This window comes from Notolepis coatsorum, assembly GCF_963971535.1.
Source record: "Notolepis coatsorum genome assembly, chromosome: 18".
NCBI lineage: Eukaryota > Metazoa > Chordata > Actinopteri > Aulopiformes > Paralepididae > Notolepis > Notolepis coatsorum.
Window position 1 is genome coordinate 81,316,746 of NC_140182.1, and position 144,179 is coordinate 81,460,924.

The 144,179-nt window shown below is 45.0% G+C and overlaps 2 protein-coding genes across 2 annotated transcripts; one reads left to right on the forward strand and one right to left on the reverse strand.

Moving 5' to 3' along the window:
* Nucleotides 1-4,866: 4,866 nt before the first annotated feature.
* On the forward strand, nucleotides 4,867-9,573 carry bhlhe41 (basic helix-loop-helix family, member e41). Its single transcript, XM_084335616.1, has 5 exons — nucleotides 4,867-5,322; nucleotides 5,652-5,718; nucleotides 6,034-6,141; nucleotides 6,268-6,379; nucleotides 6,812-9,573. The coding sequence occupies exons 1-5, from the start codon at nucleotides 5,261-5,263 to the stop codon at nucleotides 7,708-7,710; spliced, it is 1,248 nt and encodes a 415-aa protein (XP_084191742.1). The 5' UTR covers nucleotides 4,867-5,260; the 3' UTR covers nucleotides 7,711-9,573.
* A 7,085-nt stretch (nucleotides 9,574-16,658) lies between these two features.
* Nucleotides 16,659-92,045, reverse strand: rassf8a (Ras association domain family member 8a). The gene is made up of 6 exons (XM_084334895.1): nucleotides 91,716-92,045; nucleotides 63,097-63,311; nucleotides 34,896-35,707; nucleotides 34,142-34,339; nucleotides 30,804-30,948; nucleotides 16,659-19,235 (listed from the first exon to the last, which is right to left on the reverse strand). Exons 2-6 carry the CDS (start codon nucleotides 63,197-63,199, stop codon nucleotides 19,114-19,116), a joined length of 1,380 nt encoding a protein of 459 aa, XP_084191021.1. The 5' UTR covers nucleotides 63,200-63,311; nucleotides 91,716-92,045; the 3' UTR covers nucleotides 16,659-19,113.
* Nucleotides 92,046-144,179: the final 52,134 nt, after the last annotated feature.

The following is a 144,179-nucleotide window of genomic DNA, read 5'->3' on the forward strand; positions in this document are numbered from 1 at the left end:
GGGGGGGGCATACAAGGGGGACTCAGACACACGACCGGGATCGCCCTGAGATGAAGGCTGAGTTCACATTGCGGGTTCAGAAGTGGCCCGAATCTGATTTTGTTGCATGATTCAGATCGGTTTCTTTTCACGACAGTGTGAACAGGACAAATCACGTTGAATCTGATATTTTCAATTCGGATTCGGGCCACTTTCATATGTGGTCCTAAATCAGATACAGGTCAGATTTTTCGCAATGGCAACCTCAGTGACTTTAATGCGACTTTCACTCTAGATTTGTCACAATTTCTTTCTTTACATCCATCTTCTTTATTGTTCATTTGCATGTGCGGGTCAAGTTCAGGAGTGTGAACAGTTCACACTGGAATCTGATATTGGCCACATTTTAATATATATATATATATAAAAATCTGATCGGAGCAATAAATCAGATTTGAGCACTAAAGACTCAGTGTAAATTACTTCTGTAGAGAAGAAGAAGAAAAGGGTTCTAAACGTGGGGGGCCACTGCATCCTCGTTAACACTGCTGCACAAAAGCACAGAGTGCTGTAGGCAACATAAAGTCACATGATTCGGAGGAAGAGGTAATGTGATCTGGAGACATGTGAGAGTGCTGATCCTAGCCCCCCGCCCCCCCCCCCCCCAAGAAATGATGAAAACCAGTTATAATTGGTGCAAATAAGGACCTCCTCAGGGTAAAGGAATTCAAGAGGCAATTAATACAACTTTGTACCAATTTCAGAGTGTTGTAATGGTACTACTGTTATTAGCCAGCAATCTACAGCATCACCTGAATAAAAATGAAGAATTAAAGCTGTTCATCTGAACAATCATCTTCATTAAGGTGTAAAACTGCACTATTTATGGGAGTGTAAAAACATTAACAGGGAAAATATTGAAACACATTGCAATTAATTTGGCTCTGATCAATTCAAATTGACTGCACTTAACATGCAAATACATGTCGGGTTAAATTTGGAAGACACATGCATAACTGATCTATAATAGACGCACCCAACACAAAATGCACACATTATTTTGTTAATGTTAATTATATTGTTTATAGTTTTATCATTTAATGTACAGTTCCGTTTGTTTTCTCATTTAGTCTACCTGGAGACTCAATGAGGTAATTGTAGATGTCGCCATAAGACGCGTCTGGTCATTTAGTGGGATCATTGTTTCATTATCCTGTTCGGCTGAAAGGACACTGGCCACCGAAGCTCCCCCCCTCTGATGGAACAGTCCAGGGCGGGTGTGCGTTGCATCACAATCCGTGGGCAATCTGCGCATGTGCATGGGGGATGCTCTGCTTAAAAACGGGCTTTTTCGCTGCCGAATTAGTTCTGATCGATTAGGAATGGCTCGCGCCGTGTTCAGGAGATTCTGGCGCATACAAGTCTATTCGACCATGTCTCTAGCACCCCCACAGCCGTATCTGCAACCACTTACATCACGGCTCTCATCCACATTCATTAATTTGCTCCCCCCGCTCTCCCCTCCCCGATTTCAATGTAACGCGGAAATTCAGGGTTAGGGGGGGGGGGGGGGGGGGGCACCCCAAAATCTGACCAATAAGTGACAGTTTGCTCACGCGTGCATTTGTTTTGGTCTGCTGTTAACACAGCCGTGTGAACACAAACGAACTAAGGGACAAGTGTGCAACATTGTATCATTATAGTCCCTGTATCGCAGGGGTGGGCAACTTTGTATATGGTGAGGGCCACAAAATGTCCACAATCAATCTGGGGGGCCACATTGTTTATCGGCAGTCCCGCCAGTAGTACCCCATCACTCAAATAGCCCTAATAGTCACAAGGTATATAAACAATTATAATTTGTTGTAACTTTGTTTTTATTCCATTTCAAATGCATTTAGTAATGCAATTTCAACTTTATGAATTTATAAACAGCTGAATTTAAAAGTATTGCTGTGTAACCCCAAATATATACAAAAATGATCAATTATAATTAAGGCTTCTAATAAAATAAATGTATGAACTTAAAGCCCACTGCTCAACAAACACAAAGCAGCATTCCTGCTGCATTTCACAGTAAATCAAAAGTGCAATAATAAATGATTTTGTTAAATGTATAAACTTTTATCCTGCTACTAAACAAAACATTATAACACTGAAATGCATGTTATGGATATGAAGCACTCAGGAATGTTTTGTTTAGTAGCAGGATAAAAGTGTATACATTTAACAAAATCATTTATTATTGCACTTTTGATTTACTGTTGTAGTGAAATGCAGCAGGAATGCTGCTTTGTCTTTGTGTTATTAGTGTTAACTGAACACTACAAAAGTAAACAAGTAAAGTGCAAGTAAAGTAAAGTGCAATACTACATGCCTCCCATTGACCCTTTATCAAACTGGCATGACATTCACCCTCGCCCCACAGTGGGTCAATAATGGTTATAATAATAATAATAATAATAATAATAATAATAATAATAATAATAATAATAATAATAATAATAATAATAATAATAATAATAATAACAATAATAATAATGGTCCCCTCTCTACACCTCTCCATCATCTCCCCCCCCCTCTCTACACCTCTTCATCATCTCTTCCCCCCTCTCTACACCTCTTCATCATCTCCTTCCCCCCCCCCCTCTACACCTCTTCATCATCTCCTCCCCCCTGTCTTTAATGAGACACTTGTGGTCTCTCTTGTTGGCGCACAATAGCAGGAATGTCAACTTCAATGTTTGTGCATGCAATCTGCATCAGATGAAATAATGTTTCATCCGACAGCCTGTTTCTCTCCTTTGACTTGATGTGCTTCATGTTTGAGAAATTGCTCTCGCATATGTATGTGCTCCCAAACATACTGGCCATAGAGAGGGCAAAGTCCCTGAGGAGTGGGAAGCGGGGCTCAGGTAGCAGTTTCCAAAATGAAATTCCCCTCTCATTTCTCTTTGCTTGAAAAAAAAGGATCTGACTGTAGCTCGCACAGTTCAAGCTGCAACGGTGGGGGCTGCTCTGACACCGTAGCGGTGAGGGGGCCGGCAAACAGCGCATGCCGTTGAAATCTTCAAACCGATCATTGAATTGCATTTCCAGTGTTTCAATGTCGCTCCTGTACTTTCCGACGGCTCAGCCATCGGATTTCTGTGTGTAGCTGCAAGTCGCCATAATCAGTGTCCATCTCTTCCAAAAAGGAGACAAACTTTCTATGGTTTAGTGACCTGTTGCCTCCACGAATTAGATTGGTAACCTTGGTAACCAAATCCATAACATGGCTGTATAGTCAAGCTTCTTGGCACAGAGAGCCTCCTATATCAGATAAAAAAAAGAAAAACGATTTAACGACTCTCGCATATAATTTGACTACACTCGATTCGCATTGGTCATTATTAGTGACCCACAATAGATGGAAATTATGTTAGCGAACTTACCTGATGTATAATGCAGTGCAGCATTGGACACTCAACGCCACTCTGCCTTAGAAGCCCAGCGAATCCTGTGCGTTTTCCTTTCATTGCCGGTGCTCCATCGGTAACAACAGCCGACAGTTTATCAAAACCCCCATATTGCTGCACGGCACTTTCAACAGCGTTTCATATGTCCACACTAGGGCTGACCCCTATTAATCAAATAGTCGACTAATCGATCGAAAGGAGCCATAGTCGACTGCCAACTCTTCTTAGTCGAATACAATAAAAAAAAAATTAAAAAGAAAATTTAAAATTAAATAAAAAAATATTATAATTTTTTTTTTTTTTTTTATTGGCCTGGGGCCGCATGAAACGTCGGTGAGGACCGCATGCGGCCCGCGGGCCGCCAGTTGCCCCTCCCTGCTGTATCGGAACAAAGCAAACAAACTACAGGTGTGAAAACGCTCTTAGGCAGTTAGCCTCGCTGGTATGCGTGCCATTAGCGTTAGCCACGCTTCTAGGCCTCTGTTCTTTTGGAAAGAATGATAAGTAAAATAAAATAAATATTTTTTTATAAATATATATATTTTTGTATTCGACTAAGAGGTTGGCAGTCGACTACGGCTCCTTTCGACCGATTAGTCGACTAATCGACTAATAGGGGTCAGCCCTATTTGGTATTGCCGCACAAAGAACACTCAAGTGTAGCAGGCTGCAAAAAAACACACATCCATTCTCTCATTGTGGGTGAGTGGTGACTAACGGATGCCGGTTAGGATAAGGAACAGCGACGCACGTGTCTGAGCACACAGCTGAGCCAGTGCCATGGTTACTGACAACGCAGCTCGTAGGGACTGGAGAGACTAGAACTGGCGCGTGAATGGATGAGTAGGTCTGTAGGTTACCCTTCCCTGGGGGAGCAAAGAAAGTCACACACACGACAAGCACGCACGCACACACACGCGCGCATCTGCTTTCAAAGGAGCCCCTCCGTGCGTGCGTTCCGCATTTTTATTCCACATTCGCCTCCAATGTGTTTAACGCAGATTAGATTGTTTTCAATGAGCCAACATTATCCGGGTGCCTCCTTTTCTTTAACACGCATGAATGAATCACACATTAAACAAGGCGGCCGCGCGGGTTCGCGTCGTCTGTCTGTGTGGCAAAGCGTGCTGTAATGAGCGGACTTTGCGCCGCGGTGCAGCGGTCTCTAGTCTCTACACGTGACGTGAGTTGGAAAAGCTGTTCCCGGGGTGCGCGAGCGCGTGCGCTCTCGTACAAACATCCAGGGTTCTGTCTCTCTCCTGATTGGATAAAGTTGAAACAGGATACCGGACATTTTATTTTGTGTTTACTGCAGAGCGGAGGGACTGGGAGACCACCAGAATGTAGAGCTATTTAACACTTATTTAACAAAGAAATACCACTTACAGAATATTTAAAGTCAGTGTTTCATTCTGTGCCATATTATTTTCTTTTTTTCTTAAAAAAAAAAAAAAAAAAGTTCGAATTTCGTGGTAATTTGGTACCACTTGCTAGTGTATATACTATACTTTTCAATCATAAGGATTTATATCAGCTTGTAAAAGTGGGCGGGGCCTGAACTGCCACTTTGCGACTCGAGCCCGTCGGTTACCCGGGGTGCGCGTGCGCTCTCGCCCATTGCACGTGCGGGTAACCGACGGGCTCCTCGCAGAGTGGCAGTTGAGGAAACTAGACATCATTCTAAAAGCGCAGCTCCACCGGACGACGTGCAACATCTCTCTCCAGTCTCCCTCAGACTCGTTGGATCTCGGAATAACTCGCACATTCTCGTGGCCTCTCAAGAAGAAAAAAAGGAATACTTGAACACAATACTTGAAGTTATTATGGATGAAATAATACCGCATTTGCAGGACAGACAATTCATGGATCACGCCGATTTCTTGGGGTAAAGCGCTTTTGGTTGAACTCCCGTCAAACTATTTTCAATGTGTATTGTTGGTTTACTTTACACCATGATGTGACTAGAATATAATATATAATACAAGTAATCCCGAGGGAAATTCAGCACCACAGATCGCCGACAATAAACATTTAGGTTTAAGAATACACAGTCAAAGATATACATTCTAAAATATGTATATACAGTCCTAAAATGTACAGTAAAATGTACAGGAAGATATACAAGGATTTATACAGTCCGGTGCAAAAAAAAACGGCAGTGCATAAGAAATCGCATTGATAAATGACTAATATGAATGTCTTTACTTTTACTAGGGTGGATTACCCCTCGCTCTACATGTGCAAGTCCAAGCGAGGACTGAAACGCGAGGATGGCGGAAAGGTGCGCACGTTTACTTTGACTTGATAACAGGCCGGGCTAAGCGCAGTGTCCGTTTTGTGATTATGTCATAATAATAATAATAATAATAACTTTATTTGTATAGGACCTTTACAAGAATTGCAGCTCAAAGTGCTTCACAGAAAATAGCATCAAATGACATTTGCATACCGACGGAATACAACAAGTAATGCATTTAAAGTGCAGAGTGACATAATAAGGATGTGTCCGTTTGCAAAAGTTGAATGTGATCAGTTGTACTTTTAGGGTATTTGGAGGTAGTTAACCGATTCTGATTGTGTCTTTGCCACCATGCAGGACGCATACAAACTGCCACATCGGTTGATCGAGAAAAAGCGCAGAGACCGAATAAACGAATGTATCGGACAACTCAAAGATCTGCTCCCCGAGCATCTAAAGCTGACGGTGAGATTCTGACATTTGCAAAGTTCGTCGCGGAATGAATCGTGGTTTGTACGAGGGTGCTGGACTGGTGGTCTTGTTGTACTTGTGAGTATAGCTAATGCAACCGATATTTTCACCACTTTGCAGACTCTCGGGCATTTGGAGAAAGCGGTGGTTCTGGAGTTGACGTTGAAGCATCTGAACGCACTGACCGCGGTCACCGAGCAGCAGCACCAGCAGATCGTCGCTCTGCAGAACGGTGAGTTGCGTCATAATAATCCGGATCAGGCAGATGTTCGAAATTGGAAACGTTTTTTTTTAAATAACAATTCCGAAATTATAGCTACCATGCATTTTACATTTGGCTCATATGCGTATAGGCTACTCAGAGCTTGATATTGTTATATTGTTTACACTGCATGCCTATTATTTACTTTTCTACTATAATTGTATATTACCTGTATTATGTCTTCAACTATTACCATGTACCTGTATCCTCCCCTCCCCTCCCCCATGCTGCTATGATGCCTGCATTTATCGAAGGGGATCAATAAAGGAATATCTTATGATTCCAAGTGTCCTTTTGGTCGATGTGAAGTTTCTACGAATGTTATATTTTACACGAGCTCTTAACTTTTGTTGTTGTTAATGTCTTCTTCTTATTGTTATTATTATTATTTTTTTTTTACAGGGGATCGATCGATGAAATCCTCCATTCACGCGGATTTGGACGCGTTCCACTCGGGGTTCCAGGCGTGCGCCAAGGAGGTGCTGCAGTACCTGAACAGGGTCGAGAACTGGTCGACGCGGGAGCAGCGGTGCGCGCAGCTCCTCGGCCACCTGCACCAGGTCCTCGCGCAGGTCCAGCCCGGCGCGCCGCCGCCGCTCCTCCAACACCAGCTGCCTGCCGCCGACGGCCAAGCCAACTGTGTCCCCGTCATACAGAGAACCCAGGCGGGCGAGCTGAACGAGAACGACACGGACACGGACAGTGGATACGGGGGCGAAGCCGAAAAGAACGACGGCAAAGACAGTGGGTGTGAGCAGCGCAGTAATAAGGCGCAGGGACTCAAGGCGGTGAAGATCAAGCAGGAGTTTGGAGATGAGCGCGCGGCGAAAAAACCAAAGATGAGCTGGTCTGGAAATGGCACCGCGGCGGGGGGCGCAGACACTACCAGGCCCGATCTGGCCTTTATGAACTCGTTGATGGGAATAACGGGCATGGGACAGCAGACACCCTTTTGCATGCCTTTTTATTTCATCAACCCGTCGGCCGCGGCGTCGTACATGCCTCTATTCGACAAAAGTAACCTAGAGAAGTATGTATACCCAGCGGCAGCCGCGCTAACGTCCCCGTTCCCCTGGCTGTACTCCGGGCTGCCCGCGCACGCGGCGGCAGCGGCAGCAGCGGCGGCGTTATCAGCGGAAAAGAACTTTGGAAGCGCGTCGCGTCACTCTGCCGACAGTGACGCGTCTAACGGTTCATCCGAGGAGAGGGAGGATGAACATCCCGAGAATGATGATGATGATGATGATGATGTTGACGACTATGAAGGTGATACATACAGGGAAAACAATGACGGTACATAATCAAGATGGCATTTCGTTTCTTTGCTTGTAAAAACGGGCGTTTATCTGTGTCACCTTTGTAATTAATTTTCGTGCATTCTTGCAAAGGCATTTCTGTATTCTCGTTTTTTATTAAGCTAGTTTTAAGAAAGTTTCCACGGTACAATTTCTCATACTATCTTGGCGAGACAGGGGACAATTGTGAGTGACAGTGTGTGCCTTTTGCACTTTTTAGCTCGATTTATTTCGCTAGATTAATCAACCTGAATGATTATCGACATTGATTGACACTTAAACACACGTCTGTATCGCATATTGTGCTGGAGTTCGTTGTTTCTTATCATCTTTGATAAACATATTTTGAAACGGCAGTTCGCCTATACCGGTGTCAAAATGAACAGTAAAATGAAGAGCTTTGTTGCGCAACATCCCAATCAGTCTGTCTCTCTGGATGTAGGCTATAATGTTGCAACTGACCTCTGCCAAGGTTGTACGAGGCTGACTGACTGTATATATGATTAACCTACCTGGTAAATAGTTTTGATTAATTTCCATGTACATGTGCACTAAATGAGTCCATGTAATTGAGTGCTCGGAAACACATAGCCTAACAGTACCTCATCCCCCAGACCTCCCCCTAGCCTGGTTAGGCTCATTGGGAATCATAATGATCCTTTGGTAAATGAATGACACCCAACAAACACAAACCGATCATGTTGAAATATAATGACCTCCATCTTCATAACAACTCAACTTGAGTGACATGTGAGTTTTAGTCAGTTGACAAAGAAAAACAATCATCCCCATCATGCAGTGAACCGAAAGTTGTTGAATACTGATGTTTGATGATTTAAAAACAAACACAAAAAAGGAAGCACTTAATCATTCAGAGGGAACTGCCAGACCAGCAAGCTGTACGTCCCTTTGATAAAGCCTATTTCTACACAGTGAGATGCAGTGAAATAAGTAGGAAGGATAGCACCTTATAGAGTACGTAGGATAGCAGCACCATACAGATCTACCATAGGTAGGATAGCACCTTGTAGGTCTACAATAGGTAGGATAGCACCTTATAGTAGCTTTGATATTGAATGTTCCATTTTACCAACTGTTGACGTTTGTAGGACGATCAAAGTATAGTTCTTTACTCTTTTGAGACGTAAAGTGCACTTTTCTCTGCCTTTTGGAAATGCCCCCCCAGCAGTCACTTTACCGTTATGATAGTCGAATCACTGTAGTTCTTTTTGACCTATTTTCTCCTATCGAAAGAAATATCACTATATTTAAAGGAGAGGGTATATATCTTACTTTGGATAGTTAAGCTTGTGCATGTGTGAGGATGCAGTAAATCATTGATGGTTCCTATACTACTAATTACATCTCTTCCAGGTAAACGATGGGGAATCAGCTCCACACTTATTGGAAGTCAAAGGCATGTGTCCTCAACACATACATGAACTTACTTTTCAAATACTTGTGACCATTGTCCTTTCAGGATGTGTACAAAACTTGTTTTTGTTTCGTTTTATTTTTTTTATTCTTGCAAGTGTGGTGTTATACTATAGCTGTTTTCAGTTCCTCTTGTGACTGAATAGAAGAACTTTCATTTTCTTTTGCATATTATTGCTTTTATAGTTTTCTTTTATGTTAAGCTGTTTTTTTCCCTGTTGCCTCAAATCTGCCATGTTTCACGTGTGTGTAAATAGTTTGTGAATAATTATACATGTCAACGCCGATGTTGTAGAACATTTTTCAAAAAAAGAAAGAAGATTTAACTGAGCAACTGTTGCACATTTCGTTAACGCTTCACACATACGCTGTTCTAAATTATTGCTGATGAGTTGTAAAAATAAATATCAGAACAAAACAATATGATCTTTTGAATTTTAGTCTTTGCCGTCTTTTTATTATTATTTTTTTAATCACACCCAGTACAAAGAAGGATCTATAGACTCAGTATGCACGGGTAAGATACACAAGCAAGTTATAGATAACCACCAGCTGAGCATACAGGTTGAGAGTCCCCCCCCCCCATACTTGAAATGTATTGTTACTAATACTTTAATCAGCTGGCAAGTCACAGCGGTGGAATGTACAATAAGCCAGGGCTCAAAGCAAATGTCATGTGATAAGATGATGAAGTGAGCTTACCCTCGCTCTGTACAAGCTCATGCAAAACACGGGAGGCCTCCTTTGAAACTGTCAAGAAGCTTTAAGCGAGATCAACCCTGCTCCTATTACTATTAACATGCTATTTGGATCTCTACCGAGTCGTAAGATAAGATGTATGGGTAAATTCATGGCCTTGATACCTTTAGAACTACCCTGGCTTGATGTCGGTTGGTGATTACTTAAAACCTCCAATCAATCTGAACTCAAGGTTACAAGAGGATCAGATAGACTATGGCCTTGCGGGGGACCCCCCTCTCTCTCACCGTCCTCACTGATGCGGTCTCTACAGACACATCCATAGATCGACAAAGACCACTCACAGACTAGAGCTAGTCTGACTAGAACTTCCAACATTCTCCCGACCATTCAAGATGTACCAAGAACACTATAGGTGAGAGTAATCTCATTTGTCGTCCCCCCGCCCCTCAAGGGGATCAATAAAGGAATACCTTATCTTATATCACTGGACAAGAGAAGCCATATGGTATCCCCACCCACAGATTCAAATAAAGTGTACTCTACTCCAAGGGCCAACTGTTCAAATAATGACGTTTATCTGGATACTCCTCATGATGGCATACACAGTTGAAATTCTTTTAGCTCCACAAATCATGTTAAACCCAGATTCGGCTCAAACAAGGGACTAAACACGTTTAGCAATTATGCCACATCAATGTGGAACGCCCTACCCACAGCTGTAAAGGAATGTCAATCACTACCCACTTTTAAAACCACTCTCAAGGAGCACCTACGCCAACGGGAGACTGCAATTCGAAACTGGCCCCTGTAAATGTCCTAACCCAACCCCCTCCAATGTACAGTAAATGTCCTAACCCAGTAATACACAAGACCCTCTTCTTGGAACCAATAAGGTTTCGTCGATAATCCAATGTACAGTACCAACCTCCTACCTATACCAACCTCCTCCAATGTACAGTTTCTTCGTCAAATGCATATACTCTTTTTGTATCACAAACAGTACTGTATTTGTAAATCTGGTATGTCATAAATGTATAGGTGTAGCAGTACTCTATCTGTATGTCATGTATGTCATGTTATGATGAATTGAAAATGGGGGACCCTGATGTAAACAACTTAAGACGGAAGTCTTTCTCTGGTCTGCATCCCCTTAACAATTGTGTGTATTGAGCTGTACTGTATTGTACCCATTCTGCAATCTGCTAATAACATTTTCAAATTTTCAATCAATCAGCTTTATCCACATGCTAGTTTTACAGCGAATACCTCCCATGTTGACGGCTATGTTATTACTGGACAAATGTCTCCCCTAGCTGGCGGAATGCTCAAATTACACATTCCCTCGCCTCACCGACTGGACTTGCGACATCATACACAACAGACATCTCGTCAACACGTACGCAGCAACACGCAACTCAACGCAACTCAGCACAGTCAGTGTAGAAGTTTTAAAGGTGAACCACACAGTCTCGGGGTGAGGGGTTGTTTACATTAAATATTAGATTACAACATTTAGTATTCCACCTTATGTCATCATATGATACTGTATATTGAAATTATTTATTGGGAAAACCACATTGAGATACAGTATCTCGTTTTCGAGAGGGTCCGACTCCCACATGTTGTGCAATGTAATTCAGAATCAGAACACATAACACACAACATAAAAAATAAAGGACACATACAAAAACACAACAGAACAAGTACACAAGAACTAGGCAAAATCTGCATATGGCTCGCTGATAACAAACTATCATTACACATGGGCAAAACAGAGTCCATTCTCTTCGGTTCAAATAACAAACTCAGCAAGACCGACGGCTTCTCAGTTACAGTGGGTGACAATATTGTCACAAGGAAAGAAGATATTACCTACCTGGGTTCCATCCTATAGGGCAAATCTTTCCTGTGACAAAATGGCATCCAATGTAATAAAAAAAAGTCAACCAACGTACTCGATTCTTGTACCAGATCTCCTCACTGGTAAACAAGAATACTCTAAAAACTCTAGCAGGAGCACTCATTCAAGGGTACTACGACTATGCTTGCACCTCATGGTACCAAAGCACCTCAAAGGCGCTAAAAACAAAATTACAAACATCTCAAAACAAACTGGTCAGACTACAGCTTGACCTTACTCCTAGAACCCACCTCACCCCTGCCCACTTTGTCAACCTAGGATGGCTTAGAGTAGACGACAGAGTACAGCAACTTGCAATGGGCCTGGTCTACAAGATACACTACACGACCAAGGTACCCATGTACATGTCAAAATACTTCCCAAAGGTCAGTGAATACCACGATCACAACACCAGAGGGAGCTCCACAAATCATGTTAAACCCAGATTCGGCTCAAACAAGGGACTAAACACGTTTCGCAATTATGCCACATCAATGTGGAACGCCCTACCCAAAGCTGTAAAGGAATGTGAATCACTACCCACTTTCAAAAACACTCTAAAAAAACACCTAAGGGAGACTGCAACTCGAAACTGGCCCCTGTAAATGAACACAACCCCCTCCAATGTACAGTAAATTACCAAGTATGGTCTCGTCAATAATCCAATGTACAGTGTTGTTTGTACAGTTGTACAGTGTCCCCCACCCACCCCTCCTACCCAACCCCCCCCCCCCCCCACCCACCCAACCACCTCCAATGTACAGTCCCCCCCCACCCCCACCTACCCAATCCAATGTACAGTTTCTACGTCTAATGTATATACTCTTTTCTTTCTGGACTCTTTTTGTATCACAAACAGTACTGTAATTGCAAATCTGGTATGTCATAAATGTATAGATGTAGCAGTACTGTCTATCGGTATGTCATGTATGTCACATATGTTACGATGAATTGAAAATGGGGGACCCTGATGTAAACCAGACGAAAGTCTCTCTGGTCTGCATCCCCTTAACAATTGTATGTATTGAGCTGTACTGTACTGTACCCATTCTGCAATCTGTTAATAAAGTTTTCAATCAATCAATCAATAAGAGGATATGTCTCATTATAAGAGGATATGTCTCAATCATAATAGGCCTACTCGCAGCCGCCGCGAGAAAGGCCAAACAAAACACAAAACATTCAAAGGGTTAGTAGAATACAGGGGATCATCCCTATGTTCCCCGGGTTCTATGTTGATTGATTGAATTGATTGAAACGTTTATTAACAGATTGCAGAATGGGTACAGTACAGCTCAATACATAAATACAATTGTTAAGGGGATGCAGACCAGAGAAAGACTTTCGTCTCGTTTACATCAGGGTCCCCCATTTTCAATTCATCACAACATGACATACACAACATACAGATAGACAGTACTGCTACATCTATACATTTATGACATACCAGATTTGCAAATACAGTACTGTTTGTGATACAAAAAGTGTCCAGAAAAAGAGTGTATATACATTTGACGTAGAAACTGTACATTGGAGGAGGTTGGGAGGTGGGGTGGGGTTGGGTGGGTGGGTGGGGGGCTGTACATTGGGGGGGGGGGGCAGGACACTGTACACTGTACATTGGAATACTGACAAAGCCATACTTGGTCATTTACTGTACAACTGGGTTAGGACATTTGTAGGGGCCAGTTTCGAATTGCAGTCTCCCGTAGGTGTTTTTTGAGTGTTTCTGAAGGTGGGTAGTGATTCACATTCCTTTACAGCTTTGGGTAGGGCGTTCCACATTGATGTGGCATAATTGCGAAACGTGTTTAGTCCCTTGTTTGAGCCGAATCTGGGTTTAACATGATTTGTGGAGCTCCCTCTGGTGTTGTGATCGTGGTATTCACTGACCTTTGGGAAGTATTTTGACATGTACATGGGTACCTTGGTCATGTAGTGTATTTTGTAGACCAGGCCCATTGCAACTCTAAGCCATCCTAGGTAGTCAAAGTGGGCAGGGGTGAGGTGGGTTCTAGGATAAGGGCAAGTAGTAATCTGACCAGTTTGTTTTGTGATGTTTGTAATCTTGTTTTTAGCGCCTTTGAGGTGCTTCGGTACCATGAGGTGCAAGCATAGTCGTAGTACCCTTGAATGAGTGCTCCTGCCAGAGTCTTCAGGGTATTCTTGTTTACCAGAGAGGAGATCCGGTACAAGAATCTAGTTCGTTGGTTGACTTTTTTGATTACATCGGATGCCATTTTGTCACAAAGATTTGCCTCTAGGATGGAACCTACAGTAGGCATGCAATTTCATCTTTCCTTGTGACAATATTGTCACCCACTGTAACTGAGAAGCCGTCGGTTTGTTATTTGATCCGAAGAGAATGGACTCCGTTTTACCCAGGTGTAATGATAGTTTGTTATCAGCGAGCCAGGTGCAGATTCTGAGCTGAGGGTTTTTTCAACCTGTAACATGTTCTTGTCAGAGACCAGCAGGGCTGAGTAGTCCACAAACAAGAACAAGTTGCAGTCACAAGCTGACGACATGTCATTTGCATACATTGAACAGTAGCGGTCCTAGTATGCTTCCTTGTGGAACACCACAGCTCACTGTGAGGGGGGGGGGTAGGGTACCGTTTATCTCCACCATCTGTTCTCTCCCCTCAAGGTAGGATTGCATCCAGCTCACTGATAGACTATCAAAACCAATTGCTTTTAGCTTGTCAATCAGAATGGAGTGATTGACAGTGTCAAAGGCCTTTTGTAGGTCCAGCATGACCATGCCGCAGTATTTGCCCGCGTCCACCTCTTGTTTGATGTGGTCGTTCAAATAGAGACGGCATGAGTCAGTGGAGTGGGATGTTCTGAAGCCAGATTGGAATTCGTAGATTAGATATTTCTTCCGCTAGGTACTTTTCGACCTGTTCGTAGACTATTTTTTCCATGACTTTCGAGATGGAGGTAAGAATACCTAGAAGATACTTGTAGGCCCTGCTGTAAACCATAGGTTTAGATTTAGGGGGGGTTACAGGGGACATTTCCCCCTATTGAGAAGAGGTCGATTTGTCACCCTCAAAAAATTGCTAATAATGACAATGCCCTCCCCAAAAGATTTAAAAAAATAAGCGGGTCAAAACATTTATATATATATATCCTTCTTACCTGTAACTGCGACAACAGTGACTCATGAGGTAGAGTGGTCGTCTGGTAATCGGAGGGTTCCCGGTTCTATTCCCACTCCTCCTGGGCAGTGTGTCGAAGTGTCCTTGAGCAAGACACTTAACCCCTAATTGCTCCCGAACTGCAGGTAGGTACCTTGCATGGTTTCCTCCACCATCCGTGTGTGAATGTGAGTGAATGGGTGAATGTGAGGAACAAAAATTGTAAAGCGCTTTGGATAAAAGTGCTATATAAATGCACCATTTACCATTACCATATTAACCAACAACTTATTAAACCATATTAAACAACCATGTACATGATTCTGGAAAAGAAAACAACCCAAAACACATGATTGTGCAAGATCAATACAAGAGAATAAATATTTGTAAGCAACACAGAATGCCTGAGAGCCTTACTGCATTATATTCCATTATATTCTTGTCAGTGGGTACCTGAATGTAGTCTTTTCCATTACATAAATAAAGACATTTCAACCATGAATTGATGCAAAAAAGGCACAAATTGGTGCATAAAAGTAGGGGAGAACGGAGTTGGTTGTCACCTTCATTATATTTTGCGACCAAAAGTCGCCGTCTCCCATATTTTGGTATGGAAATGTCCAGAATTGGGATCAGAGCTCACCTAGATAGTCTTCTTTAGATTAAGACAGCTGGACTTAAAGTGAGAGGACCTTTTGTGTTTTTCATGTGAAATTGTTAATATTCAGCTCCTCAGTATTCTTCTAGGCTTTTACACAATGGGTTTATAATGAAACAATTATTACCCTTAACAAGTGTAAAGGGAAAGCTATAGTTTAGATTGTTGTTGGTAACTAGTTTTTAGATGGTTGTTAGCCTTGGCTGGGATGTAACTCAGATAGTGAATGAGTGTAGCCTAGTTGTGTAGGCTATTATTGTTAGGCCTATTTATTTTGTTAGGGTTATATATATGATGGCCTAAAGATGCTTTTCCTGTTTATGTTAAGATGCATTAAGTTATGCATTTGTCAACGCAATTCAACTTTCAAATAGAGTTATGCCTTCTTTTTAAGATTTTCCCCAATAAAACACATTGTGACAACCATCCCCGTGATTCAGGAAATGACGTGTTTTGACGCTCAAATTAAAATACACCATAGATTTGTTTTTCCACTTATCAAGTTTCACATTTCTACATGTGCGCCTTTAACCATCACGTCACCAGTCACGAAAAACACCAGTTTTGTCAATTCGTTTATTGAATCATGCAATCCATGTCATATCAGCAGCCTATTGTAGCCAAACATCTCTCAACATTTGCTGTAAATTAAGGCAGAAAAAACAATAATAAAACCGGTATGTACAGTCATATCCTATAGAAGTGCATAATAAGACAAACAGTTGTAAACACTGACGAGCTATTTTTCATTCCCCCCGGTGCAGGGGATGCACACGAGTGGTTTCCCACCGGTATGACACCCCCACGCCTACACCATCCTGCGTGATTACCAGTGATTTTAAAATGGCAACTATGTGCTGCGTGACATGAAATAAAAATCCGGGATAAAAATGTCCCGGTAGTTCGACGGCAGAGAATATAATTTGTAATGTAGTGACAACGCGGCGTGCTTAACAAAGAGGAAAGTAGGTCTGTTGGGCCCTAGGAGAGAAGTCGCCAATCCGAGAGAAACACTAACTGGTGAAATTGATCACCAGACTACATTCAAATCATCTTTGCAGACACCTCATTTCACCAGTGTGTTTCTCTCAGACGTTGAGGAAGGGGGGGGGGGGGGGGGGGGGAGCACTCGTGTGTGATCGATAATGACCTCTTCCGTCGTCATTTCAACGAAAACCACTTTGTGTAGAACCGGATAAAAACTATATATCTATCTATAAAAAAAAAATTACTAGTAGTTTCCTCTTTGTTAGACATCAATGTATTTTTCTCTCTCCGTGCAGCAAAGTACTATCAGGACATCTCGAAGACGTCTCATTCACACTCTTAGACGAGAGTCCGAAGATCACCGCTTCAGATGCCTGGTAAAGCTTTACCATACGTTTGTTTGTATATGCCGACTGTTGTACCCGCAAGAATGAAGATAAGGCACTTATTTAGATGTGATCAGCAGCTGAATCACAGTCGTCCATTGGATTTGGTGATCAGAACCAAGAGAGGTGTGAGCGAGACAAGGGCTGTTCTGACTCTACACACAAAGTCCCCTTTTTATTTATTTTTTAAATCACAGAAACTTAAAATCCAAAATTAAAACAGAAGCTACTTTCCACCCACCCACACACACACACACATACACAAGCTCTAAGAGGACTTCTATCCCAAGCCTCCTTCAGATCTAGTAGGACTTCTATTCCAAGCCTCCTTCAGATCTAAACAACAAAAAAAGGGCTGATTTGCTGTCGCATAGCTGCTTTGGACATCCAGATTATGGCTCCATCAACGTCAAAACATGCAACAAGACCCTATAATCTTTGGCCACCTATCATATAGATGAACAAGCATAAACAATTTGGCAAAAATATAGTATATATAGTCATCTTAAAAACAAACAAGATAAGAGAAAAATAACACTTTCAATTATGCGAGTGATACTGCTGGACTGAAGACGGCGCATTCTTGTAATTGTGAACGCTCCGCTTCATTATAAAATATCTAAATAATTCGACAAACAAAACAAAAACAAAAACAAAGAAAAAGTGAAAAGTAAGAAAATATATTTACAATATGACACCATTTCAGTACTTAAGGACTGTTGAAATAACATTCTTCAGTAACAAAACTATTACCCATCTGTGCATAGTTTACAACATGTCGTGAGAGTCAAAGGTCGGAATAAGAAGAGATTTTTGATATGCAAAGTGATAAGACTCCAGAGATAGCTACTTCATAGAGATGACCGGGTCCTTAAATCACCGATGCATCAATCAGTCGTTTACGCTGGATGAAAATGTATTCACTACAGAATCACATACGTTTTTCAAAGATATACTTCATAGATTCACATACCAAGTTTCTCAACACTGTAAAAAAAATAGTTGTCTTAACTTACTTTTTCAGGTAACTGCATTGACTTCTTATTTTATATTTATTATTATTTATAATCTTTTTTTTTATTGCATCAACTAAATAGGAGTGATTTGAAAAAACAAAACAAAAAAAGCCAAATGCAACCGCAAGCCTAACTGGAGAAAAAAAAAACAAGAAAAAAACAAAAACAAGTTGAGACTTATTTTTTTTCTTATACAGCGAGAGGAATTACTACTGTTCAAAATGCAGTCTTTTTGTATAATATCGAAAATGCAGTCTTTTTGTATAATATCGATAAAACAATGCCAATCATTCAGCAGTCGTTGGAAGTAAAACCAGAAGCACAGTTAAGTGGCTGTGCCTAACGAGGGATGTCGTGACCGCATGGTTGTTCTTCAGAGATAAAACCACCCATGCTGTGGTCACACTGCCACTGTAACAGTACTGCTGCAGCTGCGGCTACCCACCTGTTCATGCCACTACCGGTTTAACCCTCTCTGTCGACGAGGGTCGAGGCTGCCAAGCTGGAGTTCGGTATATATTTTTTTTATTTTATTTTTTTACGTCCCTTACGTTGTCCTGACCTCAGTGATTCGCCTAACCCTGACCTCCAAACGGAGAGCAGGTGAAAACTATTTTGTGATAGTTTATTTGCACAAAGGTAGACTACAGCGATTGTGTTTTAAACTGAGTCTTCTCCAGCTCTAAGGTAGGTAACTAGAGGCTGCAAAGCTGGAATTCTGTATAGTTTTCTTTTATACAAACCCGTCCCTTAAGTTGTTCTGACCTCAAAGTGATTCGCCTAAGCCTGACATCAAAACGGGAGCAGGTGAAAACTATTTTGTGTTCATTTGTGTTCTTTCTTTACTTTTAAACCGCATCTCCTCCAGCACTAAAAAGGTAGGTAACCGAAGGAAGTGGCAGAACGCAGGGACCTCCGCACCCTGGAAGCTGTTCTGTGCTCCACATGCTCCACCCAGCGGTCAGATACAGCTTTCCTTCATCTTCCGAGCCTTCATACTCAAAAATGTTGTCTGTAGGACTAGAGTGTTTACACAGGTGGCTGCCTCCCTATTGTCGATCAAATCTCAGCTTCACGGTGGGTGAATAACATAGTGCATAGGAGTGAGTTACTGAGGTATCCATACAGAGATCTGGGGTGGAGTCAGGGACCTTCAGTCATGCAGTTGTTGTTGTTGTTGTGCCTCATACGTAGATCCCTTCTGGGTTCAGGCCAGAGCTTAGAGGGCTGTGCAGGACCCGGAGGTGCCCGGGTACTGGGTGGGAGGAGATGGGGCGCTTCAGGGAGCCAGAGAGGGGAACCAAATCTGAGCAAGACAAAAAAGAAAGAAAGATGGGTTATTATGCGTCATCGGAACACGTTACAAAATGGATTTACTCTGATGTTTGAATGGTTCAGTAACTTCAGTTATCAATCTGCTCTTCAAAAAAGGTGCATTTACTTGTCATTCAGGGGATGCTTTTATACAAAGTGTCTTACGGTACCATGAATGTGTACTAGAGTATGAGCAGCCCACTGATAATCAAAAACCCAGAACCCCTGGGTAATGGCGGCGCCATGCCGACCCACTGGGCTAAACAACACCCCAATATCAAGATCAGTCCACCAGGAGGGAGTGTTTTTTATAATATTCTATTTTCAAAGTTTCCTTAACACAATGCGTGCCATAAACGAGTTAACTCGTTATTGGCCGCCATGCGTTGAGCGCCAGAAACGAGTTAACTAGTTTTTGGGATCGTTATTTCGTTTATTCGCTATATCTATTCATAATCCATAGCTGCAGCCTCTGGTATCCCCTTCAGAGCCTGTCTGAGCTGGCAAACGGTCAACACCCCCCTCTACTGCCAGGCGGAGCTATTGCATCTCATTGAAAATGGGCTGTTGTGTTTTAGGAGGCGATCTGAGCCGGGCGGGCGGGGTTTAAATACTCGGGCGAACCAGTTCTATACAACGATGGCATTGAACAGTAACTCCGCCTGCCCGTCATTGTGAAACGGTCGGTAGTGTGGTACAGACCTCCACAAGCATTATTTGGAATTGCGATCAGATATTTGGATTATCTCTTTTGCATTACATCAGATATAAGGTAAGAACATTATATATAAATTTGATCGTTGATCTGACATTTATTTCTACCCCGATCACAGCTATCTGTGTGGACCGTGTATGGCTGTTTACGTTGGGTAGGAGGAGGGGGGGGGGGGGGGGGGGTGGGGGGCGAGCGCCCCGCTACGACGGTCATTTCATGTATGGACGAGGAGACGTAATACTGATAATCTAGCGTTGATTTCAGGATGATTAGATAATCAGCCGAAAAATTACGTGATGACTGGATTACAGTGAAATGCCTTTTTCTTGTCTTTTTCCCTGGAATTACTGAAAAACACCCAAACCATACTCTATTCAAAACGGTATAAAACGAAAATGTACGGATGAAAAAACAATACGTCTCGGGCATGTTGACTAGAAGCAATTCACTGAGACTCGACAGCGTTATTAGACCCATATATATAATTAGGGGTGCACAGATATATCGGTCGGGTATCGGTATCGGCCGATAAGTGCCTTGTTGACTGCCATCGGCCTATAAGCTCAAATGTGCCGATGGCAGTAGCCGATAAATATCCATCAATTTGTGTCGCGTCAATCAGGCCCACACGTTCAAAACTTTGAAAAAAGTTTCAGTCAAGCGACCTGCACAACGCCGCCCCCACACACACGCTACTGCATCAAAGTTACTTATGATTAACCAAGGCATTCGTTTTGTGGCATTAACGTTATATAGTTACACGTTCAATAGCATCAGCATATTATTTACCCGACCATAGCAAGCATCGTTAGTCATTCATATCTCTCACTTCCTTCCTTTGCTCAGAGAGCCCGTCCTGAATTGTACCCATTCTGCAATCCGTTAATAAAGTTTTCAATCAGACAAATGTATAGAAAAGCTTTTATTATAACATTCGTTGCAGTAAAATCATTATACCTTATTTAGTACTCCTGCGGAGCGCTGGTAATCTACTCAAGGGCCGCGGGGAGCTAACTTTATTAGCTTTGTTGTTGAGCTCTCGTCAAAATCAATGGCAGACTTCCCGGAAGTAAAAAAACGAATAAGCGCTTGCCGATTGGTGGTAAGAACAGCAGGAGGTGGGTGCTAGCGGTGTGACGTAATTGGCAGAATCGGACTGTCAATCAAAATGGTTCTGTTGTACCTGACACGACTCAGATTATGGAGATATTACTGGAGAACATAGAGCTTTGTTTGAGAGAGATACAGTGAGTGCTGTCTCTTAAACTCTTAAAACTCACACTTGTCTTTTAGTCAAGTTAGTCTGTTGAAGATGAAAGCCAGTGGGTATTGTATGACTCAGACTTCAGCAATAATCATGAGCATTATAAAATATATAAAAAACACACATGGCATGATGGAATACCATAAACATATTTCTTGATGTTTCCTTTTTTAAGTAAGTAAAGAGGGCCTATGTTGATATCGGTGAGCACAATTTGTAACACAAAAAGAGAGACGTGTAGCCTATTTATTTATTTAATATTTTATTTATTCATTTTATTATTATTATTATTTTATTTAATGTCTACATCAGAGGAACGGCCCATGTTGAGCAGTTCGGGCAGAAAGTGAGAGAAGCAAGACTGAGATGGTTTGGACATGTGCGGAGGAGGGAGGTGGGGTACATCGGGAGGAGGATGCTGGAGATGGCGCTGCCAGGAAAGAGGAGGGGGGGAAGGCCAAGAGGAGGTTTATGGACACAGTGAAGGAGGACATGCGGGCAGTGGGAGTGACGGAGGACGACGCAGATGACGGAAACAGATGGAAACAGATGATCCGCTGTGGCGACCCCCGACGGGAAAAGCCAAAAGAAAAAGATTATTTTATTTGTTGCCATGCCTAAAATAATAGTCAAGCATAGGGCTAACACATTTTCATAAACAAATATCATTTTTTGTTATATGGTTATAATAAAAGCTTTTCTATACATTTGCCTGATTGATTGAAAACTTTATTAAACAGATTGCAGAATGGGTACAATACAGTACAGCTCAATACAACAACAGTGCTAAGACTGGAGGATGAAGACCAGAAAAAGACTTTCGGCTTTTTTACATAAGGGTCCTCCATTTTCAATTCATCAAAACATTTAGGGTGTTTTCACACCTGGCTCGTTTGGAGCTGTTGATCCGAAACCTGGAGCGTTTCCCCCCTATTTCGGTTCAGTTGGGCATATATGAACACAGCAATCACATTCTGTTGCGGAACAAAACAAGCGGGCCGAGACCACCTAGAGAGGGTGATCTCGGCGCACTTCCAAACGAACCCGAGGCGACTCGTACGCTGTGAGAATGCAATCGACTTAACAAACCGACACAATAATAATAATAATAATACGTCGTGGGTCAACGTGGAGCAGCGATGAGGTACACTGCGTCGTTGATATTTGGGCAGACGATCACATTCGTCAGATGCTGGAGAACACAAGTACACTGAAGTGTACAGACAGTTTAGTGACCGAATGAGGGAAAGGGGCTTTGAAAGGTCTGTCGAACAGTGTCGCGCTGCTGCTGCTGCACGTTGTTACAGCGGAGATACAACAAGCAGAGCAGACCCTGAAATGGTGTTTGTGTTGCCGGGTGTCAGTCAGCTGTGTCCCCGCTGCCGCGCAGGAGAGGAGAGCCGGGGTCTGTAGTGACGCTGCAACAGCAGCACCGTGCGGGTCTCTCTCTCTCTCAGAGACATACAAATATACAGTAGTTTCATAAATTAAAAAATAAATAACTTTTTTTTGTGCCACAAATATCGGTATCGGCCGATTGTGTTAGTTGAACAATCGGTATCGGTCGCACATTTTTATATCGGTGCATATAAGATATATTTTAAGCACTCGCAAATGTCAGTCTAAAACTATATCCATTGAATAAAGACCTGGCGATGAATGGGGTATCAGCGCCCCCTGGTGCTGGCGGTCAATGTGTTAAACAATGGGGGCACAGCACCACTATGACAACACGCCAGCGCCACAATGTGTTAAAATGACTATTTCTTTCTTTTTTTTGCAATGAAAGCTTGGGGCCAGCTTAGAAACAGACAGAAATTATGTTTTTAAGCTTCAGGAAATTATAGCAAATGGCTTTCGTTATTGCAAAAGGCTTACCTGTATCTGTATGCCTGATATGTGGTGCGAAATTTGCGAACAACGAAACATTTACTTTTTATTTTATAGATTTTCCACAAATAAGGGAAGGACTCTTAATAGAGCTGAATAGTTTAGGGTTTTATTTCAAAGTCGGTTCACAGACACCAGTGTTTTGTCTCCTCTTCTGTGTTTTATTTAAAAATAGGTCTACACAGCCAGTATTTTTTCTCCTCTTCATAAGAGTTTGAGGTTTTCTTTTGTTATAACAGGTAAAAACAATAAAAAGTCAAATTTTCGTTTTGTTGCTTTATAATCCCATTAATGCAACAAACTGTGTGCTATAAGTATAAAGTATAATAAATCGCAAATTACTTTGGGAATGCAATTGTCAGGCGTTTTATGCTAAATGTGGGGTATGCTTGGAATTATATAAAACGTTATACACTGCGTTATCTTCATTTTAAGGGTAAATAGGTTGTGCGGCTCCCTGAGCATTTTATTTTGTGGGAGGGGGGAAAAGTGGCTCTTTTGATAGTAAAGGTTGCTGACCCCTGGGTTAAACAGACGTTCTGATATAAAGAGGCTACTGGTTAACCAGAAACACAGACGTACTGATATAAAGAGGCTACTGGTTAACCAGAAACACAGACGTTCTGATATAAAGAGGCTACTGGTTAACCAGAAACACAGAGACATTCTGCTTTAAAGAGGCTACTGGTTAACCAGAAACAGAGACATTCTGCTTTAAAGAGGCTACTGGTTAACCAGAAACACAGAGACATTCTGCTTTAAAGAGGCTACTGGTTAACCAGAAACACAGAGACATTCTGCTTTAAAGAGGCTACTGGTTAACCAGAAACACAAAGAGACATTCTGCTATTGTGTCTCTTTTTTCTGATCTTCTCAAGAGGAATACAACTGTACATTCCTGATGACCATCTGTCAATGAGGGGAGTGGAATCAGATTTCCATATCACCGCTATATGAATTTCCTGGCCACACACACACAGAAAGCAATTTCCGTAAATCCCACCAGGAGGCAGTGTTGAGCCATGCGGAGTGCTAGCCGTTGAGAGCTCTTGCTGATTCAACACACATGTCCTGCTAGATTATGAGGAGGACGCAAACCACCAAATCCATTACTTTTCATAATGGAAAACCAGCAGCGTGAAGTCCAATATAAAAACCTACAACTCTCCGAATGATGTAATGGTGCAACACATGGTTATAAAATACATTTAATCTGGAAACAAAAAAATCTCTGGGGGAGGTGGGATTTAAGAGGTGCAATACGTTGTGTGGCCCAACCGGTTACTGACATCAACTAAATCAAATTAGATTCAAATGTATTGTCATCATACAGCACAACGAAAATAAGTCTGGCATCCAACCAAGGAAAGATGAAATTACCTACCTGGGTTCCATCCTAGAGGCTAATCTCTCCTGTGACAAAATGGCATCCAATGTAATAAAAAAAGTCAACCAACGAACTCGATTCTTGTACCGGATCTCCTCTCTGGTAAACAAGAACACCCTGAAGACTCTGGCAGGAGCACTCATTCAGGGGTACTACGACTATGCTTGCACCTCATGGTACCAAAGCACCTCAAAGGCGCTAAAAACAAAATTACAAACATCTCAAAACAAACTGGTCAGACTACTGCTTGACCTTACTCCTAGAACCCACCTCACCCCTGCCCACTTCGACAACCTAGGATGGCTTAGAGTAGACGACAGAGTACAACAACTTGCAATGGGCCTGGTCTACAAGATACACTACACGACCAAGGTACCCATGTACATGTCAAAATACTTCCCAAAGGTCAGTGAATACCACGATCACAACACCAGAGGGAGCTCCACAAATCATGTTAAACCCAGATTCGGCTCAAATAAGGGACTAAACACGTTTCGCAATTATGCCACATCAATGTGGAACGCCCTACCCAAAGCTGTAAAGGAATGTGGATCACTACCCACTTTCAAAACCTCTCTCAAGGGACACCTACGGGAGACTGCAATTCAACACTGGCCCCTGTAAATATCCTAACCCAACCCCCTCCAATGTACAGTCATTTACCTAGTATGGTTTTGTCAATAGTTCAATGTACAATTGTGTTTGTTTGTACAGTGTCTCCTCCCCCCCCCCCCTCAATGTACAGTGTTACTTGTTTATACAGTGTGCCCCCCGCCCCCCCCCCCCCCCCCCAACCACCTCCAATGTAAATTACCCAGTATGGTTGTCAATATCCCAATGTACCCAACCCCCCCCACCCAACCTCCTCCAATGTACAGTTTCTACGTCAAATGTATATACTCCCTTTTCTTGACTCCTTCTGTATCACAAACAGTACTGTATTTGCAAATCTGGTATGTCATAAATGTATAGATGTAGCAGTACTGACTATCTGTATGTCATGTATGTCATATATGTCTATATGAATTGAAAATGGGGGACCCTGATGGAAACAAGACAAACGTCTTTCTCAGGTCTGCATCCCCTTAACAATTGTATGTATTGAGCCGTACTGTATTGTACCCATTCTGCAATCTGTTAAATAAAGTTTTCATTCATTCATTCATTCAACCAGAGTACAAATGTAACAGTAAAGTGCAACAGCAATATACAAGAGATTAAACTGGGTATAAAATATATAAATGTGTACTACTAAGTAATAGTGCTAATCAGATGTATGTACAGAGTTGTAGTATTAATAATATGTACAGTGATACAGGTATAAAGACACTATGGTAGTAAGTCGTACTGGCCAGCAGCGTAACTAGTAAGAGTAGGTAAGGGATATGTACAGATATAGATATAGTATCTACAGATATATAAAGAGGAGTATATGCAGGTATGTACAGACAGATGTGGATAGATATCATACAGAGTTATATGCAGGTGTATGAATAGGTATATACAGTAGAAGGATTTTGAGCTCATAAACTAAACTATTCTATCTTTAGGCGCACTTTTTCAAACCTTGGCCTGTGTTGCAGTGAGCATTTCACCCAGAGCTCTTAATTCAGCGTCAGCTCTCTTAACACCGGCCTCCTCTCGGCCCAACGGAACCGCTGAGCACGGGGACGGAGTGACGGACAGCAAGAGAGAGAGAACCGAGGTGACTGAATGATACCCGGCCCTCATCTGTATCCAGGCAGCCGTTGGCATGGCGACCATAAGTGCCACCAAAGGGCGGAACGAATACTATATAACTGCCCCCCCCCCGTTTCCCCCTCCCCTCTTACTCTCTCCCCTCTCTCCATCCCCCTCCTCCATCTCTCCCTCTCTCCCTCCTGCCTCCCCCTCCTTCTCCTTCTCCCTCCCCCCTCTCTCCTTCTCCCTCCCTCCCTCTCTCCCCCTCCTCCCTCTCTCCCCCTCCTCCCTCTCTCCCCCTCCTCCCTCCCTCTCTCCCCCTCCTCCCTCTCTCTCTGAGCCGAGTCATCTTCTCTCAGCGGGCCGTCCAGACGCGGGGCGGAGGAATAACTAGAGGAGCTGCGGTGGAACGGATGCGACCCAACCGGCGAGGGGGACAGAACGCACTTTAACTGAAATAACGTCGTCCTCACCTGCTAGACGGCTGTCAGAGAGGGAACATTAGTCCCTCCTGCAGACCTACTATAGGACTGGACGTGATTAAGTCCTGACGCCCGCCTGGCCTCAGACCTTTAGTCCATTAGCTTCATTTGATTGACCCATTTGTAGGAGACCATTATACGCCCTTTGAAAAGGGCAATTCGCTACTTAACATTTATACCAATGTTGCGGTAGAGACCACAGGATAGAGACAAGCAGAGGGGTGGGGGGGCGGAGGGCGGCAGGTCCCCTTCAATATTGTCCCCCTCAAAAAGACGACCCCCTATAAGGACGTCAAAACATTTATATCTCCTTCTTACCTGTAACTATATATTAACCAACAATTTCAGACACCCCTACCATACCATCTCAACCCCAGAAAACTATCCAAAACATGTGCGATACGTTTTGAATGTGCAGAAACAATACAGGAGAATAAATATTTGAAAGCAACACAGAATGCCTGAGAGCCTTACTGCATTATATTTGTGTCAGCGGGTACCTGATCGTTGTCTTTTGTTGTCTTTTCCTTTACATAGATAAAAACATTTCCACCATAAATTGATGGAGAAAAGGTACAAATTGGTGCATAAAAGTACACCAGAATGCAGGAAGTGAAGTGTGGCCTTGTAGATGGAAAAGGAAAACCCGACAGGCTACGTTCACACTGCAGGCGAAAGTGGCCCAAATCTGATGGGTTCACACTGTCTTTCACGACAGTGTGAACAGCCCAAATCACATGGAATCTGATCTTTTCAATTCTGATTTGGGCCACTTTCATATGTGGTCTTAAATCAGATACAGGTCTGAATTCATGTGACTTTTATGTCACAATTCTGTGTTGGGAGTCAGTGAACGCAAACATGGAAGACAGCTGTGATAGAGGTGGTCAGTGGAGGGACAGTGAGGCGTTTACTTTGTAAGTATTTGGGGTGATACTTCTATACAAGCAAAACATGATGAGATGTATCATAACCGGTCTGTGTTTGAAAGCATATTGAAAGAAGAGATGTCTCTTTCAACCCCCCCCCCCCCCCCCCTCACCACCATTATCATCTGCTCACGGATTAGATGGCCTCCACTGCACATCAATTTATAAATTAAACTATAAACTCTTGCCTTCAGTGTTCACAATGTTTAAATCCATCTTGGCCAAAAAATAATAAAAAAAATAACGTTAACAGCCAAACAAAAAAATCGAATCTGAGCAATAAATCAGAATAGAGCAGTTAGGCTTACAGTGTGAACGTAGCCATAAAGTGTCTTAGTGAGGTGTTGGGTCACCATGATGGCCAGGACAGCTTGAGTGCACCTTGGCATTGATTATACTAGTCTCTGGAGCTCTACTGGAGGGATGGTAAAAGATATTCCCTCAGTTGGTGTTTTGATGATGGTGGTGGAAAATGCCGTCTTATACCTAATTTATACTCGGACGTCAAAGTGCTTATGAAGGTTGTGGTGAGGCTACAGAGCTCCCGAGCCAACCGGCGAAGCCTACGTGCAACTGGGCAAAAATGGAACCGCACATCAAATCTGACGTGGACAGCGCAGAGCTGCGATTGGCCACTGCCCTGGGCTGGGCTTGAGGTATTTACCATTTATCTTCTCGGGAGCTCGCTCGGAGCATTCCATTATCGATCACGATTAACTACATTACAAACATGGACCAAATCGAGGAAAGACTGGCAGAGGAAGTACGAAAATATAGCCATTTGTACAACACAACGCAGCACAGCCACCTAGTGGTTGGGCGGTGTACTGCAACCCACGCGTTGAACTGACGTAAATGGTAAACAACTGCATTTATATAGCGCTTTTATCCAAAGCGCTTTACAATTTGTTACTCACATTTTACCCATTCACTCACATTCACACACCGATGGCGGAGGCGACCATGCAAGGTGCCAACCTGCTCATCTGGAGCAATTAGGGGTCAAGTGTCTTGCTCAAGGACACTTCGACACGCTGCCCGGGAATCGAACACGACTGCTCTACCTACCGAGCCACTGTCGCCGCACGTGACGTGGAAGTATGTTGGTCTAGCTCCCATGTGCAAAATAACGGCGACAGCAGACGTTGGAAGCATATCTCGGCCCCAACATGTCGGTCCAAAATCTGCCATAGGTGTTGAATGGACCCGTCTCAAACCCTGCCCCCTTTTCTTGATCCTCCAATCACAACTGTCGCTTACCTCGGACAAACCAAGTTTGTCCGAGGTAAGCGACAGTTGTGATTGGAGGATCAAGAAAAGAGGGCAGGGTTTGAGACAGGTCCATTGGGTTGAGATCTGGTGACTGAAGGCCGTAGCATATGGTTCACATCATCATCCTCATCCCCCTGTTCAGTGACCCCTTGTGCAGCATGGATGGAGGCGGAACAGGATGACAGGGATAGAAATGTTTCATCATAGGATAAAGGCGGGTTGTGATTTGTAAAAAATAAAATGAAATAATTGTATCCATATAAAATAAGACACATCTCATACAACGATGCAACATAAAGTTGTTTAATGTTTAGTTTGTTTGTTTCCATTTTTCTAAAATCGAGGGATTTGACCTCAAGCACTTGCAAAAGAGATTAAATGAATGTATTCTCAACAGGCTATGTGGTACTTGCAAAAGTATGATTTCTGAAATATAATGCAATAGTTTGCTGCTTGAATACAGGACAGAATGCCGATTTTGCAAGACAGTAAAGCCTTATTGAAAGCAATATGCAAGAATAAGGCTTACATAATGTATAAAACATTTGATCTAAATATAACAAGGTTAATTAACTAATTTCTTTAACGCTACGGGGGGGCAACATTGACTCAGGGGGCAGAGACAGCCGGTAATCAGAAGGTTCCCGGTTTGATACCAGTTCCTACTGTGTAGCGAGTCGTAGTGTCCTTGAGCAAGACACTTAACCCCTAACTGCTCCCGATAAGCAGGTCGGCACCTTGCATGGTTGACCTCTGCCTTCGGTGTGTGAATGTGAGTGAAGTGAATGTGAGGCATAAGTTGTAAAGCGCTTTGGATAAAAGTGCTATTTAAATGCAGTCCATTTAAAGCACAGTCAGCTAAGTAGGTCAAACAGGCCAAATGTCTAAGCAGCAGAAACACTAAAGAACAGAACAGACATTGTAGGCTGATTGATTATGTCTTTACAGTTGTTACTGGCCACCTTAAGGTCACCTCTCCCAAAACGCCCAAAGCGGAGATAAAGGTTTCAGCACCATGGAGAGTCAAAGGCCACCGGTTGCGTCAGTATCGTCCCAACGTCACTCAAACAGCCCCTCCCATCTCCACCACTTCCCTTGTTTTGCCATAGAGCGCATGGTAAATGGACTGCATTTATATAGCAGCTTTATCCAAAGCTTTACAACTCATGCCTCACATTCACACACCGACGGCGGAGGCAACCATGCAAGGTGCCGACCTGCTCATCGGGAGCAGTTAGGGGGTTAAGTGTCTTGCTCAAGGACACTTCAACACGCTGCCGGGAGGAACCGGAATCTAATTGGGAACCTTCAGATTACCAGACGACCAGCTCTACCTCCTGAGTCATTGTCGCCCCATGCATCTTCAGCTGTAGAGCTGAGACCAGTGAAACTGAAAGTTACTCAAACAGCTCTCAGTAGCTTCTAGGAGAGGAGGCACTGGCAAGCAAAGAGAGGCTGACGTGTAGGCTGCTGGCGATTGTGATGAATCCATGCATTTGATTTAGTGCTAGAATAAACTATAGTCTATTATAAACTACCAGAAGGGGGATACATTGTATACCCACCAGCTGTCTGTACTATTATGTACCTTACTACTATGCTACTATACTTATACTACTACCCATCAGGCTATGTCTATACTACTATGCACTCAAGCGTGTAACACTTAACACTGTTTGACGAACAACGCCACTGACTGCCATAGATGTACCCCTCCTGCTGACTTGTTCACAATGACTAAATGTGAAAAGCAGTCACATCCTGCATAAAAGTGATCACTCAGAATTTCTTTGCAGGGACCCTTCGCTTTAAGCCAAGGTAATGAGAGAGTAGGTAAACGCATACCTGTATGAGGTGCTGGTATTGGCAGCAAGAACACCCCCTAAAGAACCAAGAATAGGTCCCGCATCAATGACTGAAGGGTTGCGAGTAGCGTCTTACCTACACCCTGATCGGTGTGCATGTTGTCGTCCTCGCTGGGCTCTGCAGGCAGCACAGTGACCTTGGTTCCAGTCTGCTGTATGAACTGCTGCAGGTTGACCTGCCGGAGCTCCTTGGTCAGCTGCTCCAGATCATACTGCATGTCCTTCAGGTACACAGCGGCAATAACAAGTCAGTGAGCAGGAAAAAACAACTGCATTAAAAGGTGCTGTAAGTGATAGATATTGTTAGAATATGTGTAGGCATTAAAGGTGCTGTAAGTAGTAAATATTGTTAGAATATGTGTAGGCATTAACATATTGTGCGCCATAAACGGCGTAAGTCGTTTTTGGGATCAATATTAAATTTTTTCGCCATGGCATTCATAATTCATCCGGCCTCCCTCCGGACTGCAGCGACACCCTGTCTGAGATTGCAACGCCTCAATACCGCCGCCTGGTGGATGGTCGGGCGAGTTACACTCACGCCAAAACCGGAAGTGGCGATCGGTGCGTCGAGGAAATCCCTCTGGCAGTCATATCTTGTTACGTGGATCCAGACAAACACTCGAGTGCATTTGGATCGCTTTCGAAACGCAATAATCGATATGATTTCGGCGTTTATTGCGCCATACAAACCGGAAATGGATGTAGGAGATTGACGTCAAATAATTGGGATCTTTTTCTCATCTGCGAACGGTAAGAGGAATATAACGTTATTTTCAGCCCGATTGTTTATTCATTTCACTGCAAACCATCTGCTCAACATATCAACCCATACTAAATAAAGCCGTTACTGACTATCAAGGAATTATAAACGACCCCCCCCCCCCCCTTTCCTTCACGCATGATGAAGCATAATGTATACCGATCATATACATTTGAATTTTTTAATATAGCGTGTATAGGAAAGAAACACCAATCGATAATCTATCATATCAGGGCCTATAACTAGCATGTTTGGAATTACAGCAGAAAAGCTTAAAAACATACTTAGACGGTATTAACACAACAATGAAAAAATATAACGTTCCCACATCCGGAACGATAGATAATCGATGTTGAATGGGCCATAGTAATGCAGATATAGCTATAATATTTAAAAAGTTATAGCCCTGCAAAGAAGGTAAACATCTCCATAGGGTTACAGTACTGGCAGACTGGGTATAATGATGGGCACAATGCCCGGCACCCAATGTGTTAAAAGGTGCTGTAAGTGGTAAATATTGTTAGAATAATGTGTAGGCATTAACATATTGACCGCCAGCAGCAGGGGGTGCTGATCCCCCTTCATCGCCAGGTCTTTATTCAATGGATATAGTTTTAGACTGCGACATTTGCGAGTGCTTAAATATATCTTATATTATATCTATGGGTCTAATAACGCTGTCGACCCTCAGTGAGTTGCTTCCAATCAACATGCCAAAAACAGATGCTTTTTCATCCGTACATTTCCGTTTTATACCGTTTTGAATAGAGTATGGTTTGGGTGCTTTTGAGTAATTCCAGGAAAAAGACGAGAAAAAGGCATTTGACTGTAATCCAGTAATCACGTAAAATTTTCGGCTGATTATCTAATGAAAATGAAATCAACGCTAGATTATCATTATTATATCTCGTCATGCATACATGAAATGACTGTCGTAGCGTTTTTTGCATGTTGACCGGAAGAAACTCACTGACAATCGACGTTGTTATTAGATCCATAGCTATAATATTTTATATAGTTTTAGCACTACAAACACCGGCATCTACCCCCATTGCATTACAGCGCTGGCACAAACGGCCATACGCCCACAGCAACCTCTGGCGTCCAATGTGTTAAAGGTGCTGTAAGTGGTAAATATTATTAGAATAGGTGTTAAATAGCTCATAGTCATCACTGATCTAGAGTGTTTGTAAAGGCCCCCCCCCCCCCCCATAGTCGAGCGGAACGTACGCGGAGGTCCGCACGGACTCTTTGAGCTTTCATAGTCGAGCGGACCTCCGCGTACCAATTTCCTACATGTCTTGCGCCAGTTCACAGAATTTTCCCCACGCCGTTTACACTTCTGTCATGTCGTCATCATCCGATGTCAAAATAAAGAGTCTAGGTTATCTCCGTTTCCAATATTTCAGTTGGCAGTTTTACACACTTCATTTAGAAAAGCCATTCAAACTTCTCAAGTTTCTTCAGATGATGAAAAAAGACATGGTCCAAATGTATATGAAATGGAATGGATGACGATTAGCGACAGCTAAACTAAATTTAGCATCATCTATCTGCCAACGTTTTACCGGACCAATCCTACCCATTTAATCATGATCCTGCCCTACTCTCACTTGGCACGGAGCGAGTGTTCAGAGTAAAATGCAGATCGGTGTCACATTAAATGCAGGTCGATAAACGCAGAGCAGCGTTTTGTGTGACACCAAGTGAGCGGACGTCTGCGCGGTTAGAAAATTGGAGCTTCACACTTGGAGTCCGCTCTGAGTCTGCGCGGACCTCCGCGGAGTCCGGTCTGTGTATGTTCCGCTCGACTATGGGAGGGCCTTAACATGGGTCCCTCCGCCCTGCAGTAAACAGAAAATAAATGTTCTGGTGTCCATTCCCATTTCATCCAATCAGGAGAGCGAACCCTAGATATTTCTACTTATTTCAAGAAATCTTGCCAAGCCAGATTTTCTCACTGTTCTAGCAGATAATTTTACTCGTTTACATTGTTGCACATATTTGCTTAAAACTAGTTTTTATTTACTTCTTTGGTCAGACCATTGTGTGGAGTTCTCTCTCCTTATTGGATACAGTTGGAACAGGATACCAGAAAAGTATTTTCTGTTTACTGCAGAGCGGAGGGACTGGGAGACCCATGTTACTGACCAGACACTCTGTATAAGTGATGGCTGTCAGAATGTAGAGCTATTATTTCAACATGTACCGTAGACCATTTACTTTAACAAATATGAAATACCACTTACAGCACCTTCAAAATGGCTCAAGACAGGTAGGGACTGCTAAACGGCTTAGTTTACCTCTGTGATTCATTGGAACAAGCTGCTTTTTTTTTTATCTCTGAATTTATCGTCCGTGTCGAGGACAAGGACCGACGGCACGCAGAGAGCTGAACATGAGCTTCACGAGATTGAAGAGGCCATAAAAACTTTGTTTACATTCACAACGCTGTAAACACTGGTGTAAAACAGACGCGCATCGTGAATTATGGTTTCAGAAAGTAAAAAAAAAAATAACTTTATTTCTCATCTGCAAGTCAAACTCTTGTCCAAGGACATATTTGGATATACAGTATACCCCGAAGTTTATGCATTCCAATTACGTCCTGACAAGGTCCACAGTGTTATTTGGCAGAATGCACGCCTCACCTGGAGTCTCTTGCCGTTCTGGCCCAGCGATCTGTCCACGGCCCGGCAGCTGCTCTCCAACTGGACCGCCTGTCTCTCTTGGATCTTGAGCTCCGCCTTGGCCCGCAGGACCTGGGACCGGGCCTCCGCCTCGCTGACCCACTGGGTCTCCTGCCTCTCCCTCTGGAGCTTCTCCTCCTCCAGGCCCGCCTCGACACCCTGACGGGGGGAAACATACAGACGAGAGATCAGGACACAAGGTGGAAAGTAAAACTACATAATGAGCTTGCGGCGTTTCCCCTGAAGTAGGTGGTTCTCTCATTTTCCGCAGCAGCCACGATATCAAGACAGGCCCGCGGCGATTACATTTCCCAAACTGACAACTTATACTTAGAGCTGGTCTTGTGTTGCACTCACGGACATTTCTGCTGTTTAAGTGCATGTACAAACTCTGGCATATCTTTCTGGACTAGTGGACTTTGACAATTCTTTTTTACGTCAAATTTTTTTACTGTACATTTTACTGTATATTTTTGGCTGTACATTTTAGAATGTATATACATATTTTAGAATGTATATCCCTGAGTGTATTTTTATTCTTATGTTATTTTTTACTACCTAAATGTTTATTGCGAGTCATCTGTAGTGCTGTATTTCCCTCAGGATCAATAAAGTAGTTCTATTCTATTTCAGCTGTCAGCGCAAATAACCACTATCCAATAACAAATAAAAAAACAAATGCCCTAAAAAAAAGAGTTGAGAATTGATAGCCCACCAGCACGAGCGTCATCTTCTCCTCGATCTCCAGCTCGCAGCCCTGCATGCGTCCAGCAAGCTCCTGCAGCCGCTCCTCCAGCTGCCGCTCGCTCTCCATCTCGATCTGCAGCTCGCTCGCCCAGAACTCCTCCTCCTCCATCTCTACCTCGTTCTTCCTCAGATGCCTCTCCAGCCGCAGGATCTCCTCCATCAACCCTCCTCCTCCTCCTCCTAATGTGTCCCCTCCGCCCCGCACCCCTCGCCCCTCACCCCAGCCCTGCAGTTCACCCTCGTAGGCCTCCAGCCTCTTCTCCAGCACGTTGAGTGTCTCTCTCTGCAGGCCGACCAGCGTGACCAGGTCCTCCATGCGGCAGGCCCACAGGCCGGGAGAGGCGGCCCCAGAGGTCGCTGCGGCGTGGTGATGATGGTGGTGGTTGCCGCCCCCACCGCTGCTCATCGCCAGCCGCCGCTTCGCCTCCGCCTCGCCGACCCTCCCCCCGCTCAGGATGTCTCTGAGCCCGCGGGGCCCGCCGGTGAAGGTGAGGGACTTACGGCGCGGCTCGCGGCGCCGTAGGGACCGGTCGTTGGGGTGGCGGAGCTTGGCGAGAGGCGGGAGGCTCTGCCGGTGGAGCCCGCGCTCGGGGCCCCTAAGGGGGGGTCCCTCCGAGGGGGGGCGCTCGGTCAGGGAGGGGCCTGTGCGGTGCAGGATCAGCTGGACGTCCCCGGCGTACTGGCCCCAGGTGTTGAGGGAGGCCACGGGGCTCTCGTGGGGGGCTAGGTGGCGCTCCGTGTCTCTCCATTTCTCCACCAGGGTGTATCTGCCAGTGCGACCTGGAAGGAACACAAGAGAATGACATCTTCAGTTATATGCGACACATAATGGATTGGTTTAAATAACAGCCCAGACGCAGCCCTGGTCCACATAAATGCTCCCTGGCACTCGTGAAAAACCCCAAAGCTTCTAAGTACCTAACTGGTAGGTAGTGATCTCTGGTTGTCAGACATTTGTACTTATCCCCCCTACAGTAATACGAGGAGGCAGGAGAGGAGGAAGCAGAGGAGGTAGGAGAGAAGGCAGGAGGAGAGGAGGCAGGAGAGGAGGTAGGAGAAAAGGAAGGAGGAGAGGAGGAGGCAGGAGGAGAGGAGGCAGCAGGAGAGGAGGCAGCAGGAGAGGAGGCAGGAGAGGAAGCAGGAGAAGAGGAGGCAGGAGGAGAGGAGGAGGCAGGAGGAGAGGAGGCAGGAGGAGAGGAGGCAGCAGGAGAGGAGGCAGGAGGAGGAAGCAGGAGAGGAAGCAGGAGAAGAGGAGGCAGGAGGAGAGGAGGGGGCAGGAGGAGAGGAGGCAGGAGGAGAGGAGGGGGCAGGAGGAGAGGAGGCAGGAGGAGAGGAGGCGGCAGGAGGAGAGGAGGAGGCAGGAGGAGAGGAGGCAGGAGGAGAGGAGGCAGGAGGAGAGGAGGGGGCAGGAGGAGAGGAGGCAGGAGGAGAGGAGGGGGCAGGAGGAGAAGAGGCAGGAGGAGAGGAGGAGGCAGGAGGAGAGGAGGGGGCAGGAAGAGAAGAGGCAGGAGGAGAGGAGGAGGCAGGAGGAGAGGAGACAGGAGGAGAGGAGACAGGAGGAGAGGAGGAGGCAGGAGGAGAGGAGACAGGAGGAGAGGAGGCAGGAGGCAGCAGGAGAGGAGGCAGCAGGAGAGGAGGCAGGAGGAGGAAGCAGGAGAGGAAGCAGGAGGAGGAAGCAGGAGAAGAGGAGGCAGGAGGAGAGGAGACAGGAGGAGAGGAGGCAGCAGGAGAGGAGGCAGCAGGAGAGGAGGCAGGAGGAGGAAGTAGGAGAGGAAGCAGGAGGAGGAAGCAGGAGAAGAGGAGGCAGGAGGAGAGGAGGGGGCTCTGACTTCTCAGCTTGGCAAGAGACGGAGGGATGAGTCACACTCTTCCCCCCCCCCCCCCCCCCTCTCCTCCTGCCCCACGCTTTGTGGGAAGTGATGTCAATACAGTCTGCTTCACTGCTGGCTTTGCTCAAGGAGGCGTATAGGGGGTGGGGTGGGGGGTGGAGGGGACTTCAAACCCCAGACAGCCACTAAAAGCAGAATCCGACTATGACCCTGTGATGTTATGACCAGCAGGAGCTTTTACACACAAGCAGGAGACACGCATGTTTGTTTACTTCTCCAGGGCTTATGTTCAATTAACAGCGAGAAGTTTGGCCATTACCAACAGCTACACTAGGGCCGGGTACCGAACTCTGTACTTTTGAGTAGGGATGCACCGAATGGGAAATTCTTGGCCGAAACCGATACCGAAAATAGAAAACAGTTGGCCGAAAACCAAATGCCGAAAGGCCGAAAATTATTCATAGAATAGAATTTTTTTTACCAATGTTGTTCAGCTACCTGATTATGGAAAAATATATGATTATGGCAAAACTTAACTTAAATAATAAATAATCACTATTATGGGTCTTTTTGTATCACAAACAGTACTGTATTTGCAAATCTGGTATGTCATAAATGTATAGATGTAGCAGTACTGTCTATCTGTATGTCATGTATGTCATATATGTCCTGATGAATTGAAAATGGGGGACCCTGATGTAAACAAGATGAAAGTCTTTCTCTGGTCTGCATCCCCTTAACAATTGTGTGTATTGAGCTGTACTGTATTGGACCCATTCTGCAATCTGTTAATACAGTTTTCAATCAATCAGAGAGAGAGAGAGAGAGAGAGATAGAGAGAGAGAGAGGTAGATAGATAGATAGAGAGAAGACATGTGGACATCTGTGCTCTACTGAGTGCACCTTTCTAGTCCCCAGATGAATGTGCTCTCTTGACTTTGGCACAGTGGACGCGCGACGTGTATGCTCGAGAATGATAATAATGCTCTTCAGATTATATTATCAACGACAGACAGCGTCAATGTGAGAAACACAACCCCCCCCCCCCCTCTCGCTCTGAAGAATATGCATATTAGATCACTCAGTGATTAACCGCGACAGGCATATAGTAAATAAGGATATAAAGCATTGCGTGCAGAGTTTACATAGAAACAGCGTGACTCCCCCGAGTCCCAAGAGGAGTTTTCACAGGCTGCAGAACGCAGGACTGAAGAGCTCACGTTAAGCATGTAATGACTGAAGCCGCGTTTTGATGACATCATCACAACAACACGCGTTAGGTTACAGGTTGTTTCTGTTTCAGTGATATATTTTCGGTGAAAAAGGGCATTTTTGGCCATTTTCGGCCGAAAACTTTCGGTGGCCGAAATTTCGGTGCATCCCTACTTTTGAGGGTAATAATAATAATAAATCAAATTTGTATAGCGCTTTTCCAAATGCTCAGACACTTTACAGAAAAAAAACAAACAATACAGTTTTAGTAGAGAAAATTAAAAATATAAAAAAGGTGAGAGAGGAAGGAGTTCCAGGCAAGGGTAAAAAGGTGGGTTTTGAGGGCTTTTTTAAATGATGAGGGTGTCTGCATGACGGATATGGTTGGGAAGGGCGTTCCAGAGGGTGGGGGCAGCTGCAGCGAAGGCCCTGTCGCCCCATGTCCGGAGCTTAGTCCTGAATTGAGAAGTTTGGACTTATATTTTACAACAAATAAAAAAGAAAATAATTATTACAGAGTACTGAAAAAAGATACTGTTCCAGGAACTGGTACCGGTATCGATTCAGATGTGAACGGTACCCAGCCCTACAGACAGCCTCACTCAGTTACAGATCTGTTTTAACTGTAGTTTAATGCATCACATGTGGTCTAAGTTGTACTGCACAGTGTTACAATTTAGTCATTTATCTTTTATGCTTTTATCCAATACAGGAAAACTTGCCGGGTTTCAGCTGTCCCGACTGTGGTGGGGAGTTTTGATGACCCCCTGTCTGTGCGTTCAGTAAGCCATCTGGCTGCATGTTAGCCTAGCTTAGCACAATGAATGGAAGCAGACATAACCGGTTAGCCTTCGGGAGAAGTGTTAGTTGGAGAGGTGTCCGCTTCCATTCATTTTGCTAAGCTAGGCTAACATACAGCCAGATAGCCTTCTACTGAACACACGAGAGGAAACTGGTATCTATCTTCTTGTCTCTCTCTGGAGAAGATGGTAAGCTAATTTCCCAAAATGTTGGCATGTTCCCTTTAAGACTAGAAATGATAGCATCATGAGTGTCTGTATCATCATGAGCGTCTGTATTAGGGATGCCCCGATTTTTTTTCCACACTTTTTGCCACCGATACCAATCACCAATCGTCTATGAGCCATATCGGCCGATACACTGCCGATACCGATTGTTTTTGGTTTTGTTATAGCAGCTGGCAGTATTATACTGTAGGTCTAACACAGGCATACTCAAAGATTCTGTCCAGATCCGGACCAAACCACAACTGTCTCTGGACGCAAATTATACCTTTCATATGTATTATCTGTATTATCTGCGAGACATCGCAACGAGTCAAAATTCTCCGCCATCTCTACTGCAAGCAGCGTCTCTGGATGTCCGACTGCTCCACTGTCTGTGTGTGTGTCTGTCTACTCTGCTTTGGTCCAATCACATTCCCCCACCCACAGTCTGCGAATCAAAGGCAGAGTAGGACGGGTCTTCACAGAATGCTAGTCTCTTTCAACGACCTGGGAGTGTAGTGGGGCTCAATGTGAAAGAGTAATCCGTCGTCGCAACTACACTTAATGGCTGGTCATCCAGCCCCATGAATTCCATAACTTTTCTTGTGATCGCCTTAGCCTTCTGACTATCACGGTTATATGCACGGGGGCTCTCTAAAGTGGTTGGCGTTAGCGGCCATTTTGGTTCTCTGTCTTTTTCTTTTTAATCTCCACGGTAAGCTTAACGAACTCTCCATGCTCCTCTGGGTGATGGGACTTCAAGTGTCTTATTAAATTTGTTGTGTTGAAACTTTTTACATTGCTTCCCCCACGAGGTATTTTATCCTGGCATACATTGCAGATGGCATTTGTTGGATCCGTCTAAGACACTTGTAATAGTTCCACACCGCAGACATGTTTTAGGGTTAAATGCGACAATGACACCAAGTCCGCTGAGAATTGGCTCATGTTTTTCACGTCATCGATCGGTTTTCACAATCGGTGACTAGAAAGCATTATCGGAATTCCCCAATCGCATATTTATACTGAATATCAACCGATACCGATCGCTGGCCGATCGATTAGGGATGTCTGTATCATCATCATGAGTGTCTGTATCAGATGAGTGTCTGTATCATCATCATCATTATTATTGTCTGTATCATCATGAGTGTCTGTATCATCATGAGTGTCTATATCATCATCATCATTATTATTATATATGTGACCCCGTACAATGGTAGCATATTAATCACACTGGATACGCTGTTGACAAGGACTACATACGATGTATGCAGCTATCTTTATTGCCATAACAACGAACCCGGAAGCGGGCTGAGCTGTCACCTTAAGAAGTGCTCGCCCTCCCCCTAGAGGGCAGGAATAGGAATGGTGAGGTCGAACACACCAACAGCCACATACATCACAATTATTATTGTCTGTATCATCATGAGTGTCTGTATCATCATTAGTGTCTGTATCATCAGCATTAGTGTCTGTATCATCATCACTAGTGTCTGTATCATAATCACTAGTGTCTGTATCATCATCATCATTAGTGTCTGTATCATCATCACTAGTGTCTGTATCATCATCATCATTAGTGTCTGTATCATCATCACTAGTGTCTGTATCATCATCACTAGTGTCTGTATCATCATCACTAGTGTCTGTATCATCATCACCACTAGTGTCTGTATCATCATCATTAGTGTCTGTATCATCATCATTAGTGTCTGTATCATCATCATTAGTGTCTGTATCATCATCATTAGTGTCTGTATCATCATCACTAGTGTCTGTATCATCATCATTAGTGTCTGTATCATCATCACTAGTGTCTGTATCATCATCATCATTAGTGTCTGTATCATCATCACTAGTGTCTGTATCATCATCATTAGTGTCTGTATCATCATCATGAGTGTCTGTATCATCATCATTAGTGTCTGTATCATCATCATTAGTGTCTGTATCATCATCATCATCACTAGTGTCTGTATCATCATCATTAGTGTCTGTATCATCATCATTAGTGTCTGTATCATAATCATTAGTGTAACTGAGGGGTACAATTCCCTGACTGTATTGTTAAGTATGGTATTATTAAACCACTACCTCTTGTACTTTAACTTCTGGCCATCCAGTACATGATATAGATATGATGAACACTTTCCCACCTGATGAAACGAAGTCCACACAAATGTACAAATCGAATATTTAATATAGCAAAAGGTATATACAACGTTCACTTGTTTACACTTATGATTTGAAATGCACTTGTATGGCAAATGAGTATTCGTAGGTAAATCAACATTGAATGTCCAATCTCTGGTTACGCAGGGAGTAAGTATACAACCCGGTTCTTTAGGAAACTATAGCGATGGTACTTAAATGATTATAGCTGGATACACTAAGGGGGGGGGGGTCCCGCTGGTTGTAAGACAGTAGTTGGGGGGGGGTTAGAGAAGCCGCTGGCGGTATCCCATCTGGCCGACGATTTCTTGGGAGAATTCAAAGTCTTGAACACGGTGCCCACAGAACCTCGGTCCGCAGATGAATACAGCTGGACCCTCTGGTGGACGGTAGCTGCCGGTCCACAACGGAGAGACGTGAGGCGACCTCACTGGTGTCGAGCGCCGTCTCACCTTGCTCCTCTCCGGGGGGTAGTTCCAACACTCCGCAGTGTTGGCCGTTATCCATGGAATAATCAAAGCACCCAAAGCATAATCCAAGCCGTGGAAGGCTCGCCGTCGTCCGGGTAGAGTAATCCAATGTACAGGTCCAGTCGCCCTGGCCCGGAGCTCCTCGGATGCAAGCACCACTAGTGGTCTGCCCAGCCTGGTTAAGACTCCAGATAACGTCAGTAACGATGGGGGTACTGATAACTTTATAACTCTAACCGAACGATGCACCATACATAAATAGACTATTATTAGCTTAATAGAATACGTCCAACTCGACGGTATAGTGCCAAACTATGACAATTCAACTATTAATCCACACGATATCTCAATGCCTATTCTGAGGCCAAGTAGGCCTTACTGCACCACACGTGCGTCGTGGGTGAGGCTTCGCGTCTGTTACTCGGTTGGAGGGTAAAGAACTAATGGACTAAAAGAAAGTTCTACTTTACTTGCGCCATATATATATGCGCTGTGAACAAATAGTACCATTCGTATTTCGCCAGACGTATTCCTACGCGGAACCGGGCTTGCCTCGGCATGTTGGGCGGCACGATTGAACTTGAACCTAGGGGTATGGCTGCTGGCGCCAGGTTCTCGTCCAATGGTAGAATGAAACTATTATGGGCTGTTTTGTAGACTAAAGGGATATTCAGTGCATATTGTACAAGGAATATACAGGGGATATCAAACGATATACAAATACTATTAAATATATATATATAAATAAATATATATATTCGGTTTAATCTGATCCTTCACAACAATTAGTGTCTGTATCATCATCACTAGTGTCTGTATCATCATCATTAGTGTCTGTATCATCATCATCACTAGTGTCTGTATCATCATCATTAGTGTCTGTATCATCATTAGTGTCTGTATCATCATCATTAGTGTCTGTATCATCATCATTAGTGTCTGTATCATCATTAGTGTCTGTATCATCATCATCATTAGTGTCTGTATCATAATCATCATTAGTGTCTGTATCATCATTAGTGTCTGTATCATCACTAGTGTCTGTATCATCATCACCATTAGTGTCTGTATCATCATTAGTGTCTGTATCATCATCATCACTAGTGTCTGTATCATCATAATTAGTGTCTGTATCATCACTAGTGTCTGTATCATCATCATTAGTGTCTGTATCATCATCATTAGTGTCTGTATCATCATCACTAGTGTCTGTATAATCATCATTAGTGTCTGTATCATCATCATTAGTGTCTGTATCATGTCTGTATCATCATCACTAGTGTCTGTATCATCATCATCACTAGTGTCTGTACCATTCATAACTGCAACCATCAACTCCTCACTCAACTCAGGGGTGGTCCCCACCTCCCTAAAACAAGCCAGAGTCACGCGGCTCATAAAAAAACCAACCCTGAACCCTACCGTCATAGGCAACTACCGTCCTGTCTCTCTTCTCTCCTTCCTTTCTAAAACACTTGAACGTGCTGTATCCAACCAACTTACTGCTTATCTCTTACAGAATGACCTCCTAGACCCTAATCAGTCAGGCTTCAGGACTGGTCACTCCACAGAGACAGCCCTCATTGCGGTCACAGAGGCACTTCACTTAGCAAAAGCGAAAGGCCTCTCCTCTGTCCTGATTCTCCTAGATCTATCTGCAGCCTTCAACACAGTCAACCACCAGATCCTCCTTGCGGCCCTCGCAGGAATGGGAGTGGCTGGCTCTGCACTGACATGGCTGTCATCATACCTCAATGACCGCTCCTACCAAGCGTCTTGGAGAGGGACCCTGTCGGCCACCCGCCCCCTGCGGACGGGTGTCCCCCAGGGCTCGGTTTTAGGACCCCTTCTCTTCTCCCTCTACACTAAATCACTGGGTAACATTATCACGTCTCATGGCTTCTCCTACCATTGTTATGCCGACGATACTCTCTTCCTCTCCTTCCCTCCCTCAGATATCCACGTCTCTGAGCGGATCTCGGCCTGTCTGTCCGACATCTCCGCCTGGATGACGTCCAACCACCTCAAGCTGAACCTAAGCAAAACAGAATTGCTCCACCTGCCGGCCAAATCCTCCCCCCTAACCGACCTTTCAATCACAGTCGAGAATGCAGCTGTGACTGCGTCCCCGACCGCCAAGAACCTTGGTGTTGTCCTCGACGACCAGTTGAACTTCTCTGCTCACATCGCAGCGACGACCAGAACCTGCCGATTCCTCCTGAGCAACGTCAGAAGGATCCGCCCCTTCCTGACAAAAGAAGCCACCCAACTCCTCGTCCAATCAACAGTCATCTCCCGCCTCGACTACTGCAATGCACTGCTCGCTGGCCTCCCGGCCACTGCCACTAAGCCTCTTCAACTCATTCAGAACGCAGCGGCCCGCCTGATCTCAAACCTACCGAAGTCGGCCCATGTCACCCCACTTCTTAGGGACCTGCACTGGCTCCCCATTGCTGCACGAATCCGCTTCAAGGCCCTCGACCTAGCATACCGTGCGGCAAAGGGAACCGCTCCCGCCTACCTCCGGTCAATGGTCTCTAACTACACACCCTCAAGACCCCTACGCTCTGCATCTTCTGGCCGCCTCAGACCTACTCCTATCCAAGCTCCGGGAGGGTCATCAAAGAGAAGTCGCCTATTCTCAGTCCTTGCCCCACAATGGTGGAATGAACTACCCACCCCAGTTAGGACAGCCGAATCACGTCCAATCTTTCGCCGTCGACTAAAGACGCACTTCTTCAACCATTATCTGAAAAAAAAAATAATAATAATCGAACCCTAACTAACCGTACTGTCATGCACTTGTCCTAATAAACTAACCTACACTGTAGCACGTAACACTTTGATGAACATTGTTGCTCAGCTGATAGAGTTGTGCCCTTCCTGATGGCTTGTCGTACAGAACTTGTAAGTCGCTTTGGATAAAAGAGTCAGCTAAATGACTAAATGTAAATGTAAATGTATCATCATCACTAGTGTCTGTATCATCATCACTAGTGTCTGTATCATCATCATTAGTGTCTGTATCATCATCATTAGTGTCTATCATCATCACTAGTGTCTATCATCATCACTAGTGTCTGTATCATCATCACTAGTGTCTGTATCATCATCATTAGTGTCTGTATCATCATCACTAGTGTCTGTATCATAATCACTAGTGTCTGTATCATAATCACTAGTGTCTGTATCATCATCATTAGTGTCTGTATCATCATCACTAGTGTCTGTATCATCATCACTAGTGTCTGTATCATCATCATCACTAGTGTCTGTATCATCATCATCACTAGTGTCTGTATCATCATTATTAGTGTCTGTATCATCATCACTAGTGTCTGTATCATCAACATTAGTGTCTGTATCATCATTATTAGTGTCTGTATCATCATCACTAGTGTCTGTATCATCATCATTAGTGTCTGTATCATCATCACTAGTGTCTGTATCATCATCACTAGTGTCTGTATCATCATCATGAGTGTCTGTATCATCATCATGAGTGTCTGTATCATCATCATTAGTGTCTGTATCATCATTATTAGTGTCTGTATCATCATCACTAGTGTCTGTATCATCATCACTAGTGTCTGTATCATCATCATTAGTGTCTGTATCATCATCATTAGTGTCTGTATCATCATCATTAGTGTCTGTATCATCATCATTAGTGTCTGTATCATCATCATTAGTGTCTGTATCATCATCATCATTAGTGTCTGTATCATCATCATCATGAGTGTCTGTATCATCATCATTAGTGTCTGTATCATCATCATTAGTGTCTGTATCATCATCATCACTAGTGTCTGTATCATCATCATGAGTGTCTGTATCATCATCATTAGTGTCTGTATCATCATCATTAGTGTCTGTATCATCATCATTAGTGTCTGTATCATCATCATCATGAGTGTCTGTATCATCATCACTAGTGTCTGTATCATCATCATTAGTGTCTGTATCATCATAATTAGTGTCTGTATCATCATCATTAGTGTCTGTATCATCATCGTTAGTGTCTGTATCATCATCATTAGTGTCTGTATCATCATCACTAGTGTCTGTATCATCATCATTAGTGTCTGTATCATCATCATGAGTGTCTGTATCATCATCATTAGTGTCTGTATCATCATCATTAGTGTCTGTATCATCATCACTAGTGTCTGTATCATCATCATTAGTGTCTGTATCATCATCACTAGTGTCTGTATCATCATCATTAGTGTCTGTATCATAATCACTAGTGTCTGTATCATCATCATTAGTGTCTGTATCATCATCATTAGTGTCTGTATCATCATCATCACTAGTGTCTGTATCATCATCACTAGTGTCTGTATCATCATCATTAGTGTCTGTATCATCATCATGAGTGTCTGTATCATCATCATTAGTGTCTGTATCATCATCATTAGTGTCTGTATCATCATCATCATCACTAGTGTCTGTATCATCATCATTAGTGTCTGTATCATCATCATTAGTGTCTGTATCATAATCATTAGTGTCTGTATCATCATCACTAGTGTCTGTATCATCATCATTAGTGTCTGTATCATCATCATCACTAGTGTCTGTATCATCATCATTAGTGTCTGTATCATCATCATTAGTGTCTGTATCATCATCATGAGTGTCTGTATCATCATCACTAGTGTCTGTATCATCATCACTAGTGTCTGTATCATCATCATTAGTGTCTGTATCATCATTATTAGTGTCTGTATCATCATCATCATCATCATCATGAGTGTCTGTATCATCATCACTAGTGTCTGTATCATCATCATTAGTGTCTGTATCATCATCATGAGTGTCTGTATCATCATCATTAGTGTCTGTATCATCATCATCATGAGTGTCTGTATCATCATCACTAGTGTCTGTATCATCATCATGCGTGTCTGCATCATCATTAGTGTCTGTATCATCATCATTAGTGTCTGTATCATCATCATTAGTGTCTGTATCATCATCATTAGTGTCTGTATCATCATCATTAGTGTCTGTATCATCATCATTAGTGTCTGTATCATCATCATTAGTGTTTGTATCATCATCACTAGTGTCTGTATCATCATCATGAGTGTCTGTATCATCATCATTAGTGTCTGTATCATCATCATTAGTGTCTGTATCATCATCATGAGTGTCTGTATCATCATCATCACTAGTGTCTGTATCATCATCATCACTAGTGTCTGTATCATCATCATTAGTGTCTGTATCATCATCATTAGTGTCTGTATCATCATCATCATGAGTGTCTGTATCATCATCATTAGTGTCTGTATCATCATCATCACTAGTGTCTGTATCATCATTAGTGTCTGTATCATCATCACTAGTGTCTGTATCATCATTAGTGTCTGTATCATAGGGCTGGGCGATAAAACGATAACTATCACGATAAATTATTTCCTCGAAATAAACATGAAACGTGGTCGCAAAGTTTCGATATATCGATTTTCCAAGCTTGGATATCAGCACACGCACTAACAACCAATCAGTGAAGGAGATGGCCGACAGTGAAGGAGACCCGCGGTGCACCTCTGGGTAGAGAGGTAGGACTCTAGTAGTAAACAAGGCTGGCTAGGATAACTAGCTTGCACGGCACTATTTTATATATTTACGTGCCGAGTATGTGTGCGGCGTGAATTCTGAGGCCACGTTTATAGTAGTGTGGGGTATACAGTGGACGTCGTTTCAATATATTGGGGCGGAAGAGAGTATTTTAGGGTAATATTTATTACATTGTCATGGAATACACCGCTTAGACACAACAGGCTGGCTAGGATAACTAGCTTGCGCGGCACTATTTTATATATTTACGTGCCGAGTATGTGTGTCGTGAATTCTGAGGCCACGTTTATAGTAGTGTGGGGTATACAGTGGACGTCGTTTCAATATATTGGGGCGGAAGAGAGTATTTTAGGGTAATATTTAGTACATTGTCTGTCATGAGATACTCCGCTTGTCGGCTAACTGCTAACGTGCGCGGACTGATGACGACATCAACATTCGCAGCAGCAAAACAAGTCTATTATATATATCTATGCTATTAATAGCCCGTCCATCGGCGCCGGGCATAAGAAGTTAATTAAACTTGACAGACATTATATCGACGATAATTATAGATAGTTATATGAAAATAATTTTATAATTTTATCGCGATAACGTTTTTGGCCATATCGCCCAGCCCTACTGTATCATCATCACTAGTGTCTGTATCATCATCACTAGTGTCTGTATCATCATCATCACTAGTGTCTGTATCATCATTAGTGTCTGTATCATTAAGCATTACATCACGCGCAGGAGTGGTTTGTGAACAATAAACCATGCCTAGGGGTGGTCGTTAGACCCCCCTAGGCATGGTTTATTGTTCACAAATCACGACTGCAAGTGGTGTAATGCTTTTATACAACTGCCACATTCATCCAACCTTATTGCTATGCAATAAACACACATTAATTGAAGATTTATTGAAAAAACCATCCGCCAGAAAAAGTAGTTCCCAAAAAAGAAAAAAAGAGAAGTTGCCTCCATGTGGAAGCAGCTCGGAAGTGCATTCAACTGTTCTCAGTAGGACATCCAACCAACTAACACATCCAACTGTCTTTCAACTAAGACATCCAACCAACTAACATATCCAACTGTCTTTCAACTAAGGCATCCAACCAACTAACACATCCAACTGCCTTTCAACTAAGACATCCAACCAACTAACACATCCAACTGTCTTTCAACTAAGGCATCCAACCAACTAACACATCCAACTGCCTTTCAACTAAGACATCCAACCAACTAACACATCCAACTTTTCTTTAGTTTTTAATTATGAAGTTAGTGGTTGTTATTGGAATGATTGATTGAAAATTGTATTACCAGATGCAGAATGGGTACAATACAGTACGGCTCAATATACACAATTGTTAAGGGGATGCAGACCTACTTTCTATAGAACTTCATTCTTAGATGCTTCTATTGAAAGTAGGTAAAAAAAAAATTGCAATCAATCAATTCACGCGATTTTTATTTTGTTCTACAATGACCCATCAATTACATCATCCAACATTGTTTAAGCAACTAAGACATTGTGTGTGTGTGTGTGTGTGTGTGTATGCGACAGAGTGAGTGTGTCTGGAAGCCAGTGTGTGAGAGATTGAGCTCTGGCAAGGAAGGGGAAGAAAGAAAATAGCAAATTAATCAATCAATCAATTCGCGCGATTTTATTTTGTTCTACAATGACTCATGACCCATCAATTACATCATCCAACATTGTTTAAAGGACTAAGACATTCGCTGTGACAATCGCTTTATATTTAGTCGTTATGACGCTATCAACATATCCATTTGTTAAAGATTATTGTCCGCCATCTTGTTTTTCCGAAAAATCCGCACGCCGGAGTGATGTGATTCGGTTGTGGGCGGGTCCTGGGACCAGGAGCGTGGATTGTGCCAGATACATACGTGTAAATGGACTGTTTCAGCCAATCAGAATCGAGAAATTTGCATGCCGTTGTATAATCATCACTAGTGTCTGTATCATCATCATCATCATCACTAGTGTCTGTATCATCATCATTAGTGTCTGTATCATCATCACTAGTGTCTGTCAGGGTTTCCGTTAGAAAAAATTGTTGCCGGTCTCCGTGACCTGCAAGATTTCAATCTACCGGACAAATGAGATTAATTCCGGTCATAGTTTATTGAGCTTTAAAACAATTTATAGGCAGACTATATAAAGAATGTCATCCTCAAGGCATGTAGATTTATAATATTATTATTTAAAACTAGGCTACTTTTGCGTATACAGTCATTAATATATTCCAAATAAAATAAGTCCCTCGATACTCCGTGCTGCTGCTGACTTGAAATAAAATAGACCGCGTATGTGGGCAGTCGGTCCGACACTAAACAGCAGTCTGTTATAATCACATTTTTATGAGCTAACGAATTCCGTTATATTGGACATTTGTATTAATTATATCAAGCGAAGAACTGAGAAATTTTGCAGAGAGAGACGGCAACGTTATCGTGGCCGGGTTTGCGTGATGTATTTCTCCACCTCCCAACGACTTGGTGCTGGTCATAATGTCCGGTGAAAACAACTCCCTCCAAGCACAACTTGATCACCCGAACCGTACCAAAACAGGCCAAAATTAAATAGCCCATGCGACGAACGATTCATTACATTCGTTTCATCGTTGCTCCACCAAGCAGCCGGTCCAACAATGAAAGCTGTTATCAGCGCGAGCCGGCAGCAGTTAGTTTGCAAGAAGCATCCAGCTGCAGACCCGCAGAGCAGCTTTCCAGGTCTGGGGACCGCACTGTGCCAGCAAAGCTGGTGGGTTATGTGGGTCTGCAGCTGCATGCCTTCCGCAAATCCAGCAGCAAGCTCTCGCTGAGCGAAGCAACGACAACAAACGCAATGATTGTTTCGTTCACCCAACTCCAGCCCATCCAAATACAATTCAAATAATCAAACTGTGCCCAGAGGGAACTATTTTCACCGGACACTATGACCGGAGAGATTAAATATGTCGGACTTCAACAGATTTTGCCGGCCAAATACCGGTAATTACCGGCTAACGGAAACGCTGGTGTCTGTATCATCATCATCACTAGTGTCTGTATCATCATCATCACTAGTGTCTGCATCATCATCACTAGTGTCTGCATCATCATCATGAGTGTCTGTATCATCATCATGAGTGTCTATCATCATCACTAGTGTCTGTATCATCATCACTAGTGTCTGTATCATCATCACTAGTGTCTGTATCATCATCACTAGTGTCTGTATCATCATCACTAGTGTCTGCATCATCATCATGAGTGTCTGTATCATCATCATTAGTGTCTGTATCAACATCATTAGTGTCTGTATCATCATCATTAGTGTCTGTATCATCATCATTAGTGTCTGTATCATCATCATTAGTGTTTGTATCATTCATCATCATCACTAGTGTCTGTATCATCATCACTAGTGTCTGTATCATCATCACTAGTGTCTGCATCATCATCATGAGTGTCTGTATCATCATCATGAGTGTCTGTATCATCATCATGAGTGTCTGTATCATCATCATGAGTGTCTGTATCATCATCATTAGTGTCTGTATCATCATCACTAGTGTCTGTATCATCATCATCATGAGTGTCTGTATCATCATCACTAGTGTCTGTATCATCATCACTAGTGTCTGTATCATCATCATTAGTGTCTGTATCATCATCATTAGTGTCTGTATCATCATCACTAGTGTCTGTATCATCATCATTAGTGTCTGTATCATCATCATCATCATGAGTGTCTGTATCATCATGAGTGTCTGTATCATCATCATCATGAGTGTCTGTATCATCATCATTAGTGTCTGTATCATCATCATCATGAGTGTCTGTATCATCATCATTAGTGTCTGTATCATCATCATCATGAGTGTCTGTATCATCATCATCATGAGTGTCTGTATCATCATCATTAGTGTCTGTATCATCATCATTAGTGTCTGTATCATCATCATTAGTGTCTGTATCATCATCATTAGTGTCTGTATCATCATCATTAGTGTCTGTATAATCATCATGAGTGTATGTATCATCATCATGAGTGTATGTATCATCATCATGAGTGTTTGTATCATCATTAGTGTCTGTATCATCATCATGAGTGTATGTATCATCATCATCATCATCATCATGAGTGTCGTATCATCATTAGTGTCTGTATCATCATCATCATGAGTGTCTGTATCATCATCATGAGTGTCTGTATCATCATCATCATGAGTGTCTGTATCATCATCATGAGTGTCTGTATCATCATCATGAGTGTCTGTATCATCATCATCACTAGTGTCTGTATCATCATCATCACTAGTGTCTGCATCATCATCACTAGTGTCTGCATCATCATCATGAGTGTCTGTATCATCATCATCACTAGTGTCTGTATCATCATCACTAGTGTCTGTATCATCATCACTAGTGTCTGTATCATCATCACTAGTGTCTGTATCATCATCACTAGTGTCTGTATCATCATCACTAGTGTCTGCATCATCATCATGAGTGTCTGTATCATCATCATTAGTGTCTGTATCATCATCACTAGTGTCTGTATCATCATCATTAGTGTCTGTATCATCATCATTAGTGTCTGTATCATCATCATTAGTGTTTGTATCATCATCATCACTAGTGTCTGTATCATCATCACTAGTGTCTGTATCATCATCACTAGTGTCTGCATCATCATCATGAGTGTCTGCATCATCATCATTAGTGTCTGTATCATCATCATGAGTGTCTGTATCATCATCATGAGTGTCTGTATCATCATCATTAGTGTCTGTCATCATCATTAGTGTCTGTATCATCATCATTAGTGTCTGTATCATCATCATTAGTGTCTGTATCATCATCACTAGTGTCTGTATCATCATCATCATGAGTGTCTGTATCATCATCACTAGTGTCAGTATCATCATCACTAGTGTCTGTATCATCATAATTAGTGTCTGTATCATCATCATTAGTGTCTGTATCATCATCACTAGTGTCTGTATCATCATCATTAGTGTCTGTATCATCATCATCATGAGTGTCTGTATCATCATCATTAGTGTCTGTATCATCATCACTAGTGTCTGTATCATCATCATCATCATGAGTGTCTGTATCATCATCATCAGTGTCTGTATCATCATCATTAGTGTCTGTATCATCATCATTAGTGTCTGTATCATCATCATTAGTGTCTGTATCATCATCATGAGTGTTTGTATCATCATTAGTGTCTGTATCATCATCATTAGTGTCTGTATCATCATCATTAGTGTCTGTATCATCATCATGAGTGTCTGTATCATCATCATGAGTGTCTGTATCATCATCATTAGTGTCTGTATCATCATCATGAGTGTCTGTATCATCATCATTAGTGTCTGTATCATCATCATTAGTGTCTGTATCATCATCATTCGTGTCTGTATCATCATCACTAGTGTCTGTATCATCATCATCATGAGTGTCTGTATCATCATCACTAGTGTCTGTATCATCATCACTAGTGTCTGTATCATCATCATTAGTGTCTGTATCATCATCATTAGTGTCTGTATCATCATCATTAGTGTCTGTATCATCATCACTAGTGTCTGTATCATCATCATGAGTGTATGTATCATCATCATCATCATCATCATGAGTGTCGTATCATCATTAGTGTCTGTATCATCATCATCATGAGTGTCTGTATCATCATCATGAGTGTCTGTATCATCATCATCATGAGTGTCTGTATCATCATCATGAGTGTCTGTATCATCATCATGAGTGTCTGTATCATCATCATCACTAGTGTCTGTATCATCATCATCACTAGTGTCTGCATCATCATCACTAGTGTCTGCATCATCATCATGAGTGTCTGTATCATCATCATGAGTGTCTGTATCATCATCACTAGTGTCTGTATCATCATCACTAGTGTCTGTATCATCATCACTAGTGTCTGTATCATCATCACTAGTGTCTGTATCATCATCACTAGTGTCTGCATCATCATCATGAGTGTCTGTATCATCATCATTAGTGTCTGTATCATCATCACTAGTGTCTGTATCATCATCATTAGTGTCTGTATCATCATCACTAGTGTCTGCATCATCATCATGAGTGTCTGTATCATCATCATTAGTGTCTGTATCATCATCACTAGTGTCTGTATCATCATCATTAGTGTCTGTATCATCATCATTAGTGTCTGTATCATCATCATTAGTGTTTGTATCATCATCATCACTAGTGTCTGTATCATCATCACTAGTGTCTGTATCATCATCACTAGTGTCTGCATCATCATCATGAGTGTCTGCATCATCATCATTAGTGTCTGTATCATCATCATGAGTGTCTGTATCATCATCATGAGTGTCTGTATCATCATCATTAGTGTCTGTATCATCATCATTAGTGTCTGTATCATCATCATTAGTGTCTGTATCATCATCACTAGTGTCTGTATCATCATCATCATGAGTGTCTGTATCATCATCACTAGTGTCAGTATCATCATCACTAGTGTCTGTATCATCATAATTAGTGTCTGTATCATCATCATTAGTGTCTGTATCATCATCACTAGTGTCTGTATCATCATCATTAGTGTCTGTATCATCATCACTAGTGTCTGTATCATCATCATTAGTGTCTGTATCATCATCATCATGAGTGTCTGTATCATCATCATTAGTGTCTGTATCATCATCACTAGTGTCTGTATCATCATCATCATCATGAGTGTCTGTATCATCATCATCAGTGTCTGTATCATCATCATTAGTGTCTGTATCATCATCATTAGTGTCTGTATCATCATCATGAGTGTTTGTATCATCATTAGTGTCTGTATCATCATCATTAGTGTCTGTATCATCATCATTAGTGTCTGTATCATCATCATGAGTGTTTGTATCATCATTAGTGTCTGTATCATCATCATTAGTGTCTGTATCATCATCATTAGTGTCTGTATCATCATCATGAGTGTCTGTATCATCATCATGAGTGTCTGTATCATCATCATTAGTGTCTGTATCATCATCATGAGTGTCTGTATCATCATCATTAGTGTCTGTATCATCATCATTAGTGTCTGTATCATCATCATTCGTGTCTGTATCATCATCACTAGTGTCTGTATCATCATCATCATGAGTGTCTGTATCATCATCACTAGTGTCTGTATCATCATCACTAGTGTCTGTATCATCATCACTAGTGTCTGTATCATCATCATTAGTGTCTGTATCATCATCACTAGTGTCTGTATCATCATCATGAGTGTATGTATCATCATCATCATCATCATCATGAGTGTCGTATCATCATTAGTGTCTGTATCATCATCATCATGAGTGTCTGTATCATCATCATGAGTGTCTGTATCATCATCATCATGAGTGTCTGTATCATCATCATGAGTGTCTGTATCATCATCATGAGTGTCTGTATCATCATCATCACTAGTGTCTGTATCATCATCATCACTAGTGTCTGCATCATCATCACTAGTGTCTGCATCATCATCATGAGTGTCTGTATCATCATCATGAGTGTCTGTATCATCATCACTAGTGTCTGTATCATCATCACTAGTGTCTGTATCATCATCACTAGTGTCTGTATCATCATCACTAGTGTCTGTATCATCATCACTAGTGTCTGCATCATCATCATGAGTGTCTGTATCATCATCATTAGTGTCTGTATCATCATCACTAGTGTCTGTATCATCATCATTAGTGTCTGTATCATCATCATTAGTGTCTGTATCATCATCATTAGTGTTTGTATCATCATCATCACTAGTGTCTGTATCATCATCACTAGTGTCTGTATCATCATCACTAGTGTCTGCATCATCATCATGAGTGTCTGTATCATCATCATTAGTGTCTGTATCATCATCATGAGTGTCTGTATCATCATCATGAGTGTCTGTATCATCATCATGAGTGTCTGTATCATCATCATTAGTGTCTGTATCATCATCATTAGTGTCTGTATCATCATCACTAGTGTCTGTATCATCATCATCATGAGTGTCTGTATCATCATCACTAGTGTCAGTATCATCATCACTAGTGTCTGTATCATCATCATTAGTGTCTGTATCATCATCATTAGTGTCTGTATCATCATCACTAGTGTCTGTATCATCATCATTAGTGTCTGTATCATCATCATCATGAGTGTCTGTATCATCATCATTAGTGTCTGTACCATCATCACTAGTGTCTGTATCATCATCATCATGAGTGTCTGTATCATCATCATCAGTGTCTGTATCATCATCATTAGTGTCTGTATCATCATCATTAGTGTCTGTATCATCATCATTAGTGTCTGTATCATCATCATGAGTGTTTGTATCATCATTAGTGTCTGTATCATCATCATTAGTGTCTGTATCATCATCATTAGTGTCTGTATCATCATCATGAGTGTCTGTATCATCATCATGAGTGTCTGTATCATCATCATTAGTGTCTGTATCATCATCATTAGTGTCTGTATCATCATCATTAGTGTCTGTATCATCATCACTAGTGTCTGTATCATCATCATCATGAGTGTCTGTATCATCATCACTAGTGTCTGTATCATCATCATTAGTGTCTGTATCATCATCATTAGTGTCTGTATCATCATCATTAGTGTCTGTATCATCATCACTAGTGTCTGTATCATCATCATTAGTGTCTGTATCATCATCATGAGTGTCTGTATCATCATGAGTGTCTGTATCATCATCATCATGAGTGTCTGTATCATCATCATTAGTGTCTGTATCATCATCATGAGTGTCTGTATCATCATCATTAGTGTCTGTATCATCATCATCATGAGTGTCTGTATCATCATCATCATCATGAGTGTCTGTATCATCATCATTAGTGTCTGTATCATCATCATTAGTGTCTGTATCATCATCATGAGTGTATGTATCATCATCATGAGTGTTTGTATCATCATTAGTGTCTGTATCATCATCATGAGTGTATGTATCATCATCATCATCATCATGAGTGTCTGTATCATCATTAGTGTCTGTATCATCATCATCATGAGTGTCTGTATCATCATCATGAGTGTCTGTATCTTGGTTAGCTTGCCATGTTAACCATTCTTCAGTTTGACTGGACTAGCGACTATGACATCCAATCAATGAAGGCCGAACATGTATGAATAAATAAATAAAAGATAATAATGGAAATTACTCAAAAATGGACGAGGAGTTAAAAAACACCAGGAGCAAATAAAAAGTAAAACATTTATTAATGTCTCTGCATGTTGTGACTCATAGAATGCGTTGCTAGCTTGATAATTAATGGCCCGTTCAGATAGAATGTGACAAGTGCACCGGCGCGCTCCCAAACCCATTTATATCCACTGCCTTTTTCGCTGCGCCGAGCAAATTGTGGGCGCGGTGCACCGATACACCGAGCACCGACCCAGTTGAACCTCAGAGTGCCGCGACAGATCCCCAGGCCTCCGATAGAAAACAGGCGGGCGGGCCAGGCTGGAGGAGAGAGAGGTTGATACTGGCGCTATCACAACGTCCCCGATTCCCACAAAGCACATTTCCAGACCAAACGCACACTCCAGAGTATGTTTAAACAATGGAATGTGGATTATGTTATCATCCATCGTTCATACTCTTACACACACCCCCCCCCCCCCCCCCCCACCCGCCCAAAACCGGGCCAATTTTGCTCTCTCCTCCGTTTACATATAGGCAGATGTGAGCCGAACGCAGCGGCCAGTGCTGCTCGGATCACGGCCCGACAATAATAAGGTACAAAAGGGAGAAACTGGAGGAGGACGGAGCACAGGGGTTAATTTCTCCCCCTATAAAAAGTACAATAACTCAAAGTGTGCGCAGAGGCTGAGGGGAAACAAATTAGAATCCACAAGAAGCCTATTATTTTTCCAGGTATTGATGTATGGAATGTGTTCCTCACATGAGGAGCAGCGAGGGAGGCCCTAATGTGCACAGGATGATCGTTAGTAAGCCAGGAGGGGAACAGGACTGTGAGCCGCTCGCAGCCAACGCACAGCTCACCCACACACAGTATGGCGCGCTAACAAACGACAACATTAGAAACAAAGAACAGATACAGAACGCCGATTTGTTCCATGTCCCTCGGCATTCACATTTACATGAGCTTACCACTGCATTATGTGCCACTACAGAACAAAGGTTTACATCCTGAAAGGTCACACTTCTGACAACTTCGGTGTTATCCTGCCCTAATGAGTTGGACAAGGGTCGGTGTACCCTAAAAGGGAGGATCGACGTTGTCCTACCCTGATTATTAGATTAGTAGGAGAGAAAGAAGTTCTAGATACGACACGTTACACAATGATAGCAGAGGATTTGGAAATATTTCAGATTAAACCTGCAGCAGTGAATGCTGGACTGGAGAGGACCTCAGAGGATCAGTCCAGACCAGCAACAGTATGTTTGCACAGTATGTGATCAATGCGCTACATTGATCAATCCATCAATGAACAGATAGAAAAGTGATGGAAGGTATTACCATCTGTTGGTTTATTTTAAAATCATAACCATAACGTAAACTCTGTCTGTCCAACAAATGGATACTAATCATTGACAACTAGGGGTGTAACGGTACACAAAAACCACGGTACGTACCTCGGTTTTGAAGTCAAGGTTCGGTACGGGTTTTCGGTACAGTGGGGGAAAGTTTGGCTTTCCATGTTCCACTCAGGGGTGATGTAGTGTGCAGTAACTAATTGTACTTCTAGGGCTGTCAACGAATATTCTATATTCAGGGTTCTTACACCTTTTCCAAAGCAAAATTCAAGCACTTTTCAAGCTTTTTCAAGGTGCATTTTCAAGCTTTTCCAGCATCTTATGCGGCTGTGGTAAATTAAATATTTACTCAAAATGATAATTTTACTTCTTCCATCACATTAAATCAGATGTTATTGTGCTATAAACAACCAAAATGATGTAGACTTGGCATCCTATATAACCTGTCTGAGCCAATATGAAACAATCACTCAAATAATCACCAGATAAAACTTAAATTTCAATCAAATATTTACTGTGCAAAATAAGAGAACAGTCTTTGAGGTAGGCAGTCAATCAGCTCATTGAGCCTTAAAATGTATACAAAATCAAATCAACCTAGGATTTTTATATAACCCCCCCACAGTGGTGGTTTCAGTTGGTACATCCCAGCAGGGACCAGGGTGTAAGCTGTATGATGCCCATGTTATTGGTTGCAATACAGACGCACAGTTAGTTGATGCACGTTCTAGTCTCCTCTCTTGTTATTTCACACAAACAGCTACCCCTAGTAGCTGCCTGGCTTCTTATGTTGCCGACATATCCTACAGAACATTCTTTAAAATAAGAATAAAATAATTGATTTGCTCGTTAGCCATGTTGATCACAGCGAAACCACAGCTCCGATGCATAATGGCGTTAGCTAAACGAAACTAGTTTGAAGGTAAATTGGCTTTCAGTGTGTCAGAGCGAGCGCACTCAAGTTGTGCAGACTGGACGCTCTGACCGAAGAGTCAGTTTATCAGAGCGGAGCAGTGCATTTATTAACTCACCTTAACACTTTGAATGCCAGCCACGACATAACACATGTTAGCAGCCCGCCCCCTGAATGCCCAGCACGATAATTAGCGTGATTTTTTTTTTTATTAGTGATCTGAATTCATATTCCATCAACCGAGTCTACCGTTGGGAAACCAGCCCCACCAGGAGCTCAGATGTGAAAAAAGCGCCCCCTATCGTCTCCCAGATGGTAATGCACCCTTTTGGAATGGACTCAATGAAAATGGATGAGAAAAAAAAATTCCGGAATCCACATTTTACTTCTCACGCATGTAACCGGAGATGATCCCAGTCATTGTGGAGCCTCAGAACAGCGTGTAATATGTGTTTTACAGTATGTAGCGTGGATCAATAAAAGGATTGATTTTTGGAATGAAGATCAGGAATTGGAATAATCTTTTTGGATACCATCTGATCTCAGGTAAGGAATCTATTTTACCAGTCTTAGGATAATCAGACCCGTTTTCACGGAGATATAAGCTTTTCCCCTATGTGTCATATGGCTGTTTGGCTGTGCGAGCGATCAGGAAATATATCAGATCAGATATCAGATCGCGGCCCCAGCGTGCATACGTACACATATACTATCGATATTAATCTAGCGTTTATTTGAAAACGATTAATAAATAGGCCGAAAAATTTGAACGTTTTGTGTATTCTAGAATATTCCGTTCATTATGGAATATTTTTATTTTCCTTGAAAACGAGGGCTTTTCAAGATGCTATAAAACGGAAATGAACCGATAAAAAAACAATCCGCTTCGACAATGTTGACTGGAAAATGAGTCATTGATAAGCGATGGGCAGATTAGACACATAGCCATAATTTTAAACATAGATTAGGCGATATTAACGCTAACATTGTGGATGGATCTGACATCCATCACCCTCAACATAGGGGCCCCCCAGGGCTGTGTTCTGAGTCCCCTCCTCTACTCCCTGTACACACACGACTGTGTGGCTCAGCGGAGTAGCAATACAATCGTCAAATTTGCTGACGACACAGTGGTGGTGGGCCTGATCTCTGCCAACGACGAGAGGGCCTACCTGGAAGAGGTCAAGGTCCTGGCGGGATGGTGCCAGGAAAACAGCCTCTCCCTGAACGTCAGCAAAACAAAGGAGATGATTGTGGACTTCAGGAGGTCGGGGGTCAAGGACTACAGCCCCCTCAGCATCGACGGGGCACCGGTTGAGAGAGTCAACAGCTTCAAGTACCTCGGAGCCCACATATCCGAGGACTTGACATGGACCATACACATTAACAGTGTGGTGAAGAAGGCACGACAACGCCTCTACTTCCTCAGGCGCCTAAGGAAGTTCCAAGTCAGCCAGAAGATCCTTAAGAACTTCTACTCATGTACAATAGAGAGCATCTTGACCGGCAACATCACCTCCTGGTTTGGGAATAGCACTGCAAAAGACCAAAGCAGACTACAAAGAGTGACACGTTCAGCCGAACGCACAATTGGAGGGGGGCTCCCCACCCTCCAGAACATTTACTACAAGCGTTGCAAGGGGAAGGCTTAGAGAATTATTAAGGACTCGAGCCACCCGAACAACTGCCTCTTTGAACTGCTGCCGTCAGGCAAGCGATACAGGAGTCTCAAGGCGAGCACAGAAAGACTCAGAAGTAGCTTCTATCCCCAGGCCATCAGGCTGCTAAACGAACAATGAATGAACACTACACAACAACAACCACCAAACACACATAGCACACACATCCACACGCACACACTCACTTTAAACAAACACACTGTAGCACCCACTACACACACTTTATAGCACACACCCACTTTAAACAAACACACTGTAGCACCCACTCCCCACACTTTATATTTATGGATGAAGGATTGCACTACAACTCGTACACCTTACTGTAAATTGTACCTAAAATTGTACCTCATCCCATTTCTGCTTTGCACTAGATAGTACTGTACATTAGTACACTGCATAGTATTGTGTATTGTATATTATATGGTAACTCAGAACATTGTACATATGTCTATACCGAACAACTGTGACCTCATTTTCTTCTTCTAAATTCATGCTATATTATGTTATTATGTTATTAGATACTATCTTGTCTAGCACAGTCTCTGGAGCGTAACAGTAAGAAGCATTTTGTATGAAAGTATTCTGTACTTCTGTATGACAACTATTAAAGAACTTGAACTTGAACATTGAAGTGGATGGTGGGCATTCAAGCACTAAATCGTGCACCCCCTGCTGTGCACTGAAAGTGTTAATATATACGGTGTCAACATGAACAATAAACATAGCCGTCTGTGGCAACGCTAGCTCACTAACGTCTTCAAGAATTAAATAAGAAGCTTGCTCACGTTAGCTCGCTAACGTTACTGGGATTAAAGCAAGCTTTTCAGGAGGGGCGGGGGGTGCCGTTGGCGGGGCGGGCATGCGAGTGGCGAGGCTCGAGAGAGGACTCCTCTTTTTGCGTGAAAGGAAATCTCAGAAATTGTATTTCTTCATCTAAAAAGTTAAAACCTAATTATTCAGTCAGATAGCGATTTATTATGAAAGTATATACAGTGCAATTACAATTTCAATAACTTTCCAGCACTTTATACACAATGCAAGCACTTTTCAAACCTTGAAAACACCCCATTGAAATACAAGCATTTTCAAGGATTTCCAGCACCCGTACGAACCCTGTATATTGAAATTAATAATAGACTTGAAAAAAAACAGCCCCCGGTGGGCGGTGGTTAGTGGTTAACTCTTTCCGTGCCACTCACGAGATATCTCGTGTTTTTTTATAGGTGGTTGAAAGCCACTCACGAGATTTCTCGGATAATTCTTTTTTTTAGCGATCTGAAATCATATTGCATCACCCGAGCCTACCCGAGTATAGCCGAGCGGCGCCGGCGATCATTGTGGAAAAAAGCGCCCCCTGTCGTCTCCCAGATGACATAAGTGATTTTGGAATGGACTCAATGAAAATGAAAATAATCCGGTACTCCACATTTTCCAGTCCACTGATCCAGCCGGGGTTACCACAGTTCATTCTGGAACCTCAGATCCCCGCTGATCATGGAGTTCTACTGTATCGCGTTGGATCCATACACGTATCGATTTTTTCGAATGGTGATCAGGAATTGGAATATACCAGTTGGATACCATCTGATGTCAGGTAAGGACTCTATGTTATCAGTGTTAGGATAATCAGAGTAAGTTTGATGAAGTTATAAGCTGTTTTGTGAAATGTCTTCTTTCGGTTTCACTGTAAAAGTCCATGAGGAAATCAACGGGGCGATTATCCGTGCGCGGCTCGAATGTGCTTGCGTGCACGTATAATATTGATCATCTAGCGTTTATTTGAAAACGATTCATAAAAAGGCCGACGAATATCAACGTTGTGGAATATTCCAGTAAAAGGCGATTTTCATAGAATGCTCCAGAATGGGCTGTTTTTTATCTGAAAACGGGTGCTTTTCTAAATGCTCCGAAACGGAAATGCCGCGATAAAAAAACAATCTGCCTTGACAGCACTGACTGGAAAATAGTCTTTGATAATGCGATGGGCAGATTAGACACATAGCCATAATTTAAAACATAGATTAGGCGATATTAACGTTAACATTGGCGCCGATGGTGGCATTCAGCCGGTAAAAAGGAAAACCCGGCGTGGCGCTCAAAGTGTTAACATACTGTTGTATTCGTTCGGTACACTACACAGCCGTTCAGTACGGTACGGTACACACTGAAACGATTCGGTTCGGTACGGATAAGTGTACCTTTACACCCCTATTGACAACTAATTAAAAAGCAGACAGACACAACAGATCAATGTAGCCGCATAATGTTAAAGATCAAAGTAAGCGCCCTACAGATATCGAGCGTAATTTTGTCACTGCTAATACCGGTGTTGTCACATGGTTTATTAGTCATGGGAAATTCCACATCACCGCGGCAACCCTACAATATGGATGCTCCCGACACAGAATGTGGATTAAAGAACTTTCAGACGGTATCAGTCTGGAAAGACTGACTTACTTTGCCAAGGGCAAAGAGAAAGACTTTGTTCCACTCTGGGAACCATATATGTCTCATGAAAAATGGAAATGTGAGCACTGCTTAAAAAGGAAATGATCAAATTCAGTTTTATTCTTATTATTTGTATTTTTATAACCATTTAAATTCCAATTGATTTGCTGCAGGTTGAATGTGTGTGTGCGTATCTCTGAATGTAATAGTTTTTTCACAGTATGTGTTTTGAAAAGGGAAACGGGAAAACGATAATAAAAAAACATTATGGAAAAAAAGAAAAAAAAACTACCTATCGCCTGGGCCAGAGCGATGACGACTTCCTGACAGGTGGTCGCCTCTGTGACCCCGCAGACCACCCTCTGGACCCCGTCCACCCAGACCTTGAGCTCCATGTCGGGTCAGGTACGAGGGGGGCGGCTGCGGTGGCTCCGCCTCTGCATTCCTGGAGGCTCCAGCGGTGCTCTGGAGCGGCTGAGGTCCCTCTGGCCTCTGGTCACCTCCTCGCTGCAGGAGGAGGAACAGGAAGGAGCTGGTCAGGGAGGCAATGCGCTGGTCCACACATTTTCTTTTTAGGTACATTTACTTTAGGCATTTCAACTTCTAGTACTGCGGCAGACAGAATGATGGGAAAACACTGGTATTTGTAAATTTTTAAGCCCTTTATTGGTAAGCTACCACACGGCCACCTTATACTACATCAACATCATTAGCAGTTCTCTAATCAGTCCTGGACAATGGCGATGTAATTTATAGGCATGCTGCGGCCTTAAATCCCTGGACTCTGTACATCACTCTGCCCTAAGATTCATCACTAATGATTAGGGGTGTAAATATTTGACCCCACAACGATTCGATTATGATTCAATGCATCATGAAATATTCTCATTTGACCACGATTAGATTAGATTGATCTTCGATCAGTTAATTCCCCAAAAAAAAATTAATACCGGTACACAAATGTGGCTGGGGAAACAAAACAAAAAACAACAATTGTAATAGATTCTAACATTTTCAAATCAATACAGTCGAATCGTCACCTTAGGATCAATACATTGCGATGCATTGTTACACCCCTACTAATGATATATACTCATCACTATCCTTATGAGAAGGTTGGCTGGTCCTCACTGATGGAGAAGTGCAAGCACTGGTATTTGTTAATTTTTAAGGCCCTTATTGATAAGCCATCTCCTTATACTACATTATTGGTAAGCCATCTCCTTATACTACATCATAAGGAGATGGCTTTAACCACTACACCACTGTGAGGCGACACAGCAAGGTTCGATTCCCGCTTGGGGACCAGGTTTCCATGATGCCAGTTACCCAGGTGGGGTATCTCCCAGGCCTTTCTGTGTGGAGTTTGCATGTTCTCCCCGTGCTCGCAAGGGTTTCCCCCCCCCCCCCCCCCCCCCCCCCCCCCCCGATAAGATAAACCCAATGGAAAAACATGCACAACAACAAGATCGCTAACGCTGTGGCGTCCTTGACGAAGACGGACAGGAGCACTTGGATTGGTCCCCTGGCGCGGCTCACGTTGCGCCTGTCTGCTCCCAGCTGCCCTTGGGGGGGAAGGACGACGGGATGGGTTAATCGCAGAGACGAATCGCATACATGCATCGCATGCATGCCGATTAATGACCTCTGAGCAGGTCCTAAATTATTTATTTTTTTATTTTATTGGAATGGAATTTTGGAACCCGTTCTAGCTCCAGGTCCTTAAGGTCCCCCGAGTTTGCTCTGAACAGGGTAAATCTGCATTTTGCTATGATGCCTCTAGCTCATGGAATGAACTCCAGTCCTAAAGCTGGAGATTCTCCGCTCTCTGTTGCAGTTTAAAACATTGATCTCCAACCTTTGTCAATCAAGTTGTATGTGTTTTAATTGATTGTTATCCTTGCTCTTTGCCTCATCTTATTGTCGATTGATTTTATATGCTGTGTGATTTTATATACTTTTATGCTCATTTCTGTATGTACACTCAACACATGGCTGTAAATGAGGGAAACCTCAGTTGCCTTTCGAGTTTAAATAAAGGTTTAAAATGAAAAGGAGAGCGGGAGGACGACATGCGACAGTGTGTCATGAACTGGATTCAGACTGCCTCACAGAGACAGACTGTTTGGCTTGTGATGCCGATGAGACCTACTGTACTAGTAGCTACCAAAACGGAGATTAGATTATATTAAATGTGACGTTAGTACAACAAAGAGAAGTTTGGCATCCAACGAGAGTGAAAATATAACCGTAAAGTGCAATAGTAATATACAGCAGGTGATCAAACTGGGTATAAAATATATATATTGTGACAAACCTTATAGAATACAGGCTCGCCAGTCCAAAAACCCACAAGAACTTGCAATTTCCACAGTCTCTTTTGTTCACTTTATTTAAATCACAAATAACTTCAAAAGCCAGCAGCCTGCGCCTCCCAATGTCCCACTCAACACAAGCACACGAAAGGCAATAGAATGGTCAGACAGTCCGGGGGTCGATACTAGGGATGGGTACCGAATTCGGTACTTTTGAGGTACCGAACCGAAACACGTCGGTACTACCGAGTATCGAATAAGTGAGAAACAGAAAAAAATAAAATAAAACGTTTTTTTTTTTTTTTTTACTTTTTCTTTTCATGTCAACGTTCACACGCACAATATATGCTTACCTAGGATTTGACTTGATTAAACAACAAAGCAGTCGGAGCAATGGCAAGCCGAAAACTGTCGAAATTGTAGTTATTTGATGTTTGGATTTTTTTTTTTACGACTGAGGTAGGTAAATAAAATGTCTTGAGACTAAAGTACCGAAAAAAGGTACCGTTGGGTACCGGTATCGATTCAAATGTGAAAGGTACCCATCCCTAGTCGATACACAAAGGAGGTTTGTTGCCAGAAAAGGGGATTGATCACTATTCAGGTCAGTAGTCCATAGGGTTTGGCAGAAAACCGGTTCTAATTAGGAACCGGTTCCTAACTTCCGGTTCTGGAACCGGAAGTAAGATTTTTTTTTTTTTTAATTTACTTTGTTAATTAACCCATTCTCCGCCATTGACGGATTAAGACGTCATTCCTCGCCATGCTTAATCTGCCAATGACGGATTACGCCGTCATCGAGATCAATATTTCAAATTTTCGTCATGGTATTCATATTTCACCGACTGATCCTTGACGGGTGCTGTGGATCTCCACTCAACTCTCCAACGGTTCAATATCGCCACCTGGTGGCCGATCGGCCAGCCGGAAGTGGGGAAGTGGGGCCGGAAGTGCTTGGTGTCCCCCCTATTCCGTCCGCCACTCGCTATCGCTCCCGGGGCTCCATCTCGACACACTGGATAATCGATCGGTTGCCATAACTCAATAAACAACGTTATTTGGACGTATATAGTATTATACAACCCGGAAATGGTTCATCTCTAGATCAACATCCCATAATAGCGATCTTTTTGCTCCACGCTAATCACCCAACGGTAAGAGGAAGCTGCTGTGAGTTTCAGCGTTTTTGCTACATGATTCATTTAACGTCAGTCATTGCATTATAAACGACCCCCCCGCCCTCCGGTCACCAGCAGATGATGAGTCATGACGTTTAGGACCTTGTACAATTGACATTTTTTATCTGACGTCAATCGCTAGCAAACTGCATTTGATGATGTAATATATGCATAAATGGCTATAACTCACGTTCTATGAATTACTGCAGAAAACGATAACATAACTCTGGACAGTATTTTAGTATGAATGTGTGAATGAAAAAGTTAAACGTTCCTACACCCTGAACAATAGCTAATCGATGTTGAATGGGCCATAGTAATGTCAATTTAGCAATACAATTTAAAAAGTTATAGCCCTGCAAAGTAGGTGAACATCTCCATAGACAAATAGAGCTGGCAGAGGATGGTATAAGAAGGGTACAATGCCTGGTGAAGAATGGGTTAATACCCTAGTTACAGTACAGCAACCAAATTAAACTGTATAAAGTCAACTGAAAATGTGAATAGTATGATTTTTTTTTTTAATTTTCAAAAAAATAAAATAAAATTCTCCTGCGAAATAAGCTGTGACCTGCACCTCAAAGAATCGGAATCGAGAATCGTTCAGAACAGGAATCGGAATCGTTCAAATCGAAACAATGCCCAACCCTAGTCGTCCAGTCCAGGGTCAGTACACAAGAGGGAATCTCAGCCAGTCCAGTAGGCCTGCCGCGATAAGCAATAAATCGATTAATTGCTGCGATAATTAAAATGAATGCAATGATTTTGACGGCGCGATTAATTGCTATTTGCGCGTTTGTTTTAATGAGGCGGAACCAGTGCCCCTTCAGTCACTGTCCGTGTTGGGAGGCGGGCCGCTGACGTTAGAGTACAGCACGGGAGCTCCGTGGGGCAACGCCACATAGACATTTCTCAATAGTGTTGCTCCTTTTAACCAAGTAGCATTATTTGTAGTGTAACGTTAGCTATTTTTAGACCCAAGTAGTTACTCGCTACTGCCCGGAGAAACTGGACTGCTAAATAAAGATGAAAGATAGAGCTTTGATTCTCATTCCATGCTAACAACATTAGCTAAATATCTAACAAACGAAATACAACGTATAGCATAGCTACAAGTACAACACAGAATAACGTTAAAGGACTGGACACGGGGACAAGTTAAACATGAATTAATTTATTATAACACTCCGGTAGTTTCGAGTCGTGCTGCAGTGCTTACGCACCACAGCTATTCTATTACTGCTTTGACGCTTCCTCCTCATCGTTGATTGCCTGTAGTAGCTGCATCTAACGTTAGTAGCTAACGTTAAAACTAACCGAAAGGTAGTTGTTCACCAACAATTTGTTTTATCATTAGCTCAAAAACAGAACCGGTTACCGGACGAGACATGTTGTCGGCTCATAGTTTCTGCTTAGGATAATAACAACAATACTTCCGGTCCGGTCGGTGGGCTTCAAAATAAAAGTCAAACACCGGAAAAGACGGAGCGGTGGGCTTCAAAATAAAAGTTTTGGGAAATAAATTTCTCAAAAAAAATTCTCTAACCGGTCGCAATAATATCGCTTATCGCGATATTTTCGGGGGCAATTAATCGCCCAGCAAAATGTGTTATCGTGGCAGGCCTACAGTCCAGGGTCCGATACACACAGAACACCTACTTGCTTTCTCCTCTCCTTCCACTAACCTCTCACTGTCACAACTCTGAATACTCAATCTCGCACTTTACACAACTATACCACTCCAACTCGCTCAACTTGACTCACTATCCTAGTGTTAATGTAGGGTGTGGTACCAGTGTGTGCACATGGGATGTGTCAATTAATTATGCGCAGGTGTATCTTATCCGTACTAATCAACTAGTGGGTGTGTCGGGCATGCGTGCGTGTGAAGTGTGTGTGACAGTGCTGCGCATGTGTGTGTGTTCCATCAGTGCTAAACATCTACCTAAATGCCTCCACTCCGTCCGCTACGGATATCTGGGGGGGAACGGGGAAGTAAGGAAACGTTATAATCGTGCCCGTTCCTCGCGCCAAACGGCCGAGCTGTCTTGCCCCGCTCGCCGTATCCCGGCCACCTCGCCTTGAGACGTGACGCGTCAGCATTGTCTCGCCAGTCCGGAATTCCTCGTCGGCGAGCGACGTGTTGTGGGTGCCACTTGCAGTCACTTCTGGGATTCCCCTCTGTCCGGATGACGTGGAGCCTGTTTCTTGCGCCGCGACATCCCTTTATCAGTGGCGTGCCGCGACGGTCGCCACAATATATTAGTACTACTGAGTAATAGTGCTAATCAGATGTATGTACAGAGTTGTAGTATTAATATGTACAGTGATACAGGTATAAACTAAAGACACTATGGTAGTAAAGTAAGTCATACTGGCCAGCACGCAGTGTAACTAGTAAGCGATATGTACAGATATATAATCTAGTACAGATATGTAAAAAGGATTATATGCAGGTATGTACAGATTATACATTTACATTTTACATTTAGTCATTTAGCTAACGCTTTTATCCAAAGCGACTTACAAGTTCTGTACGACAAGTAGATTATATATATATATATATTTTGTGGCAGATATCACCGCCCGTCGCATGGATATGTGAAGGATGGGAGATATTACTGACACGGGAGGAGTGGAAGCAATTAGGTAGCTGATGATATAACACACCTGTGCATCATTAGATCACCCACATGCACACACACACTACAAATACACTAGGATAGAGAGAGTTGAGTTGAGAGGAGGTGAGGTAGGAGTTGTTGTATTGAGAGAGAGATTGTTGTGTACGGAGTTTTGCGAGGTGAGAGGTAGTGAGAGGAGAGGTGAAGGCGAGAAGGTGTTCATTGTGTACTGGACCCTAGACTGGCTGAAAAACCCCCTTGTGTAATGACCCTTGACCGGATGACTACTCTGAGTATTGAACAATCCTTTTTCTTTAATTTTTTTTATAAATTTCTTTATTACAGGAAAAGTAGTTTGTACACTTACAATTGTCAACATCATACATCTTCTATCTTTTTTTCTTTTCTTCCCCTTCCCCTTCCTCATACCCACCCCATCCCCCCCACACCGAAGTTGTTGAAAACACATCTGCAAAACATCCAAACATACAGCATAGATGCTACTGGGAAAGAAAAACAAAAAAACAATAATAATATCAATCAGACCCATCTGTATTATGCACAAATATTTAGATAAAAAGAAGTAAAGAAAGAACTAAAAACACAGAAAGAAAACTCTCTAGCACGGCTGTGGCTGTGGAAGAAAGTCATCAATGAGATTATTTCACTCTTTCCCCCACCCCTGCCTATAGTATTGTGGTAATTCTTGAGTAGTTTGACCTTCTGCAGCTGCGTCTCCCGTTCCCCTCTCCCTCCCCCAGTTACCCACCCAGCCCCCGGGGGTCTCATTCACACCCATACATACCAGGACAGGGAAGGGGGGGGGGGGGGGGGATTAGAAAATAGGAATAAAATAAAATAATAATAAAAGATAAGGAAGTGCAGTTAGAAGTGTAAAGCTCTATCCTTTCTAAGTCTATTCATTGATAGTCAGGGTATCGATGTGTTGCAGAAATGGTTGCCAGGTCACATGGAATGTTTCAAGGGAGCCCTTTAGGGAGAATCTGATTCGCTCAAGCTTAACGCAATGTAGTATCTCATGTATCCATCTGTTGTGAGTGGGTGGGGAAGGGTGTATCCATTTAAAGAGAATAAGTCTCCTAGCGAGGAGGGTAGTGAACGCCACAACTCGTTTTGCTGCCCTAGATGCGATCGAAGGGGTATTCGGGATACCGAAAAAGGCAGTGAGTGGATCAGGGTCTAACGTCACACCCAAGACCCTACTCAGTGTATCAAATATTGCAGTCCAAAACTCTGTGAGTTTGGGGCACGTCCAAAACATGTGCATATAATCGGCTGGGGATTGTTTACATCTATTACACGCATCCGTTCTATCCGGGTATATCTTTGCTAACCTCGCATTGGTGTAGTGAACCCTATGCAGGATCCTACACTGCAGCAAACTGTGTCTTGCACATATAGAGGAAGTGTGTACAAGGTCTAATATATGATCCCATTGTTCATCTGTAATGATAATTCCCAGATCTTCGTCCCATTTGGCTTTTAGGGAGTCTAAGCAAGTTGGGTTCATCCAAAATATTTTATCATATAAAATTGAGACGAGCCCTTTCCGCCCAGTACCGAGCGATAGGAGAGGGTCAGTCCTAGAGTCTGGAGGACGGACAGGGAATTGGTTCTGAACAAAATGTCTGATCTGAAAAAAACGGAAAAGGTGGGAATTTGGGAGACCAAATTTTTTTGATAGTTCTGCAAACGACGAGAACACACCCCCGGAGTAGAGGTCATTAATGGTTAGCAAACCTTTGTTCGCCCAACTTCTGAATACAGGACAGTAAGAATAGGTGCTTACGAGAGATTGGAGCTAGCCCCGACGGAGCGTGTAGGCCAAATTGTTTCCTAAACTGATTCCAGATTTTCAAAGTATCCGTCATGGTTCCGAGCCACCTGTTTAATAGGGATCGAAATGGGTAGTTGGGATGTTGCCACAGACCAGAGTGAGTACTTTGAAGAGGAGACTTCCATCCGAGCCCATTGGGGTTGGTCTTCTTCCTCCCTCCTGGTCCTCCAGTAAAGGAGTTTGTTTATATTACATGCCCAATAGTAATAGCGAAGATTGGGCAAAGCCAAACCCCCTTCCGATTTGGGAAGTTGCATGATCGTCCTCTTAATACGTGCTCTTTTGTTACCCCACAGGAATGAACCTATAAGTTGATCAATTGAAGTGAAAAAGGCTTTATTAATAAATATTGGTATATGCTGAAAAGCGTATAGAAATCGGGGTAAGACCACCATCTTTATCAGGTTAACCCTTCCCAGAAGCGAGAGAGGACCATCTCGTCAGATCTAGCTTAAAGCGATCCAGCAGAGGACGGAATTTTTTTGCGAAGAGCTCTATCGGTGATTTGGCCATAAAAATCCCTAGATATGTGAATGCTTCCGTGGCCCTTAACAATCCTTTTTCTGTACGAGAGCCTGTTTTGTGTTTTGGACATCGGACTGTATTACGACCAGTCTATTTGCCCATCGAACTATATCCTGCTTTAACCCGTTCCGCCCGTGCGGTCCGGGGCCGGACTGTAAATTACATCACGTCATAAATCAAGCCCTCCAGACTGACCCGACATAATTATCGTTTTTTCTCCAAACGTATTCAAGAATAATCATAACCATGTCACAACAGCAGTTATAATGTATATTTTCATAAATACGTTTGTTTACCAATAGGTTAAAGTGTTAGTGTGATTTTAGTTTAAAAAAAAATTTGTTGGGATTGCAGAAATCGGCCATTTTGAATTACCGGCCGTCTGTGAATGTAGTCATTTTGAGAAGATGACATCCAGAGCTTTCAATGAGCGTTGGAATTTTTAAGAACTACACTTCGCAAAGGCTTCTAGCTTTCTGAAAGAAAATTACTTCCCGATTATTATTTTTTATTTTTCTTACTCGGGATTATATATCACAAAACTGACGTTATTGGCATATATTGGAGCGCAGTTAGTTTGTCTCCCCTATTTTGAGCATTTAGCAACCATCCGATTTGAAATCAGTTTCAAAATGGCGGAGCTCTTGCAAGAATAAGAAGCCTACTGTACATATGCAAGCCTACTAAATCCAAATTGAATTCGGCCATTTGAAAGATAAGATTTGGCCCAATCCATAAATGTGCGAATTGGCTATAATAAAGTCATTTATAGGGCTGCTATTCTATAATAATATTTCAAATTGCATTGGTCCGGATAGGAGAATTCAGTACTGTATCTACAAAACCTTCTGTTTAACACTTTGAGTGCCAGCCACGAGAAATCTCGTTAGTTCATGCCATGCGTTGAGTGCCAACAGACGAGAAATCTAGTTTTTAATCGTAATTTTTTTTATTATCGATTTCCATAAATTTGTCATCAATCTAGCCTCACGTTACCAGTGGGGATCTGTCTGAGCTCGAACAGGGAAAATACCCTATCGTCTCTCCGGATGGTATTGCACCCCATTGGATTGGACTGAATGAAATGGATGGGAAAAAAATAGTCCGGATTCCACATTTTACTTGTCAGGCATGTAATCCGAGCCGATCCCATTCATTGCCCACCATCAGAACAGCGTGGAATATGTCTTTCGACCACCCAGCGTTGGATCAATAAACGCGATCGATATTTGGAATGGCGATCAGGAATTGGAATAATCTTTTTGGAGAACATCTGATCTGAGGTAAGGAATCTATTTTACCAGTCTTGGGATAATCAGAGCTGTTTTCACCAATATATCAACGTTTCCCATGTGTGTGTGTGTGGCTGTGAGTGTGTGTGTGCTGATCAGGAAATAAGATAGATTTTCCGCTTCTATAGCGTGCATAAGTACACATACTATCGATAATCTAGCGTTTATTTGAAAACTATTCATAAATAGGCCGAAAAATTTCAACGTGTTTTGTGTATTACAGTAAAGCGCAATTAAATATTTTTTTAAGTTTGAAAAAACTAGCGTTTTTCAAAATGGTATAAAACGGAAATGAACCGATTAAAAAACAATCCGTTTCGACAATGTTGACTGCAAACAAGTCATTGATAAGCGACGGGCGTATTCGACAGCCATAATTTAAGATATAGTTTATGCGTTCGCAAATATGATCGCCCTGCATTGACTACAACGTTGGCACTCAAGCGCCTATTTCAGGCACCCCCTGCTGGCACGGAAAGTGTTAATAATCTTGCCTTTATTCATTTCCTTAGATTATTTGTACACGTGATCTCAAGAAGGTACTGAACAAGCTCAGTGGCAGTCATTTTTAGCATGGTGTTATTCAGTCAAAGATGCAAAGAAAAATCATAATTCATATTCTCCTTCGTTTCATCACAATTTAAAGGCCAACTTGCAGGTTGTATTTTTGTTCAATAAACAATGTGACTAGGGCAACGGTGACTTTCATGAAGAGGGGGAAAAAAATATCGAAATTTACCCAGTTTTAGCGTTTTTATCAAACATTTTGTCGACCAAACCACAACCCCTCCACGCACATGCATATTTTAATCCATGGTTCATAACGTGCGTGTGTCATCTTAATGATGACGTCACACAAGGTGCAGGGCAGCGAGGGGCTCCCGAGAGTCACAGCAGGTAGTGGCAGGAAGCAGAGAGCCTTGCTACTACTAGCCGAGGAGCTAGTCTCTGTTTCACCTAACACTATTGCTCCGTGATCATAGCCATTCATCTCTAAAGCTAACCACCATTTGTAAAAGCCTCAACCACGTTACCATATTTGTAATAATGTAAATCATTGTGTCGTTGTACATAGTGTTTATTACGTTAGTAGCTAAGTTAGCTAGCTTGGTAGCCAGCATTCTCGAAACTCCTAACATCACCCGATTTAAAATGGTTCTCTCCTCTTTATATACCTTTGTCCTCACAAGTATTCTGCCAGGGAACTTATGGACACGACAATAGTAGTAGTTATAAGGTGTTTGAGCTTGTAACGTTAACGTTAGTTAGCCAATAGCTATCGTGGTAGCCCGTTTCGTGACTGATGCACCGAGTGGGGCTACTAGGGGGCTACTATCGTATCAACATGCCGTGGCGTGTAGCTTGCTAGCCGGCATGAATGCCCGATTTTAAATGGTTCTCTCCTCTTTGTATACCTTTGTCCTCACAAGTATTCAGCCAGGGAACTTATGACAATAGTAGTAGTTATAATGTGTTTGAGCTTGTAACGTTAACGTTAGTTAGCTAATAGCTATCGTGGTAGCCCGTTTCGTGACTGTGATGCACCGAGTGCTATCCGAGGGGCTGCTATCGTATCAACATGCCGTGACGTGTAGCTTTCCTAGCCGGCATGATGCGTGCAGTGCTTTGCCCCACAGGTCTGCGAAGAGGACCTGCACATTTTACTCGTTCCCCAAACTCTTTTACATGGCCCGATTTCAAATGGTTAACGACAGTACTAGTAGACATAATGCTAACGTTAGCGGGGTAACGTTAGCCAGAGCCATATAGCCAGTAGTACTATGACCCGGACGCGTGAATATTAAAGGCAACCAACTTGTGTTCAGCCTTTCGTTCAGCGTTTCTCTGATTGGCCACGTGACCGCGCTGCCGCGTGGCAGAGAGTTGCGCCGCTTCCCAATGACTTGTTTTGTTTACATCAGGGTGTACGCTGTTGTATTCGCAAATATGAGAGCCAGCTTATGTAATTGGTTTGTCATGACAAAACAATAAAAATCGCTACTTTACATCAGGGTGAACGCTGTTACACTGCCACCACCCACTTCAATGACAGAGCTCTCATATTTGCAAATGCATAAACTATATCTTAAATTATGGCTATGTGTCTAATATGGCTGTCGCGAAGTCATTGATAAGCGACAGCCATATTAGACACAGCCATAATTTAAGATATAGTTTATGCATTCGCAAAATATGAGAGCTCTGTCATTGAAGGGCTTCTAGTACAACGGAGCACGGCCGCTGCTGCTGGACCGAGTCAAGCCGGCGGCGGCGCACGGAAGGCGGGGACAAACCACCGCATCGCCCCGATGGCGCTTCAGCAAGCAGCCTCCACAGCTCCAGTTAACCTAATTTATACCGTAATGAATCATTAAAAAATATACCGTTAACTGGAATATGTTGTTTCTTTACACATATGTTGGATGCTGTAATTGGTTTGTCATGACAAAACAATAAAAATCGCTACTTTACATCAGGGTGAACGCTGTTACACTGCCACCACCCACTTCAATGACAGAGCTCTCATATTTGCAAATGCATAAACTATATCTTAAATTATGGCTATGTGTCTAATATGGCTGTCGCGAAGTCATTGATAAGCGACAGCCATATTAGACACAGCCATAATTTAAGATATAGTTTATGCATTCGCAAAATATGAGAGCTCTGTCATTGAAGGGCTTCTAGTACAACGGAGCACGGCCGCTGCTGCTGGAGCTGGACCGAGTCAAGCCGGCGGCGGCGCACGGAAGCCGGGGAAAAACCACCGCATCGCCCCGCTGGCGCTTCAGCAAGCAGCCTCCACTGATGTACAGTGACGAGTGAATCTGGTAGTGCGTTGGTTTATGACGTTAAAAACGCGAAATAACGCATAACGTTACAGCTCCACACTGATGTACAGTGACACCCAGAGTTTCTAGTTACAGTAGTGACGCGTGAATCGAGATAGTCCTAACACTGTAACAGTGTTTATTATTAAGAGTCAGATAGTCCTAACAGTGTTTATTATTAAGAGTCAGATAGTCCTAACAGTGTTTATTATTAAGAGTCCTAACAGTGTTTATTATTAATTAACGTCATAAACGAACTACCAGATTTATTTTGCACCAGGGAACTTGAAGGTTCCTGCCGCACTCGCGGCAAAAGGGGGCGGGCTAGCGGCGTGGGGTCGTGGCCAATCAGAGAAAAGCTGAACACAAGTTGGTTGCCTTTAATATTCACGCCGGACGGGCATAAGGCATAAGTTGCCTCGAGTGACGTCACTGCCCTGCTAGCGTCTGATTAGCTTTTTCATTTGCTCCGTGCATGTTATTCGTGCATGGACCTTTTTAACCCTTTCTGAGTGGCATTTCCGGCGTCAAATGGAAAAAAATAAATAATGAAATTAGATACCAATTAGAGCTGCCGCGGTATTGATATTTTCCATACCGCACAAATTTGCGAAATATTTCCTACCGCCGCGGTTATTACCGCACAGTGCGCACAAAAAAATAAAAAATTTGAATGCATTTTTTTTTAGTAGTCTACTCTTTATAGCATATATATAGCCTGCCTCTAGTCTAATGGCGCTTTTCCACTGCATAGTACCTACTCGACTAGACCCGCTTTAGGTACCTGGTACTTCGTTCCTTTTCCACTGCAGCCAGGTACTACTCCGTTTGTCTCCGTGTGGGGATGCAGGCGGGGCCGCTTGTGTACACTGAAAGCTCCGTGGGCATAGCCATGTCCGAGGGCTTGCAGCAAGTTTCAATCAATCAATCAATCAATAACAACATTAACCAGACTCTCGTTGTGTCTATTGTGCTAAAGCTAACGTTACCTCATTGTGTCTATTCTACCAAGCAACCCGGGTTTAACGTTACCTCTCGTGTATATCTGCTGACGTTAGTATTAGGCTAATGACAACAACAAACTTAACACATCAGCGATCTTGTTGCGACACTAAACTCTCCGCTCGGTGGTAAATTGGGTTGATGTCGGTTTTGTTTCATCAATAAATGAGGCAGAATACACAGTGAATCCATCCTTTTCTGTTTATTACACTTGGTGCTGTCGCAAACAAATCCTGAATGAAATACATCCTTAGCGAGGCAGTAAAGATGGCGGCTTTCTGTTTTTGTTCAGAGACTCCAACGTGTGACGCGTCTCTCTTCTGACCAATCAGTGGTCTGCAATGTTTCACATGACTTTTCTGGTACCACTTCTACCCAATAGGGTCGCTTGGAACCGAGTAGGGTATATCTGCAGAGCCGCAAGTCCAACGTCTGGGCGCTACTTTATTATTATTAAAAAAAACAGTGGTGATGCGGTATTCAGCCCAACTCTGCGGTGGGCGTGATGCAACAGCGATACCGCGGTAATGCGGTTATCGCGGCAGCTCTAATACCAATGATGTAAACTACCCATAATTGCAGAGTAGGGTTTAACATGCAAGTTGGCCTTTAAGCAAGCCTAGGCATAACAAAAAATATAGTTTGTTTCCTGTTGGTTGTCAGTTAAGGCCATGGGTATAGGGAATTTATTTTATTTTATTTATTTATTTAATTAAAATGTTCACAACAACATGGATGCATGTACTCTGCCAGCATGTTTAATATCCATAATACTAAAGGTTTGACTAAGATTTCTATGAAACTTTATTAAAAAAAAAAAAAAAAAAAAAAAAAAAACTCATAAAATATATTGGGTCGCACCTAAATCGGCAGGGTCGGTCGGCAACCGGAAACAAACCATTATTTTTTTTAGGCCCTAGTAATACACAATATTTCTGACACTGGGAATACATTCACTGAGGTCCATACTGCCCTGTCAAGGCAGACCGCAGTAACTCAAAAAAAGTCAAAATTTTGTTATGAGTGAAATTGAACTTGTCAATAAATGTTTTATCTTGTGACCAAGTTTCAGATGTTAATGTCGCTCAGTTTTGGAGATATGGGGTTTTAAAAACTGCAGTAACTACAAAATCACACTCAAAAACCAGGCAGACCGCAGTAACTTCCAAACAGTGAAAAATGGCTTTAAAGTGTTTTGACTTGCCATCCAAAATGTGTTATAGGTAGATAGATGATGGTACCCAGATTTAACATGTATTAATGAAGTAATCTTTAGGCATACAAAAATATGACATAATTATTTTAATTAACCCCCAAAAAGCAGATACTGCACTCTGCTGCACAGTTCCCTTAAATAATTATACATGTAATGTACAGGCAAATTGCAGTAACTTCAAATACAATGTTGTTTTCCCTCCAGCTTTCATAACTTAACCTAGCCATTTTGAAAATGAAATTTAACACCTGAATATATTGGAATGATGATGATCCATAAAATGGCTAGGTTAAGTTATGAAAGCTGGAGGGAAAACAACATTGTATTTGAAGTTACTGCACTTTGCCTGTACATTACCTGTATAATTATTTAAGGGAACTGTGCAGCAGAGTGCAGTATCTGCTTTTTGGGGGTTAATTAAAATAATTATGTCATATTTTTGTATGCCTAAAGATTACTTCATTAATACATGTTAAATCTGGGTACTATCATCTATCTACCTATAACACATTTTGGATGGCAAGTCAAAAAACTTTAAAGCCATTTTTCTCAGTTTCACTTTTTTGAAGTTACTGCGGTCTGCCTTGACAGGGCAGCATAGATGTCCCTAGATACAAAGAACATGCAAATGGACCTTGTAGAAGTGGAGCAATATTGCATTTACATATGTATTTTAGGTGGATTTTCAGGAAATAGGGCTCCGGGCTTAAGAGGTTAAGTCAATAAATATTCTTATTGATTGGGCGGCTACGTGGCGTAGTGGGCAAGGCACTCGCCACGAAATTCTGGAGACGCTGGGCTCGTCAGTTCGAGCCCAGCGCTCCACATTTGCTTTCAGTTTAGCTGGTCGTCCGTACTAATACACATTGGCCGTATTAGGGGGTGGGAAACTGATGGGTGGGGATCGGGCGTTGTGGACAGCGACTCCTACAGGTCGGTTGGTGCGCCTGCGCAGTAGAATCAGGAAGTGTCGGGGGCAGCGTGAGCCTTACTCCTCGCCACTGAGAGATCGAGCTGCGCAGGTGAAAAGATGCGACTGCTGTTACCTCAAGTACCGGAGGGGACTTGTGCTATGTATGACTTAGTCCACATTGCAGCCGGCTTGTGGGAGGCAAGAAACAGCGTTCGTGACAGGGGAGGGTTGAATTGGATGATACGAAATTGGGATGGGAGAAAATATAGAAAATGGGAGAAAAAGTGGATAAAAAAAAGATATTCTTATTGATTGATATTGCACTTGTGGACATTTGTTTTTGAACCGTGACTGAACACCACCAGGCTCGTCACAATATATATATATATAGTATATACACAGCATGATTGTACATGCCATCATCATACAGTTACAGTATATTGGTTACAGTATATGCAGGTGTATAAGTTAGGGATGCACCGATCCGATATTGATATCGGATATCGGTCCCGATATCACTAAAATAGCTGGATCGGGTATCGGTAATATAAGAAATAAAAGAAATAACATTCAGTACATTTATATCTACGTGTTAAATTTAGTTATACTAAGTTAGGAAAGTAATGTTTTAAGTCAAGCCAAAGAATGATCCCAGTCTCTTCCACACAGTGAGGCATAGTTAATTGAACAATGGGTATTTACATTTAGCTGACTCTATCCAAAGCGACTTACAAGTTCTGTATGACAAGTCATCAAGAAGGGCATTAATTCTTTTTTCATTTCAGATAATGGTATGGGTATCGGCCGATACCCAAAGCCAGGTATCGGTATCGGGACATAAAAAGTCGGATCAGTGCATCCCAAGTATACTGTAAGTACTGGTATATAGGATTATATGCAGGTATATTCAGACCGATACTGTAAATCCATCTGAATACACCTGCAAATAACTCATACAACAGTATGATTGCATGTACAATAGTGCTGTACATGCAGTCTATATAAATTAGGGATGCTCGATATTGTCCAACTCTTAATTTCCGATATATGCAGGGTTTCCCCCCACCCCCCCCCCCCCCCCAAAAACGGAATAATTTCAGGTAATTAACACTTTGGTTGCCATGGGTTAAATTCATGATATACCATAGGTTGCCGGCTCTATTTGTCTATGGAGAAGTACCCCTTCTTTGCATGGCTATAACTTTTTTAATTCTATTGCTACATTGCCATTATTAGGGCCCATTCAAAGTCCTATATGTATTGTTCATTGTGTAGCAACGTTAAACTTTTTCATTCACATATTCATAGTAAAGTATGGTCTAATGTATAAGTATGTTTTCATCTCTTTCTGCAGCTTTCTCCAGAACGTGATCTATAGCCCCAAATGCATTATATTGATGATGCAATACAGTTTTATGGCAATCAGCGCGATATAAAAAATTCCAACTAGACGTACTTCTAGAAGTTACTACACATCATCTGATGTTGACCGGATGGGCTAGGGGGCATTTATAATTCCGTGGGCAGCGTTATACCAATCATCTAATGTGGGTCAAATGTTGATAATAGCAGTTAGTATCGAAGACGGTAATGTTACACGCTAAAACTCACCCCAGTCTCCGCGCGCCGTTGGGCGATCATCGTAGAGTAGAAATTTTATCATTATGGGATGTAGATTTACCCGGTCCATCTCCAGCTTGTATAATGGTATATACGTCCAAATCATGTTGTTTATCGAGTTATTGGCAATCGATCGATGTGTATTGTGACGAGCTAGAATGCCGGGACCTATAGCGAGTGCCCGGAAGTAATACGGCCGTCCAGCACAACCTCTATGCCACTTCCTGTTAAGAGATTGCGCCGATCGGCCACCAGATGGCGCTCCTGAACCGCCAGAGAGCTCAGTGGGTCCTCCTGGTGGATCTCAGGCCAGCGGAGGGGACATATGAATCCGATCGCAGATTTTTGAAATATTGATATAAGGACGCTGTAAAGCGTCCTCCGGCAACTTGAGCATGGCCGGGAATGACGCTTTAACACGGCTCCTGGCAGCCAAAGTGTTAACATTACATATCTCTTGTTGTGGAATTAACACAACATGATGCATACTTTTGACAAATAAAATCAGAATTTGTTCTTACTTGCTTGCCTGGGTAAATAAAGGTTATAGACATGTAAAACAAAAAAACTATTTTTTTTAAACAGATACCGATATTTTCCGATATCAAATTTTAATGCCGATATCGGCCGATATTATCGGTAGGCCGATAATATCGGACATCCCTAATATAAATGTATATATTTATATATGCTATAAATATATAGACTATGTACAGCACTATTGTAATCCATCACAAGGTACAGCCTGAAAACAAGTCCAGACCCAACTATTTGAACAGCTACTATTTATAGAGGCTTCTTGGGGAACGGCTCCCAACAGTTTGGGGAATGACTGGTCCAACCAGGCATGCCAGGACCAGCTGGCTGCAACGCTGTTTTTCTACCCTTCTCTGGGAAAAGGTACCGTTGGGGAGGGGGGGGCAGGAAGCAGGCTTGAGCCAAGTTCCTGCTTTTGTAAGAAGAAGCATAAGGAAATGGTGAGGAGAGAGCAGGACGCTGGGGGGAAGTGACAGAGACCAAGAGGAGACAGGAAAAGTGAATGAAACAGGAAAGAGTAAAATCAGAGAGAACAGGATGAAATCATAACAAGAGGGGGTGGTGGTGGTAGTAGTAGTAGTAGTGGTGGTAGTAGTACTGGTGGTGGTAGTAGTAGTAGTGGTAGTAGTAGTAATAGTGGTGGTGGTAGTAGTACTGGTGGTGGTAGTTGTAACTGAGGGGTTACAATACCCTGACTGTATTAAAGATTGTGATGAATATATATGGTGAACACCCACACAAGAATACGGCATTGACACATAAAGTTCTATTGGAGGGTTATTTATTAAATAAATTTGGCGAGTAAAGTGGCCTAATTTCCTCCCCTGCTTTGATAGTCTATCAGTGAGCTGGATGCAATCCTACCTGGAGGGGAGAGAACAGATGGTGGAGGTAAACGGTACCCTATCCCCCCCTCCCAGTGAGCTGTGGTGTTCCACAAGGAAGCATACTAGGACCGCTACTGTTCCTAATTCATGCAAATGACATGTCGTCAGCTTGTGACTGCAACTTGTTCCTGTTCGCCGACGACTCAGCCCTGCTGGTCTCTGACAAGAACAAGTTACAGGTTGAAAAAACCCTCAGCTCAGAATTAGGCAAAATCTGCATATGGCTCGCTGATAACAAACAATCATTACACCTGGGCAAAACAGAGTCCATTCTCTTCGGTTCAAATAACAAACTCAGCAAGACGAAGGCTTCTCAGTTACAGTGGGTGACAATATTGTCACAAGGAAAGATGAAATTACATACAGAGGTTCCATCCTAGAGGCAAATCTTTCCTGTGACAAAATGGCATCCAATGTAATAAAAAAAAGTCAACCAACAAACTCAATTCTTGTACCGGATCTCCTCTCTGGTAAACAAGAATACCCTGAAGACTCTGGCAGGAGCACTCATTCAAGGGTACTACGACTATGCTTGCACTAGGGCTGACCTTCGAATATTTTTTTTGGAATTCGAAGCTTCGGGGCCGAGATTCGATTTTAATTCGAAGCTTCGAGATACATTTTTTTTTTATTAAATATTTATATACCGGTATATATATTTTTTTTTATGTTGTGGGACTTGTACAGCACTTTGTTCAACTTTGTCAGTGCTGTAAAGTTTCAACCTTTTTAAATCTTAGACAAACAAAACACTTTGCTTTCATGAAATATTGTAAGTCGTCATTTGAGTCGTCAGTGCCGAGTCCGACCTCATCTTAAATAACAAACAGCATTGCTTGTTGTAGTTAACAAAGAGTGGCAGAGTTGATTTTGCAAAAAAATATTCCCATCCCATGCCCATCGAACAAAGCTTCGAAGTATTTAAGACAGCCCTAGCTTGCACCTCATGGTACCAAAGCACCTCAAAGGCGCTAAAAACTAAATTACAAACATCTCAAAACAAACTGGTCAGACTACTGCTTGACCTTACTCCTAGAACCCACCTCACCCCTGCCCACTTTGACAACCTAGGATGGCTTAGAGTAGACGACAGAGTACAGCACTATGCAATGGGCCTGGTCTACAAGATACACTACACGACTAAGGTACCCTTGTACATGTCAAAATAATTCCCAAAGGTCAGTGAATACCACGATCACAACACCAGAGGGAGATCAACAAATCATGTTAAACCCAGATTTGGCTCAAACAAGGGACTAAACACGTTTCGCAATTATGCCACATCAATGTGGAACACCCTACCCACAGCTGTAAGGAATGTGAATCACTACCCACTTTCAAAACCACTCAAAGAGCACCTACGAGAGACTGCAATTCAAAACTGGCCCATGTAAATGTCCTAACGCAACCCCCTCCAATGTACAATAAATGTCCTATTAAACCCAATAATACACGAGACACCTACGATGTACAGTTTCCCCCCCCACCCCACCTACCCAACCCCCCCCCCTCCACTCACCCATCCTCCTCCAATGTACAGTTTATTTGTCAAATGTATACTCTTTTTTTAGACTCTTTTTGTATCAAAAACATTACTGTATTTGTAAATCTGGTATGTCATAAATGTATAGATGTAGCAGCAGTACTGTCTATCTGTATGTCATATATGTTATGATGAATTGAAAATGGGGGACCCTGATGTAAACAAGACGAAAGTCTCTCTGGTCTGCATCCCCTTAACAATTGTGTGTATTGAGCTGTACTGTATTGTACCCATTCTGCAATCTGTTAATAAAATGTTCAATCAATCAATCAATGGTAGTAGTAGTGGTGGTGATTGTAGTAGTACTAGTAGTAGTGGTGGTAGTAGTAGTGGTGGTGGTGATGGTAGTAGTAGTAGTAGTGGTGATGGTAGTAGTAGTAGTGGTGGAATTTAAGGATGGGCCTGTTCTGGTCCAGATGTGACACTGTTCTGGTCCAGACCTCTTGAATTATAAAGCATTAGGAAGTTCCATATTTAAAAATCAGTGGTATTAACAAAAGCATGTCTTTCACAAATCCTGCACAACACCAGTATTGTCAATATGTTTTTTTTTAACATTCATTTTAAACGGTTCACATTTCACCCGGGAACAATGAACGAACAAGGCCACTTTTGTGACCGTCGACAAGAACCCATGTGGAAAAGAAACAGACTGAGACGACCCCACTGGCCTAGGATCAGTTTCACCGAAACGCACAACAATATCTACATCCCCACCAAATAATGTGAAATTAACCAAAATCCGATTCAAAACCGCTTCATTTACCGTTATTTTCAAGGGCAGTCTAGCAAGTGCCCCCAAGAGGTCTAACATTCACACTGCACCCCCACTCCCCTCCCCGTCACAACTCTCTGCGCCCCTACCCACCCACCCACCCACACCCCACCCACATTCCCTATGCTCATTTTCAATGTCACCCACCACAGTCAAGCACATCCTGCTGCTCACCCAGGCTCTGCTGAGCCCAGTAGATGGACATTAAGCAGTGCAGCAAGATACAAACCTCCACAACTAAAACAGTGCAGTGAGAAAACCCTCCCAGGAAACACGTCCTTCTTTGTTTGGATTTGTAGGTTTTTAAACACTGGATGTGTGCATGTGCATGCGCGTATGTCACGTCACCTTTGTCTCTGGTCTGGCTGCTGATTTCTATTGCTGGCATATTTATGCTCTGCTTAGAAAGTAGTTGTCCTTTATCCAGATTGCCCTTAAATGGCAGTAAGGGCTGAGGAGGAGGAGGGGGGTGTCACACACAAAGCAGGTTTTTCTGCAGTGACCTGAAACACTGTCACCATTTTGTTGAAAAGAATAGCACAGCCTGAATGGGTCCCGATACAAAACATACATGATAGATAAGCCATGGGCAAGGTTAGGATATCAGGGGGGGGGGGTTACACTGTAGATCACTGGCATTGGCCAAAGTTGCCAGGAATGTGTTTTTCTTCATGGAAAAACAAGAGAAGCAACAAGAGGAAAACCAAAATAGTTGTACATACTCCACAGTAGAGACAGACAAAACAATAATGAGACTATTAATACCATTCCCTGCGTACATTGGCAGATGTATATGACAGAAGAGTGACCGCCGAACGGCGCCGATGATCCAGGCTCGTGATAACGTTCACATTCGCTAGTACACTGGCCGCCTGGGGCGTGGCCGTTCCACGTGCATCCACGTGCATGCTGATTGCTGATTGCTGATGGCTGGGCCCCTGGAAGTGCTTCTCCCAGTGTTGTGGAGACACGCAGTGTGGCTGCTCACAGCGTTCTCAGAACCGCTCATTTATTCGACAATGCACACGGCACTGCACTCCCTCGGGAGTCCTCAGCAATACACATGCCAAATGTAAATGTCAAGTTCATTGTCATAGCGTCACTAACTGGCTGAATGGGTCGACACAGCGTCCCCCCTGTGTCCTTGGGAATACACCCGCCGAGCGTGAAGTAGATGGGATGAACGGTTCGACATATGCGAAGGACAGACACTCTATAGCGCCACCATATAGCCAAATGGCACCAAATTCGACACCGGACTCCCCCAGACAGACAAACGCACTATAGCGCCACCATCTAGCCAAATGGCACCAAATTCGACACCGGACTCCCCCAGACAGACAAACGCACTATAGCGCCACCATCTGGCTTAATGGCACTAATATTCAACACCAAACCCTCCTCCCCATGGCACTCGGCAATACACGGGTCCGCTGAGCATGAAGCCGATCGGATGAACGGTTCTTGCTAAAGACGGAAACGCACTCAGACAAAATAAACAATGTTTAGTATTACGACTATATATTTTGTTGTCAACATAAAAGATTGGCAAATATTTCATAGAAATGCACACATTTGCATGTTCGTTAGGACACTCATCCCCCCTGGTGGATTAGGTCAGAGGTCATGGGATGATGGAAAGATGTTCACATAAAATACACCATGAAATGGAAATGACAAGATATAATATAATATTAATTATTATAAAAAATTTTTTTATCCACTTTTTCTCCCATTTTCTATATTTTCTCCCATCCCAATTTTTGTATCATCCAATTCAACCCTCCCCTGTCACGAACACTGTTTCTTGCCTCCCACAAGCCGGCTGCAATGTGGACTAAGTCATACATAGCACAAGTCCCCTCCGGTACTTGAGGTAACAGCAGTCGCATCTTTTCACCTGCTCAGCTCGATCTCTCAGTGGCGAGGAGTAACGCGTGGGAGGCTCACGCTGCCCCCGACACTTCCTGATTCTACTGCGCAGGCGCACCAACCGACCTGTAGGAGTCGCTGTCCACAACGCCCGATCCCCACCCATCAGTTTCCCACCCCCTAATACGGCCAATGTGTATTAGTACGGACGACCAGCTAAACTGAAAGCAAATGTGGAGCGCTGGGCTCGAACAGGCGAGCCCAGCGTCTCCAGATCTCGTGGCGAGTGCCTTGCCCACTACGCCACGTAGCCGCCCATATTAATTATTATAATAAGCCTCTTTACATTTCAATTTATGTTAGGATGCAGCACCATATCAAATCTGGTGGCAGTACCTACATGTTAAGGTGAAACAAGGGTTTTTCATAAAATAAATATTTGAGAAAATAGTGATTAAAGTGTCTTCGGTAGCAGCCCATACAAAAAAGGTTTTAAATTTACAGTAGCTTTTGATGATCGTTTAGGTTTTATGAAACGGTCATTGTAGATGCAAAATATGACACCTAGAAATTTTCCAATCAAGCCAAAACCACAATTCATGGTAATGCCTCACCTAAAAGCTTCATCTATACCATATTTTAATGTCACATGCATCCGTTTGGTGTTACTTACTAATAATGTAGGCCTAGGCCCTATACTATGATTTTCTGTTTATAAACCCCACAAATACAAAAACCGAATCTAGGTGGGTTTACCATTCATCCACTACATTGCTGATCCTAATCTAATAAACAACAGCGGCAGTGAAATGATGCCTCCAGGTCACTGCCAGCACAGTGGCCAGGGGGCAGAGTGCCATGCCCACCTCTGCCAGCTAATCTACACCTCGCCAACGCCAGCCTGGGTAGGTGCCCGATTCTGTGCAGCTCATCTCACGCCAGGGAGGGAGGCATTCCATGACATGGAGCAAAAAGGCTTCCATTCCGGGAGTATTCCATTTCGGTACAGTCGAGACAGAGAGAGAGAGAGGGATCCCTCTCAAATGGAGCGAAACCACAAACCCAGATCACTAGAGAGTCTACTCATTTGTTTTAAGCAAGGTCTGAGGAGTGGCGTTTACTGCGGTTATACTGTCCCCCGCGTGTCCCAGTGTGAGCGGTGAGGTGTTGAGGAGCACCGAGCGCTCCGTCTGTCTGCCCATGACCCAGGGCGCTGCTTTGGCTACCCTCTGCCGACAGGGCCCAGGACTATATAGGAGCCTAGTGGGTTGGCAGGGACCAGTACCATATGCTCTCCTGGGGCCTCTCCTATATGCACAACACACTGGTATTTGTTCATTTTTAAGGCCCTTATATTGGTAAGCTACCTCCTTATACTACATCATTATTGGTAAGCTACCTCCTTATACTACATCATTATTGGTAAGCTACCTCCTTATACTACCATTTTTATTGGTAAGCTGCCTCCTTATACTACTACATCATTATTGGAATGGAATTTTGGAACCTATGGAACCCGTTCTAGAGACCAAGTTTGCTCTGAACAGGGTAAATCTGCATTGTTCTATATGATGCCTCAAACTCATGGAATGAGCTCCAACAGTCCATAAAGCTCGAGATTCTCCTCTCTGTTGCAGAGTCTCCAACCTTTGTCAATCAAGTTGTACGTGTTTTAATTGATAAACATCTTATCGTTGTGATTTTATATGCCTTTTTCCGCTTAATTTTGTACACTCAACGCAACTGTAAATGAGGGAAACCTCAGTTGCCTTTCAAGTTTAAATAAAAAGGTTTGAAATTGTATTAAATGAAACCCACACACATGTGGGTTCATGGGTGTAGCACCGTGTTGGTTGTTTGTGCAGAAACTGCTAAATGACACACCTCATCCTCCAATTAACCGTTTAGGGATGATCCCCATGAACTTCCATGAGGAATGTCTTCGCGATGATGTTCCGAGACATCGCACGGACGCACGGAGTATCGTGCGTCTCCCCGGGCGGACGCGCGGTTGAGGATAACGAAACAGACATTCCTCGTTTCATTAAAAAGATAAAGAATAGGAAAGCCGACAGAGAGAAAGAAAGAAGAGAGAAATCCAGCGTTTTACTCAGGAGAACACCCTCGGGGGAACCGGCGAGTCGAAAAACAAAGACGAGGAGAACGCTAACGTTCCACGAGCAGAGGTTATTAGCAACCGGGCCGTCCCGATTACCATGTCTCGGGCGTCGAAGCCATCAGTAGTAAATACCGGTGACACGAAGCTTCGTTACTCCCGACGCGCAAAGTTTCAAAGCCGCAGGTGAAAGAGTTATGCGTTAGAAGAGAAGATAATCCTTTATTAATCCCCTTGGTGAATTTCTGCCATCATAGCAGCATGGGGGAGGGGGGTACAGGTATGGGCAGGGTAATAGTAGAAAGACATAAATATAGGCAATAAAGTTAGATCTGAATATAGAAATAGGAGAAAAACAAACTGTGTAAACAAAGGTGCAGGTTTTCTGAAAGTTCTGCTGCAAAAGGTCATGGTCATTGTCAATGGTCTGAAAATAACTGGATTTTCAAAATGAAAGTCTGATTATTCTTTCTTTTCAAGCTACTTATGACGGGGCTCATTTCTGGAGTGGTATAAAATATAAAAAAAAAATTAAGCACTGGAGTTTTGATCGGTTACCGTGGCATCGATCGAAGCTTAGAAGCGTTTGGGTCGGCCGCGTTAGCAACCCCTACGGATGCTCCCACAACCTGAAGGCCATCACTCACTACATTGGAAAAACAATACAGCCATTTTGTAAAGACAGGGGTCTCGAACACCGAAAGTCAAGTAGCTCGACAATCCCAAGAATCAAGAAAGCGAGGCGCCGTTTTACAGACCGTACTGACGACGACAGGGGGGGGGGGGGGGGGGTTCTCCCCTCACGCACGAGACTCCCCGTGTCGATTTCACAACCAAAATTTAATTCAAATTGCACTTCCTCTTGGGCAACATGTAATTACTAGCAACTTATACTCTCCGCTGTAATTGGTACCAGACCTCTGAGGAAAAGCATCCCAGTGAGCAGCCAGACACAAGGCGCTGGGTTTATTGTGCTGCTGCCGCTGCCGGTGACTCTCTCGGAACACGCTAGAGAAACCATCTTTTTCTTCCCTTTAAATGCCCTCCGCTTGCCGTGAAGCGCTGCCCCCCTTTTCACAACAACCCCGGGGTAATCTCGGGGGCCTCAGGCGCCTTGGGGCCGCTACAGTATATATACCATAACACACAACAGGCTGGTATGTGGGACCCCTGTGGTCGTCGCGCATGGAGGGTCTGGGAGCTTTTGAGAGACAGATAAAAGGAGGTCCCAAAGCCTCGTTGTGTGCCAGCCTGGACTGTTTGCTATGTCCCATGTCAAGTGTGTGAATGTTCCAGAGCATGGCAAAGGCTATCTCGGGAGATGGGGCCTTGATCCTGTAGCGTGGTACCTGATAACATCCATTGGTATGCATTCCTGGCCAGTGAGAATGCAATGGGCCGTGACTTGAGATAAGGAAGCTATAGTTCCCTGCACCCTCTGATCTTAAGGGCTCGGTCTCACATGTGCTTGATGACGCGACTCAAACTAAAGGTGCTGCCGATGGACCTGTGGGCTGTGGTCTGTATGAAGTATGCTCAAATGTTATAGGAGGATTCAATTATTAAGATAAGATATTCCTTTATTGATCCCCTTGGGGAAGTTTGGGCATCATAGCAGCATGGGGGAGAGGGGAGGAAGTACAGGTACAGGCAGGGTAATAGTAGAAAGACAAATATAATATGGCAATACAATTCTAATAAAAAATAAACAGTTTAAACAATATAATTAACTCTGAATCAAAAGGTGCAGATGAGGGTCTGTATTCCCTTAGATCAGTTATATTATACATTTGGGCATTAAAGAATTAGAATCTGAATATTATGAGTAGAGTAAAGTAAACAGTATACACGGGAGCAGTTAGTATACACCGTTAGCATGTCCTAAATCATGAAAGACTAAGCTATGTTTACCTTTGTAATATTTCTGAATAGGAACATAAAAAGCCATGGAGACTATTATAGTCAAGTGTAATCTCTAAAAGCTTCCTCACTCCACAACGCCAGCATAACCCTCAGGTCGTCAGTGCCTCAATCACATTAGCCTTCGCACAGTGACAAGGCCTACCACCTTCCATACAGATAACTGGTAATGAATGACAAATTAAAGTAGTCATTTCACGTCCACTCAGCATTATGCATCTGGGTAAGAGGCAAAAGTCAAGACGGGATGACGTCAGACAGTAATTATGAAGCCCTCTACATATGGGTCATGTTTGTTTACATCGGTGATATCTCCGATTTAAGTATTTCCTAAAAAACTGCTCAAAAAGCTAAACTGAGAAAAAGAAAAAAGGAATACACGAGAATAGTAAATCGCACAAGAGAGGAAAAGTACTCAGTTGGTTTTTCTCCCGACATGCAGCTAGTGGAAACGGAGTGGGCTCTGCACCTGAACCACCTGGCTGGGGGCCCCTCGAAAAACAATGAAAAAGTGCTAGAGTCTGAGGCAGCCCAAGAACTAAAACTCAGAATCTAGACTACGACAATCTGAAGATCTGGATGCGTGGGATTAAACCCTGTGTCCGGTCACGCCAACAGGCAGCACCCTCAGCTCCTGTAAACCCACTGCTGGCCCCCAAACGCAAGCCTTTCTCTGGCTGATGTTAAACTATTAAGACTCTGGAGTAGCCCCCCCCCCCCCCCCCCCCCCCAGTCGGGAGGTCAGCGCTGGCAGGATCCTGAACATCTGGACGGCACGTTTAGCCAGCAATAATGCCGCCTTTGTTCCCCTGCCACATTCGCTGCTCACGGGGCCAGCTTTGAAGAGCCAGCGGCCCGGGCGGTAGGCTCCTGCAACAGGGTAGAGGTACGTAGAGCAGCACCACTAACTTGGACAACAGAGGCCTCGCTCTGGCCACAGGATCAGACATGACATTCGTTTGTTAGGAATCATCTGGCAGCTGCACACTCTGTTCCATTAAAATATGTGTAAACATGCTTTTGCAGAGATTGCAGTCACAATTGATCAAGGTCTTTCTTAAAAATAAAAATTCCAGCACCAGCACTCACTATTTGTGAGTAGGCTACAGGTTTGCAGTAGGCAATTAATTATGCTAACCTGCTGGCAGGTGTGACTGAATCTAGCAAATGCAGACAAATTATGCATTAACACTATATAAATACAAGTAGACTACTTTAAATCTACTTTGAATTCTAACCAAGCCTAATCTGAACCTTGTTTTTTTGTCTAAACATTCACTGCATACCAGGTTGGTTCTATTTTACCTCTCTAGACAAGGAGTCTTGAACACATGACTATTTATGGACTGGTCTCGACGTGATTTCACAGATATTCTTTGATATCTTCAGATGCCAGTGGTGTAGGCTAATGACTGGAAACATGAAGGACATAATATGCAAAAATAATGAAATGGCAACATATTCTCGTAGCCTAGCTGTGCTAGTAGTTTTGTCGCCACTGTGGTAGTTAATTGAAATCTGGACTACCACAGTCCATCAAGTATCCTATTGCTAAACAAGTTCGTGATTTCCACCAATTAGCTTGTATAAACTCGTTACTAGTTTAAAAGAAATGCAATCTAGGCCTAAATGTGTCTTCATCACGCAACAGCCCTAAAGTCATGGCATATGAACACCCATTATAGCTATTAAAATATAACCGTTATGGCAATCGGACCATGCATACCATACCGGTCATATATTTTGTGCAGTTTGTTAGCCTACTGCAGTCTGTTGGAACCACAGAGACAAGAGACTCGTTCGAGTCTGGTCCCAACTCGCATCTGGCTTGACTGCAGTAGGCTAACAAACTGCAAAAAAATCTTATTATAGATCTTAATTGCTTACCTTTATTATTGTTGTTCCCGACTGCAAAACCGAGATATTCAACTCAGTGCTCCCTCCCTATCCCAAGTGAACTTTAGTGAAAACGCAGGTGAAGGCATGAAATCCGACAATAATTTTTCATTCCTCAGCATAACCCGATAAATCACTTCAGCGAACTGCGACAAAGTAGCGTTTGATTCGCCCGACTATGAGGCATTAATGTGAGACAAAGCGCGTCAAACAGACGCGTCTGCGCTCTCGGTCCGTTTGTCTGAAAGTTTCTGGCTGCCCTGTCTTTGCGCTTTAGTCCTTGCGGTCTGACCAATAAACTGCGGAAAATTACCCTCTCCGTCTCCCCATTGCATTACTCTGCTGCTAGTAAATACATTGCATCGGAACTGGGACACCGCAAGGCATTGTGGACTATTTTAAAGCTGCAATACACTTTGAAGGGGGGCGGGGGGAGGGGGGGGGTGGAGGGCTTCTCTGGTGGAGACTACCTAAAGGAGATGGGGAGGAGGACTCTCAGGAGGAGTCAGACAGTCAAAGACAGACTCCCAGTTAATGGTCAAAGGAAGGGGGGTTCTGTTTTTGTCTTTTTGTTTGAACACAGACAGGGAAACACATAGCCTGGAGGACATGGTCGACCAATATTATTACTAGTATATATTTATCTCCCAAAAGTGTGCCAAAGGAATTGTCAGCCTCAATCAATGCTCTATGGATTCATCCATTATAATTTTACATTTACATTTTGTCATTTAGCTGACGCTTTTATCCAAAGCGACTTACAAGTTCTGTACAACAAGTCAGCAGGAAGGGTACAACTCTCAAGGGAGTCAAAACATTTATATATCCTTCTTATACCGGCTGTAACTATATATTAACCAACCATTTCAGAGCCTTACTGCATTGTATTCCATTATATTTGTGTCAGCGGGTACCTGAATGTTGTCTTTTCCTTTACATAAATAAAGACGTTTCCACCATAAATGTATGCAGAATAGGCACCAATTGGTGCATAAAAGTACACCAGAATGCAGGAAATTAAGTGTTTGACGCTCAAAGTTTCCTGGGGCTGGACCTCCACTTAACAGCGACATCATGACAAAACCTATTTATTTTCTCGTTGGATCTGCAAATTTGCTTATTGGGGAATCTTACAATTATTAGCGCACATTTAAAGTAACACTCCAACATTATGGGAAATGTGCTCACTGTCTTCCCCCGGAGTCAGACAAGAAGATTTGATTTGATTCGATTAGCTTCAAATGTATTGTCATTATACAGCACAAGTACTGTACAACAAAAAAAGTTTTAGTGCAATAGTAATATACTATGTACAGGTGATTAAACTGGGTATAAATATATAAATTGGTACTGCTGAGTGTTCTGAAGGTCCAGATTAACACATAAAGTCCACGTTTATTATTTTGTATACCTTATATATTGTTTATGTAAGATATATATTTTCACGTCGTCTATTTACCTAACAGTATTTATCATTCGCCTCTTTGCATATGTTCCATTCTTAACGCTGTAGGCGCGCGCGCATGCACCTGTAGACAGCGTGAGCGCATGCGCAGGGTTTTAGAACATGCCCGGGCATAGTGTGTGAGAGCAAAAACGTTTGGCGCAGCAGTAAAACAGACCACCAACGTATCTTGATAGAGAGCTGGACGGCTGGTTAGATACAACAACAATATTGTCGAGCCACCATTGGAAGAGCAGAGTGACTCGGTTTGAGCGAAGTGAAGTAAATAATAATCTCTATAGATTTGCAGACGGGCAAATAAGAAAGTAACGTTGAGAGACTTTGGGCTGAACCCAGCGGCGTTCTGGATTCAACTAACTACTACGGACTACATGCGTGTTAGCCTTAGCATAAAAGGGCTAACTAGCTAGTGACCATGCCATCGGGCGTTTGGAATATTAGCTATTAATCCTGCCATCGGGCGTTTGGAATACAGGAACCAGGTCCGTACCAGACCCCCCTATCCAGCGACGACAGGATTATACCACGTTGGTCTGCAGCTCTCTGGAGTAGGAACTCCAGAGAATATCGTCTCCATCCTTCTCTTGCTCCCTCCATTCAGAGCTCCAACGGTCGGGTACCAGTAGTTTAGGAACTATACTTACCTCGGACATTGTTGCATTGACATTATATTAGTAACAGGAGATCTGTGTTATATGTATGTTTTGGCTTTAACATTAAAGTGATTATTCAACTTTGTATCACTGTCCCCTCGCAGTTAATAGAGTGTCCGCCATTTTGTGTACATTTAATGTCTGGCTAATTAATATTTAGTAGTGGTCTAACCTATCCTTTAAATACAGTCAGGGTCGTGTAGCCCCTTAGCTATAGCTGAGTATAGTGCTAATCAGATGTATGTACAGAGTTGTAGTATTAATATACAGTGATTATTATTACAGACATTATGGTTGTAAGTCATACTGGCCAGCAGCATAACTAGTAAGAGTATAGGGATATGTACATATATAGATATAGTATCAGTGTGTTCAGTAGAAAGCTATCCGGCTGCAAGCTAGCCTAGCTTAGTACCTCATATTTTTCCAGGCTCATTAACGAAAACAAAAATAACTAAAAGTTTCTGTTTGCAAAACTTACTCAGAAACAACCAACTGCCCTAAACCATGCGTTCTCGGTTAACGAATTCATTAAGAATCAAGAATCAAGAGGTTTATTTGTCACATACATACCAGGGCATACAGTGAAATGTGGGTGGTCTTGCCCGCATTGATTGTGCAAAATACAATAATAAAATAGAATAAAATAGGCATCGAAAAATAAAATAGATAAGACACAAGATATGCATGGTAAAAAAAAAGACATGCTAGGTTCCTGAGAAACTGGTTCTGTATCATAGTGGCTCCGCTCGGCGTCACTCATGCACTGTCCCCGCACGTGCACGCGCACTGAATAAAAGACCACAATGTACCTTTATATCCCAATATTTGTCTGACCACACCCCTATCAGCTTCCCATATAAGCAGGGGTGGGGCCACCCCCTCGCCTCCTTTCTCGCTTTCACCACAAGGAGTGCCTCGGTAGATCCCCACTTGACGTGATGTGATAGTAGGAGAAGAGTTGGAAAACAAGAGATACGTTGACATCATATCTTTATTTTCTCTCTCACTATATTCGAGAAAATATGGCGATATTGTCTTCGTACTGGAGTGTCTGGAAGATGATGATCATTCTACACCTCCGTCGGGTTTCGTATTGGGAGTTTATGCCGCTACATGCCTCTCAACTGCAGTCCTCCTTGCTGTGGCTGGTTGCGGTAAAACCTTTCAGCGACACAGCTGGACTGTAGGACGCGCCGCTGTTGTGAGAAGCGGTGGGTTCCAGGTTGGTGAGTAATGTTTTGCTTGCGAGCTCCACTTGTCTGTTAGTGCTATGGGGGCTAGCTGACAATGTTTGCGAAAACCGGCCCCAGATTAGGGTCCTTTGTTCAGCCTTTAGGCGACGGCGGAGGACCTTGGTTTGAAGCCCATTATAGCAACTAGTGGGCCACACGACCAGTAACTGGTGATCCCAGGATCTCTGGACGCGTGGGTACTTCTCTGTCACCGTATAGGCCCCGTCTCTCATATGCAAATGAGAGTTTACCCTAAACGAGGAAATGTGAGCATGGATGTTCGTTATCGGAAAATCCATGTTCAAGTCAGCTACAGCCCAAATGGGACTTGTGCTGGCTCCGCCGGATGTTGGTAAAATCACCGTTGTAAAACTGTGTTAACATCTCGTTTCTCTTCTCTCTTAAAAGGTGAGGAGGGTTTCAGAACGGCGGCCTGTCTGAGTGTGACTTGTTGTATCGTGGTGTACGAGTTCAGGTGGTAGCTGCTTAGCTTGCGTGCTAGTTGTGGCCTACTGTGTTAGCCAGTCAGCTGTTAGCTGCGGCGCTAGCTCGCTGTGTTTACCAAGCCTGTTGTGTCACTAGGCTAGGTAACGTTAGCTTGCTGCTATCGGCCGAGAGCGGCCGTTAGCTTAATGCTACACTGTTGAACGTGCTGTGACTATAACATGTTTTAAACACTCTTGACTACGTCATCTTTGACAGAGGATGTTCGTCGAACCTGCCCTGAGCCAGGCCGGCGAGGACTGCGTCAACTTGGAGCAGCGAGCTGCCCGTGTCGTCAAACACAGGAGGCTGTGTTTACTTCGGTGCCATGTTAGAGACTGCAATTCGCTTGATCTGCGCTCCCGGTAGGCACGGTCCTGACCAGACCTTGAACACTTCTTCTGGCTTTCCCTTCTAAATGTTTTGTAAATAACGATGTTTTCCAAAACGAGTGTTGCTGCACTACATTTAGGATACAACGCGAGTTATGTGTGAATTGTCTTGTCACTGGTCTCCATGCAAATCGGGTTATTGTTACAGATGTGAAAATGATCTGGTTTGTTGTGTTGAGACACATTGTGTGTTCATGTACTGTGTACTCACAACTAAGGGGGTTAAACTAACCTATAAAGCTATGCTTAGTGACATATGAGTAAAGAATGATTCTTTTCTCAGCCTGTAATGACAATGAACAGTGTCTTCACATATTAACAGGTTTACCTGTTTAAACTGGCCGTATTAAGGGTAAAGTAGGAAGGTTGTGTTTCCCCCCGGTTCCCTGGGGACTTCTTCATCCTCCTCTCAGACATGTTGTTACACTATATTGTGTCACTGTGTGGTAGGGATACGATGTAACCCTTAGCTTAGTTGTTGGGGTTGTGCTAACCGCTTGAGAAACTTTATTTTCCTAAAGAAAAGATTGTTTGGTAACTTTTTCGTGTGTGCTTAGCAAGGCCTGTGGCCGATACTAATCGAGAATTGTGTATTCTCTCATTATGAAAAACGGCGTTCCTCTGTAGAGTGTTTTTGCCATTTTTTGTAGGTGATAATGGGTTGTGTGTGTCGTGTGACCTACAACTGGGTTGGGCTGGCCACAGAAGCACATGTGTAAGTCTGGTACCGGGGCTCTTGAGAGGGCCCTCTCTATTCTGTGTTTTTTCCTTAGTAAAAATCAGATAGCAGGTTAGCACATGCGCTGTGTGAAGCTGTTAGACGCTTCATGGAGCTGACTATGACTGCGTCATACTCTTTTTGTCATTACATCGTATCATGGGTGTGGGGTCGTAAAGGGGTGAACTGGTAACCTTTCCTCCCCCTTTTTTCTGTTGGTCAGGGGTAAACCCACCTGTCCTTCAAGGTTCCTGTCACGTTGCTGTTCGGCACGTTACAGGGTGAGGGGGGAGGGAGTTTCCTGGTCCCACGCCCTGGAATATTGGGCGTGTGCACCGCAGAAATTCCCCCGCCATAGAGTACGTCACTGTGCGCGTCTCTGTTGGTAAGGCTTCCGTGTGCTGTTCAGGTCCATATGATGGATCTGTTTCAGGGAGTGGTCAGGGCTCCTCCTCACGAAGCTCCTACTCGGGCCTTCTGTGAGTTAGGACTCTCCTTCCCTGTGAGGGAGCCTCCCCAGAGTTCTGAGCCTCCTCCTGAGATTGTCAAGGTGAGTAGAACTTCAAAAAGGAGTTCTGCTCTATTGTGTGTGTATTCGATTCACTTCGAGTATTGAGTGTGTATTGGTTCAGTGCCTCCTCCTCGGAGAGCCCTAACCCCAATATTACGTAGCTCAATATGGTAATATATTCTTTTCAATCTATACAGCTCGCGTGGGAAGTCTCTCTGGGGATTCCGTCTCCTCCCTATGGGAGGGTGGTGGGATGTAAAAATGTACACAATTTTTAACCTCAGCCTGCGTCGCGAGGGATTCATGTCAGTCTGTGTTCTTTCTTTTTTGAATAAAAAGAGGAAGGTACATGAAGCACGACGGCTCCGTGTCGTTCTCCCAGGCGACTTGGAGGAACAATGTTTGGTGTCTTGATAGACTATCCATTGATGTGTTTGGGTCTCGATGCATACATAGTGCTGGCTCGGTGTGTTTCTGTTACAGGATCACACAGGGGCTACGTGCGCCTTGGTTGCTTGTTGAAACAGCGTTTTTGTAGGGCAACTGGGATGGAGTTTTGTCTCTTCCGAGCGCCAGTTTACTAGGTTGTCTCGATGAATTCTCGTTCATATCTGGGGGATGTTAACGGAATAGATCAGAACATATGTAGAGGGGTCTCACGCCCTTGGGGTGGGCCACTGAGCACGGTCTGAATGGGGACCGTCTGGGTGGCGCCCTCTTTTCATGTTTTAGATCGACACGCATGTCTGCCCCCTCTTCTGGAGTGGGCATGTCGGCGTGGTTAGGACACGGGACTGGTCTGGTCACGCTGGTCCAGGTCAGTTAACCCGTTGTCCGCCAGGGATGCAGATCTGCTGTTCTGGTACCCTGAGGGACTTGTGCGTTTTTCGGGGGGAAAAATGCCAGGTCGGTCCGGGTGTCACAGGGTTAGGCGCTATGGAGATCCTTGTTGGGTACATATTGTACTCTGCACTATTGTAATGGCTTACGGCCATGCCAACCTGTACACGCCCGATCTCGTCGGATCTCGGCCGCTACGCAGGTTCGGTCCTGGTTAGTACTTGGTTGGGAGACCGCCTGGGAATACCAAGTGCGGTGTGCTTAGGGCTGGTTCTCCATTCTTTTCGCTCCTCTCTCACGCGTGGCGAAGAGGGGCCTGTTGGGGTGGTCTTGGACCTCCTCTGGTAATCCTGTGTACTTCCCGTGCCGCCAGGCCCGGTCCGAAGTGATGTTCATCGACCCGTAGGCCTGGAATAACCCTTTTTTGAAAACTGAAACACTTGTACTGCGGTATAGCCGGTGTATACCCGCAGGTGTGTTTTGGTGTCTTTTCTTGAGGGGTTATAGGAACAACCACCGCATTGGGTAACACCAAGGTGGTTGATTCCCTGGTGTGTTGGAGCAGTGTCAACTCCCGGGTTACCCGGTTGAGGGTGCCCCTGCACGTTCATGATGTCTGCCAATCGTGTCAGCCTTCTCTGCCTCAACCCCTCTGGGTGGTTTTTTTTTAAATGGAGGCTTGGTCATGCAACAACGCCAGCATACGCCCCTTCCGCCGGGGCGGCTGTTTTCAGCTGACTCCTTTGGCGCCTGTCTCGTCCGCAGTGCTCCAGGCTCAGGTTACAGCCTGTTGCCTGGTTTTCCCCAGTGCGCTGCCTGCTTCCGTTGGTTAACCTTTTTTGTGTGCTTACGGCCATGCTGACTGCCTGTTCTGCAGGGTCAGTGTGCCAGGCGGTGTGCTATTGGGGGGAAAGGGCCCGCTCTTGGAGAAGAGGGGCCTTATCCGAATACGCTGGCGATGTGGGGGGCGGTGTCACTAAGTGACCGCCTGGTGGGGTCTTGATGCCTGGCGTCATTGACCTCTCCGGGCCCCCGTTTTCCAGGGGATCCAGTCCCTTCAGTGGGTCTGGGTCTTCCTTCGCGCTCCGCTGCTACGGCCTTGCCACGGGGTTGGGTTTGCCCTTGACCCCGTGATTCTGGGGGCAGTAACGAGGTTGTTCCCTCCGTTCGTTCCCGGGTGGCATGCGGGTTGTGCGTGTGTGTAGTCGTGGGGTCAGGCCACGGTCTGCTCACCCTGTGCGTTGAGTTGCTTGAGTGCCTCTTCGCACGGTCGGGTCCGTCGCCCTCCCGGGGACCTCCAATAGGGGGGGGTGCCCTCCATTAGGGGGGGTCGGGGGGGCTCGGTCCTCCCTGATCTGATGGTTGTGGGGGGCCTCAGTGGGGTATATTTGTCGGCCTATGGCTCTCGCTCAGCCTCCCTTGTGCATGAGTGACGCCGAGCGGAGCCACTATGATACAGAACGATAGGTTATGACTATAACCAAGTTCTGTTAATAGTGGTGACGCTCGGCGTCCGACGCCGCTGCAGCCCTTGATCTCGCCTTGTGGTGAAAGCTTGGGAAGGAGGCGAGGGGGTGGCGCCACCCCTGCTTATATGGGAAGCTGATAGGGGTGTGGTCAGACAAATATTGGGATATAAAGGTACATTGTGGTCTTTTATTCAGTGCGCGTGCACGTGCGGGGACAGTGCATGAGTGACGCCGAGCGTCACCACTATTAACAGAACTTATACTTATCGTTCTTATATACACTACTATGCAATATACAATTTACAATGTTAACTCTTACTGTATCTAAACTATACAGTACCTCCTTCTTTTAAAGTGTTTCTAAAGATTCTATTTTTTAAAGTGACATTTTGTTTAAAGTGATTTTTTTAGCGGTTGCCGCATGAGTGGTGTGTGTGTGTGTGTGTGTGTGTGTGTGTGTGTGTGTGTGTGTGTGTGTGTGTCTGTGTGTGCTCATGTGTATTTGTGAGTGGAGAGTTCAGTGTTCTGATGGCCTGGGGGAAGAAGCTGAGTCGGAGTCCCTCTGTTCTTGCAGCGTGTGACCGTAGGCGCTTGCTAGCCGCTACGCCCAGTCCGGCCTCCACGCCCAGCCCAGCCTCTACGCCTGGTCCGGCTGCAATGCCTGGCCCCGGCTCCTCGTCTGGTCCAGTCCTGCGCCATGGTCCTCGCCGTGGTCTGCGCCGTGGTCTACACTGTAGTCTGCACCGTGGTCTACGCCGTGGTCTGCACCGAGGTCTACGCCGGGAGAGACCCCCGTCCGCGTCCGGGGTCCTGCACCCGGTCCCGAGGCCTGCGCCTGGAGAGACCCCCGTCCGGGGTCCCGCTCCGGGGCTATCGCCCTCGCCCCTCTGCTCCGGCCCCCCTGGTCCGGTCCCGAGGCCTGCACCTGGAGAGACCCCTGTCCGGGGTCCTGCTCCGGGGCTGTCACCCTCGCCCCTCTGCTCCGGCCCCCCTGGTCCGGTCCTGAGGCCTGCACCTGGAGAGACCCCCGTCCGGGGTCCCGCTCTGGGGCTGTCGCCCTCTCCCCTCTGCTCCGGGCCCCCTGGTCCGGTCCCGAGGCCTGCACATGGAGAGACCCCCGTCCGGGGTCCTGCTCCGGGCCTGTCACCCTCACCCCTCTGCTCCGGCCCCCCTCGTCCGGTCCCGAGGTCTGCACCTGGAGAGACTCCCGTCCGGGGTCCTACTCCGGGGCTGCCACCCTCACCCCTTTGTTCCAGGCCCCCTCACCGGGCCTCTGTCCCTGTGTCCAGCCCCCTTCGTCGGGCCCCTGTCCTCATTTCCAGTCCCCCTCATCGGCCCTCCGTCCACGTTTCTAGCCCCCCTCTCCGGGCCTCTGTCGCCATTTCTAGCCCCCCTCTCCGGGCCTCTGTCCCCGTTTCCAGCCCTCCTCTCCGGGCCTCTGGGACATCCTTTCTCCAACTCGTATCCAGGGGGAGGTCTTTATACGAGGACATAAGTAAATAGCGATAAAAGTCAGAAACAAAGCCTCTCGATGTCTCTTTGTCATAAAATAATTTGTGAAAACGGTGATGCACTAGTGGAACGTCCCATGGAAAGCCATGAGCCTTCAGAGCTGCTCTTATTTGTAAATAAAAGAAAAAGGAGGTACCGGGGAGATCATATCCGTTGGATAGATCCTGGAAAGATCGGAGACCAGAGTTATTGAAGATATCCCCCAATGTGTGGATGCCTTTCTTTTCCCATCTAGGGTACCTAATAGGTTGTTGTCCAATAAGGAGGAGATTGTTATTGAATAGAGGGGAATGCGTGTGCCAATGATGGCGGTTAGTACCCGCTTTCTGGGTGTCACGCCAAGTCTGGATCACATGTGTGATAATAGGGCCAAATCGTAATTTGCATTGCTTAATTGATATGTTGGTGTACACAATATACTGAAGTCTATATGGGGACACCATCTTCTCCTCCAATGGTCGCCAAGACACGGCTGCTTGAGCGTCAAACCAAATGATCAGAGGTCTCAGAGATAAAGCTTGAAAATAATACTTAAAGTCTGGAAATGCTAAGCCCCCATCGAGTTTACTCCTTTGGGCAGTTGATCTCTTCAAGCTCGGATGTTTATTGTTCCAAACGAATTTATATGAGGCAGAGTGCAATTTCTGCCAGTAACCAACAGGAGGAGGTAACAGGAGCATGGAGCTGATAAAGTTAATTCTGGGTAAAATATTAATTTTAATTATTGACGCACGGGCCTGTAATGAATTTTTTTATTTTTACCATCTGTTGAAGTCATTCGTAATCCTGTCACCCAAGTTGGAGTAATTATACCTTACCGTCTGGCTAATAGTGGGGAATATTTCAATCCCGAGACATTTAAAGTGCTCCACCATAAGTATGTTTGCAGGTAGGATGGTAGCCCTTGCAGGCTCGTTAAGTGGAAGAAAAGCTTATTTTGGCCAGTTGATCTTAAAGCCGGACAGACTGCCAAATTCATCTATCACTCTGAGCAGATGAGGCAGAGAGACGGAGGGATTCTGCATAAACAGGAGTACATCATCTGCGTATAAGCTGATATGGTGATGTGTGCCCTGAATTGAAACAGGAGATATCATTTGGGATTGTCTTATGTATTGAGCTAGAGGTTCGAGGGATAAGGCGAAAAGTCCGGGGCTAAGAGGACAACCCTGTCTAGAAGAGCGCGAGACAGAGAAGAGTGGCGAGCAGAACTTCCCCGTTAAGATCATGGCCGAAGGCCCTGTGTAAAGAACTTTGATCATATGAATGAAACCCTCACCCACCCCATCCTTCTAAGAACTGCCCACAAGTAAGACCACTCCAATCTGTCAAATGCCTTCATTTCGTCCAAGGACATGACCGCTGTAGGGACTGCAACATCCTTGCTGGCATCAATCACGTGCAGTAACCGTCTGATGTTGTCAGTAACCAGGCGGCCCCTTATGAAGCCGGTCTGATCAGGGTGAACTAGAGATGTCATATGCTTTTGAAGTCGGTGGCTAGAACCTTGGCATATAGCTTCAGGTCGGCTCCGAGGAGACTTAGGGGCCTGTGGCTGCCATATTCGGTGGGGTCCTTATCCTTCTTGAGTAAAACAGATATAACCGCCATATTGACGTCTCTGGAAAAATTGCCCTCTTTGATTGAGTGTAAAATCATTGAGAGTAATAAGGGATCGAGTACATCCCAGAATGGTTAGAACATTCTATTTTAGCAATAGTAATTCGACCATCTGCATCAGACCACACATCTAACAGTTTAATATTCAAATTTTGCTTCGCTATTATGGCTACCCCACGGGCCTTGGTGCTAAAAGAAGAAGAACTTATGGTATGGTAAAATGTATTTGCCAGTCTTGCATTATCCGCCAATAAAATGTGCAACATAATATAACACTGTCATGATCTGAACTTTCTGGACAGTTCTCTGGCGCCCCCGGGCGGTCTGTTTGCGGTGCTACGGACCCTCACCCTTGCCACCCTTCATATGGACCGTTACGTACATATATTGTCAAATCTGTTGTTGTCCTCATGTATTCTCATTCTGTCACAATGTTGAATCCCTACCTGGCTCAAGACCTGGCTGCCTATTATTAGTTATCACTAATGCATTGCCCATGTTCTTGTTCCCTGTGTTGTTATGTTTACATATGTTTAATCCCAAAACCTGGCTGCCTATTATTATGTGTCCCTATTATCCCTGTTATTGTTAGTGTCTAGTCTTGTTCCCTCTGTGTATTCATGTTCCTGTGTGTATCCATATTCATGTTCCTCTCTTCCCCAGCTGTTCCTGTTTAGCAATCACCTGTCGGTTCATAAACGTATCTTGTGTCGTCCGTTGTTGTCAGAACATTATTATCATTATACTGTAGTGGGTGCTATGGACATAATTCACCATTAGATTGTTTTGATGTATTGATGGGGCACTGTCACTTTAATGGGGTTGGTTTTGGGGGTTGGGCTTAGAGAAGACGCGCTGGTGGAATGTCATTCATAAAATGTTTTGGTGACGAGGAGCTGGCAGAGTTTAGCACGGCATAGATCTGACAGCTGTCACTTGTGCTAAGAAGATAATAAATGACACACTACTTGGTGTTGTCGCAAGATAGAAATTGTGCGTCTCTCCTTTCCGACGATTTCTACATTGGTGACCCTGTTATACGTTTTGAAGACGCTTCCGCGGCAACATGTCTACGAACGCAGTTTCACTGAAATTACCTGAGTTCTGGGAGTCGTCAGCCTCGGCATGGTTTGCGCAAACGGAGGCACAGTTCGAGCTGCGTGAGATTACCTCGGATACCACAAGATATTATTATGTGGTGTCAGCCCTGGGAAGTTCGACAGCCAGCAGAGTGGTGAGCCTCCTAAAGAACCCTCCGCCTCGAGATAAATATCTCACGATCAAGTCTCATCTGTTAAAGACATTCGAACTTTCCGATACCGAGCGGGCCAGCCGGTTGTTTTCTTTGCAAGGGCTCGGTGATAGCAAGCCATCGGAGCTCATGGATAGGATGCTGGATTTATTGGGAGAGCACAAGCCTGATTTCCTTTTCATGCAACTTTTCCTGCGTCAGCTGCCTTCTCCGGTTCGGGCCGCTCTGGCCAACACCACTATAGACGATTGCCGCGCTCTGGCCGAGGAGGCTGATACGTTTTTTTTGGCTGGTCAACAGCACTGTGCAGCAGCAGTTTTCCCAACCCAAGCCTTTGTTTCACCGCCGGGAGACTGGAACTTCACCGCCGCAGCGACAGCCCCTCGCCAGCAGCGTGACGCGAACGCGGGGCTGTGTTATTATCATGCACGGTTTGGACCTAAAGCCAAGCAGTGCCGCCCGCCGTGCAGCTTCAGTGGGCCGGGAAATGCCCGGGCCGGCGCTCGTTAGTGGCCATGAGCGTCGGTCAGGCTGGCAGGCTACTGTTTGTCCAGGACACCATCTCCGGGCGGCGTTTCATGTGCGACACGGGCGCGCAGAGGAGCGTCTTGCCGGCTTCTAGAGTGGACATCCTATCCGGCGGACACGGACCCCCCATGGAGGCCGCCAACGGCACCCCCATCCGCACTACGGCACCAGGTATGTCGAAATGTGTTTTAGTGGCCAACGGTTTGGCTGGGACTTTATCACAGCTAATGTAGCCGTCCCTCTTCTAGGCGCTGATTTTTTGTGTGATTATGGACTGTTAGTGGATGTTAAAAATTGCCGCTTAATTGATGCCATTACGTTCTGCTCTTATGCTGGTGCGCTTGGGGGTGCAGACTCCATCAGACTCTCTAGCATGCTCTCCGCCGCAGATGAGTTTCAACACCTTCTCGCCGAGTTCCCGGGCCTCACGCGGCCCACGTTCTCATCATCTACAGCCAAGCATGGAGTGGAACATCATATCGCCACGACCGGCCCTCCAGTCTATGCCCGGGCTCGGCGCCTCGACCCGGTCAAGCTCAGCATTGCCAAGGCAGAGTTCGAGAACATGGAACGCCTCGGCATTGTCCGTCGCTCCGACAGCCCATGGGCCTCCCCCCTCCACATTGTCCCCAAGCCGGGAGGCGGGTGGCGCCCGTGTGGGGATTACCGCCGGCTCAACGATGCTACGACGCCGGACCGGTACCCAGTCCCGCACATTCAGGACTTTTCTGCCCGCCTTTCAGGGAAATTAATGTTTTCCAAGGTGGACCTTGTGCGTGGGTATCATCAGGTGCCCGTCCAACCGCTGGATGTCCCCAAAACAGCAGTCATAACTCCATTTGGACTATTTGAGTTTCTGCGCATGCCATTCGGCCTCAAAAACGCTGCACAAACGTTCCAGCGCCTTATGGACTCTGTGCTACGAGACTTGGATTTAATTTTTGTATACTTGGATGATATCCTCATAGCCAGCGCCTCTAAGGCTGAGCACATGTCCCACCTCAGGATGCTTTTTGAGCGGCTAAATGAGCATGGACTGATAATCAACCCGGCCAAATGCCAGTTTGGGCGGTCGACCATTGACTTCCTGGGGCACAGAGTCACTAAAGAGGGAGCGGTCCCTCTTCCCATGAAGGTGGAAGCGGTGATGAATTTTCCCCGGCCGCCCACGGTTAGGTCACTGCAGGAGTTTCTCGGAATGATCAACTTTTATCACCGCTTTATTCCCCAGGCGGCTCGGATTATGCGGCTGTTGTATGAGGCCCTTAGGGGTAAAGCGCCAAAACATGCGGTCGACTGGTCTGCAGAGAGAGACAAAGCTTTTCTGGATGCCAAGGCTGCCCTAGCCAACGCCACCATGCTGGCACATCCTTCCTTTAAGGCCCCAATCTCCATCACCACCGACGCCTCAGATTTTGCCGTGGGCGCAGTGTTTGAACAGTGGGTAGGCGGGGCTTGCCAGCCGCTCGCTTTTTTCAGCCGCCAGTTAAGCCCCAGCGAGCGGACGTATAGCACCTTCGATCGGGAGCTCCTCGGCCTCTACCTTGCCATCCGCCATTTTCGTTTCCTGCTGGAGGCCCGCCAGTTCACGGCCTTCGTGGATCACAAGCCGCTGACGTTCGCCATGGCCAAGGTGTCTGAGCCATGGTCCGCCCGTCAACAGCGACAGCTCTCATATGTCTCAGAGTTCACTACTGACATTCAACATGTGGCAGGTAAAGCAAACCTTGTCGCAGACTGCCTCTCCCGGGCTGTAGTGGGCGCCATCCACTTGGGGCTGGATTACACCGGTATGGCGGCGGACCAGGCTACCGACCCTGAAGTGCAAGATTTCAGGTCAGCCACCTCAAGCCTGCGGTTAGAGGATGTGGTTTTTGACAGCGCTGGCACCACACTCCTGTGTGATGTCTCTATGGGACAGGCCCGCCCCATCGTTCCCACAGGATGGAGGCGGCGTGTTTATGACGCTGTTCACGGCCTCTCCCACCCGGGAAAGGAACCTACGCAGAGGCTAGTGTCCGCCAAGTTTGTCTGGCCTGGGCTTAGAAAAGATGTAAGAGACTGGGCTGACTCCTGTTTGGAGTGCCAGCGCGCTAAAGTGTACGTCACACCAAGGCCCCCCTGCAGCACTTCCCTGTACCTGAAAGGAGGTTCGACCATGTGAACGTTGACCTAGTGGGCCCCCTGCCCCCCTCACACGGCTTCAGTTACCTCTTTACTATGGTAGACAGGACTACCCGTTGGCCAGAGGCAGTTCCACTGTCAGGCACGACGTCCGCCGAGGTGGCCAGAGCCTTTATTGGAACCTGGGTCGCCCGGTTTGGCACTCCAGCCGACCTCTCTTCAGACCGGGGCCCACAGTTCACGTCCGAGCTCTGGAACACGGTCGCCAAGAGCCTGGGCGTGAAGCTACACCGGACTACATCATACCACCCGCAGGCCAATGGGTTATGCGAGCGCTTTCACCGCTCAATGAAAGCAGCACTTCGGGCCAGCCTTACTGACTGACCGTCTCCACCTCAGAATGACGCAACCAGACCTGGATTCAGCAGACTACGGGAGAGACCAAGCGAACGACGTATTGCTCACCATGGAGCGCTTCTTCCAGGGAGATTTCTGCTCTTCATCCACGTGGGAGAGGATGCAGCTACACGCGCTGCTCTCCGGTGCAAGTGCGACGTGCGGCGCAGAGCAGGCTCCACTGCTCGCGGAATACGACCGCCTGCTGGGACTGGTTATTCGTGCGCTCTGGTCCCCTGCTCCCAACGAAGCCACGGCTACCAGCACGCCCTCCTCCACAAGTAAGGCCTCTACTGCCACCGCAGCAGTTAGCGTTGGTCCCGCAGCCTTCACTGCCCAGGCCGTTAGCCCAGCCCTTAGCATAGCCGTTAGCCTAGCTTCCACAGCTAGTGCTGCTAGCGTAGCTCGCGCTGCGCGTAGGTCTCGGAGAGCTGGTAGTGCTAGAAAGGCTAGCTTAGCCCCACCTGCCAGACCACCGGTGGTTAGCACCTCAGCTAGTCCTACTAGCATAGGCCCCGCGGTCCTCACTGCCCCGGCAGCTAGCACAAGCCCAGTAGCTAGTACTGTCCCTGTAGCAGTTAGCACCTCAGCTAGTCCTACTAGCATAGGCCCTGCGTCCCTCACTGCCCCGGCAGCTAGCACAAGCCCAGTAGCTAGTACTGTCCCTGTAGCAGTTAGCACCACAGCTAGTCCTACTAGCATAGGCCCTGTGGCCCTCACTGCCCCGGCAGCTAGCACGAGCCCAGTAGCTAGTACGGCCCCTGTAGCAGTTAGCACCATAGCTAGTCTTACTAGCATAGGCCCCGCGGCCCTCACTGCCCCGGCAGCTAGCACAAGCCCAGTAGCTAGTACTGCCCCTGTAGCAGTTAGCACCTCAGCTAGTCCTACTAGCATAGGCCCCGCGGCCCTCACTGCCCCGGCAGCTAGCACAAGCCCAGTAGCTAGTACTGCCACTGCAGCAGTTAGCCTCCGCAGCCTTCACTGCCCAGGCTGTTAACACTGCCCAGACAGCCATCTCAGGCCCTATAGCTAACAAGGCCTCTGATGCTGGGACCGCCTCGTCCGCCGGCAAGGCCCCTGTGGTTAGCTTAGCCCCTGTAGCCAATGTAGCTTTGGCAGTGTGGTAAATTCCCACAGACTTTCTACAATAATTTGAGGTTATTGTAGCCCAACACAATGAGATTGACTATCTGGAAGGAGGAGGAAAGATTCATACTTGATAGAATTGTTGGTCTCCTCATCAGACTTTAGCAGATGAGGAATAAAACGTGTAGGCCAGACAAACCGGAATTGTAGTTCAACTCAGCTGATTTATTTGATCAGAGCCAGGAGTCCAAGGTGAATAGAACAAAGGATTTATCAGAAAACATCAACATGGCTGCTGTGTACAGGAATCAACAATCAGGTTTGCATCTCAAACCTAAATACTGCACATCAAACAGTCACTTGGTTAACATAATTTGAACATACATTGACTATGCTGTACACATTTATACATGAGTAAATCTGGTTTCAGATATTAAGGATTTACACTAAACTTTAAACAACAAATGGTGTTTTCCCATGATTTACTCACATAAAATGCATCAGCTCACAGTAGTCTCTGGGTGGACGAAGCGGTGGAGCCCCCAGACCCCCTGTGGTGGTCCCGGTCTGAGAGCTCCCGAATTACAATTTGTCTCTTCCTTATATCCTATCATGTCTAGCCAAAATAGCACTATTCCAGTTGATCCAATCATACATCTCCTGTGGGCGCCTTCTGTGGGGGGTTGGTGTTTTCTTCCTGTTGGGGCTTTGATCTCCTGTGTGGATCTTGACTCAATACCCAGAGGGGCCGCTAGTGGCCCCCGTCATTGTCTTCCTGATGGGTCTGTCCCAACAGAAATCTCCTCTTAAATGAATAATATATAACTTTAACATTCCTTCTATATGGCTATAGATGTCTGATATCATCCAAGTACAGTCAGTGCTTTCTTAGACTGATACCAGATATCATATGAGACCTTTTGATACTAAACAGTTGATTAATAGATTGTCCTGTCTTATAATGTCAGAGCCAGTATGAGGTCTCTGGTTAGACCAGCTGTGCTCTGCGGTAATCTGGTCACAGTAGGTGTGACCTTTGTCTCTTTGTTCCGAGTACATTTGTTAGTGGGGGTTTATTGACTATTTCTGTAACACCAGTATCACTTAAAACACCCTCTACTGTTGAAAGGGCACACATTCCTTTTTGCAGTATGGTTCTCTAATTTATTCACACATATTAATTATGAAATTCCAAGGCAATATTACCACATTCCCCACTTTGGCAATTCACATTGTCATATACTGTATATTGACTTGATTTTCATACTAACCATACATAATAAAATTCATTTTTTCCCAAAATTTAAATTCATTTTTTTCAAAATTTCTCCATTTTTTCTTTTTCCATTTTTCTTTGGTACATCTCATCAATTTTTGCCTTCTTGTCTTCTTCTTTTCTTTCCCACATTTCCCCTGACTATGGCCCCCTCCCGGGGAATCCAAATGACCCATTCATCCAGAACCCCAATTAACCTACTCTGCCTTAAATGAAACAGTGTTTACCACTCTTTCATCCGGCTTTGTTCTTCTGGGCTCACAGCCAGAGGCCTATTTGTTGAAAACAATTAAAACAATTTAGTCTAAACATTACACATTTCAAATAAAACACAATTTTTTAAAATTATGGTATTCGTTTACATGATCTGGGGAGACAGAAATTAGTATTCATTCTTTCATACATTTTGCTTCTCCTCTCCTGTTAATTCCTTTTCCAAGTCAGCCCAATCACATTTTGCATAATCAACTCAGTTGGTCTTCTCACCTCTCCCCCCTTTTATGAACATCCCTATGGACATAAACCTTACCACCTCTGCGCACAGACGGACAGGGAGGGCGGAGCAGCACCCAAGGGAAAAAAAATGTTCACCAGAAATTACCGGCCATAACCTACACCTAATCTCCTACCTATGTGTATGTGTTTAGTTCAGTACTCTTGCGTTGTGTCATAATCTATACCAGTTGTTACCGTTCAGTCACCTCCCGTCCAACATACCACTCAATCACACAGAGGCCCTTGTTCAACGCTTTGGTTGCACAGTCTCCGACCGTTTTCGCCCCCCCCCCCCCCCTCCACCCCATGTCGGCCAGCCTCAGCTGAAGCCAATGTTTTTAGGCCTGGACCTTGTCATATTCTGTCCCATGACTGTATTTCCATGGATCTACAGACGAACGACTCCGTCAGTCTGGAGGTTTGTCCCAACCTCCGGCCTTTGTATCCGGGGCTATATTGAAGGAGGGGCCGCAAGCGACCTCTTTCCACAGTCCAACAACCTCCCACAGGAACTGACTGAACGGGTTCACACCATCGTGTCATAATCTAATGAAATGTATTCCTACACATTTTCCCCATGATCCCTCCACTTGTGATGGTCCATCCTCCCTCTCCGACTGAACTGCAAGGGAACAAAAACACAGAACAAATTTTCCTTATACAATATGTCAAATATTTCTCAAGAGACGCCAAATGGTTAATCATTATGCAAAACGTAATGGGACCACTTAACTGCCATCGATCTGTCCCAATGCATCCCACGCTCCAACAGTCCTCTCACCAGATCATGACAGAGAAACAACAAACAAAAGGCAAATAATCAAAAAAAACATTCCAACAGATGTGAAAGCCAATCAAATGAAATTAACCAGCTCCAACCGCAGACCACCTCAATGGTTATTTAGAAAGAAAAGAAAAGAAATCAAAACTCTACATCTAAACCTTTCATAACCAAAACAGTAAATCAATACATCTCATCACCCAACCGTACCATTCACACATGTCAGTGACTTTGACACCTCTTAAGCCAGCACATTCTCTTTCTACAGGCTCCATCCACACCCATTCAGGCCACACAACATAGATTAACAATAGAAAAGAAATCTAAAAATTTAACTTCAATACCTCATCCCTACAAAACATTCAACAGAAATCAAATCAAATGAAAGTAATAAAGACAAACTCCTTCAGTAAAACAAATGATATGAAACAAATGATAATGGTATAACCCAAGTGGTTCGATACACTCCTTACCTAAACACATTTTGTTATCTTTAAGACTAGTTTCACCTTAAGTGAAAGCTAAGTTGTGTGTGTGTATGCATGTGTGATCAAATTGTGTGAATGTGTCTGTGTGTGTCTGTGTGTGTGTGTGTGTGTGTCTGTGTGTGTGTGTGTGTGTGTGTGTATGGGTAATGTAAAGCAGAACATGGGGCCCATCCCCCGCTCAAGCACCCACTGAAATCAAAAGACACTCAGCTCATCCTCACATGTCTAGGTATTCCATGACGAGACGTGCTGCTGAGAGGACGCTGGCGTTTGATGTCGCCGCTTCTCAGTCGCTCCACTGAGTTAACGTTCCTTCCCTTACTAAACATTTTTTGTCTGGGCTACTAACGTTAGATTCAGATCTTTTTTTACTTTGCCATAACAGTGTGATAATTTTCATTTATCCGGTTTTTGTGTTTACTCACCCTCTCTGCTGATCAGCTGGGCTAGTGTTTGCTACCTGCCCGCTGTCAGCGTCAGCTGTTAGCATCGTTAGCCCCGTTGTCAAACTAGCCAGCCGGCTTCCCTCTACTCCTGGGTTTTCGGTTTGGATCATCTTTTTTCCATCACATGTTTTTCCCCAACTGGATTAACTCTCTACATGTACCTGGATTGTTCGTGAGTTCTGATCACTCCACCGCAGTGTGCTGTTGTCCGAGGCTGGATTCGTTGTGTGTGGCTGGTCGTTAGCCGGTTAGCTGCTCCGGTCGATATGCTAACATACTCCTCTCACCAACTTCGGAGCTTTTTCAACGCAGCTGCGCCAATCTGGCTGGATACCATCAGATCACTCGGACTCCTTCAACGCCCCCGCTATATACATCGAGCATCCCGCTACAAACTCATCTGCACAGATTCCACTATTCCAGTGGTAGTATCTGCTCTGCGCTTCCGTGTTGTTCATCAACGTCATCACAACACACCTCACGTGCGCACCAGCTGTCTGAAGCCCCTGGCCTGCTCAGACAGTAGCACCCCTCCCACTCTGCCTGTCTCCTCCACAGCCACGTTCATGCTGCTCAATACTCGCTCCCTCAATAACAAGGCACTACTCATCCATGATATCATCACTGAAAGAAAACTGGATTTTTTATGTTTGACTGAAACATGGCAAAATAAACAGGATTTCATCACACTAAACCAAGCTACACCCCCTGGTTACATCTACCTCCAGAAACCGCGCTCCACGGGCCGTGGCGGCGGGCTGGCTGTCATTCATCGTACAGACTTCCAGGTCAAGGAGATCCCCACTCCTGATCTCACATCATTCGAATGCATTACATTCTCTCTCTCCGGATCTCCTGAACCTCAACCTCAATTCGCCCTGATTTACCGCCCCCCCAAAGCCTCCACCACCTTCCTGTCAGAGCTAACCGAGCTCCTGTCCTCCTTCTGCTCCAGGTCCCTCACCACCTATCTGCTCGGAGATTTCAACATTCATGTTGACTCCACCAACTGCAACTTTGCCGCTGATTTCCTGTCGCTTCTGGACTGCCTCAGCATCACGCAGCATGTCCAGGGCCCCACCCACTCCAAAGGTCACACTCTGGATCTGGTCTGCTCCACCGGTAACCCCCCCTCCCACCTGCAGTGTCTAGACCTTGCGGTATCTGACCACCATGCCATTCTTTTCACTGTCCCTATCCCCCCGCCCAGGCAGCGCCCAACGCGCACCCTCACATTCAGGGACACCAAGTCAGTGTGTGCATCAGCCCTATCTGACCTCATCACTACCCACATGGCCCCGGTTCCCTCCGATACCTCCCCGGACACCTTAGCAGCCCGTTACAATGCCGCCCTCTCCCTCAGCCTGGACTCTCTGGCGCCCCTCAGAAGCCGGAATGTGTCCTTTCCTCGCCCTGCCCCATGGTTTACCTCTGACCTCCGCTCTATGAAAAGAGTGGGTCGACGACTGGAGCGACTCTCCAGGCGATCTGGCCTCACCGTCCACCGTCTGGCCTTCGTCGACCACGTGAGGTCCTACAGAGAGGCTCTCTCCAAGACCAGGACCGCGTACTACTCCACCCTCATCACCTCACAGCAAAATAACCCCAGATCACTTTTTTCAACCATAAATCGTCTCCTCCGCCCTCTCACTGCCTCCCATACTGATGCTCCTGACCTCTGCTCTAAGTTCCTGGACTTTTTCCAGGCTAAAGTGACTTCCATCCACCAACAACTCATGGTGCCCGCCCCCTCCCCTCCTCACTTACCCCTGACGCCGGACTACATGCTCCCAGCTGCATCCCTCCATCCCCAGTGCTCTCTCTCCTCCTTCTCCCCAGTGGATGTTCCGCTGGTCATGAAGCTGGTTACCAGAGCCAAAGCTTCCACCTGCTCCCTCGACCCCATGCCTACGGTACTGGTCAAGGCCTGCCTTCCTACCCTCTGCCCCATCATAACGGACATCATCAACTCCTCTCTGTCATCTGGAATAGTTCCCTCCTGTTTCAAAACCGCCTCCATCACTCCCATCCTAAAAAAGCCTGGTTTGGACCCTGAGGTGCTGGACAACTACCGGCCGATCTCCAACCTTCCTTTCCTAAGCAAAACCTTGGAAAGGGCAGTCGCCGCCCAGCTTCATCAACATCTGTCCAACCATGAGCTCTACGAACCCCTTCAGTCAGCCTACCGAGCACATCACAGCACAGAGACCGCCCTCATCAAGATCACTAATGACCTCCTCCTTGCTGCAGACTCCGGACACATCAGCCTCCTCATCCTTCTCGACCTCTCCGCGGCGTTCGACACAATATCCCACTCAGTCCTCCTCAAATGCCTCTCCGACAACCTAGGCATCACCGGTACAGCTCTGTCATGGTTTCATTCATATCTCACTAATAGATCTCAGTTTGTCAGCGTCAGCGGCTCATCCTCCCCCCCGGCCCCAGTCAACCACGGTGTCCCCCAGGGCTCTGTGCTGGGTCCCCTACTATTCACCATCTACATGCTCCCCCTCGGTCAGATTATACGTCACCACGGACTCAACTTCCACTGTTATGCTGATGATACTCAGCTCTACATCAGCACCTCACCATCCTCCCAGCTCCCCCCACAGTCTGTAGTCAACTGCCTCCACGCTATAAAAACCTGGATGGCAACCAAATTACTCAAACTCAACAGCAAAAAGACAGAGCTCATGGTTGTGGCCCCCAAGGCACTGCTCGGGAAGGTTGGAGATCTCCTCCTCCACGTTGACGGCTCTTCCATCTCCCCGTCTCTCGAAGTCCGTAACCTAGGCGTCACCCTTGACTCCACACTTTCATTTCACTCCCACATCAAATCTGTCACCAAGTCTGCCTTCTACCACCTCAGGAACATCTCCCGTCTCTGACCCTCACTCTCAGACTCTGTGGCGGAGACCCTGATCCACTCATTTGTCACCTCCCGGTTGGACTATTGTAATGGAGTCCTGTTCGGGGTACCCAGCAAAGCCCTGGACAGGCTCCAGTATGTCCAGAACTCAGCTGCCAGGGTTCTCACTCACACCAAGCCCTGGCAGCACATCACCCCCACCCTCATCCATCTCCACTGGCTTCCAGTCAGGTTCCGCATCACCTTCAAACTCCTGCTCCTCACCTACAAATCCCTCCATGCCCTCGCCCCCCGGTACCTGTCTGATCTCCTCCACCAGTACACTCCATCCCGGAACCTACGATCCTCTGATCGAGGTCTCCTCTCCATCCCTCGCACCAGGTTACGGACTTTTGGGGACAGAGCCTTCAGCGTGGCGTCCCCTACCCTCTGGAACTCTCTCCCCCCCGAAATCCGCAACGCCCCAACCCTGGACACCTTCAAATCCGCTCTAAAAACACACCTCTTCACCAAGGCTTTCCCCATCAGTTAGTTTTAGATTAAATTAGGTCCATTATCCCCTACTTTCCCTCATCCCCTCTTCCCCCTCCCCCCCTACTTTCCTTGCCCTATTTTTTGTCCTGATTGTAAAGCGACCTTGGGTTCTATGAAAGGCGCTATATAAATTTGATTTATTATTATTATTATTAGGTAAACACTCATAACCAAAGCCATTCACGCTTGTTTCACTCATGCATCAAAACTCTCTCATTCAACACACATTTAACTCATTAATCATCACTCAGGTCCACAGACAACGTTAGTTTCCCTTCCTTCCTGCTCTCAGCTGTCTCCAGGCTAAACACAATCTACCCTTATTTCTGCACTCCTACCCTCACTTCAAAGATGGACTGGACCCATCTTAAATTTAGAACCATCCCTGCCGTCCAGTGCACAGACAGTTTCCAATTATTCCCTTATCAACCAGTTAACTTTCATAAGTCATAACCCCAAATGAATGCCACTTTCTTGATTGTCTCACTCACTTAACCCAGCTGTGTTCTGTATTAGCAACTGTCTCCTGCATCTTCACCTCTGACCTCTCTCATCCTGTTGCATCTAATCTCTCTCATCCTGTCATAAAAGAACAGCTATTGTAAGCAGCTGTACATCCTGACCCCCCTTGGGCATATTGGCCCGCCTCAAAAGGATTCCTACCCCCCTGGGTAATATAACCTTCTCGACTTTTGCCTCCTTCATGACCCATGCATACAGTCTCCCCTGAGCACAAAGGCTTTTGACACAAAGACCCTATCTCCTCACTTCATGAAATAACCTTCATCTGTAAATCATTAAATGGTTAATCACACTTCTCATCTTCCCAGAGGCAAGCCGCCCCCAGGTTTTTGAATTAATCACACATTCCCAGGGAGAAGGCCAACCCCCTCCCCAGCGTATAAAATTATTAAGGATCAATAAAAACAATCATGTCAAAATTTGTCATCTTCAGCAAGCCTCCATCAATAAATTATCCTACAAGTCGGAGGCTTGTGTCAACATTTTAACACTGTATTAAAGATTTAACAATCTAAAACAAGCATAAACACATGTCCTAACCATATTAACAGTGTATTAAAGATTTAACAATCTAAAACAAGCATCAGTAAATTATCCTGCTTCACAACCGGGCTTGTATCAAATTCCACTACAAAAACATTTAGCAAATAATATAAACATTATCCTATATAAATCTTCAGTGTTATTAAAGCTATAACAAGTATCAACATCTGACATTTCAACATCAATGCATTCTATACAAGCATCTTAATTCAAGCTACATAAAACAAAACATCATTCTACTCAAGCTTACCATTGTACATGTTACACAAATTAAAAATATCCTCTTACCCGTTATTTCTATCCCCTGAGCGAACTATACCGAATGCACCAGACCCAATCCACGTTGTACCGCGCATGCGCAGTGGCAACCGAAGCGACTGTTAACGTTGCTATGACAACCAAGGTCTGCCACGACATTCATAACATGCCACGACATTCATAACCTGCCACGACATTTATCACGTTATCTACCACGTTATCCACCCCTTCCCCAACATCATCCTCAAAACTCGAAACGTGACATATGCCGCCCCCAAACACCACAAAACAACGGCATGCAAGCTAACTAGCTTTAGCCAGCTCTAATGCGACGTTCAAGGCCCTCACGGGAGCCGTGCCTTTCAAGATCCGTTCATCCACGCAATTCGCTCAGTACCAACCAAAGCATAAACAACTCACACAAGCTTAAAATAACCAACCACCCTAACAGAAAATAATTTTCAAAACATTTACACCGACCAACGCCGCACATATAGTTCAACACGAATCCTTTCTCCTACCTACTCCGCCTCACTCCATAGCACCGCGAACGTTACATACTCCCCACAACACCATGACGTCACCAAGCAGCGAATCCCTAATATCATATTATACCATCGTTACTGCATCAATAATAACCCTCAAAACGGCCACAATTTCGCCACCCTGCGTCTCAACCGCCTCTTACTTGTAATCGCCGCCACAGTGTTTAATCAATTCTCTCATAACGCCATCGTAACGTCCCCAGTTTCACCGCAGACTTTTCCACAGAGCCAAGCCAGCTAGCCCCAACCAACAGCAGGGACTCGCCTCAAACATATGTCCGTTGGCCATTAAAATATCATAACAAAACCATTAAGTACTTATCAGTCAGTTCGACCGAATTGTTTTTGTATCACAGCGAACGTAATTAATCAACAGGCCGGTTTCGCTCAAGATTAAAAAGGATACTATGCCTAAGGACGGCAAATATATCTACATTTAATTATTGTGCTATAATTCTACCATAGAACGTACAACGCACCCTTGAGGTCGCCGGCACCCTATACTTCCATTAATTACTACGTTTTAATCCTGCAATCGCACAGATCCCTGCGCTGATCATGCCAGGGTCTAACAATCTTTCACCATACTTGACTTGTATGTTCTGAAATAGTAACAGAGCCCTTAGCCCGACGCATTTATGCCCATACTGACCCACTCACGGTCCCCGTCCCGCCTATTCTGTGGCTACAAGCAGGGACACAATGCACCTTGGACCCAGCTCCCCTTCCATTTCAGAACAGTCAAATCTCCCCGTCTTACCTGCGCCCTCTTCCTGAGAATAATTTTTAGGGCAATCACATACTCAGAACGCGCCCCTGTCGTACACAACAGAATAACCGTGCTTCCTAGCAAGAAAAGCCTTTTACCTGCCGTCATGCGACGCCACCCCCGTTATAACATGACCAGATATCCTGTGCGGCACCAATACGCAATCACATTATTATAACATGAGGCCTTGTAATTACTCCAACTTCCCCGTACAGTTCATAAAGTATATTCCATACGAGTTAACCAACCCAACCCCCGTGGCCCGCATAGGCCGAGACCGGCCTCCTGTGTCCGAATGAACATACAAACACAAAAAGCCCACGTTTGCATGTTCACTGCACAACAAGCACGATCGTCATACCTCCGGACATCCTAACCTAAGACACCGCAACCCCCCTGCCCCATGCATGCAGAAGCCATATTCACCGTGGGCCCCAAACAGTGGCGTACACAACCAACCTTCATCCTGTTCCTCTCTCTCCTCCATTCAGACAACAAGCCCATCGATAATCACTCCAAACGCAGCAACACCCCAGCTCTTTGCCCCGTGTCCCCAACACACAGCAAGGTCCAGATATGATACATATGACAAGACCCTACCGCACCTTTTCAGGGGGAGACACAAAGGGTAGGGAAGAACGGCACCATTTCTGTGGTAAATTCCCACAGACTTTCTACAATAATTTGAGGTTATTGTAGCCCAACACAATGAGATTGACTATCTGGAAGGAGGAGGAAAGATTCATACTTGATAGAATTGTTGGTCTCCTCATCAGACTTTAGCAGATGAGGAATAAAACGTGTAGGCCAGACAAACCGGAATTGTAGTTCAACTCAGCTGATTTATTTGATCAGAGCCAGGAGTCCAAGGTGAATAGAACAAAGGATTTATCAGAAAACATCAACATGGCTGCTGTGTACAGGAATCAACAATCAGGTTTGCATCTCAAACCTAAATACTGCACATCAAACAGTCACTTGGTTAACATAATTTGAACATACATTGACTATGCTGTACACATTTATACATGAGTAAATCTGGTTTCAGATATTAAGGATTTACACTAAACTTTAAACAACAAATGGTGTTTTCCCATGATTTACTCACATAAAATGCATCAGCTCACAGTAGTCTCTGGGTGGACGAAGCGGTGGAGCCCCCAGACCCCCTGTGGTGGTCCCGGTCTGAGAGCTCCCGAATTACAATTTGTCTCTTCCTTATATCCTATCATGTCTAGCCAAAATAGCACTATTACAGTTGATCCAATCATGTGGTTGCCCCCACCTCTGGGTTTCTCTGGGGGGAGGCCGGCTGCCCCCCCCTTTGATCTCCTGTGTGGATCTTGACTCAATACCCAGAGGGGCCGCTAGTGGCCCCCATCATTGTCTTCCTGATGGGTCTGTCCCAACAGAAATCTCCTCTTAAATGAATAATATATAACTTTAACATTCCTTCTATATGGCTATAGATGTCTAATATCATCCAAGTACAGTCAGTGCTTTCTAAGACTGATACCAGACATCATATGAGACCTTTTGATACTAAACAGTTGATTAATAGATTGTCCTGTCTTATAATGTCAGAGCCAGTATGAGGTCTCTGGTTAGACCAGCTGTCCTCTGCGGTAATCTGGTCACAGTAGGTGTGACCTTTGTCTCTTTGTTCCGAGTACATTTGTTAGTGGGGGTTTATTGACTATTTCTGTAACACCAGTATCACTTAAAACACCCTCTACTGTTGAAAGGGCACACATTCCTTTTTGCAGTATGGTTCTCTAATTTATTCACACATATTAATTATGAAATTCCAAGGCAATATTACCACAGCAGCTACCCCCTTTGCTCTCTCAACAGACACGGGCCCCATAGCTAACAAAGCCTCCGATGCTGGGACCGCCTCGTCGGCCGGCAAGGCCCCTGTGGTTAGCCTAGCTCCCGTAGCTTGCACTGCTAGCAGAACCTCTGCCCCCACAGCTAAGTCAAGGTTTTATTCTGTTAGGAGGCTCAGGGTAGGCTTGTTCTCTACCACTAGCTTACTCCCTCCTGCTACTGCTAGCGAGGCTTATGCAACTGGCAGAACATTTGGTGATAGAGCAGCCTCTGCAGTAGCTACCTACCTAGCTGCCCTCGCGTGCACAGGCCCTATAGCTAACGTAGCCTCAGATGCTGGGACCGCCGCTTCGGCCGGCATGGCCTCCGTGGTTAGCACAGCCCCTGCCGCTAGTGTAGCCTTGGTAGCTACCACCTCAGTCCAGTCTGCTAGAGCCCCGCCTGCTAGCGTAGCACGCACTTCTAGCAGGTCTCAGAAGGCTAGCAAAGCTAAGAAGACTAGCATAGTCCTTCCTGCTAGTGTAGCATCTACAGCTAGCACATCCCCCACTGCTAGCAGACTCTCTGCAGCTAGTACTGCTCCTGCACTTAGCTCAGCCCCTGCTAGCGTACTCCAGGTTGCCTATGTAGCCTCTACCACCAGCATGTCTCCCACTGCTAGGACTGTCCCTTCAGCTAGCAAGGTCAGTTTCCCCACTGCTAGGACTGCCCCTTCAGCTAGCAAGGTCAGTCTCCCCGCTGCTAGGACTGCCTCTTCAGCTAGCAAGGTCAGTTTCCCCACTGCTAGAACTGCCCCTTCAGCTAGCAAGGTCAGTTTCCCCACTGCTAGGACTGCCCCTTCAGCTAGCAAGGTCAGTCTCCCCGCTGCTAGGACTGCCCCTTCAGCTAGCAAGGTCAGTTTCCTGGGAGCCGCCCCGTCTGCTAACCCCTCTGTCTCGTCCGTTAGAGCCCCTGCTGCTAGCCACCTAGTCCTGTCCACTAGAGTCCCTACTGCTAGCGCCTTAGCCCCACCGGCTGGTGTAACCCTAGCAGCTAGCACAGGCCCGGCAGCTAGCATATCCCAGGTAGCTAACCCAGTTTCTACTGCCAGTTTAGCCCCTGTTAGGGCAACTCTAGCTGTCCCTGTACCTCCTCCGGCTCCCGGGGAGACCCCGACGTCTGGTCCGGGTCATGCTCCTGTCGCCGGGGAGTCTCCTGCCTCCGGCTCCTCGTCTGGTCCAGCCCGGCGCCGTGGTCCACGCCGTGGTCTACGCCGTGGTCTGCACCGCGGTCGATCTGCACCTGGAGAGTCGTCTGGTCCAGCCCTGCGCTGTGGTCAACGCCGAGGTCTGCACCGAGGTCGATCTGCACCTGGAGAGTCGTCTGGTCCAGCCCTGCGCCGTGGTCTACGCCGTGGTCAATGCCGAGGTCTGCACCGAGGTCGATCTGCACCTGGAGAGTCGTCTGGTCCAGTCCTGCGCCGTGGTCTACGCCGTGGTCAACGCCGAGGTCTGCACCGAGGTCAATCTGCACCTGGAGAGTCGTCTGGTCCAGCCCTGCGCCGTGGTCGACGCCGTGGTCTGCACCAAGGTCAACGCCGGGAGGGGCTCCCATCCGGGGTCCCGCGCCCGGTCCCAAGATCTCCACCTGGAGTGGTCCTCGTCCGGGGTCCTGCTCTGGGGTCGTCGCCTCCGCCCTTCATCTCCGGGCCCCCTCGTTCGGTCCCGGGGTCTGCACCTGGAGTGTTCCCCGTCCGGGGTCCTGCTCTGGAGTTGTTGCCCTCGCCCCTTTGTTCCGGGCCTCCTCACCGGGCCCCTGTCCCAGTGCCCGGCCTCCGCCGTTGGGCTCCTGTCCCTGTCTCCAGCCCCCCTCACCGGGCCCCTGTCCCCGTCTCCGGCCCCCCTCGCCGGGTCCCTGTCCCCGTCTCCAGCCTCCCTCTCCGGGCCTCTGTCCCTGTCTCCAGCCCCCCTCACCGGGCCCCTGTCCCCTGTCCCCGTCTCCAGTCCCCCTCACCGGGCCCCTGTCCCCGTCTCCGGCCTCCCTCACCGGTCCTCTGTCCCCGTCTCCAGCCCCCCTCTCCGGTCCTCTGTCCCCGTCTCCAGCCTCTCTTACCGGGCCCCTGTCCCCATCTCCAGCCCCCCTCACCGGGCCCCTGTCCCCGTCTCCAGCCCCCCTCACCGGTCCTCTGTACCCGTCTCCAGCCCCCCTCTCCGGGCCTCTGTCCCTGTCTCTAGCTCGCCTCTCCGGGCCTCTGTCTCTGTCCCCCTCTCCAGTGCCCCTGGTCCCGTGCCCTGTGCGCCCTTCTCCGGGCTCCCCTCTGGTCCTGTTCCCCGGCCCCCCGGCTTCAGTTTTCCGTGTCCTCGTCCCCAGTTTTTTCCGGGGTCTCTGCCCTTTGCCCTGTCTGTCCCTGGACGGTCTTATGGGTCGTCTGGGAGCCTCCCCTTCAGGGGGGGGGGGTACTGTCATGATCTGAACTTTCTGGACAGTCCTCTGGCGCCCCTTGGGCGGTCTGTTTGCGGTGCTACGGGCCCTCCCTTGCCACCCTTCATATGGACCGTTACGTACATATATTGTCAAATCTGTTGTTGTCCTCATGTATTCTCATTCTGTCACAATGTTGAATCCCTACCTGGCTACCTGGCTCAAGACCTGGCTGCCTATTATTAGTTATCACTAATGCATTGCCCATGTTCTTGTTCCCCGTGTTGTTATGTTTACATATGTTTAATCCCAAGACCTGGCTGCCTATTATTATGTGTCCCTATTATCCCTGTTATTGTTAGTGTCTAGTCTTGTTCCCTCTGTGTATTCATGTTCCTGTGTGTATCCATATTCATGTTCCTCTCTTCCCCAGCTGTTCCTGTTTAGCAATCACTGTTAGTATATATTCTGTGCTGTCCTGTTACTCCCCTGTCGGTTCATAAACGTATCTTGTGTCGTCCGTTGTTGTCAGAACATTATTATCATTATACCATTGTGGTTGTGATAGCACCCTTCCGTGCTATTCACGCTTGTACCCTTTGTTGTATATTCTTTATCTGCCGGCTTAGGCTGTGGTACGTTTATTGTTTTGTTGTTGTAGTTGTACTCCAAAGAGTGAAGTAAAGCCTCTTCTCAACTACACCCTGCTTGTGTCCTGCCTCTCTCATTCCTGTATTGCGCCTGGGTCCACACAACAACAACGAGATTCTTACAAACACAGGTGGGGCAAGTGATGGAAAGTGGAAATATGATACCTTTTAATGAACTTAAAACACAGTTTGGGCTGAAAGACACAGAATTTGTATCTTATTTACAAATACAATCAGTTATTAAATCATTGTTGTCTAAACCCATAGCTATAGGAACAAACAGAGTCTTGGAAGACAGGCAGGAAAGGCATTGTCTCTGCAATGTATAAACTATCATGTTCAACCACCCCTGATACCAATACCCAAACTAAAGTCCAATGGGAGCGAGACATGGGTATACCCATATCTGAAACACAATGGGAAGCAGCACTTTGGAATACTAAAATATCAAAATGTGTTAGATATCAAATTTTACAATTAAAGATACTACACAGGATAATGCCCTGTACACTGAATAAAATGAATCACACCCTACCCAAATTATGCTGGCATGGGTGTAGAGTAGAGGGTACGCTCATGCACTTGCTGTGGCACTGCCCACTTGTTAGGCAATTTTGGTTGGACATTGCTGAGGACCTGTCAGTTACTCTCCAAATTGACATTAATCCTTGCCCTATAACTTGTATATTGGGCGTAAAAATTGACACTGCTCAAGCAAAGATTGTAAATAATATTGTAGCACTGGCTTTTCTAGCATGCAAACGAATTATTTTAATGAACTGGAAAGAACGCAAACCGAACTGCTTCAGTTTGGAGAACTGGCGCAAGGACTTCATGGACTTGATATCAATGGAACAGGCTGCTCTATCTCTTCAAGAGAGTGATAGGCCCGATGGCCTTCAAGGTCCCTGGAACTTTATTAGATCACTATCTTGAATATGTTTGTGTACTACTGAACCTTTGTAACACTCTGCAACCCCCCTCACCCCCTTGTTATTATTATTATTATTATTATTATTATTATTATTATTATTATTATTATTATTATTATTATTATTATTATTATTATTATTATTATTATTATTATTATTATTATTATTATTATTATTATTATTATTATTATTATTATTATTATTATTATTATTATTTTTTTTGTCTTAGTTTATCTTGTCATGTATGTATTGTCTTGCTTGTGAAAAATAAAAACTTTAAATATGAAAAAAGGTGCGTTTGACTCAGTAAAGCAAGGTCTACTTCTTTCCTTTTTAGCCACGTTAGTACACTTGTGCGTTTATGCGGTACATTGAGACCCCCTGTATTCCAGATCAATATGTTCAAATTAGCCATAGTCTAAAAAGGCTGCAGTATGACTGAATGTAATTCGTTTAGAGTAGAACACCATAATAGATACATATCCACTTGTTAAGGTCCTATTGAGTTCTGAGCGTGAGCGTGAAAACAAAAATAAAACAGAGCGAGTCGACTGGAAAGAAAAACAAAAAACAACACAATCCCCCATTCCCTCCCCCCTCCCCCACATCAGAATACTTGTCCGGTATCGATCAAACATCAGTTGGTCACCCTTGACCGAGCACAGCAACCACAACAACATTATGTATCTTAACCATACCAATAACTTGTAAGGTATATTATAACAATTTAGAAAAAAGGAACCCACTTCACTCAACTGAGAGAAGAAATCTATGCAGAGTTCAATGCGAAGTTCAAAGTGCAGACGATAAAAACAGGTGTATTAAAACACAGCTCGTCTGGGTTAAACTTGAAGAAAAGGGCAACATGCGTACCCGTCATTGAGATAACACAGTGGATACAAACCTTGAGCATTATCATTCAGCTGGAGCAAAAAAGTCATAGTAGACATGTGGCAACGGCCATGTTAGCTAGGAGAGCTGTGCAACCAGCACGCCCGAGCTTAGTTTAATCGGGCTCAAAGCCTGTTATATCCTGATTCACGTAGGTAGCTCCGCAGAGAGAGGACCATCCCCCTCGACCGGCAGATACGTTAGAACATAGTTCGTTTGAGTGAAACCTGTGAAGCACAGTTCGTCCAAGTGCAAACTTGAAAAAAGACAATATGCATAACAGTCAATGCGAAGTTCAGTGCGAAATTCAATGTTCAGACAATAAAAAGGCAAATGCGTTAAAAATTACAAGCCGTCTGAATTATACTTGAAAATAGTCAGTGTGCATACCCATTTCTGGAAATATACAGCGTAGATAAACCTTGAGTGTTACCGTTCTGTTGGTCCGAAAGGCTGCGGTAGGCGAGTGGTAACGTTAGTGTTAGCTTGGAGAGCCGGAAAGTTAGCATAGCTTGCGCTTAGCATACCAAGGCTCCGAGGCCTGTCACTCCCCGGTGCCCGTCGCCTTCTGCGCCGGGGACGGCTCTCCATCCTCGGCCAGGGGGGGCGCCGTGCCGTTTCGAAGGAAACTCTCCGCCTCGGACGGCGATGTGAACAGGCGGTTGAAGGAGACAACTCCGTGGCCCATCTTGATCTTCAGAGTCGCAGAGTATAATAGGTAGACTTCTATGCCCTTCTCCCGAGCAACTCCCATAGCCTTAGAGAAGGCCCTGCGACGTCTGGCGGTGTAGTCGCTGAAATCCGCTGCGAATCTGAGGGTATAATTACCCACTTTTGGAGGGTGTTTCCTGGCCTCTTGGAGAATAGCCTGACGTATAGGGAACCGCAGGCAGCAAAATATAAAGGCGCGTGGATGTTCGCCCTTCTCCGGGGGACCGCTCCTGAATACTCTATGCGCCCGCTCAATCTCTGGTTTAGAGACGGTCGGATACCACTGTGGAATCATCTTTTCGAGATACTGAATCGGCGCATCGTTTTCAATGTTTTCGGGCAAGCCGTATATTCTGACGTTGCACCTTCTATTCCGGTCCTCTAGGTCAGCCATCTTATTTTCGTAAAAAAGGAACTTGTCTTCAATCGCCGAGATCTCGGTGGAGTTGGTTTCAGCTACGACCGCCACCTCTGCCATCTCTTCTTCCACCCTAGAGAGCCACGTGGTCGCGCTAGCTACATCCTCCTGGAGCGAGTCCAGTCTGTTGGTTAGCTGCAGCATGCTAGCATGCTAGCATAAAGCTCAGCACGGAACAAAGACCTGATACATTCAACGTCAACCTCATTTAATGTTCCAATCTTGTTCGGTATTTGTTTAGCCATATCTACAAGCTATAATGTGAGTGTCAGAACAGAGAAGGATTCCGCTGCTCACGGCCCCCCTCTCCGATGCTGGGATATTCGGGTCGGCCATGCAACAGATGACGGCAGCCTGCAGGGAGATGGAGGAGGAGCGCTCCGTGCTCCAGCCCCATTTCCCCCAACCTGATGCCACCGGTGATGTCCGGAAGAAGCAACGCCGGCAGAGGACCGCGACCGTTGCCTCCGCCACCACCGCCGCCACCGCCGCTGCTGGACCTTCGGCGAAGAAGGCCAGGAGTGGAGGGAATGCCTCGTCCGCTGCAGCCAGCCGCACCACGCCCGGAGGTAACGGTATGGATCGTCGTGACCAGGCTCCCCAGAACCGTTCCTCCGGGCTGGCTCCCCGTGGGGGAAAGCAGCGCTCTGCACGCGGCAGGCGCCGCTAGTGACTCCCCTGTTTACCCCTGTCCCCTTCCCCCCCCCAACATATGATTTTGTTATTAAATAAAAAAGTCCCTCCTGGTGAGGGACTGTTTTTGTTACAAAATGTGTGTTTATTCACTATATATTGGGGATACGATGTATAACCCTCACCTAGCTGTGGGGTTGTGTGTTTGCTTAGCGAGTAGGACAGTTTCCTTGAAAATTGTGTTTCTGGTCGCTATACATGTGTGCTTAGCAAGGCCTGTGGCTAGCACTCGGTCGAAAGACTTGTCTTCCCTCATCATGAAGAAGACAGTGTTCTTCTTGCAGTAGTAAGAGTGAACTTTACCTTTTTTATCTGAGGGGGTTGTGTGTATTCTGTTACGTTTGGGAAACATGGCATCGAGTCCACAACTAGGTTAGAGTGTTAGCCTGCAGAAGTAATCACATATGTAGCTTGTCCCGAGGTCTTTGACCCTCTCTTTAAACGTCTGTTGTTTTCTCTTTACTTGGGAAGTATGAAAACACGGGTGACGTGTTCGCACATGAGCCTAAAGCCTTGTATAAAAACCAGTTTTTTCACAAACAAGTTTATCGTCTGTGGCTGGTGTGCAATGGTTGAGCTTATCCTAGAGGATATACGCTTTTTCATGCTAGATAACTGGTATCATGCGCTGCTTGTTATTTTCATTGTATCTGGGGTATGGGGTCATGACGGGGTGAACTGATAAACCCCTCCCCCCTTTTTACTGATTGGCCAGGGGGTTGGACCTCCTGTTCTTCGGTCTTCCTGTCACGCTGTCGGGTCAGCGCGTCACAGGGTGGGGAGGGGGGGGGGGGTGGGGGTCGTTCCCTGGTCCCACGCCATATTTGGGCAGGTGGGTCACGGAATTTCCCCGGCCATAGAATACGTCACTGGGCGCGTTTCTATTGGTCATGAGACTTCCGTGAGTTTTTTTCAGGCTCCATGTTGTGGACCACTGTCATTGTCAAGATTGAGTTATGCGGTGCGTTGGAAACTGTTGTTTTCTGCTCTGCTCTCTATTTGCATATATGTTGAGCTTTTGGTCACGTGGCTCAATGTTTACATATATCTTTTCAATTATTGCTCACGTGGGAGGTCTCTCTGGGGGTTCCCTGTCTCCTCTCTTTTATACAGAGCAGTGTTGACAGGGTTTTTTTCCCTCAGACGCGTCATATGGGACCCATGTGTCTTTTGGCCAGCTTCCTGCCGCTCGTCCCAGGCGGCGTGGAGGGAACGTTATCTGGTTTCTTGTTGGTACTGTACTCAAATGTCTTTCTACTATTACCGTCCCTGCCCATACCTGTACCTCCCCTCCCCCCTCCCCCAGGCTGTTATGATGCCTGAATTTCCCCCAAGGGGATCAATAAAGGATTAATTTATTTTATCTTAATCTGTGCTCGACATGGGCCTTATTCAACTTTTTTGCATTTTGCATTTCACAAAAGTCTAACTTTCTCAAATGTTCCCAAATGTAGAACCCACCTGTGACAGGCCCTCTGGTACACTCATTCTGAGAATGCTCCACTCTGTCCAATTATTGGAGTATTGGAGTTCGAATTTTCTGGTATAGGAGAAAATAATCTCTCCGGAACTAAACTCCAGATAACAGAATGTGTCACGTTGCTGGAACAGAGATCGATCCTTCTTCACAGGAGGTCTCAGTGGACTCCGTGGCTGAGAGAGAAACCCAGACTCGCAATGCGAGGCTCCTGAAATAAGTTTGAAAAATGTTTGATCCAATATATGGATTCTTTTAGAGCCAGACTTGGCCCCCCACCTTAATTTTTTCTTTATTTAGCCAGAAAAAACGTTCATAGAGGTGATTACGGAAGAGATAATTTGTGTTTATTAAATTAATTATATTTGTATTTATTTTTGTAGCCTGTCAGTGCAGAGATCAGTGCAAAATGTGTATTAACGCCACTAATTCTTATGATGGATAATGCATGTTAAACTAAATTACAATATATATTGTAAAATCTCTCTCCCCCTGTACGTGTCTCTCTATCTCCCCCACCCCCCTCTGTGTGTGTGCCTCCCATCTCTATCTCTCCCTCTGTGTGTTTGTGCCTCCCCTCTCTATATATCCCTCTGTTTGTGCCTCCCCTCTCTCTATATCTCCCTCTGTGTGTGTGCCTCCCATCTCTATCTCTCCCTCTGTGTGTTTGTGCGTCCCCTCTCTCTATATCTCCCTCTGTGTTTGTGCGTCCCCTCTCTCTATATCTCCCTCTGTGTTTGTGCCTCCCCTCTCTCTATATCTCCCTCTGTGTGTGTGCGTCCCCTCTCTCTATCTCTCCCTGTGTGTTTGTGCCTCCCCTCTCTCTATCTCTCCCTCTGTGTGTGTTTGTGCATCCCCTCTCTCTATCTCTCCCTGTGTGTTTGTGCCTCCCCTCTCTCTATCTCTCCCCCTGTTTGTGCCTCCCCTCTCTCTATATCTCCCTCTGTTTGTGCCTCCCCTCTCTCTATCTCTCCCCCTGTTTGTGCCTCCCCTGTCTCTATCGCTCCCTCTGTGTTTGTGCCTCCCCTGTCTCTATATCTCCCTCTGTGTTTCTCCCCTCTCTCTATATCTCCCTCTGTGTGTGTGCCTCCCCTCTCTCTATATCTCCCTCTGTGTGTGTGCGTCCCCTCTCTCTATCTCTCCCAGTGTGTGTGCCTCCCCTCTCTCTATCTCTCCCTGTGTGTGTGCCTCCCCTCTCTCTATCTCTCCCTGTGTGTGTGCCTCCCCTCTCTCTATATCTCCCTCTGTTTGTGCCTCCCCTCTCTCTATCTCTCCCTCTGTGTGTTTGTGCCTCCCCTCTCTCTATCTCTCCCTCTGTGTGTGTTTGTGCCTCCCCTCTCTCTATCTCTCCCCCTGTTTGTGCCTCCCCTCTCTCTATATCTCCCTCTGTTTGTGCCTCCCCTCTCTCTATCTCTCCCCCTGTGTTTGTGGCTCCCCTCTCTCTATCTCTCCCTCTGTGTTTGTGCATCCCCTGTCTCTATATCTCCCTCTGTGTTTGTGCATCCCCTCTCTCTATATCTCCCTCCGTGTTTGTGCATCCCCTCTCTCTATCTCTCCCTCTGTTTGTGCCTCCCCTCTCTCTATCTCTCCCTCTGTTTGTGCCTCCCCTCTCTCTATCTTTCCCTCTGTGTGTGTGCGTCCCCTCTCTCTATCTCTCCCTCTGTTTGTGCCTCCCCTCTCTCTATCTCTCCCTCTGTTTGTGCCTCCCCTCTCTCTATCTCTCCCTCTGTGTGTGTGCGTCCCCTCTCTCTATCTCTCCCTCTGTTTGTGCCTCCCCTCTCTCTATCTCTCCCTCTGTGTTTGTGCCTCCCCTGTCTCTATATCTCCCTCTGTGTTTGTGCCTCCCCTGCAGTGTCGGCGCCATGGGGGGTCATTCGCGGGCCATGCCTCCCCAGATGGCGCACTGTGCCCCTCCAAACGTCATGGGCAATTGTTATAAAAAAATAAAATAATTAAACATAATTTTTTTTTATTATAGTAAAAGTCTGATGTTTTCCTTTATAAATAGGCTATTTAGCCTATTATTAAACGAAATTAAACAAAAAAAGTCTTAAAAGAAGTGTATGTTTGAGCGCACGCTGATTGGTGTGTGTGTTTGAATTTGTTATTGCGTTATTGGTCACGTTGAGTTGATGGGTTGGGTAGTCAGAGCGTGACTGCGTGACTTGAGTGAGCGTGAAAAGTACAATAGAGTCAGTGGGTAAAATATAACACTTGGAGACGGACATAAAATGGATATATACGAAAATGGTTGCATGCCATGCATGGTGGGGCAGGGGGGGCACCTAAGGCTTCTTCACGGCCTCCTCCCTGGTGACGGTCCTCCAACATCTAACGCTGAAGAGCTTTCGGTAAGTTAGGCGTCATGAAGACGAAGTCTGGCCAAGAAGCGCCCGGTGCTGCCGCTGCAGGTGCATCTGTCACAGCAGAAGCTAGCGTGGTCTATAATCATAATATGTCATAATAATAATAATGGATAATATAATGGATCGCCTATAAAATTGAGGCAGAGTTTGAAGTTGCAAAAGACCTCACGCGAAAGTGGGACACCGTCCTGAGGAGATTCAGTGCCACGACTCGCCGCCTCCAACTCTTCTCATGGGTAAGTCCTACGACTCATACTGTTTAATTTAAGCCGCCGTGCCCCTTGTTATTATTAATAATACTTTCACTTGTTAATGAATTTAAGCCCAGCCTCGGGCTATTTCATACTGTTTAATTTGTGTGTGTGAGACGCGAGTGTGTTTGTGACGTGAGAGAGAGAAAAAGAGAGAGAGAGACTGTCTTATCCCTTATGCGCACTCATGTTTTGAAATGTGTGTTGGTTCGCGGGAAATTCGTTTTCTGAAGCCTATATTTTATTTATGTATGCCCCCCCGCTGTTACAATATGCCCTCCCGTTAAGTTGGGTCTGGCGCCGACTCTGCTCCCCTGTCTCTATCTCTCTGTGTGTTTGTGGCTCCCCTCTCTCTATCTATCCCTCTGTGTGTTTGTGCCTCCCCTGTCTCTATCCCTCTGTGTGTTTGTGCCTCCCCTGTCTCTATCTCTCTGTGTGTTTGTGCCTCCCCTGTCTCTATCCCTCTGTGTGTTTGTGCCTCCCCTGTCTCTATCCCTCTGTGTGTTTGTGCCTCCCCTCTCTCTATCTCTCCCTCTGTGTGTTTGTGGCTCCCCTCTCTCTATCTCTCTGTGTGTTTGTGCCTCCCCTCTCTCTATCTCTCCCTCTGTGTGTTTGTGGCTCCCCTCTCTCTATCTCTCTGTGTGTTTGTGCCTCCCCTCTCTCTATCTCTCCCTCTGTGTTTGTGCCTCCCCTCTCTCTATCTCTCTGTGTGTTTGTGCCTCCCCTCTCTCTATCTCTCCCTCTGTGTTTGTGCCTCCCCTCTCTCTATCTCTCTGTGTGTTTGTGCCTCCCCTCTCTCTATATCTCCCCCTGTTTGTGCCTCCCCTCTCTCTATATCTCCCTCTGTGTGTGTGCGTCCCCTCTCTCTATCTCTCTGTGTGTTTGTGCCTCCCCTCTCTCTATCTCTCTGTGTGTTTGTGCCTCCCCTCTCTCTATCTCTCCCTCTGTGTTTGTGGCTCCCTTGTCTCTATATCTCCCTCTGTGTTTGTGCCTCCCCTGTCTCTATCTCTCCCTCCGTGTGTGTGTGCCTCCCCTCTCTATCTTTTATTAAATTTTTTTTATCAAAATTTATATCTTTCCATCCTTTCCTTGTACAGTGTCCTTGAGTCTGAGAGCGCTTCTCTCTTAAAATCCAATCTATTATTATTATTATTATTATTATTATTATTATTATTATTATTATTATTATTATTATTATTATTATTATTATTATTATTATTATTATTATTATTATTATTATTATTATTATTATTATTATTATTATTATTATTATTATTATTATTATTATTATTATTATTATTATTATTATTATGTGTGTTTGTCTCCCCTCTCTTTATACTTCCCTCTGTGTGTTTGTATCACCTCTTTCTATCGTTCCCTTTGTGTGTGTTTGTGCCTCCCCCTCTCTCTCTGTGTTTGTGTCTCCTCTCTCTCCCTCTATGTGTTTGTGCCTCCCCCCTCTCTTTCTCCCTCTGTATGTGTGTGTGCCTCCCCTCTCTCTATCTCTCCCTCTGCGTATGTGTGTGTGTGTGTGTGTGTGTGTGTGTGTGTGTGTGTGTGTGTGTGTGTGTGTGTGTGTGTGTGTGTGTGTGTGTGTGTGTGTGTATGTGTGCCTGTTATGTACCATGAGCCTGATCACTCCTGTGTCACTGGGCATACAGGTGAGGGCTGCTAATTAGCTAATTGCTGCTGATTGGTTACCTGCTAGGTTGCGTGCCTTTGAGCCAGGGTCGTAACAGTTGGGCGCTCGTCCGGGATATTTACCCCTAGAAATTGTTTGGTGTTTTTTTTGTTTTTTTGCATGGTGTGTCGTGGTGCTATAGTGTGGGTGTTCGTTACATGTTGTGTAACGTGGGGGCTTGAGCCGTTTCATCAAACAGGTGAGTATGCTCTTATTTTGTTTATAATTTGATGTGACTACTTAATGCTGTTAAAATATATAGTTTAGTGCACACCACATGTAGGTAGGGACATTATTTTCTGGTTGTTTGTTAGCTTCCTGTGCACCACATACTCCTGGGGCAGTCAGAGAAGTGATTAGTACCATCTACTTGTCTTGTACCATACCATGTACTTGACGGGTGGATGGTCAAATATGATCTTTGGCTGGTAGCAGGTGTGGTTGAAGAGGGTTAGGTCTACAGGGCATTAGCTTAAGGGTAGGTAGAATAGGGGGCCAGAAAACACAGGTAGTGTGGTAGGGCCTGATTTAGTGTTTCTTAGGGTAGACATGTGGTGGGCCGTGTTGACTGCAGTTTAGATGTAGAAGCGTAAGTAGTCATATCAGGTTATAGGGGCACCTGTTTGAATTTGTTTGTTGTATTTATTTTGTTTGTTTTGAGTGTTTGGATAGCCTACCTGTTAGCACCTAACCTCCTGCGCGTATGATACATCTATTTATTTCAGAGTGTTTTTTTTTTTTTTTTTGCAAACTAGAAAGGTGCGCTCAGTAGGGCACACATTTCCACCGCGTCTCCTTATGGTTATTGGTGTTGGCATTAGCATTCTTTATGGTTCTTCAGTGGTTCTGTAGTGTTTCTTCAGTGGTTCTTTGGTGGGTCTTCGGTGGTTCTTTAGTGACTCTTCAGTGGTTCTTCGTGGTTCTTCGGTGGTTCTCAGGTAGATTGTGTGTATGCTAGGGTGTTTTGGTGGCTCTAAAGTGAGCAGGTTGTGGCGCTGGTGCAGTAGGGATGGCTTCCATAAAGGATTTTGTTGATCACCCTTCTGATGAGTTATTGGAAAGGTTTTCCAAAGAACAGCTTCTGGAGCTTGCTGTGCACTACAAGGTGGAGCTTACTGCCGGTGAGAAGCGTTTGAAACCGACTGCCTTGGGTGCTTTGAGGGCTTTGCTCGTTAGGGAGCAGGTGCTTGCGGCGAGGGTGGAGGAGTCTCTTTTGTCTGACGCGTCTCCGCTACTATCTGATGTGGCGGAGGGTGAGTGGAGGCTTTGAGAGTTGGAGTTTAAGGAGAGACAGCTACTACAGGAGCGTGAGGAGAGGAGAGAGGAGCGTGAGCTTAAAGAGAGGAAAGAGAAGCGTGAGCTTAAGCTTAAGGAGAAACAAATGTTGCTGGAGCACGAGCGTGCGCAGAAGGAGCTTGAATATAAGCATGCTGCCTTGCAGGCGGGTGCTCTACCTTCAGAGTCGCGTTTCGGTTTTGATGTCAGCAAAAATATTAGGATGGTGCCTCCTTTTGTTGAGAGGGATGTGGAAAAGTATTTCCCCCTTTTTGAACGGGTGGCAACCACGTTGAAGTGGCTGCTGCAGTGTTTTCTTGTTGGTAAGGCGCAAGAAGCCTATACTGCTCTGTCCCTTGAACAAAGTGCTGACTATGAGCTTGTTAAAGCTTCCATATTGAGGGCTTATGAGTTAGTCCCCGAGGCCTATCGTCAGCGTTTTAGAGGCTATCGCAGGTCGGAGGGACAGTCGTATGTTGAATTTGGAAAAGAGAAGGAGAACCTGTTTGACAGGTGGTGCACCTCTCAAAAAGCAGAGTCAAGGGAGCAGCTTAGACAGTTGATTCTCCTAGAGGAATTTAAAAGATGTGTTCCTGATACCGTTTCCACGCATCTAAATGAGCGTAAGGTATTGAAGATAGGCGACGCTGCTGTCTTGGCTGATGAGTTTGTGTTGACTTGACACACAAATCTGTCTTTGTAGAGGAGGGCCGTGTTGAGTCCAGGGGTAGGCGTCCTTTTCAGGGGAGCCGTTTCCCGGCACCCGTGTCTGCTGGTCGGTTTACTTCTACTCCTAGGCAAGGTGGTTCTGCTAGTGCATTCCCAGAGGGGGTTATATGTTTTTACTGTAAGGAGCCTGGTCATATCGTTGCTGGGTGCCCTGTGCTTAAGCAGAAAAATGTAAAAACTGTGGCTCTGGTAGAAGCCATGGGCAGGACACCTATGTCGGCATTAGAGGGTGGGGTGCGAAGTATCAAAGGTGCCGACAGGGAGCTAGAGGGCTCCTCAACATTTATGATGAATGGATTTGTTTCCCTGGCTGGTGCACTAGGGTCAAAGCAGGCTATTACAATATGGAGAGATACAGGAGCTTTTCAGTCTCTCATTCTGGATGGGATTTTGCCATTTTCGGAAGATTCTTCATTGCATTCCGGTGCCATTGTTCAGGGCTTTGGAGGAGGCTTTGTGAATACCCCTTTGCATGAGGTCTCGCTAAACTCTCCCTTAGTATCAGGCAATGTTGTTGTAGGAGTGTGTTCTCACATTCCCATAAAAGGGGTGTCCTTCATTCTAGGGAACGATTTGGCCGGTGGCAAAGTGCTGGCTACTCCAGTTGTAATTCCCATCCCTGTAGTTTCTGAGGTTCCTGATGAGCTGGCACAGAAACACCCAGGAGTGTTCCCTGTGTGTGCTGTAACACGCGCAATGTCAAAGGTCAAATGTGACACCCATGATGTTGGTTCTCTCGCCTATTCTTGGTTCTGCATTACAGGCTAAATACAGTGGGCCATACTCAATTGAGCACAAAGTTGGTGAGGTCGACTACTTGATTAAGACTCCCGACCGCAGGCGCAAGAGTAGATTATGTCACGTCAATATGTTGAAGGCGTACAATGATAGGGCTCAGATGGACCAGTCAGAGGTCAAGCCTGTGGCTGTTCTAACAATTTCTGCATCTCCTATTGTAGCCGACTGTTCTGTGTCGAAGGAGATTTCTCAGGGCAGGTTGCCAAACACTCAGATACTAGGTGACTTGGACTCCCACCTGTCGTACTTGCCACTTCCTGAGCGTACGGATGTGGTGCGCCTACTTAGACAGCATATACGTTTGTTTTCTGATGTCCCTAGTCGTACTAATGTGCTCGAGCATGACATTGATGTTGGTAGTGCAGGGCCAATTAAGCAACATGCCTACAGGGTGAATCCGGAAAAACGACGGATCTTGAGTAAGGAAGTAGACTATATGGTGAGACATGGCATTGCGGAGCCTAGTTCTAGTGCATGGAGCTCCCCCTGCCTGCTTGTTGATAAGCCAGACTGCACTCATCGGTTCTGTACTGACTTCCGTAAAGTTAATGCAGTAACCAAGCCGGACTTGTACCCTCTTCCTCGGATGGATGACTGTATCGATCGGGTGGGTTCAGCAGCCTTTGTAAGTAAATTGGATTTGCTAAAGGGATACTGGCAGGCAGGGCCGCCTCAGGGGGTGTGCGAGCAGTGCGGTCGCACAGGGCCCCGCGGGAAGGGGGGCCTCGCACCAAATACAATTAAAAAAAATTAAAAAATATTTTTTTATTTATTCTTTTTTTCTATTAATTTTTTTCATTTTTTTTTTTTTTTTTTTGAGGCCCCCCTTCCCGCGAGGCCCTTTTTCATCACAGACCTAAAAATCTAGTTTTGCTTATATGCTTATATATTTCACATTAGACACGTTTGTAGAATGTGTCTGACTTGTTCCTGGCTCTGAGGCTCTGCAGATACACTATTGGAGGCAGCTCTGAGGCTCTGCAGGCAGCAGAATTGGTTTCAATGAGGGGAGGGGTTACAGGTAAGGTAGCGTCTGACTATTTCGCGCGTGCAGCATTGGAGGTTATGCCAGCCAAGATGAAGAGGACATCGTTCGGCAGATGGACTGAAGATGAAAGTTGTTGCATGTTAGACAGTTCAGTCAGGCTAGCCATCCCGGCTAAAGACAGGGACAGCTAGTTAGCTTTAGCTACGTTATAATATTGAGTGCTAATGTGTGGTTCAGTCGGGATATAGCCATGATGATGTCGGCTAGTAGCTAGCTTAGCTAAAGGCTAACTAGCGTTAGCTAACCTAGAGACAGCGCGTGCAGCATTGTTATGCCAAGATGAAGAGGACGGTCGTTCGGCAGATGAACTTCGTCAACTCCACGCGGTTGTCTCCATCCTCTTGGACGTTTGGTGAGTTTTTAATGCACTCTATTCTATTCCCGCCGTGGATATCTCTCTCTCTCTCTCTCTCTCTCTCTCTCTCTCGGGAGCCAAACGGGCCGACTAGCTGTTGTAGTACTAGTAGCTAACGGTGTGTGGCCTGGTGTCAGCACCTGGTGCGAGGGAGGTGAGCTTGGTGTTTCATTATGAGAATATCTCCATGCTCAAGTCGGCTATAGTCCGCGAGGGACTTGTTGCCGGCACCGCTATGGTAAACACCACTCTGTAGTGGGACGTGTATTGCCTTCTTTTTCCCTTCTCTCTTCGTATGAGAAGAGGAAAACACAGCGGCTGTCTGAAGTGTTGGCCTGTATTGCTTTTCTCACATTGTACAGTGTTTCAGTGGTAGCCGCATAGCTTGCTTCTGCGTTAGCTAATGGTTAGCGATAGCCGGGTTGAGCTAACTGTTAGCCAGTTAGCTGTTTAGCTACGACGTTAGCTGCTCGTTTTCGCTCGGCTGGGAACGTTAGCTTGATGCTATCAGTTAGCCTAGAGTTAGCTGTTAGCTTGTGCTACGACCATTGACATTAGCCGTGAGAATAGCAGGCCCTGGCACTCTGACTACGACATCATATTTTCTTTTTTTTTTAAACTTTGGCCATTCCCTTGGCTCTTTTTAGCGTTTATCGCATTTACTCTGGTCAAGAATGACCGACAGAAACAGGCTGAAGGGGTACAGATGGGGGGGAAGACACTCTGGGAAAGGCACGGCTGCAGTCCGGGATTCGAACTCGCTAAACCCCAGATCCGTGACGAGCACGGTTGTCCCCGGCGCCGAAATAGCGCTCGAGGTACGTGGTGAGCTACTGGAGCTCCCTACGACATCATCTTTGACAGAAGATGTAGTCGGGCCTGCACCATGACAAGGCTCCGGCCATAGCTTCTTTTTGTCCCGCCAGCGAGAGGCCTTTCGTCAACGTGGAGACCTGTGTTGCGGCCTTTCGCCCTGCGTTCCTTGGTGCAGGTAAGATGTCCATTGGACATTACCCCACTCTTCCTTCCTTCCCCTCCCGAATGTTTTGTTAATAACGATGTTTTTTTCCAGGCAAAACATATGTTACTTCACAACATTTGGAGATACGACATGTGCTGTGTGTGAATTGTCTTGGTCGTTTGTGTAGCTTGGGTAGCGTTGACCAAAGCTGTGTGTGGCCTGGTGTCAGTACCTGGCTACTCTATTTGCAGTTAGCCTATTTAGCTGATGTCGGCCATTGGCTCCTTGCTACTTTGTTTTCTCTGGTATAGACCCTCTTCTCTTTGGATTTAAGTGTTGATCTTTGTCCTTTTGGATCTATGTATATTCATGTTGCCTTTGTGAAGTTATCTTTTCCTTCTGTTTTGTTCTTCCATTAAAAGTTGAATATCCTTTAGGGGCTCATCTTTGCTTATCTCTCTCATACATGCTCTCTCTCTAACACACACACACACGACACACAGACATGCTCTCTCTCTCTAACACACAAACACACATGCTCTCTCTCTCTCTCTCTCTCTCTCTCTCTCTCTCTCTTTCTAACACACACAGTCTGCCTATGGCGGCCTTTCTCGATGGCTAGGCTGTGCTCGCTGAGTCTGTACCTAGTCAAGGATCTTCAGTCACAGTGCTCAGGTATTCTGCCACTGTGTACTCTCTGTTTAGGGCCAAATAGCATTTCAATTTCTTTCCAATGTGTCTCTCTCTCTCTCTCTCTCTCTCTCTCTCTCTCTCTCTCTCTCTCTCTCTCTCTCTCTCTCTCTCTCTCTCTCTCTCTCTCTCTCTCTCTCTCTCTCTCTGTACACTGTATATTGATTTTTTTTTTTTACCTTTTTCAACGTTTCAGCGGCTAGTAAACAAGGTCCTAGCAGGTGTAGCGTTCTGTGAAGCATGACCTGGTTATCCGCAGTTCCTCTTGGTCACAACATGTGGAGCATCTGGCGGAAGTGTACAAGCGGTTGGGTGAAGCTAACTTGACAGTTAACCTTGCAAAATGTGAGTTTGGACAAGCCACGGTTACCTACCTGGGTAAGGTGGTTGGACGTGGGCATGTGTGCCCCATTGCAGCTAAGGTGGAGGCTATAGTGGGCTTCCCGGCTCCCATCACCAGGCGGGAGTTGAAGCGCTTCCTAGGTATGGCAGGGTACAATAGGAGTTTCTGTAGGAACTTTGCTTCTGTTGCTGCCCCTCTGACTAATCTGCTCAGTCCTAAGGTACCTTTTGTGTGGACTGAGACCTGTCAACAGTCTTTTGAGAGTATCAAGGGCATTCTGATTAGTGCTCCAGTTCTGTCAGCTCCTGATTTTCAACTGCCATTCAAGTTAGCAGTAGATGCTAGTGACCTCGGTGCTGGAGCCGTCCTCCTGCAAGAGGATGCATTGGAGGTAGAGGTATCCCGTGTGCTACTTTTCTAAAAAGTTTGACAAGCATCAACTGCACTACTCTACTATAGAGAAGGAGGCGCTCGCTTTGGTTCTTGCCTTGAACCATTTGATGTTTACGTTGGATCGTCCAGTTTGCCCCTTGTTGTGTATACAGACCATAACCCTTTGGTTTTTCTTCGCAGCATGGTGAACTCGAACCATCGTTTGATGTGATGGAGTTTGTTCCTCCAAGCGTATAACTTGGATATTCGCCACATTCATGGGAGGGACAACGTGCTGGCAGACGCCCTCTCACGGTCATAGTACCGGTGATTGTGGTGCCCGTTATCGCTGTTGTGGTAGTGGCCCTGACAACTAAATGGGTCACAGTTTTTTTTTTTTTTTTTTTTTTTTAATGGGTTGATATGTAGTGGTTGCCTCTTGGGCAACCAGTTTGGTGGGGGAGGTGTTATGTACCATGAGCCTGATCACTCCTGTGTCACTGGGCATACAGGTGAGGGCTGCTAATTAAGGGCTGCTAATTAGCTAATTGCTGCTGATTGGTTACCTGCTGGCAGGTTAAAACCAGCCCTTCAGTCACACATGCAGGTCTGTCTGTGGCTAGAAGGAGAGTTGTCACGTTCTTCTATCCTTTGTTCTTTAGTTTGTATCGGTATTTCATTGTTAGAGTAGTCTTTTTGGGTTAAACACGGGTTTTGGTGTCGGTTTTGCACATAGGTTGCGTGCCTTTGAGCCAGGGTCGTAACAGTGCCTCCCCTATCTCTGTCTCTCCCTCCTCCTATGCTTCTATTTCTTAGCCCTGAGCCAGTTGCTTAAACAGACAAACAGCTTGTTTACATTGTCAGACGACAGGGCAGCTCTGAACAATATGTCCAGACAATGAAAATAACCTCTCACCTGGTACTGTGTGAGGTGGCGTTTTGATTCCACATAGTAGAGGGGGATGTTTTTGTGAGCCTTTATTTGTCCCCATGTGAGGTTGTGTGGTTTGTTTTAGAAGTGCAGGGGATCCAGGGAATGATCTTTGAGTAATGGAAAATGTAGCGTACCTGTTGTTGCGATGCATTGAGGACCGTCTATTGTTTGGTTTTAATGCTTAAAAAACAGGATGTTTAACTGAACCTTTATACGCGTAAAGTTGGACACTACATTGTGTGAGTACTCATATCAGTATAATGGTCAATATGGACATCTGTTGTTGCCGATTGGGCTTTGCCATGTTGTGATTATTTGCAGCATATCTATTTCATGCTAAATTCAGTACCTTTGTTTATCTGGACAATATTTGTCATATAGGTTATTTATTGTATTTAATAAACATACATTTGTATAAAGCAAACATATCTGTCCACTCCCATGTTGATAAGAGTATTAATCACTTGAAGAATATCCCTTTAAGGTATATTTTGATAGCTATGGACAATCATGCGATTAATCACAATTCAATATTTCAATTGATTGACAGCTCTAATATATATATATATATATATACTGTTGTATGGCCGATGATTATGTCAAAACAAGAAAAGGAAATAAAATAAATATGCTTAAAAAAACCCAGAAACAAGCCTAGTTAAGCTGGACCTTTTGGGGAGTCAGCCAGTCAGTCAGTCAGTTAGTCATTCAGCCAGTCAGTCAGTTAGTCATTCAGTTAGTCATTCAGTCAGTTGACAACCTGTAGTAGGACCACACCCTCCCGGTCCGGCCAAAAATCTGTAGCCTAAAATAAATTGCACCCAAACAATTGCCCTGGCAATCTCCTTGATAGTCGGCTATAGATATTTATCTACTCTGTGGTTAATTAAATGAAGCACACCTACAGCTTATAATACTGTAACAGGTTAGTGTCTAGTTACATAGAAAAGTCTAATTTATATCAAAAATAAATAAATTAATAATGATTGACATACTCACAAAGCTCAATCTAAAGGTATTGTGTATACTGATTGTAACTGAGGGGTACAATTCCCTGACTGTATTACTAGATATGATACTTACTACCACTACCTTTGTACTTAATATTCGGCCACCCAGTACTCGGCATAAATATATTATGATGAACACTGTCACGTAGATGAAACGGATCCAACACAAATGTACGAATTAGAAATAGGTCTTTATTTCTACACAGCGATGGTGTGTAGAGCAAGCACTTAATCAAATCAATCACATTTATGAATGGGAATTAGTATGCACTTTTATGGCAAGAGTATTCGTCGGTATATCAATAGAGAATGTCCAATCTCTGAAGGCGCAGGTGGTACATATACGACCTGGAATAGTTAAGGAATAACAGCAATGATACTTTAATGATTATAGACTGGATACACTAGGGGGGGTTAATCCGGTCGCTTGTAAGCCGACAGGAGTAGGAAGGGGGGGGGGGGTAGAGTCCGGCTGCCTCATCCGGCCAAGGGTATCCCAGGTGAACCCACTGTAGTGCCGTTCAATGCGCCGGCGATCCTTGGACCGCAGATGAAAGCAGATGGACTCTTTGTGGGCCGGCGTCCTCCGGTCCACGGAGGAGAGACGTGAAGCGACCTCGTCTTGCAGAGCGTCTCCTCACCTTGCGTCCTCTCCAGGGGGGGGGGTTCCAACACACGGCAGTGTCGGGGGTCTTTATCCATGGAATAATCAACGTATACAAAGCATAATCCGTGCCTGGGAAGGCGGGCTGTCGTCGGTAGAATAATCCGGTATACAGGTCCACTCGCTCGTCGGCTCTGGGGCTCCTCGGGTGCAATCTCACATGGGGTCGATCATCCTGGATAAACAGCCAGTTCTCTGCCCGAAACGATGGGGTACTGACTACGGTAGTATTCTCACCGCACGAAGCACTATATATTAACAGACTATTATTAGCTTAATAGACTACGTCCAACTCGACGATATAGTGCCAAATATGACTATTCAAATATTAATATACACGATGTCTCAATACCGATGGTAGGCCGAACTTGGCCTTACTCCCACACGTGGCGTCGCGGGGAGGCTTTACGTCTGTGACTCTATTGGAGGGTAAGAAACTGGACTGAAAAGGAAGTCCTACTTTAGTAGCGCAGTATATATACGCACTATGAACAAATAGTCCCATTAGTGGTGCGGTAGCCAGATTCCTACGCGGAACTAGGACTTGTTCGTACATGTTGAGCGGTACGTTTGAACTGGGTCTGGGGGGTATGGCAGCCTGGCACCAAGGTCTCGACCAATAGTAGAATGGAGACTATTATGGGATGTTCAGTAGGCTAGAATGGATATTCAATGCATATTGTACAAGGAATATACAAGGGATATCAGGGAATATTAGAGAATATACAAATACAATTAAATATATATATATAATAAATATATATATTCGGTTTAATCTGGCCCTTCACAACAGCCACCCCCTGATTGGTCCCAGACCTAATCAGTTAAGCAGAGACAGATTAATCGCGTTGTCTATTTACACATAAGGGTTTGCTGTAGGGGTCAGTCAACTTCACAAAGTCATAGGGTTATAGGGTCATGGTCATCATCGATTGTGTCTGGGAGTCGGGGCAGTTCTATGAGCCTCGCCACGGGACGGGTGTAAGTGCGACCCTGGACAAGCACTTCAGCTGCTCGGACCTTGCCGTCGGCACCGGTGATCACTTTGCTTACGCGGCCGGCCGGCCACATAGCTCTGGGCAGTGATTGATCAATAATCATTCTGTCAAATTGTCTCTCTCCTTTACCCACTTCTGGCGGGTCTGTAGAGACGGTAGGTAGTGCAGTAGGAAACTGCTCCAAAACTTGTCGGCTAATACTTGACTGTACCTCCACATTCGTCGGCCGTTCGCTTCTTCAGGCCGGTACATTGTCTGGGGTAACGCGGGATCTAGCCGCCCCATCAGGAGTGTGTTGGGGTCTGCGGAGATAACAGTGCTCAATCCACAGAACACAGGCTTCTTATTCTCAGCCTCCTCCTGACTGGCTTCCCTCGGGATAGGCGTGGGCCACTCTCCTTCCGGGAGCTTTAGGAATGCTGGGCCGTCACTGTAGACATTGCGACGGGTGAGGTCATCCAGGGGCATTCCCCGGGTGATGACGTCAGCTGGGTTCTGTTTTGTATCAACGTAGCGCCACTCTGTTTCTCCGGTTAACTCTTCGGTTAGGTCTTGAATCTCGGTGACTCTGACTCCCACGAAGACTTTGTACTTGCATGAGTCCGATTTGATCCAGGCGAGTACTGTCGTGGAATCTGACCACAGGATTGTTCTAGACACCGGTATGGTGAGCTCACGTTGGATGAGCGTGGCTAGGTGCGCTCCGGCTAGGGCTGCGCAGAGCTCTAGACGTGGGATAGATTGTTGCTTGCGTGGGGCTATTCTCGAGCGGGCGAGGACAAATGCTGTGTAGATCTCTCCCCCCTTTTCTTGGGCCCGCAAGTAGGCTACTGATCCGTATGCGACCTCTGAGGCGTCACTGAAGACGTGTAAGTCCATTTTACATGTCTCTGGCCTCACCGTGGGTGGGAAGTAGCTTCGGCGCATATTAACGCCTGGGAGTGAGTGGAGCTCCATCTCCCACTCTCTCCAGGTGGATGCAAGGTGTGCGGGAATGGGGTCGTCCCAGCCCTGGTCCTTGTCCCACAATGCTCGTACAATCATTTTTGCCCTGGTGGTGTACGGTAGAATACATCCTAGCGGGTCATATTGTCGGGCGAGTGTTGTGTACACACTCCGTCTGGTGGTCGGCGCCGCCGCCGGCCTTCCCTGCTCCGTAGTCAGGGGCTTGTGTCTGTAGTGAAGCGAATCTGTTTTGAATCGCCACACCAATCCCAGGGTCATCTCCTGGGCTTCTCCCGGGATTGTAGCCATCCAGGTCTCGCTGCTGGCTGCCTTGTCCTCGGAGGAGAGGCTGCGCAGTACTTGCGGATCGCTGCTGGCCCACTGCCTGAGATCAAAGCCGCCTTTGATCAATGAGGCGCGGAGTTTAATCAGGAGAGCCTCGGCTTCTTCCTGGGTTGAAAGGCTTTGTAGACAGTTGTCTACGTAGAAGCTGTTCTTTACGCTGTGTCGGACCTCTTCGTCCGCTGCTGGGTCCTCTGCTACATGTTTCTGTAGTGCAAATGTAGCACAGCAGGGGCTGCACGTCGTTCCGAAGGGGAGGACTTCCCATTGGTAGATGGTTGGGTGCTCATCTCCTGGCTTCTCTCTCCATAGGAACCGTAACAGGGGCTTGTCCTCCTCTACTAATCTCACCTGCAGGAACATTCCTTTAATGTCCCCGCTGATGGCCACCTTTTCCTGGCGGAAGCGGAGTAGAACGCCGAGTAGGGAGGGGCCGAGTGTGGGACCGGGCAGTAACTCTTTATTCAGATTTTGGGATCCGATCTGGTAGCTGCAGTTAAATACTATGCGGTCTTTACCGTTGTGATGGACCTTGTGGTGAGGCACGTACCACGATTCAGTGGTCTGGTCAGCCTCTTTAATGTCCATCTTTGTGACGTGTCCCGCTGTGATGAGCTTCTCAATCTCAGCGCGGTATACACTCTCTTGGGCGGGGTTCTTGGCTAAGCGCCGCTCCGTGTTCAGCAGGTACCGTTCTGTGGCGTCTGTCTTGGCGTGGAAAGTAGGCATTCCTTCTCGCCGCAGGAGTGGCGTGGCGTATCTCAACACGCCGTTGACCGGGACTCTCTTGGTCCCTGTCTCGAGGAGGTGAATGGCGTAAATGTCATCTTTAGAGCGAATGTCTTTCTTTCCGTTCTTAAAGGGCATTTGTTCCAAGGTCC

Excerpts from the sequence above, each read along its gene's own strand:
- rassf8a (XM_084334895.1), bottom strand. The coding sequence starts at position 63,199 with ATGGAGCTCAAGGTCTGGGTGGACGGGGTCCAGAGGGTGGTCTGCGGG. Across the intron at positions 34,340-34,895 it reads AGAAGATGACGCTCGTGCTG|GGTGTCGAGGCGGGCCTGGA; the intron begins GTGGGCTATCAA and ends TCCCCCCGTCAG. Across the intron at positions 19,236-30,803 it reads GCACACCGATCAGGGTGTAG|ATTTGGTTCCCCTCTCTGGC; the intron begins GTAAGACGCTAC and ends TGTCTTGCTCAG.
- bhlhe41 (XM_084335616.1), top strand. The coding sequence starts at position 5,261 with ATGGATGAAATAATACCGCATTTGCAGGACAGACAATTCATGGATCAC. Across the intron at positions 5,323-5,651 it reads GATCACGCCGATTTCTTGGG|GGTGGATTACCCCTCGCTCT; the intron begins GTAAAGCGCTTT and ends TACTTTTACTAG. Across the intron at positions 5,719-6,033 it reads AACGCGAGGATGGCGGAAAG|GACGCATACAAACTGCCACA; the intron begins GTGCGCACGTTT and ends GCCACCATGCAG.